The following is a 133,649-nucleotide window of genomic DNA, read 5'->3' on the forward strand; positions in this document are numbered from 1 at the left end:
GAGAAGGCTGAGTAAAAGTAACCTCCATGTATAAAAAATACAGACAAAAAATAAAAGGGAAAAAAGACACATGGTGGGAATGAGCAACATCGTGCAGTTTGAAGATATTTACTTTGTGTAAATGTACTGTGAGGTCTGTTAAGGTTAAACTGCTGTGGATTAACATTAAAACAAACATGCTCACTTTTGCTCCAATGAGACTTATCTCTCTTCTCCTCCCCCTTCTTTTTTTTTGGAATGAATTTTTGTTAATAAAATACCTGTTTCTTGTTCTTTAAGTTTCTCTTTGTATGTAAGTAGTCCAGAGGATAGAGAGCTGGATCTAGAGTCAAGGGAAGACCTGAGTTCAAATCCAGCTTCAGATACTTCCTGGCTATGTAATCCTGGACAAGTGACTTCACTTCTGTGTGCCTCAGTTTCCTTAACTAAAATAGGGCTTATAACAACACCTACCTCATAAGTTGCTTTGGAGATCAAACGGGATATTTACAAAATAGCTCAGTGCCTGGCAAATAGTAGGTGCTATATAAACACTTATTTCCCTCTCCCCTTCTCTTTCTCTAAAAGAATTAAATTAAGAAATTGATATGATGATAGGACTAGAGAGCTAGAACTAGAAGACTTCTGAGAGGTCATCTAGTTCAGTTCCTTCATTTTATATATGAGGAAACTGAGGCCTAGGGAAGTTGTGATGTGCCCAAGGCCACAAAGGTGGTAAACTTCAAAGAGGAAATTTGAGCACAGGTCTTCTGGCTCCTAATGAATATCTGTGACAACAATCTTCTTTTTTAATATTTAATTTTTATTTTTTCCTCAATTACATGTAAATTAAAAATTAACATTTTCTTTTTACAATTTTGAGTTCCATATTTGAGTTTCAGAGCTTGAAATGGTGAGCAAAGGATAGAAAGAAAAAAAAATGAATGAAGACAGACAAAACCTGTTTGGAGGCTATGGTGTTGTATAAAACCACTAACAATGGATGAATACTAGAATTCTAAAATTTGAGAGATAAAAGGGGCTTTAGAGATCATCTAGTTTAGCTATTAAAAATCAGTTATAAACCAAAAGAAAATACATAAGGTATTCGACTCTAGGTTTTGTATTTCATACCCTAACTCAATCTAAAAGTCAGCTAGGTGGTGCAGTGGATAGCACACTGAGATTAAAATCAGGAAAACTCATCTTCATGAGTTCAAAGCCAGCCTCAGATACTTACTAGCTGAGTGATTCTGGGCAAGTGATTTAACCCTGTTTGCCTCAGTTTCCTCATCTGTAAAATGAGAAGGGAATGGCAAACCACTCCTGTAGCTTTGCCAAGAACCTCCCCCCACATTGGGGTCACAAAGAGTCAGACATGACTGAACAACAAAACCAAATTTACCCTTTGGGCTTTATTTCATGCTATTCCCTTTTGCATATTTTATATTCTAATCACAACAGGTATCTCTATATACTTGTTTTAATCTTTCCATCCTTCTTGCCTTTGTTCACATTTTTCAAAAGACTCATATGGTCTACCAGATACTAGCCATGTGACCCTGTGGCAGGTCATTTAACAAAGTCTCACACATGGGCAATTCTTTAGAAGTTGAAGAGCAAGTACAGATGTGAACTGGTAGAAAATATTCCTTCTTGGGACCTTCCTACAGCTATAAAACTGGCCCTGTCCAACTCTCCTCACCCTTTGCTCCCCTCAAAGTGCACACAATAAAGATAGAATCTTCAAACATATGAAATGATAATCCCTTTTAGGGAAGAATATGGCACTTTTGAGGGCAGCTAAGTGGCCCAGTGACTAGAGTTCTCGACTTGGAAGCAGACTCATCTTCTTGAGTTCAAATCTGGCCTCTGATACTTAATAGCTATGTGACCCTGGGCAAGTCACTCAACCCAGTTTGCCTCAGTATCCTCATCTATAAAATGAGTTGGAGAAGGAAATGGCAAGCCACTCCAGTATCTTTTCCAAGAAAATTCCAAGTGTGGTCATGGAGAGTTGAACACAATTGAAAAATGACTTCACAAACGGTGATTATGGATGAGGTTTAATTATAGCAAACTCAGTGTGCTACATTAAGACATTTTAGGGAAGCATGCTTGTTCAAATGCTTTATTCCCTTCTGGTTATGGAAGGTTCTCCCAGTACTGTCTATCCTAACAGCTTAAAAACCATAAGGGAAAAATGTCCAGAGTTCCTTACTTATTAGGAAAGGTTATGCTTAGATAAGGTATAAAGTGGATTCTATTTCCCACGGATGGTCCAATTTGGCTTTTCTACATTAAAATTACTGACCAAATAATAGCTGTATTTCACCTTTACCTTTATGCTTTTTGTTTAATTTATAAATGCAAAGTAAAGAGTATCCTAAAAAAATCAAAGAAACCATATATAAATTGAGATTGATTATAAATAAAGCAAATAGGGTTGGTTTTTTTTTTTGGTTCTTTTTTTCGGGGCAATGAAAGTTAAGTGACTTGCCCAAGGCCACAAAGCCAGTAAGTGTCAAGTGCCTGAGGCCAGATTTGAACTCATGTCCTCTTGAATCCAGGGCTGGTGCCCTATCCACTGTGCTACCTAGCTGCCTGAAAGAACAATAAATAGAGAAACCATTAGATAAATTGATTTTAAAAAGAGAGAAGGAAGTAGTGGAAAAGTGAAGGTTAGATTTGATATCTTATTTAAATCTTTCTGTATTTTCTTTCCAACTAGATTGTAAGTACTATAAAGGCAAGAACCATATCTCATACTTCTTAATTTCCCCAACAGAGCCTAAAACAGTGCCTTTCTTGCACACAGGAGAAATTCAGAAAGCATTTGTTGATTTGATTTCAAAGAATGAAGGAATGAGAGCAGTCTTCTCAGACTCTTGAAGCTTGGTCACTCGGTAAACTTACTCATTAAAAGCAGGTCTTTTCTTTCTTTTTCCTCCACAAGGAAATGGTTCACAAAATGATTTTTCCTGAACACCTGAAAAGAATAGAAGCTTGAGAACAGCACAGAAACATGGACTTTTATAGTGTGGTTTCCATTAAGTTGTCTCTTCTGAACTAACATGAGATTTAAAATGTCTAGACCCAAGATAATGTCTTGCTACTAACATTAATGGAAACATGATACCTAACATTTATGTAGCACTTTTACAGATTTCAAATCTTTCAAATACACATCCTTTCATGAAAGAATGAGTAACTTGGAGAAGAGAATGAAATTCTGAGCCACAGTCAAATCCATACATCAGACCACATTTAATGTAAAGGGTGAGCAATTATGTGAAAGAAGGTTTCAAACTTATTCACTGGGAAAATGAAATTTCTTTCCAAACAGCAATTGTAGTTTAGGAAATTAACTTAGATGAGATGATGCCCCTAGTAACATCATGGTCATCGTTGTCGTCGTCATCATCATCATCATGATGTTAGCTCATATTTTTATAGCACTTTATCATTATAAAATATTTTACAATCTATCAATTAATCCTCACAACCATCTTGTAAGACATGAAGAAAATTAGTGTCTGAGATATTAATTGACTTGAGCAAGGTGATGTAACAAATGAATGTCAGAGACAAGACTTCCAACCTGGGAGTACCGACTCCAAGTTCAGTATTAATTCTATTATATCATGCCATCTGATGTACTTGGTTTGATGTCCAACTCTCCTAATCTTTCCTCTGGTTCTGATATTTCTTTTCTTTCCTTTTTTTTCTTTTTTTGTGGGGCAATGGGGGTTAAGTGACTTGCCCAGGGTCACACAGCTAGCAAGTGTCAAGTGTCTGAGGTCGGATTTGAACTCAGGTCCTCCTGAATCCAGGGCCGGTGCTTTATCCACTGCGCCACCTAGCTGCCCCCTCTGATATTTCTTTCTATCAATATGCATGAGAAGGCAAGGTTTTCATACACAAAAAATTAGAAAATCTTATAGAACTGCAAGTAATTAAATGATAAATTGTGTGGTAGAGATCACAGCTCCTCATTAAAGAAAGGGGGAGCTAGAATAGTGGAGAGGCAGGATTTATGGAAGAGAAACAATGTGAGATGAGCTTCCCAGGACAGGTATGATTTAGATAGAGGAAGGAGGGAAGGGAACTTCTGGAAGGGGAGAAGGTTTTGAGCAAAGGTATATAATTGGGAATGACCATGCTAAATTAAAAAGGGAATGAGTTACCTGCTTTCACTGGAGGAGAGGACACATGTTGTGGGTGGGGTTGGAGGTGGAGGTGGGGAGGAAGAGTGAGAAATAGGAAGCAACATCATGGGGATTCTTTATGGCCTGGAAGAGGAATTTATGTGCTAAGAAGCAGACAGCCTTTGTCTTTAAACAAAGGGGTGACCTGATGAAAGCAGGGTAAGAAACATTAGTCTGTCAACACTGTGCAGAATGGATTGGAAGAGAGGGAGCTGGGAGTCAAGAAAGTCAGTTAATTAATTGGCCATCAAAGTAAGTCAGATATAAGGTGATGAGAGCCTTAACTGAAAGAGCTGTGGTGGCAAGGGACGAGAAAGGCAAGGATATTAGAAATATGTCAAATAGAAAGAGTCAAGGATGAAGGAATGAAATGAGTCAAGGATGACTTCAAAGTTTCTAGCCCAGAGGACTGGAAAAATGGTGATGCCTTTTTTTGAATAATATTTTGGTTTTTTCCCCAATTATATGTAAAAATAATTTTTAACATCTTAAAAAATTGATTTCCAAATTTTCTCCTTCCCTCTTTCCCCTGCCCTCAACATCTCCCTGAGACAATAAGCAATTTGATATAGGTTATACATGAGCAATCATGCAAAACATATTTCCCTATTACTCATGTTGTAAAAGAAAACAGACCCCAAAATCCTATAAAAATAATGTGAAAAATAGTATGCTTTGATATACAATCAGACTTTATCAGTTCTTTTTCTAGACATGGATAGCATTTTTCATCAGGTATCCTTTGGAATTGTCTTGGATCACTGTATTGCTTAGAATAGCTAAGTCATTCACAATTTATCATCATATAATATTAGTGTTACAGTGTACAATGTTCTGCTTTTGCTCACTTTTCTTTAGTTCATGTAAGTCTTTCTAGGTTTTTCTGAAATCATTCTGCTCATCATTTCTTTCTTTCTTTCTTTTTTGAGGGGCAATGGGGGTTAAGTGACTTGTCCAGGGTCACACCGCTAATAAGTGTGAAGTGTCTGAGGTCAGATTTGAACTCAGGTCCTCCTGAATCCAGGGCCGGTGCTTTATCCACTACACCATCTAGCTGCCCCTTCATCATTTCTTATAGCAAAATATTATTCTATTCCAATTATATACCACAACTTGTTCAGCCAGTCCCCAATTGAAGGGCAACCCCTTAATTTCCAATACTTTGCTACCACCAGAAACAGAGCTGCTATAAACATTTTTTCTTCAAACAGGTTCTTTCTCCCCCTTTTTTGATCTTTGTGATACAGTCTTACTAGTGGTATTGCTGGATCAAAGGATTAGCACAGTTTTATAGTCCTTTAGGCATGGCTCCAAATGGCTCTCCAAAACAGTTGGATCATTTCACAATTCTACCAACAGTGCATTAGTGTTCCAATTTTCCCACATCCCCTCCAACATTTATTATTTTCCTTTTCTATCATATTAGCCAATCTGATTGGTGTGTGATGTTACCTCAGAGTTGTTTTAATTTGTATTTCTCCAATAAATAGTGATTTAGAGCATTTTTTCATGACTATGGAAAGCTTTGATTTCTCCATCTGAAAACTGCCTCTTCATATCCTTTGACCATTTATCAATTGGGGAATGACTTTTATTCTTATAAATTTGACTCTACATTTGACAGTTCTCTACATATCTGAGAAATGAGGCCTTTATCAGAGACATTTGCTATAGAATTCCACACCTCCCCATTCCCCCCCCCTCCCCAGCTTTCTGCTTTCTTTCTAATCTTGGTTGCGTTTGTTTTGTCTGTGCAAAACTTTTTAAATTTAATATAATCAAAATGAACTATTTCATATCTTGTAATGCGATCTATCTCCAGTTTGGTCGTAAATTCTTCCCTTCTTCATAGATCAGAAAGGTAAACTATTTCTTGATCTCCTAATTTGTTTATGGTATCAACATTTGTGTCTAAAACCTGTACCAGTTTTGACCTTATCTTAGTATACAGTGTAAGATGTTGGTCTATACCTAGTTTCTGCCATACTGTTTTCCACTTTACCCAACAGTTGGTTTTTTTGTTTTTGTTTTTGTTTTTGTCAAATAGTGAGTTCTTGTCTCAAAAACTTGGGTCTAGGGGGCAACTAGGTGGCACAGTGGATAAAGCACCGGCCCTGGATTCAGGTGGACCTGAGTTCATATCTGGCCACAGACACTTGACACTTACTAGCTGTGTGACCCTGGGCATGTCACTTAACCCTCATTGCCCTGCAAAAAAACCCAAACAAAAACAACAACATCAGAAGTTTGGGTTTGTCAAATATTAGAATACTATGCTTATACTACCATACACTGTGTTTCTAATCTATTCCACTGATCCATAAATGGTGATGCATTTAATAGAATGCAGCCAGAGGAAAGCGATTTTATTGGGAAGATACTGGCTTCAGTCTTGGTCATGTTGTTTTAGATGACATGGGACTATTTAAATAGAAATTACTAGGGCATAGGTCAAGATACAGGAATTGGGATGAGGAGTTAGAATGAGAGAGAGAGATTAGAGAGTCATTAGTAACATAAAAGTGATACCTGAAATTGTTAGAATGACTGAATTCTGCAAGGAAGAGAGATTGGAGACAGAAAAATTAGAGGGAGAAAGAAAGATGAGGGAAAGATAAAAGAGAAATCAGAGAGTGAGAGAGAGGTCAGGAGAGTGAAGATAAAGTGCTAAAGAAGGAAATAGAGCAGTGCTAGAGGCAATCTTTTTTTTTTTTTTTTTTTTGGTGAGGCAGTTGGGGTTATGTGACTTGCCCAGGGTCACACAGCTAGTAAGTATCAAGTGTCTGAGGCTGGATTTGAACTCAGGTCCTCCTGAATCCAGGGCCAGTGCTTTATCCACTGAGCCACCTAGCTTCTCCTAGAGGCAATATATTACCATAATTTTGTTGTTGTTCATCTTTCCTCATTTTTTAAGAGGACCAGTGAGATCATCGGGTCATATCTTGGCTTAGGCATGAATTGGATTTAAGTGAGGCAGAGGCCTTCCTTTACTGATTCTCTCTTCCAGAGTCATTAAAGTCCAGTGGCAAGACAAAAGTCAAGATGACTGGTGATAGCTTGGGATACAGTGGGTGACCTTGGTGTCTTTGATGTCTGGCCAAATACTAACACTCTACAGTACCTGCTTCAGTCACCTTCATGACCGTTGGAGCAAGTTGTTCTCACCTGCCCATTTTGCCAGTGGAAGTCTTCACATGCTTGGGGTAGACATTCCCTTCACTTACCTACAGTTTGAGATCTTTATCAGTTATCCTCAACCTGGTTTAGCCCTGTGTACCGAGAAGTTTAACTGGGGTGTGCCTGCTGTGTAAGCTACAGCTTCTTGGAGCCACAGGTGAGAGAGTTTATTGAAGCAGATGGACACCAAAAGTGAATGAGCTGCCCTTGAAAAGGACTCAGCAAGTCCTCATACCAAAGGTGCTAGTCCTGCCTGAACAGCCCATGTACCCCCATTTCAGTTTGTTGTTATTGTTCATCCTTCATTCTCAAAGAGGACCAATGACATCACAAGGGTGATGTCTTGACTTAAGCATGAATTGGATTTAAGAGAGGCAGAAAATTTAGTAGTATAGAAGCAAAGGGGGGATTTTTAAGAAATTGGCTATTTGAAAAGTCATTTGATTTGAAATACATGTTCTATAGTGAACCAGGAAGAATATAACCTATGATTTTCTTGTGTAATTGTTTCCTTAATCCACTGCTTGGAAGATACTGCCACTTATTTTCATTTTACTCAGACTTAAGTATGTGAAACCTCTCAAACCTTCATCAAACATGATGATGAACTTTTTCTTCCTCCCTTCCTTCCTTCCTTCCTTCCTTCCTTCCTTCCTTCCTTCCTTCCTTCCTTCCTTCCTTCCTTCCTTCCTTCCTTCCTTCCTTCCTTCCTTCCTTCCTCCCTTCCTTCCTTCCTTCCTTCCTTCCTTCCTTCCTTCCTTCCTTCCTTCCTTCCTTCCTTCCTTCCTTCCTTCCTTCCTTCCTTCCGTCCCTCCCTCCTTCCTTCCTTCCTTCCCTCCTTCCTTCCTTCCCTCCTTCTTTTCTTTTCTCAGACTTGGATGGGGACTATGCTTTGTGCAAGGGGTGGGGGTGAGCCCATGTAAGTAGGACAGATTGTTTACCCACACAGGTAAAACAAGATAATACATTTTAAAAGTCATTTAGACTACTTGCCCAATGCTACATTTTCAGACTCAGTGTATTGTAGACTGGAATAAAATACCCCAGCTGTTATTCATCTGGAGTCAATTCCTTTGTTTCTTTTGGTGTTGAGTTCAACACATATCCTTCTTTGAGCAGCTTCAGGGACAAACGATTCATTCATAATGAATGTACTTGAAGGTGTCAAATTTCTGAGAAATTCTTTTGAAAAATAATTCCATTAAATGGTGGTACAATGTGATTTTTAGTTACAGTTCTTGTAGGCTATATAGCAGGTAGAGGTTTAATCAAATATATTGTGGATCCAGGAAAGATAATCAACTATTTGCAACTAATTTGGTTTTGTAAAGCGGGTTTGTAAGCCAGTAATGTTGGGGCTGGAATGTATTAAAATACAGAAATGTCACTATAATTGGTGGTCAGGATCCCAGATTAACCAGCAGAATCTTATTTCTATGATTCTTTTGTCCTTTTTTACCCATCCTGTGGATGAACTGTGACATTGCTAGTTCTAGAATTTACATAATAGATCTTTCCCTCACTGGAGATCATCAACTAGAGCTCTTACATTGAAGGGATTCTTGGTCATGTATGGTATAGATTACGTGCTTTCTAAAGGTTCCTTCTCACTCTGAAATTCTGATATTATTTCTTTGAGAGAATAGTCATAGCCATCTTTGACATAATGCTTTAAGGGTTACAGAGCACTTTACATGTGTTAGCTCATTTGATCCTTTTAAAATATATATTTATTTTTAATTTATGGAATAAAATAAGCATTTTCATAACCTAGTATGATAAAGAATGATTATTTCATGTGAAACTGCAAATCTATTATGTACAACTTGCTATTCTTTAAAAATATATAATAAAGTTATCATGTAAATTTGTTTTTCCTTTTTCTTTTTTCCCTTCCACCCCCACCCTAGAGATAGCTACAATTAGACACAAATATATATATATATACCCACATATATATTTACTCATTCTATACATACTTGTATTTATCAGGTATTTCCTCTGGATGAAGAAAGCATCCTCTTTTATAGGTCCTTTGTAGTTCATTTGGGTATTTATAATAGTCAAAATGACATATTTGCCCAAAGTTATTATTTTGTCTTTTTTTTTTCAGGGCAATGAGGGTTAAGTGACTTGCCCAGGTTCACACAGCTAGTAAGTGTCAAATGTCTGAGGCTGGATTTGAACTCAGGTCCTCCTAAATCCAAGGCCAGTGCTTTATCCACTGTGCCACCTAGCTGCCCCTCAAAGTTATTCTTAAAACAATACTGCTGTTGCTGTATGCAGTGTTCTCTTGGTTCTGCTCATTTCACTTCATTATTGTGTGCAAGTCTATCCATGTTTTTCTAAGATCATTAAGTTAATAATTTCTTATATGACAGTAGTATTCCATCAAGATCACACACTACAAGTTGTTCAGCCGTTCCTCAATTAATAGGCATCTCCACACAATTTCCAGTTTTTTGCCACCACAAAGAGAGCTGCTATAAGTATTTTAGAACACATAGTTTCTGTTCTGTTTTTCTTAGTTGTCTTTGGAAATAGACCTACTAGTGGTATGGCTGGGTCAAAGAGTATAGGCAGTTTAATAACTCTTTGGGCATAATTCCAGATTGCTCTCCAAAATGGTTGCTGATCCAAAATGGATCAGTCTACAATTCCACAATGAATTAATATCCCAACATCTGTTGCATTCCCCTTCAATTATTTTAGCCAATTGCATAGGTGTAAAATGCTATTTCAAGGTTCTTTTAATCTTCATTTTGCTATTCAATAATGATTTAGAGCATTTGTTCATGGGACTACAAATTGTTTTGATTTCTTTTTCTAAAAATTGCCTGTTCATATCCTTTGACCATATATCAATTGAGGAATGACTCATATTCTTACAGATTTTACAAAGTTCTTTGTATGTTTGAGACATGAATCCTTTATCTGAGACTATAAACTTCTCTCCCCCACCCCAATTGTCTGCTTTCTTTCTGATCTTGGGTACATTTGTTTTATTTGTATAAGACTTTTAAAATTTAATGTAATCATAATTATCCATTTTATTCAATTGATCCTTGCAACGACCTAGAAAGGTTGGTGCCATTATTACCCCCATTTTATAGATGGAGTACAGAGAAATTAAGTGATTTGTCCAAAGTCATATACACACATATATACACATATATACAACATATATAAACATATATATACATGTGTGTACATATATATCTATATATGTACAAATATACTATGAGATTGAGGCAGGATTTGAACCTGGGTCTTCCTGACTCCAGGTCCTACATTCTATTTATTGTTCCACTTAGCTGCCCCTGTCCTGGATTCCAACTGGGAAATCAGGAAGGTAGAGAAATATCCCTCTGCTGTAACTCCAGTATCTAGAAGTGAATCCTTTTCTCTGTCCTATTTCTGGATTTAAAGGGACTTTCTCTTCTACCTTTCTCCACAGAAGCATCCTTTCTTCCCCCTTTCCATTTCCCACCCTCTAGGTGAGAAGGAATCGCTTTTTTCTTTCTACTCACCCACAGAAAGAACACCAGGGATGGTGAGAGTGGAGGGGTTTGGAGGTAGGATGCAACTGATGACAAGGGAGATCTGAAGCATGGTCACTATCAGGGTGCCAAGAGCTATTCTAGAAGAATCATACAAACAGAAGTCAAATGTCTAATTTTTTAAATAATCAATGAATTGTCTTATGCAAGAGCCAAAGCATTCTACTTGGGTAGCATCTCCAAAACAAGTGGAAAATCTAATCAGTTTTCTTGTTTTTTTCCTTAAATTATTTTTAAAGGAGCCAGTTGTCAAACATGATTATGATGGACAAATATTTACCTGACAGCAAAGTGGCCTTTTGCTACTTTAAAAGTGTTTAACAAAGAAAAACATTTAGCTGCAAAGGAAATGTCTCAGAAGCTAATTCTCAAGAACATCTCTTAGGGGCATATCATGACTCATGTCCGGCCTCTCAATTTATAGGCTCATTTAGAATGGTTTAATGAAGCCTCCATCAAACAATATTTGTTAAATCCCGGGGTTTCAGACAGCAGTTAGTTAATCATCACATAAAACTAGCCCTAGGCATAGCCCAGAAGACATGTCTTTGACATTTATAATTTAGCAGCCTGGAGACCCCAGAGTCTATCTAGGAGAACAAGATGACAAAAGCCAGGAGGGAGTCTGGCTGGGGAGGGAGGGGTGGGGAAAGAGGTGGAGGAGGGGATGAATGATTTTACTAATTAGTCTCATTTCAACTACCATAATTTGTCATAGAAACAAGCATACACTGTCCTTTCATTTCATTCTCCAAACTCCAATTTTCAAAGAAAAATAAAAAAATTATCAGTTTGGGGGCAGCTAGGTGGAGCAGTGGATAAAGCACGGGCCCTGGAGTCAGGAGTACCTGAGTTCAGATCTGGCCTCAGACACTTAACACTTACTAGCTGTGTGACCCCGGGCAAGTCACTTAACCCCAATTGCCTCACTAAAAAAAAAAAATGTTATCAGTTTGTTTATTAAACCCAGAAGTGGTGTTTGTCAAGAGGTTGTTCTCTCAGAAAGGTACATACATATAACAAACTAAAAGGAGCTGCCCAAGCTCAAAGGACAGGGTGTTCTGCCCTGTGACCTCAAACAACTCTCTCTTCAAGATTTTGAGTCTGTTTTTAAGTCCTGTTAACTGGCTCGAGCTCCATGACATATGGGCACCTCACTTTCCTCATCTGTAAAATGGGGAAGTCAATAGTCACATCTTTCCTGTAATAAAAAAGAAAAGGATCTCTTTCCTTCAGTTATGTGAATTAAACAGATGTTAAGTAGAGGGCAAGCATTTAGTAAGCACCTCTTGTGGGCCAGGCCCCTTCCTGCTGGGGATACTAAGACAAAAACAAAATAGTTCTTGAACTCAGGGGGATTACAACTTACATGCAGAATATATAGATAAAGATATATCTAGCACACACATGCATATGCGTGTCTATCGACACGTATATAACCGTAAACTTACATATATACATACATAGTACATATTTACACACACAAAATGTATAGAACTGGATAAAATAATTTTGGAGGAAAGACACTAGCAGCTGAGGGAAGCACTAAGAGCACTTTACATATTTTGTGTTTGTTCTTATTAAATTCTTCAGTATTTCAAATGGCTCCTCATCTGTAAAATTAGGGGGTCGCCCTAGATGGGCCCTGTGGCCCCTTCCAGTTCTAGCTCGAGGATCCTAGCTAGCCATGGGCTAGCCTTGCCCAAGAATGCCTGATTAGCAGATTTGATGGGGCTGCTCCTGGTGGCTGCTCTTCTCTCGGTGGGTTAATTTCTGCTGGGCTGACGAAACACGGAACTCCACTTACCTGTGGTGGTCAGTTCCATTGTATGACCTAAATACCCTTTCTCTCTCCGCCACCCCCATCTACTCAGAAGTATAGAACTCCTCCGAAATCCCAGAGGACCCCACCCCCAGCCCAAATGAAAAGTGTGGGGAGCTCGGAGAGCGGAGCTGCTCTGTGTAATTCGATCCCTAGGGATCGAGGAGCCAGGATTTCTCAGGGACTCCTCCGCGGCCACTGGCCAGAGCTCAACTGCAGGCAGCTGCAGCTGCGGTCCTTCTTTGCGGCCGCGGACTCCCAGTGTCACTGCTCCCATTCCCCCCTTGCCGGCCCCCTCCCCTCCCCCCTCCTGCCCTCCTCCCCCTTCCCTCGGAAGCGCTGAGTAAGCCTGGGGCCAGGAGGGTAGGGACTAGGCGCTGCAGGAGCGGAGCTGGGGGTATGTCCGGATCCAGCTACAAGTGCCCCGAAGCTGCAGCTGCCCCTGCGAGGTGAGGGGGCCCCAAGGCTGGGACGGGGTAGGAGTTGAGGTCCTTTGAGGAGAGGTTGGAGGGCTCGAAGGTCCATTTAGGTGGGGATGGTGGCGGAGGACGGAGGATTCTCTGAGATCAGGTTCCCAGGTAGGGGGCTAGCCACAAGGAGATCTCTAAGCACCTTGGTTGATCCGAGAAGAGGGAAAAGTGAATCCAACTTCTACTTTACTTCCTCCCCTGAGAAGGATTCAGGCTGGGGCTCGGCTGCTGCTCAGCTGGGAGAAGGAAAGCGGAAGACTTTCAAAGACTAGGTGGATCAGGTAACCCGCTGCGGGTGATGGGTGCGCGGGGCATTTGGAGAAAGAGGGGACCCTGGTTCCGGGAGGGGAGGACAGGCGGCCGCCGTCAGGGTCAGCTTTCTCTGGCAGCTGTCCGGCGGCTTGGCCCACCAGGAGGCAGACAGAGACGGGTCCTGGGTCTCAGGCGCGGGTCTTTCCTCGTTCTGGCTGCGGGACTCGGCTCCAGCCTCGTAGCCAAGTTGCACTTCCCAGAAAAAAGCGCAGCGAGAAGGTGGATAGGACCGTTGGCTTCCCATTGACCTAGATTTCTGCCAGCACGGTATTGTATACTGAAGGAGGAATCCGTGCCCGCTTTCACTAGAAATCAGACCAAATAGGACTCTGCTAGCAGAGATTCCCGAAGTCGGGAAGGACAGGCACCCTCCTTGGCTGACTCCTCTGGATTCTCACTGGGCTCCTATACTTAGCCTGGGCTTGAAGATCCTTGTTGATCTCCCCATCCTTCCAAATGAGCATCTCATTTCCTCTGGGTATTTTTCTTTTTGTAGTTGTGTCTTTTGTCACTAGAGTTACTTTTTCGTTTGTGATATGAAGTAATGGAGCTAAATGAAAACTTTTAAACGTTGGAAGGTTTCACGATTCCTTGATGAAGCTTAATTCAATGGACAGCAACTGCTATAGGACGCTGACCCAAGATGTTTTCGTTTTGTTCAGAAGGGCTATAACTAAGATGCTGCTACCTTGGTAACAAATGACATTGCTTCTCAGGTCTTATATGGTACTTGGTGTTGCAATTTTTAGATGAATATATCATACACTATTGTATATTATGGAAACTGTTTTTGTGTCTTAACTCTGTGATTAGAATGTAAGCTCGATGAAGGCAAGAACTGTCTTATGTAACCATCTCCCCTCCCCAGTCCCCCAGCGCCTGGCATAGATCTTGTGTGTAGCTGACTTAGTTTTTGTTAAATAAACTCGTGCATGGATGCATGAATTATTTTTGCAGTAGGTCATGTAGGGCACACCGTTTCCTTAAGTACTGGCAGATGGGTTTGTTTTTTGTTAGGCTCTGATTTTCACAATTCTGAAATTTAAACTTAAATAATTCTTTATAACTTGAGTCACAAAACTAGGAGGTACAGTCGATAGAGTGCCTGGCCTACGGTCGGGAAGACTCACTTTCCTCTGTTCAAATCTGGCCTCAGACACTTAATAGCTGTATGACCCCTAGCAAGTCAATTAACCCGGTTTGCTTCAGTTCCTTGTCTGTAAAATGAGCTGGAGAAATTTTTGAAATGGCAACCCACTCCAGTATCTTTGCCAAGAAAACCCCATATGGAGTCACAAAAAGTCAGATACTGAATCAACAACAACCACAACAACCACAACCACCTCTCGTGCCAGAAATTGCTTCTTCACTTGAAGTAGTCACAGTTGACCATAGGTTGCCATCAGGGTACATCAATTCTTTGCCACTACAAAAAGTTACTATAAACATTTAAAACATATTTCCACACTTTCTTTGATGTCCTTAGGGTATGGTCCTAGTAGTGGTATTTCTGGGTCAAAGGGTATCTTTACATAGGTTAGGAACTTTTGGAACATAGTTCCTATTTGCTTAATGACAGGACCAATTCACATTAGTAGTGCCTGTTTTCCCACAGCTCCTCCAACATTTGTCATTACCCTTTTTTCCATCAATTCTGCCAATCTGATAGGTGTGAGCTAAAACTTCAAAGTTGCTTTAATTTCAAATTATTAGTGATTTTGGAGCATTTTTTTTTCATATGGCTATAGCTAGGTTGGATTTCTTCATTTGAGAACTGCCTGTTCATAATCAATTGAGGAATGTGTTTAGTTTTTTTAGAGTTGTTAGTAAGGTACCTGGAGTTCACCTAACCAAATTCCCTTATTTTTGTGGATAAAGAAATTGAGTTTCAAAGAGGAGAAGCAAATTTCCAAAAATCACAGTTCATAGGCTTATAAGATAAAGAGCTAGAAGTGACTTTAGACATAATTTAGTCTAATCCCTTATTTTACAGATGAGAAAACAGGTCCAGATAGACTGATAATTTACCCAAAGCCTCAGATAGTAAGTAGCTTAGGTAAGATTTGAAGCCACTTCCTCTGACTCCAAATCTAAGCTTCTTTCTACTATACTGCTTTAATCACATAAATAAATTGCGACAAAACTGGTTCTAGAATTTAGGAAAACTAAGTTCCTTGCCCAATGCTCTTGCTATTACATAGTACTTTTCTATTTGTAGCCAAAACATAAAATCTTACAATTTCAAAGTTGACAAGGACCTTAGAAAGCATCTAGTCCATCCTTCTGCCTAACATTATTGAGAAAAAATTTCCATTCATACCCTTAATTCATATGTGATCCTTTTTATGCCTTTTGGGGTAGAGTGGGAGGAGAGAGCCATCTGGTCTTATTATTACAATGGTATAAGAAATTTCCTCTACTAATGTAAATCAGCAACTGTTCTGTGACTTACAGTCTTAAAGATGATGATCTTAGATGATCTACATAAAGTCATGTATCAGAGGTGGGATAGAAGATTTCCAGGGTTAGTTCCTTATGTACTGCTCTACAATCTTCCTTTATGAAGGTTGAAATACTGATAATAATGATCTGCATCATTGGAGGGAGTTTCCATGCCATTGAGTACCCTGTAAAAATGAAATAATAATACCAAAAACCAAATGAAACCCAACATACTTTGTAGTGGTTAATTTTATCATTGGATTGTTTTATGCAGTTCATGCAGAGTCAATGAAATAACATTTCCTTTAGAATAGAACCAGTTGGTAAAGCAGAATTAGTCAGTTAGTAAGGTAGAATTTAATGAAATGTGGGAGAAGTATTCTTTCCACAATGTTTTGTCATGTCAGTTTCATAGTTGGTTATTCATATTATAAATTTATTAGTTTGAAATATCCATTTCAAATATCCATTAGTTGAAATAACCATTAGTTACAAAGCTGTTTTCCAGTTTGTATTTGCTTTGATTTCTGCATTTCCTTCTATTTATCCCTTTAACCTTAGACCTAGGTTGTCACTGTTATTTTATTGGTGGGTCTATTAGTAATTATTTTCTAATTAGATACTCCTAACTTTAGCATTTCTCAGTAACTTTTAGTTAAAATTGCGTGTTTCAAAAATGGCCTGGCATGCAAGCTGAGACATGTTTATTGCATTTTTTTTAAAAAATAAAGGATTATCAAAATATGCTTGGCTGTTTTTCAGTCACCTTCAGCCAAAAAAAGGTATTTAGTCCAGTCTAGTGGAATGTTGATGCATTCTTTACCTTTAGCCAAGCACTTTGTCCTTGTATTTAATACGAGTTTGAAGTCTAGGGTCCCAGGACTTAGAGAAAAAAGAATTTTTAGATAGCCATTCCAGTCAAAACTCTTTATTTTATAGTTGTGGAAACTGGGTCCTAAATCCTATTGTAAAGTACTTCTGAAAATCTGCTAAAACTAGCTCAGTTCAGTTTTAGTGGCATTATATTTCATATAATTTATACATTTTAATTTTATATACTTAAAACTCACTCTTAAAAGTAGTTTAGTTGTTTAATTCAGAAAACTTAATTCAGTCATAAAGAGACTGGATGATTCAGGAATACCTTCCTTCAGTCTGTCTTTTACTATGGTTTGCATCAAGGGAAACCAGAAGCTCTGTTTGGATGTCTGTTCAGCATTCTGCATGACTGTGAATAGATGAAAACTAGGAGACTTGGACATAACATGAAACTCTTGGAAATACCAATAATGATAGTAGCTGACATTTTATATTGTGCTTAAGGTTTCTAAAGCATTTAATGCACACTCACACGTATTACTTCACTTCATCTTCACAATGACCTTAGGGGATGGATGATATAGATAAATAGATAGATAGGCACTGTAGGTATTATTGCCTCTATTTTCTATGAAGAAACTGAGGCTGATAGGAATAAAATAAATTCCTCTGAGGACACAGATATTAAGTATTGTTTCTCTTGACTCCCAGGCTTTTCACTATCTCATCATAAATTACTACTATCTGTTGAATCCTACTCAAGAGATCACTTGCCCAGTTGCCTATGCATGCAGGAGAGATGAGTCTTTTCTCCCTTTATGCTTCTTCTTTATCAGGAATTTTCCCCACCATCCAGGCTTATACTTCAATGAATTGCTGCAGCTTGCTACATATTGGTGATAAAGCTGTGGTAAAGGGATAAAGGCGGGGAGCTAGGTGACACAGTGGAAGAACACTAGGTTTGTAGTCAGGAAGACTCCTCTTCCTGAGTTCAAATCTGGCCTCAGACACTTACTAGACCCTAGGGACTTAACCTTGTTTGCCTTACTTCTTCATTTGTGAAATGAAGTGAAGAAAATAACAAACTACTCCAGTGTCTTTGCCAAGAAAATCCCAAATGGGGTGACAAAGAAACATGACTAAGATGATTAAACAACAACAAAAAGGGATAAAAATTTCCATCTCTTCAGTTGTTATCTCTAATTGCCTTCTTTACTTTTCTATGTACATGTTATATACCACTTCTCTAACACCCCTCCCTTCAAGTAATATGTAGGCAAATATAATGAATAGATGTGTCTGATCATACCTCTGGCCAAGATCCTAACTCCAAATCCATTGGTGTCAATGTAGGCTCATTTAAATGGGTTTAAGTCAATGTTTTGATGTTCTTGTGAATTAGTCATCTACCCCTCCAATCCTCATGAAGACCAGGAGGTATGAGAGTGCTCAATATTTATGAGTACCCATGGAGTAATAACAATCACTATATTGAATGTATAAAAGATAAGAACCCATAACTTTAAAATCATAATTCTGAAGAGTAATACATATATCCTCAAATCACCATGAAATCATATTGAATATTTCAATATGGTAACTACTGACCTTAGAATCTAATATATTTTAAGTTCCTTCTAAGCATTTTTAGGTGTTACTATTTTCTAACTCCTGTACTACATTCCAGCCACAAAACAGTTGAAAGCATACCTACCTATTTGTTGCACATAAGCTCTGGTTCCAATTGGTGGTTTTTATCAATCTCCAGGGCAGGGTAGGTGAACTGATTTGCCTGAGAAAACACACAGCTGCATGAGTGACCCCATTCCAGACCAATTGAATCATTTGATTTAGTAATTTCATCTCTTTGAAGCTGTGGCTTCAAAAATAAACAGACCAGAGGACATACTAGGAGATGCTTTTAAAAAAAGGTAAATCCTTTTAAAAAGAAGAAGTCAATGGCTTCTACCAGTTTTCAAAGACTAGTCAATCCAGCAAGTGCATATCAGTTGTCATTAGATGGTCAGAATGAAAGAAATTACTGGTACCATATTGAACAGAGCCTGAGTTCAAGTGTGGGATAAATTTACTATAAGACTGTGTAGCATCAAAACTTAGCTCAGGGGTGGCTAGGTGCTGCAGTGGATAAAGCACCGGCCCTGGATTCAGGAGGACCTGAGTTCAAATCTGGCCTCAGACACTTAACACTTACTATCTGTGTGACCCTGGGCAAGTCACTTAACCCCAATTGCCTCACTAAAAAAAAAACAAAAAAAAAAAAAAAAAGAAAGAAAAAAAAACTTAGCTCAGCCTGATATCAAACCAGTTGAAAAGTAGAAAACTGATCAAGTAATAGAGCTATTTGATTACATAATGACTATTTTTTTAATCGACTTGACTGAATGGTGCTGTATAGGCATAAATTTAGTTGATTTAGTGGGAAAAATCAAGCTAAATGAGCTATTTGATTATATCATAGTGATTTGATTTTTCTAATAAGTTAGACTGAGTGGTGCTATGAAGGCATAACTTCAGTCAGTTCAGTGGGGAAAACAATCAAATAAGCTAAATGAATAATTTCCCCCTACTCTTACCTTTCAGTTGATCATTATAATTGTACTACTGTGAAACACTCAAATCTGGATACTTGGAAAGGACTCATTGATTGAATAAATATTTGAATTTGAAAAATTCAAATAAAAATACATACATAAATAAAAAACATATTCAATGAAATCTGGCACACAGTTTTAACAAGTGTTTGTTGAATGGAATTGCAATGATGTTTGATTTTTTTTTTCACTTTTCACCTATAATCAAGGGAAGATGTGAAAAATTCAGACAACTCACTAATTTGAGAGATTATTTTTTTACTCAACTAATGGCTGTCATGCTTATATAATGTTAAAACATTTTATCTAGTCAAACCAGTTAGAAGAGTCAGTTAATTTGCATTTTGGTATCACTTCAATTATATGATCAATTGACATCACATAGATACGGTATGTGTCAACCCATAACCAAATTAGTTGATGTTTCCTTCTTTTTTTAATCTTTAACCATTTGGTTGTTGTCATATTAGTTTGTCCTTGTTCTTCCTATATTTCCTCACATTGATCAAGTGGTCAAACTTTCTGCTTTTAAAGAAAAACATTAACCTTGACTCCTAGAATTCTCCAAGATATTTTAAAAGCATTTAAAACCATTTGCATTCAATTGTACAAGCATCCTGAGCTGCTTGATCATACAGTGGGTAGAGTGCCAGGCTTGGAGTCAGGAAGATTCATCTTACTGGGTTCAAATCTGGCCTCAGACACTTAATAGTTGTGTGATCCTGGCCAAGTCACTTTACTCTGTTTGCCCAAGTTTCCTCATCTATAAAATGAGCTGGAGAAGGAAGTGGCAAACCATTCCAGTTTATTTGCCAAGAAAACCCCAAATGTGATCATGAAGAGTCAGACATGACCAAAAATGACTGACCAACGACAAAAATTACAAGCATTCAATACTTTAGGTAAGTTTCTGATTTTATCACTATAAGTCTCTCTACCATCAGTGATTATAACATCTCCACATCTTTATCAGTTTTTATCTTTATGGTCTTATTTAGTTCATTCATTCATTTGGTCAGCAAACATTAATTAAGTACTTACTACATGTTAAGGCACAGTACTAGGTGCTATACATGTAAAGACAAAATTGATGAGTAGTCGTTGCCTTCAAGGAACTTAAATCATGTTGGGAGAAGTGCAATATGCAGACAAATACATATGTAATAATTTGAGGAGAGAAAGAGCTCTAACAATTAGGCTTGGACGGGGATGCCTGTGGGACATGGCACTAGGATTGGGAATAGGGAGGAAGATAAACATTCCAAGAGGTAGAAATGAGGAGGGACTCAATGCAATTCTGGCACAAGGGACAGCCTGGAAGATGCACCATGGTAGGAGATGCACTTTGGGAACATCTACTAGGCAGGTTTGACTGGAATCAGAAGTTTAGCAAGGGCAGTAACAATCGGTCAAATCTGACAAGGTAGCTAAGGTCAGATTGTGAATTGTTAGAGTAAAAAAAATGTCATTATTTGGTGCTTGGGCCTCTGCTAGCATATGCTTTTTAAAATTTTTTAATTTAAATTTTTTTGTGTGTGAGGCAATTGGGGTTAAGTGACTTGCCTAGGGTCACACAGCTAGTAAGTGTTAAGTGTCTGAGGCCAGAATTGAACTTAGGTCCTTCTGAATCCAGGGCTGGTGCTCTATCCACTGTGCCACCTAGCTGCCCCTAGCATATGCTTTTAAAAAGAGAGAAATTTAAATTTTTTTGACTTTTTATTTGGTTTTTTCATGGGAAAGAAATATGATTTAAGTGGCATACCTATGTGACTGATAGACTCAATCTGGTTGATACGTTTGGATTTTGGTTTTCTTGCCTGACTTTCATTTGGAAAAAACCCCCAAAATACATATAGTGTTCCATTATTTATCCCTCTCACATACCGTATAGCCCAGCCAAACTACCCATTTTACATATGCAATTGTCTATTGGACACTTTTCTGTCTTTTCAAAGACAACTCAGGTTACCCTTATCAGGTTACCCCTAGCCCCCAGCCCTCCTACATGGGACCTTTCAGCATTTCCCTTGGTTACTAGATTTTTCCCTTCTACAAATATTTTTCATTACTTATCTGTGTACATTTTGTATCCCTCAATAGAATGGCAACTCCTTGAGGACAGGAATTCTTCGTATTCCTACTGCTTAGCCTTGCACATAGTAGGTGCTCAACAAACATTTATTGAGTTTAATAATCTTGGAATTTTGATAGTGTTATAACCAAATCAGATCAACCATGTATGTGGTCATTGGATTATGATCTTCAGTGTTTTGTCTGATTGATGTTGTAGCCTCTCTCTTACCCTGAATATTGTTTTTCTCTGATCAATTTTTATACGGAAAAATTTTCTCTTGCACTGTTTCCTTTAGCATTTTTCTCACCATGCTTTAATTTTTTTTTGTACAAAATCAGTATTCTTATTGGCCTATACTCTTTCAAATTGTTTTAATTTTAAAATACATATTATAACCTTGGTTGATAGAACTCATAATTATTCCTAGTTATTATTATACATCCACATTGAGATTTGATGAGAAATACTTTTCCCACACATTTTTTTTCTTAACACAGCTCTCATAGGAGCTAGGAAGGGCACAGTCCAGGGCATGGAAACTAACAGAGAAAGCTTTTCCATGAAGATTACTCTTTAGAAATTCCATATCTAGCATAAAACAAAAGGACTACTTTTCTATGTAGCAGGGATAGTAAGGGGAGATTTTAGCAGTCAACTGTCTATCAAGTTTTGACATCATTGGTAGCCTAAGGATGTTCAGCCAGATAGAGCTATTTGTTTCAGGAGCAATTTTTTATTTGTTTCAAATCCACATAAAATCAGTTTTATTTTTTTCATGTAGGAAAAGCTCATCAATTGTGACTGGTTTTTTCAGTTGTTAGAGAGTGGAGTAGTTCACATGAGGCTTAGGGTATAAATACCTTACTCTATACTCAAGAGTTAACTTTCCAAATTTTTTCTACCATAAACTGCCCCTTTTTGCTTGGCTGGATATTTTAGTAATATGGTCAATGGCATGACCTAGTAACAGTGTGAGTGGATCAAACAAATTCAACCTTATGGTTAGAAAAACATAGAATAACTGATGGTAGATAGTGATCTCATGCTTATGTAGGAAAGGTAACATGATGCCAAGAACTATGGCAGACTTAGTGTGGTCTTATTTAACAGCAAAAAGATAGGCCATATGATGGGATTGGGTCATACAAATGATTTCTTCTTCCATTCTACCTTTAATTCTGCTTTAGTTATTTGTGTGTGATGCTTCAATTTTCATATTAATTTTCACCCAAGGTGGGAAAAACTATGGAGTAACAGAGGTAGAAGATATTTAACTTAGAATTTCTGCAGGCGGGAGTAACAGTGGCAAAATCTACATGGTACAACCCAGAGCCATTACAAATAGTCTTTTGTCCTGGGACAAAAATAGTTTAGTGAGTAATGGGATGGAGAGTAGAGAAGGCAGTGGTTCAGATGAGAGTCCAGCAAAGATGCGGTGGAGGCTGGGAGGGAGAGAATGGCAGTGCAGGGTTCAGAAGACAATGAGACCATGGGCACAAAGTGTCTCATACCCCTGCTGAAGTTTAGGGAAAGGGAGACCTAAGAGAAGGGAACTGAATGGACAGAACCTGGGGGGGGGGTAGAACTGGACTAAAGAGAAGGGTCACATAAGCAGGTAGAAAAATTTAAGCTCTAAGGCCCTCAGGTAATTGTCTCATAGAGGGGGAAAATCCCCTGGGGAGGAAAAGTTTCCCATTGTAGAACTCTGTCTTCAAATTTGTGTTCTAGGGCAAAGCTCTGTTTACTTTGCGTCAATTATGGCTCTGTTAAAATGCAATTGGTGGGGCAGCTAGGTGGTGTAGTGGATAAAGCACCGGCCCTGGATTCAGGAGTACCTGAGTTCAAATCCGGCCTCAGAAACTTGACACTTACTAGCTGTGTGACCCTGGGCAAGTCACTTAACCCCCATTGCCCCCCCAAAAAATTAAAATGCAATTGGTGCTAATGGTTTCTGGTATTTTCAATTCCCTCCCTGCCACCACCACACAAAATTGAGTGTATGGCAGTAGCTTCATGTTTATAATGGTACAAGTGCTGAATTCACAATCAGAGGACCTGAGTTCAAATCTGTCACTTACTTCCAGTATGACCCTGGGAAAGTCTCTCAACCTCTCTGGGCCTCAGCTTCATCATCTTCGAAATGAAGAAGTTGGACTAAATGACAAATAAAGGCCCTTCCAAATACATGATTCTCTGTGTAGCTGAAGATTTAAATTAATTGGAATAGTCAGACTGACCATAGACCATGGCCATACTATATAGAGGTGGTACCCAGAAGATCATGAGTACACCATCATGGGTTCAATTAATTTACAAAATACAGAAACCAGCATCTACCTTACAGCTATAAATTGTTTAGTAGTCAGCCCAGTGTATTACCAAAGACTAGCTAACCATCTCCAGTTTTATTTGATAGCTTTTGTTTGAACTGCAGTTTGACAAAACAACAGCTCTGAAGCCAGACTCATTGGATCCATCAGCAAGTTCTTAATTGGGACTCCGGGAAGTAAAAATGCACTTTAATGAAGTTTTCTTTTTTCCTTTTCCCATGCAATGGTGTGGTATAAGACTCTGCTGGTCTTGAAATGGACTGCTGAACATCATCAGGCTTCCAGCTGTGTAGTTTTGTCACAATCCATGTGGGTGGTGTGGGTCATGGGAGAGGTGCAGAAGACTTCAGTTTGGCACAGAGCAGTATCATCAGCCTCTGAAGTTAACTGTGTCACAGGAGACCAGAAATGTTGTTTTCCATTTTCAGAACCAAGTATCCCATTTTCTCATTTCCTCTTTGAATTCTGGGTTTGAGTCTGCCCACTAGACATTTTTTTGAGACAAATTATTATCTTTATTGTGAAGTCCTTCTGAAATATGGAATCTCACATATGGGAGACACCAATTGCCCATGAAGGGATTTACCTCCCACCATGACCTTGGCCTCCCAATGACGAGGCTCTCACAAACTATTTGAGTAGAGACAGATGATCTGAAACTTCCATCCAAACATCTCCACTTGAATAAGCTTGACATGGCATTTTCCCTAACGAGATAGGAAAGAGAAAATTAGTTCATAGCACAATAAAAGAACCACAGAATTTCAGAATTTGAAGAGGATCTTAAGGGCCATCTACTCCAATCCATATCTGAATAAGAATCAGGGAGTGAATGAAAAAGCAGTTATATTATATGTGAGGCTCATCATGTAGGATGTACATTCTATGTTATTCTGGAAAATGCAGAATCACATAATTTTAAAGTCATATATGATTTCATAGGTCTCTGGGGAGGAAAGGCCAAGGCAGGAACTAGCCCATCACCATGTCCTCTTGGAGCACAAAAGAAATCAAGACAGCATAGCACTTTATGCTACATTTTGGGGTAGAGCAATAGGGTCTCTACTTTACACACCATCCACTGGTGGTGATGAAATATCTGGTTTGCTAAAAGATGAGAATAGCTAGCTTCTGTTTTGAAGCATCTTCACTTGTTTTAAACATCAAGAATAAAGCTTCTGTATTTCCCATGAACCAGTACTTCTCCATAACGATTCCTAATGCCTCTTCTATTCCAATGATGATAGCATGTATTTTCCAAATATAACAGAATAGGGACATCATTCAAGCTCATCTGAATGATTAAATGTTATGCTTTTAGGGGGCACCTAGGTGGTGCAGTGGATAGAGCACCGGCCCTGGATTAATTGTAGGGATGTTCAAATGTTGTTTTCCCCATTAGAATGGGAGCTTCTTTAGGACAGGGACTATGTCGTTGCTTTTCTTTTTTCTTCCCAGTGCTTAATACAGTACCTGGTATGTAGTAGGCATTTAATAAATATTTATTGTCATGATTTTGTAAATGGTGAACTATTATTTTTCTCTTGACAGATATATAATCTACAATTTTTTTCCTTGGTCATTTTCTTACTCTAGCTTATCCTGATTATCCCCTTTCACCTCAGATGATGTAGTCTTAGAGAGCTGACTGGCATTAAAAAAAAGTTAGATAATTTGTCCATGATCACACAGCTAATGTGTCAGAGGCAGAACTGGAACTCAGATCTTCCTGACTCAAGTCCAGTATTCTGTCTCCATGTTGCCCCCTTTTTTAGGGCCCCAAACTGTGCCTTTAAGAGTTTTCTGGGGGAAGAAAATCTTCCATTAGTGGCTTTGTGTCTTTCCTTGTATATGTCCATGAAAAATGTGTTGTCTGGGTTTTTATAGCTTAAACAATTAGACTGACTTTGTTGTAACTTGGGATGGTGGGCTACACTAAGTGGGTAAATTATCTTATTTTATAAAATGACACTGGATTGATTGTAGGATATCAAACCTGAAAATAAACTTAGAAATCATTTAGTCCAGTTGCCTCATTTTATGGGTGAGGAAAATGGGCATTGAGAGTTTAATTGCCTTTCCTAAATTCACATAGAATAAGGGGCAGAGAACCAAGATGGCAGAGTGAAGGCAGGGACTTGCCTGAGCTCTCTCAAATTTCCTTCCAAAACAAGTTTAGAATGATGCCTCAAAATGAATTTTGGAGCAGCACAACCAACAAAATATCAGCATGAAACACTTTTCCAGCACAAGACAACTTAGAAGGTTGGCAGTTAACATCTGTCTTACTGGGGTATGAGTGGACTGAAGTCCAATGGCCATGCCATCACATGCTCTACCCCAGCAAGCCAGCAGCAGGCCTGGGGAGTGACTGAATTGGTAGCACTGGTGACTTATAGAGCTCTCAGCCCACAGTTTTTAAGGGGGTCAGAAACTGGTTAGCAAGAGAGTACAGGAAACCTTTTGCTGGCACTGGGAGCAGTATTCTGTTGTGGTTCTAGGCCACAGTCCTAGGGCAAAGAAGAGCAATAGCAGAAGCAGAAACCCTGAACATAACTCCAGGGTGGTAAAGGGTGCTTATGGTCACTCACAGATCACAGCACAAGCCAGAAGAGCAGTGACCATACCTCTCCTTAGATCATACTACCTTGAAAGAACTGAAAGCTTACAGACCACCAGAACTAGCTCCAAGAGCATCAGCAAGAAAGGCCCAAAGCTTAGGACAGTGCTTCTCCACCCAAGGAACAGAGGTATATTTTAACATACAGTTAAAAGTCAAGAAATAGACTAAAAATGGACAAAAGACAAAAAAAAAAGAACTTGACTATAGAAAGTTACTCTGGTGACAGGGAAGATCAAAACACAATCTCAGAAGACAACAAAATCAATGCAGGTACATGAAAAACCTCAAAGAAAAATGTGAATATATCTCTGGTGACAGGGAAGATCAAAACATACCAAGCCCCCATACCCCAAAACCCTTGGAAGAGCTCAAGAATGATTTTAAAAGCCATATAAGAAAAATAGAGGAAAAATAGGAAGGATGTGTATGATGCAAGAAAACCATGAAAAAAGAGTCAACAATTTGGTAAAGGAGGTACAAAAAATTACTGAAGAAAATAATACTTGGACAAAACAGTAAAAAAGGTAAAAGCGGTACAAAAATTCACTGTAGAGGACTCCTTAACAAGTAGAAATAACTAAATGGAAAAAAAGATGTATAAAAATTCACAGCAGAAATAAACTTCTTAAAAAGTAGAATTGGCCAAGTTGAAAAGGAGATACAAAAGCTCAGTAAAGAAAATAATTCCATAAAAATTAGAATTGGACAAGTGGAAGGTAATGACTCCATGAGACATCAAGAAACAGAACCAAAACAAAAGAATGGAAAAAAATAGAAGAAAATGTGAACTCTCTCATTGGAAGGACAACTGACCTAGAAAATAGTTAAAGGAGGGATAACTTATAAATTACTAGACTACCTGAAAACCATGATAAAAAGGAGCAACTAGACATCATCTTTCAAGAATTTATCAAGGAAAAGTGCCTTGATACCCTAGAATCAGAAGGTAAAAGAAAAGGGAAAGAATCCACCAACCACCTCCTTAAACAGATCCCCAAAATGAAAGATCCTAGGAATATTATAGCCAAATTCCAAAGCTCCCAAGACAAGGAGAAAATATTACAAGCACCAGAAAGAAACAATTCCACAGTCAGGATAACCCAAGATTAAGCAGCTTCTATAGTAAAGGACTGGAGGGCTTGGGATATGATATTCTGGAGGGCAAAGGAGGTATGATTGCAACAAAGAAGCACCTATCCAGCAAAACTGAGTATAATCCTTTCAGTAAAAAATGACTGTTTAATGAAATTTAGGTCCTTCAAGCATTTCTGATGATATTGAGCTAAAAAGAAAGTCTGACTTTAAAATACAAGGCTCAAAGGAAGCATAAAAAAGTAAACAGGAAAGATAAATAATAAAGGATTAAGTAAGATTAAACTGTTTACATTTCTATATGCAAAGGTGATATTTATAACTCCTAAGAACCTTATCATTATTAGGGAAGTTAGAAGAAATATACAAAGACAGAGGTCATGGGTTTAACTTAACTATATTGGAATGATATAAAAAAATGAAATAAAATTAAGGAATAAAAAAGTGGATTGCAGTGGGAGAAGAAAGAAGGAAGAAGTATAATGGGATAAATTAAAGTGGAGGGGGAAATGGGGGATGGGCAACATTTGATGCTTATTCTCATTGGAATTGGCTCAAAGAGGGAATAACATGCATGCTCCATTGGGTATAGAAATCTATCTTAACTTACAGGTGTAACGATTGGAATAACGCCACCTGCTGGATACTTACTGTAGAAGAGTTCTGCCCATGAAGGGAAGGTCTTTGAGGGCAAGACCAGGAGTCTTTTCTTTGGTGGGAGGAAGTGACGCAGACAGACCAGGAGTCTTTTCTTTGGTGGGAGGAAGTGACGCGGACTAGTGGGAGGAGGAAGGAAGAGACTGGCGCTGACTCTGGGGCTCTTTCCTTTGGACTCTGGTGGAGAGCGGAGCTAGAAATGTGCTCTCCCTTTAATAGATAGGAATCTAGGCCTTTTTCTCTCTCTTTACCAAATTCTTATTCTCCTTAATAAATGCTTAAAAGTCTAACTCTTGCTAAAGCTTATAATTTATTGGCGACCACTCATTAGATATTTTAGACAGTTTAGCTAGAATTTTAGCCCTTAACACAGGGAAGTAGGGGAAGTAGGGTCAGAGAAGGGAAGGCAGAATGAAGAAGGTGGCAAAACACTTCTGAGAAGCGACAGGAGAGAGAGAGAGGAGAGAGAGAGAGAGAGAGGGAGGGAGGGAGGGAGGGAGGGGGAGAGGAAGGGAAGGGAAGGGAAGGGAAGGGAAGGGAAGGGAAGGGAAGGGAAGGGAAGGGAAGGGAAGGGAAGGGAAGGGAAGGGAAGGGAAGGGAAGGGAAGGGAAGGGAAGGGAAGGGAAGGGAAGGGAAGGGAAGGGAAGGGAAGGGAAGGGAAGGGAAGGGAAGGGAAGGGAAGGGAAGGGAAGGGAAGGGAAGGGAAGGGAGGGAGGGGAGATAGAGAGAAACAGAGAGATGAGAGAGAGAGAAAGAGGGAGACAGAGAACTGGATGTATAGTTGGAAAAACGTGAGTTTGAATCCTGGCTTATCTTGTGGCCTTGGACAAGTCACTTTACTTTGGTAGTCCTCAGACTCGATGATCTCCAAGGTCTCTTTTTAGCTCTAATTCCAAAGTATGTTCCCTTCTCACAGATATCATTCTCCAGAGAACTTCTTTTCAAAGGATTTCAGAAGCCTGATCTTTTACCTATGCGATGGAGATTCAGCTCATTCTTCTTTTCTCTTTTAGTGAACTAGAAAAATAGGCAAGATGTGTTGTGGGACAATTAGTCCTGGCACTTCACTTGATCACCACAAGCATACCCAGCAATAATTCAGAAAAAGAGTAAATGAGAGGCCTAAGGAAAAGTGAGAGAGAAAAAACGCAAGAACATCATGACCTCACTTATTCCTCCCCAAGGCAAACATTGCCTCTTCCAAATTTCCTTGTTCTTTGTTTCAGCCATGTATAACTCAGAGTTTGGGTTATAGTTATGGCAACCATATGTCCTGAATTTTGTGGAACGATCTTGATTGTAAGAATTGCACACTCGTAGAACACACAGTCCCTAGTATTTAGCACGTCTTATGCCTCATACATTATTGTGAGAAGGCTTTGTAAGAGGAATATGTGTCAGTGTCAGACCATGCATCCTGTTTTAGGGTCTGGAAAATATATTCATTGTCCTTTAAAAAAACCCAAACCTCCAGTGGCTAACTATTGCTTTAGAATAAACCATAGATTTCCGTGTTTAGATTTTAAAGCACTTCACAACTTGGCCTCAACCTATCTTTCCAGTCTCATTGTATATTACTTTTTTCCCCCACTCTGTGACAGAGCCAAACTATCTTTCTCTGTATTCTTTATTTACAAAACTCCATCTTCCATCTCTCTGCCTTTGCATTTCGTCATCCTTAGTTTCTGGAATGCACTTCCCCCCTCATGTCTGTTTTATAAAATCTGTCTTCTTTCATAACATGCTTCAAGCATAACTATTATATGAGTCTTGATCTGTTTTAAAATTTTCTTTCAATATAAAGGATTTCCTTTGCAATCCTATGTATTCTATTTTATGTATTTAAAAACATTGTTTTGAAAAGTGTGTGGATTTCACCATATTTGCCTAAGGGGTCCATGAAATAAAAAAAAAAGTTTAAGAATGCCTGGTCCCCTTCAATGGTTAGTGCCTTCCCTCCCAAACTACCTGATATTTATCTTTATTATACTTATGTATTTATTCTCTTAATGTTTATTCTGTATATACCTAAACCTAGTTGTTTCTAGTTAGAATGTAAGATAAATATAGCCAAAGTCTACAATGAACTCTGTCTGAACAGATTTATAGTTCCTTAATAAAATACTTTTCTTCCCATGAAGTAATCTCAAACCCATATCCATTGTTTATTCAAGGGTGTCATCCCTGAATTTTCCAATGTTAATGGATACCCACGTCAGTTGCAAAGATGTGGAGCTGAATCTTAGAGCCCAGTTTACATGTTGAAGACAAGCTAGCATGTTCCATTTCCTTTCTCTCCCAATAGGTAGGTGGATTCTAGTAGACTTTGGCTGATGGGGAGCTGCTGCTTTTTTGGGAGGGGTTGTAAGAATCACGAGAATGCTAATCTTGTTTCACCATAGGGACATTAATTTCTATAACTCTTAAAACTGGTCTTCTGACTTATTTACTGCCTGTTGTTCCTCTTCCAGGGTAATCAGCAAGAACAAAATGACACCATTAGTGCCACTATACAAAAATGTATAGTGATGGGCAATCTATTCTCATGACAAGATATTGAGACCATTTGTAGAAGAGGCATATGTGGCTCTCAGCTTGAATCTTCAAGTCTAGTCTATATCATTGCTCAAATTCCCTTTTAAGTGTATATAATGCTTTGTGTCCTCTCTTTGGACACAATATAGGTCATATCTAGACACACCACAAAGATAATGATGACTTTTCTTGAAGGTATTACAGCCAGGGCCACACCTAGCATAACTGATGAAGACATGATTAAAAGCTCAGACCATCATAGCTAAAGCCACTGTGAACTTCTTGGATTCTTACCTGCTTATTGTGTCTATATTGTTCTTCACACTAAACTACATGCCTCACAATATATTGAGCCAGTCTCATTATGGTACATTAGTAAAGACTGTGGTGGCAAAGTTAACTGGGAATAGCCACTGTTTTAAAAAAATCAATTTTATTTGTTTACTTTTTAATTTAGCTGCCCTTTTGTATAAACCAGATTGAAGGAACTCCTGCAAGCTCCACTCTCTATATTGCTACCTTAGCTGTGCTTTTCTGCTCCCATATTCAATGCTAACATTTTTGTTTTCACAGCAGAGAGGAGATGGGAAGGATGTTCTAAAATGGTTGAGCAACCTGAGGAAAATCAAAGAAGTAAAAATACAGAAGAATTTTTTTTTATGGGGATAGGGAATATTTGTGGGGATAATGTTCCTTCTCCCTACCTAGAGCAAGTATCTTCAGGCCTGACTGTCTGAAGAAATGTCCCTAGTTCCTTAGAGAACTAACACATTCATCTCTGGAATGCCTGCTCTGGGTCGAGCTGTCTTGATTGGTGATTCAGCCAGTTCATTATACCTACTGGTCCTAGACCCCTAGGCCAGTTCATACTTCATATCCCATCCAGATGCCCATCCAGGACATCTAGCCACCTTGTGCATACCTTTCCCACTTCCCTTTCTGTCTTCTACTATGGGCTCAGCAATGAAATCAGTATTGTTATGCTACTCATGGAAGAGATGGATCAACTGACTCAACTCACTTTCCCTGTGACTCCCCAAACACTCCTTTCCTGGACGACCATTCCCATTTTTGTGTTGTGTCCTTCTATTATAGATTAGAATGCAAGCCTCATTTGTGTATGGATAGTATCGCATGGCTGCTACTTCCAATTTGTTGTTTTGTTATCTTGATGACAAATCTGTCTCATTTCTTCTTCTTCTTCTTCTTGTTCTTGTTCTTGTTCTTGTTCTTGTTCTTGTTCTTGTTCTTGTTCTTGTTCTTGTTCTTGTTCTTGTTCTTGTTCTTGTTCTTGTTCTTGTTCTTCTTGTTCTTCTTGTTCTTCTTGTTCTTCTTGTTCTTGTTCTTGTTCTTCTTCTTGTTCTTCTTCTCCTTCTTCTTCTTCTTCTTCTTCTTCTTCTTCTTCTTCTTCTTCTTCTTCTTCTTCTTCTTCTTCTTCTTCTTCTTCTTCTTCTTCTTCTTCCAGACCACTGGGGGTTAAGTAACTTGCCCAGGGTCATACAGCTAGTAAGTGTCAAGTGTCTGAGACTGAATTTGAACTCAGGTCCTCCTGAATCCAGGGCCAGTGCTTTATCCACTGCGCCACCTAGCTGCCCCTATCTGTCTCATTTTTTACTTGTATCCCCAGCACTTAGCATAGTTCCTGTCTTCATCAGTTATGCTAGGTGTGGCCCTGGCTGTAATACCTTCAAGAAAAGTCATCATTATCTTTGTGGTGTGTCTGGATATGACCTATATTGTGTCCAAAGAGAGGACCAGGTACTTAATGAATGGTTTTTAAATGAATCAATGCATTAATTCATACAATCATTCTTTCATTCATTGATTCATTAATAGATCATTCTGGTTAGAGTGGCATATTTGTGTAGAGAAGTGATGGGAGATAAGATCAGAAAAGTAATTTGGGATCATCTTTTTGAGTCTTTAATGCTAGGTTAAGGAATTTGTATGTTATTCTATGATAAGAGGGAATTATAGAAAATTCCTGAGGAGGGGTATGTCATAATAAAAGTGGCATTTTATGAAGATTAATGTGGCAGTGGTATGTATTTTCAAATTTCACAGCATGATATGGTTGTGATGGCAATGCATTTCCATAATTCTAAATTAGTTTTTGCAACAGCTATCATTTTATTGCTACCACATCAAATCTGTAATAGGGGAATTAAGATAGGAGACTCTTGTTATCATAACACATTACATTTTGTACCATAGTTTATTTCATTTTGCTAATATGATAGAAACATAGTATAACTTCTGAGTAGTTGGCAGAAGCAGTGGTGAGTAGTGGGGAAGGTGGTCGGTCAATCAATAAATATTTGTTAAACTCCTGCTGTTTGTAAAAGATAGTTCCTGCTTTCAGGGAGCTCAAAATCTTATTGGGGAGACAACATGCAAATAACTATGTAAAGCAAGGTACATATAGGAGAAATTGGAAAAAATCAAGAGATTAATCAGCTAGAATTAAGAGGGATTGAGAAAGACTTCCAATTGAAGGTAAGATTTTAGCTGGAACTTGAAGGAATCCAGGAAATTCAAGAGGCAAGACGGGTTACTAGACTATCATTAGGATCCCTGTGGGATGCACATTGACTTAGAAAACCACGTGTTTTTACACATACACACATATGCATTTTGCAGGGCAGTGAGATTTAAGTGACTTGCCCAGGGTCACACAGCTAATAAGTGTCAAGTGTCTGAGGCCGAATTTGAACTCAGATCCTCCTGAATTCAGGGCCAGTGCTTTATCCACTGAGCCACCTAGCTGCCCCCATATTTCTTTCTTTCTTTTCTTTTTTCTTTTTCTGTCTTTCTTTTCTTTTTCTTTTTTCTTTTTTTTTTTGGTGGGGCAATGAGGGTTAAGTGACTTGCCCAGGATTACACAGCTTGTGTCAAGTGTCTGAGGCTGGATTTGAACTCAGGTCCTTCTGAATCCAAGGCCAGTGCTTTATCCACTGCGCTACCTAGCTGCCCCCCTCCCATATTTCTTTTTACATCTACACATAAAAATTAAATAGGAACTACATTTTAATCTGGCTTGGGCCATATATGAGTGTTCTGGGTTACATTTGGTCCACAAACACCATGTTTGATATCTTGCTACTAGATTGTAAACTCCATAAAGGTAAGAATTGCATTTTATCTAAGGACTATATCTTCCCCCAGTACCTAGTGAAAGGCTCTGCACATAGGAAGCATGTCATAAATGTTTATTGAATTGAACTAGGAGAGTTGATGATGGTTTGCCAAATTGTTTCCAGGATCCATCAACTCTATTCCTTTAGCACTCCTGATCTAAAAGGCTGATCACAATTGATACATAGCATTGGAAGATATGAAGAAAAACTCTGGGACTATATATTTTTTTCATTTTCTGTTGCCAATGTAGAAAAGTTCAAATTGTCCTTTCTATCTGTCAATACTTTTGATAAATATGCTTCGTTTGGACTGTGCAGAATTGCTAATGACATGAAGGTCACCTCTGGAACCTTTATTTGTCTAAGAACCTTTTCTCTCTCTTGCTCCTTCATATTTTGCTTTCCTATGTTCATTTCCATAAGAAGGCATTATATAATATAAACATGCCACTTACTTAAATAAAGCTCTGTTGCCACTGTGTGCTACATGTTTTCCATGATGTCATTCCTTAGTGTGACTTACATTTTGTTTTTCTTGGCTAGTGTTATGGATCATCATGGAGCATTTTCAAAGAAACAGATCTTATCATAATATATTGGCACCAATATAGGAAAAATTAATTTTTCAGACAGCATATCTAAGGTAACTACTAAACTGATAAAACTCTTTGGTTAGATGGGAGTGTATTAGATGAGATGTGTATAAAGCAGTTTTAGGTTCTTGGAGAAACTGATGAAGACAAATTATATGTGATAAAGGAATAATATTTTAAATGATACATAACAAAACAACACCACTAGACCCAAGATTGTTCCTTCATCTCTTTATTCACTCATAAAGGTCTATGGAGACTTCTTTTCTTTCTTTTTTCTCCCAGAGCAATGAGGGTTAAGTGACTTGCTCAGGGTCATACAGCTAGTAAGTGTCAAGTGTCTGAGGCTAGATTTGAACTCAGGTCCTCCTGATTCCAGGGCCAGTGCTTTATCCACTGTGCCACCTAGCTATCTCTCTATGGAGACTTTTTAAAAGAATCCTCAGGCTCAGGGAGGGAGGAGGCGAGAAAGGGAGAGAAAATTGGAAACTAAAAAAAAAAATTTAAATCCAATGTTACAGATTGTCTTTATGTGTATGTAATGGGGAAAAATAAAATTTTATTTAAAAAATGCTCAAATTATTTGTAAAAGTTATATGATTGGAATAACGTGTGAATCAACAAAGATGTCCAGTTATTGAAAGGTAAGTACAAGCAATTAAGCAAATCAGAATTAATCAAACAAATACTATACTAGAAAGGGGCATAGAGCAAAAGGCCATTCATTGATTCTAATTAAATAAGAGCTGGAGGCTACCTTTACATTGTTAGTTTAAACTGGAATTGCTAAACAAGATAAATTTAAAAATTTTTGAGGGGGGAGGATTCAGATCTTTGAGCAGATGGTCAACCTCTTTGTAATTTGAATCTTAGAGAGTTCCCTGGTGCATCATGAAGGTAAGTGATTTGATGGTCACAAAGCTAGTAGATACCATGGTCAGAACCAGCACTCTATCAAATATGCCATAGCATGATACGTTTAATCTTTACTTGACTAAGATTTTCATTTTCAGTCACTTGGGAAGCTTTCATTTGCAAGTCTAAAGTAAATACTACATTTAGCTGGCATCTTGGGAATGTTTCATATAATTAAAAAATTTAGATAAGGAAATTAACTCCTTTAAACACACACATTTTTATATTAACTTGTACAGAATTCTTTTATAAATACACTATATGCTTTCCTGACTTTTCAAACAAATAATATTGAACATTTAAATTTTAATTTTTTCTTTAAAACATTAAGAAAGTCTAAACTTAAACAGCAAAAAAATGTACATTTTCTTTCTTTCTTTCTTTCTTTCTTTCTTTCTTTCTTTCTTTCTTTCTTTCTTTCTTTCTTTCTTCCTTCCTTCCTTCCTTCCTTCCTTCCTTCCTTCCTTCCTTCCTTCCTTCCTTCCTTCCTTCCTTCCTTTCTTTCTTTCTTTCTTTCTTCCTTTCTTTCTTTCTTTCTTTCTTTTTTTTTTTGTGGGGCAATGAGAGTTAAGTGACTTGCCTAGGGTCACACAGTTAATAAGTGTCTAGCGTCCAGGGCTGGTGCTTTATCCACTGCACCACCTAGCTGCCCTTACATTTTCTATCAGAACAAAAGAGTTTTATATTTTTTAAAGTATTATATATGTATATAGTGTGTGTGTATGTGTGTATGCGAGGCAATTGGGGTTAAGTGACTTGCCCAGGGTCACACAGCTAATAAGTGTCAAGTGTCTGAGGGCAGATTTGAACTCAGGTCCTCCTGAATCCAGGGCCTATGCTTTATCCACTGCGCCACCTAGCTGCCCTAAGAATATTTATAATACATGTGTAAGTATATGCTTAAATGTATGTGGAAGTATATCTTCTTATATAGTTTACATATATGTATATTATATTAATGTGTAATAATAATTCTAGACATTCCTTTCAAACCTGTTTGTCTGCTTCCTTTGGAACTTCCTTCAGTTACCTTTTGCGTGTTTAAAAAAAGTGTTTTGGGGCACATAGGTGACGCAGTGGATAAAGCATAGGCCCTGGATTCAGGAGGACCTGAGTTCAAATCTGCCCTCAGACACTTGAAACTTATTAGTTGTGTGACCCTGGGTAAGTCACTTAACCCTCATTACCCCCCCCCAAATATTTTAATGACCCTCTGTTTTGTGTATCACAATTGCTACACCCCATTTCTTTCTCAATTCACACCCCGCACCTGATTAAAAACTGAGAGAAAAAAAAAAAAACAACCTTGTAAGAAATAAGCATAGTCAAGAAAAGTAGATCTATACAGTGGTCATGTCCAAAAATGTATATCCCTTTGTGCACTTTAAGTCCATTACCTCTTTGTCAGGAGATTTGCTCTATCGAGTGATATGCTTCATCACAGATCCTCTGCAGACATTGCTGATCATTGCATTGAACAGATTTCTTAAGTTTTTCAAAATTTTTTTTTACACTTTCTTTCTAGATATTGTTTTCTTGATTCTGTTCACTTAACTCTGAATTGTATCTCTGTACTTGGAATATTTTCTAGTCACTTCCATCATTTTTTATAGCAAAATAATGTTCCATTACATTCATATATCACAATTTGTTTAGTTATTCCCAAATTGATGGGCAGTCCCTTGTACTCAGTCTTTTTCTTTTTACAATCTCTCTTCAAGATCGGGGAGGTTTTTTGTTTGTTTGTTTGTTTATGGCTGTTTTCTTCTTCGTATTATACTTCCCTACTTCCCTCTCCCCTCAGCCCTGCTTGTTTCCCTATTGAATCTGACATATTTCTTCATGGACTATTTTATGTGTGTGTATGATCAACCCTCCTTTCTTCATTTCAGGTTAGAATGAGGTTGATTTCATGCCCACTCCTTCTCTTTCATGTTTGTGTGCTCTTCTCATACAACCCAATTATGAAAAAATAATTCTCTTCCTTTCTACACTAGAGTATTCCCTTGACCCTCTTTTCTCTTTGCCCTCTTCAAACACTTAGAACAGAACCATTCCATCCCCATTTCGTCCATTTTTCTTTATTTAACCCTTTCAATAGCATTTGAAGAAATTAAGATTCTAAAAAAATACTTGTTTCTTATACATATAGCCTCTTCCAATTGCTCAAATATATTTACCTTTATAGGCGTCTCTTGAGTCTTGTAATTGCATTTCAAAGTTCCTAGGAAACTCTGATTTTTTTTTTCTTTTTTGCAGGTCAATAAGGGTTAAGTGACTTGCCCAGAGTCACATAGCTAGTAAGTGTCAAGTGTCTGAGGCCAGTTTGAACTCAGGTCCTCCTGAATCCAGGGACTGTGCTTTATCCACTGGGCCACCTAGCTTCCTTAAGTTCTGATCTTTTCAGCAGGAGTGCTTGAAAGTTCTTTATTTCATTAATGATCCATTTACCCCCATATGTTTAAATCAGCTTTGATAAGTAAATTGTTCTTCTTTATAAGATTATCTCTTTTGCCCTTTGGAATAGTGTGTTCTGTGATCTCTCCTTTATTGTAGACGCTGTCAGGTCTTGTGTGATACAGATTGACTTCTTGGTACTTGAACTCTTTTTTGGACACCTGCAGTATTTTTTTTTTTTTTATTTTGGCTATGACATTCCTCGGACTTTTTCTTTTGGGATTTTTTTCCCCTAGGCAATTGGTGGATCCTTTCTCTTTTCCCTTTGGCCTCTGTTGCAAATAGATTGGGATAGTTTTTACTTATGATTTTTGGAAATATAGTATCCAGACTTAAAAAAAAAATCATTGTTTTCAGGAATTACAATGCTTCTTAAATTACCTGTCCTTGAAATATTTTCCACGTTGATTATTCTTCATACTTATTATTTTTTTCCATTTGTTTATTTTTATTCTAATGTAACTTGTCTCATGGAGTCACTGATCTCTGGTCTATTCTAGTGTTATGGGATTAATTGGCCAAGGTTTACCACTTTTTTCTTCTAAACTAGCTATTCGTTCAGTTCTTTCTTCAAGAGATTTTATTTCACATTTTGTCTTTAGTTTCATTTCTTCTTGGCATTCATGTAGCCCCTGTGAAAAAGGCACGCTTTAACTTGAGTGTCTTATTACAGTGGTTATGAAGTTTTTTTGCTTTTTTGGGGGGGGATCTCTAGATCTATTATAATCTTTGGTAATTTGGCAATATTCTTTTCTTTGATTTATTCATCTCTATCTTTGTGCCAGGGACAATCTCTGCTTCCTGCTATGCTTTTGGGTGGATTGGTGGCCCTTTGAGGGTTTCACTGGATCCCACAGATTCCATTGGTTTACACCTCCTCAAATTGTGTCTCTTGATTTTTGAAGTTCAAAGGCATTGTACCTTCAGTACTGTTTGCTTTCTGTGGCTTTTGGGGATAGATTGCCAGTGATCTTGGTGCTTCTGGACTGTGTCATCCCTTTCTGAGTGCTCCTGTACCTCACTGGTCATTGTCTTGCCCCAGGACTTTCAAGGTCTCCAACTTTGGGGTTTCAGAATACCCTGGCATTTTATTTTTACCTCCCTGGGTTTCTCTTTAAGTACTCTCTACTCCTGCTGTTTTTGAACACAGGCATTTTGCAGGCTACACATACCTCTGGCTCATCACTTGTTGCACTGGGAGGTTGGAATTGTTTGCCTTTACTGATTCTGATTTTTTTGATGACCCCCCTTTCCTTTTGTTCACAGGCTTTCTGACTGACTTTTTTTTTGCAAAGTTCTGGGGTAGAAGATACTTAACTTTGATTCTTCAGTGAATTTCTTGATAATCATTTGATTTGGTCTCAATTTCAGGTTTTTGCTGGAGTAGGCATGTTGGAGCTATCAATTCTTTATTCAGTTAACAGTGATTTGCCCCTATATTAAATGTTCCCAGATTACTATGCTTCTTTAGTTCTTATGTCAGAATTTTATAATTTTTCTTTCATCTCTCAATGTCAAACTGTTTGTTGAATCTTCTCACTACTGTCCATATCTCTCAATTTGTTTTAGATGTTATACAAGAAAAACAAGGTAGCTAAAATTGTGTTAAGAATAAGAATAAAAGGACTCTTAGAAGTTCAAGGGGCTGGAGGGAGAAAAATTTGGAACTCTAAATCTTATGAAAATGAATGTTGAAAACTACCCTTACATGTAACTGAAAAATAAAATAATTGTTTGTTGCTGAAAAATAAAATAAAATAAAATAAAAAAGAAATAGCTCAAAAGAAATTTGAGATGAGCAAATTTAGAGAAACCAACTCAAAAAAAAAAGAAGTTCAAGGGGCTCTTCAGATAGTAAAATGTATAGACTTTGTGACATTTATTTACTTTGGCTGTTCATAAGCTTTTTATTTTATTTTATTTTTTTTAGTGGGGCAATGAGGGACAGCTAGTAAGTGTCAAGTGTCTGAGGCCGGATTTGAACTCAGGTACTCCTGAATCCAGGGCCGGTGCTTTATCCACTGCGCCACCTAGCTGCCCAGTTCATAAGCTTTTGGGGGGGGGGGTCATTGGATAAGTGACTCTTAGATAAGTTGAAGCATTAAAAAATTTTATCAACACAGATTAGGCACTTTAGTTAGACTGGCATCTCAATTTGTAAAATAAAACCCAAACCCTTCATATTGCTATAGTATTTGCATAGAGTAGATACTCCTACCTTTAAATTATTATTCCTATTATTATTATTGTTATTATTATCATTACTTTTTAATGGGAACTATGATTTTATTGGTGTAGGGAATTTCTAGTGAGAAATCTCTGTTCACCAAAGTAGATTGATACCTGTTCTGAAAATTATAGTCTTTCAGAGTTGCCTGGTCCACTGAATGTTTAAATGATTTTCACAGGGTCTCATAGCCAGTATATGTGAAAATCAGAACTTAAACTCAGGTCTCTTGTCTCCTTGGATAGCTCACTATCCACTATGCCATTGCTGCATCTCTTATGATGGGGAAAAAAAGGTGCCTGAAAATGTTACTTAATATTGAGAGAGAGAGAGAGAGAGAGAGAGAGAGAGAGAGAGAGAGAGAGAGAGAATGGTGTACACTACCATCCCCTCTTTTCCTTATCCTTTTGTAAGCTCAGTAGTGAATCTATGCATGTTAAAGGGGTTTTTAGATATTTATAGCCGATTCCTAGGAAAGGGAAGAAGGTTGCCATGGACTATCTTTAATACCTTAAAATGAAAATATTAGCATTAAGGCTCAATGGATTTACATACAGTAGCTATCCCAGGTAAACTCTGCTCCAGTAATAGCCCCCTTGCGCCCAAGAAAATTCTGTTTTGGGGGAAAGTGGTCATATTGTATCAAAACAAGGGGTTGTGGGTAGCTTTTTGGGACACTTGTTTGGAGACTGAAAATGTAACCATATACTGGTGGATTAAAGTTTTTATTTTGAGTTTGTTAAGATTAATATATCCTCTAGCCTCCTTCCATAGTAAATTTTCAAGGGAAACTTTACATTATTAGCTTGGAATTCTTAGGGAGCAGGGGCTTACTCTAATGTGAGTAGCTACAGGAGAGGCAAGGGCAGAGTCATCTGGCAAAAAAGGTGACCTAATTGTTAAGAGGCCGGCTAGTCTAGAGATTCTGTTGGGTACAAATGGTTTAATCCCCCGACCCCGCTCCCCAATACACATTCCTACCTTTAGACTTTATTTCCTGCTCCTTTTCTACCCTGTATCACAGTCTGTTTTAATCTTTTGATGTTGAAAATTCACTGTCTGGGTGTCATGCATTCTTATATTCACTGACAGGAAATTGCCAAAATGTGTTCTGACATGGCATCAGAATGAAGAAACTTTTTGGATCTTTAATTCTCCCAATACACCCCCATTTCCCACTGAAGCACCCTCCTCAGGGTGAAGCATAGTGTGCACACAGCAGGTTCTCGATAAATGTTGGTTTGTATGCCCTCCCCAGTCTCCTTTGTGTCCCACTCTTTTATTAAGCTGGATTCTCCCACTGTATCTTGACTCACAATCTGCCTTAACCATTTGCTTGTACATATATCCTCACTCACCAGCCTGTAGTCCAGGGGTCCCTAACCTGGGATCTATAGACCCTAGATTCCACAGGGTCTGTGAACTTGGATAGGAAAAAATTTACATCTTTATTTTCACTAACTTCAAACTGAAATTTAGGATTTCCTCCAATTTAAAACATTATTATAAGAAGAGGGCTATAGGATTTGCTAGATTTGCCAAGAAGGTCCATGACCAAGAAAAGATAAAGAACTCTTGCTATGTATGGTTAAAGGATTGGGATGGCAAAAAAACTCTTTACTATTCAGTAGAATGTAAGCTCTTTGAGGGCAGGGACTGTTTTTTTCTTTTCTGCCCAGCATAATGCTTTACGCATAATAGTCACTTAATATTTGTTGAATTGAATTTGCAGGTTTATTAGAGTCTGTTTCTTTATAAGGGTGGGAAGATTATACTTTATGGAACTCAAATGGAAGAGTTGGGCTTAACATTCTATTAAACTCATTTGTACTGCTTTTTTCCCCACCTTTATTGTGGGTGGACCCAGAGGATCTTCCATCTTCTGTCTCACTTCTGTCTTCTTTGTCACTTTCTACAATTATATTTTTTGCAAAAATAAGTTGTTCCTTAGGCACTAGGATACAGATGTAAGATGTAATTTTTAAAAAGGTAGAAAATAATTGATGGAGAAATAGGTCTATAATTTAATATTAGACCAAAGGAGACATTACATAAAGGGAACATTCTGGCTCCTCCTCCATATGCCAGTTGTTCTTTAACTGAGTGTCGGCACCTTCTTGAAAATGTGTCTGGGAAAGAAAGATCAAAGTCCTTGTCTGCTTTGACAAGGTACACTTGGCTTCCGTTTTCTTGATGTTTAACAGAATATGGCTTCTGAGAACATTTTTTTTTGGTGGGGAAAAGGTGGAATAGAGGTTCCTATTCTTCCTTACAATTGCAACCTTTTTTGCGGGGCAATGAGGGTTAAGTGACTTGCCCGGGGTCACACAGCTAGCAAGTGTCAAGTGTCTGAGGCTGTATTTGAACTCAGGTCCTCCTGAGTCCAGGGTGGGTGCTTTATCCACTGCACTACCTAGCTGTCCTATTTGCAACCTTGGATAAAGAGGTATAGACAAGATAGAATAAGCTGTTGTCTTATCTTTGGCCAGATCGAGGGCCAGGGCTAATGGAGGTTGGGAATTCTTGATTCTCTGTCAAGTTCAAGTTTAAAACCCTTTGCCTTCTAGCCTGTGGCTACTCACCTGTGCTGGCAGTTGGGAGCTTTAAGGTATATTGCTTATGGAAGGAGCATTACCTTCAGCAATGTCAGAGACACACACACAGTCATAAAGACTGATATTTATGTTGTAGAGCCTCTTATCCATAGGGCTCAGGGCACTTAACATAACATTCACTTCACCTGTCAAAGAAATACCATCACCTCTAAGTACATTACCCAGGAGCTAATAATTGAGGGCAAAGGAGTTCTTTCTCAGTTATATAGAGAATACTTATGTGGGCTTCAGGCTACCCTGAATTCCAAAATAAAACAGGCTATACCATTACAAACAATCATTTCTAAATACCTACTATGAGCCAAGGCATTGTGCTAAGTAAGCGCTCTGTGTAGATTATGCAGAGTTCAGTATAGCAGTGAGCATTTCTGAATCTGTGCGGAGCAGGGTCAACCTTGGTAACTGAGGTTAAATAATCCACTTTGAGGATTAAATTGGTCAACCATATTGTCAGATGCACTTAGTAATAGTGCAGCATACTTTTAAATTTTATTTTATTTTGTATTTTTGTATTTTATTTTATTTTTTTGGTGAGGCAATTGGGGTTAAGTGACTTGCCAAGGGTCACACAGCTAGTAAGTGTCGCCACCCAATTGCCCCCAGCACACTTTTTTTATTATTTGCTTAGCACAGTTCCTGGCACAAAGTAGGTGCTTTATAAGTGCTAGTTCACTGACTTTCATTTGTTGGTTTATGTCTTGTCTGCAAGCTGTCTCCCCTACCTCACAGTGCACATATACAGTAATAGGAATAGGGGATGGACCTATGATTTCATTTGTATAGGGAATCCCCAGAAGAGGAAATTCCCTTTACCAATGCAGGCTAGCACCTATTCTGGAAGTTTTCATCTTAGAGAGTTGCCTAGAGAAGTGATTCTCAAACTTTTTGGCCTCACAACCCCCTTTTCACTCTTAAAAATGATTGAAGATTGCAAAGAGCTTTTATTTATGTGGGTTATACCTACTGATATTTACCATATTAGAAGTGAAAACTGATAAGAATTTTATTGGATTCATTAAAAATAACAATAACAAATACATTATGTGTTAACATAAATAACATTTTTATGAAAAAAATAACTACGGTTCCTAAAAAAATAAATTTAGTGAGAAGAACAGCCTTGTTTTGCATATTTCTGCAAATCTCTTCAATAACTAGCTTAATTAAAGACAGCAGGATTCTCATATTTTCTTATGCAATCTGTTTAAATCTGTTGATTTAGTTGAAGTATTTAAAGAAAATCCAAACTCATACAGATATATATTTGGAAAAGGTAGAAGTATTTTAATAGGCAAATTATCTCAGTATTATTATGAAAATAGTTTTGGACCCCTAGGAGGGTCTCAGGGATGCCCAGGGTGGTGGTGTCTGCAGACCACTTTGAAAACAGCTGGCCTAGAGCTCTGGGAAGATATGTAACTTGCTGAGTCACATAGACATTATGCATAAGAGACAGGGCTTAAGCTCAGATCTTCATGGCTTTGAGATAAACTCCATCCACTCCATCAGAAATTACTTTCCTAATGTTAATAACTAATTTACATAGTTCTTTTGAGCTTATCAAGCTCTTTCTATACCTTATCCCCTTTGAGTCTCACAATAAATGTGTGAAACAGATACTGCAGGCATCATTATCCCCATTTTATAGTAAAATCATTATTCTCTTTTCAGCCCACTGACAGCTTTTCAGGCAGCTTCTTCCTCTCCCAAAGTTTGTTTCCACCTTACTGATATTTGTTCATGGTTATCACATCTCCCACAGTCATTGTTTAATTTAGTTGTCCTTTCCTTTCCTAGCTTTAGGTATGAGAAATAGTATGAGGAAGCCAAAGTAAATAAGGCACAGAGATAAAACTGGAGTTGGAAGAAATCTTAGGCATCATCTAGTCTAACCCCCTTCTTTTATAGATGAGGAAAATGAAGCCCAGAGAAGGAGATATGACTTGGTCAAGATGACACAGGGACAGCTAGGTGGCACAGTGGATAAAGCACTGGCCTTGGATTCAGGAGGCCAAATCCTGTCTCAGACAATTGACACTTACTAGCTGTGTGACCCTGGGCAAGTCACTTAACCCTCAATGCCCTGCACCAAAAAAAAAAAAGATGACAGGGACCTCGTGGCAGAGCCTGTTCTCTATAGTTGGCCTCTGGACTTCTAGTTCAAGATTCCCTCTACTACACTGGGGACCTTGACCTTCTGGAGCTTATGATGAACAAACAAAGCAGAGCGGGAAAGAATGAACAATCATGTTGTGAAGATCCAAGAGAAATGGAGGAAGCTACAGAAAACACGCAAGGTAGCCCTGACATTGAGAGTACAGAAGCAGTGAGGGGAGTGCTGGTGGGAGTAAAGGGGCAATGGCTCATAGCAAGCAAAATCAGTCTCTTTCTTGTCATAATTCAGCACTTTTTAATGAGGATATTAGGACACTTGTTATCATATTAGATGGCTTGAGACCAATGAATGGATGATAGGACATTTGTTATGGTGTAAGGTGGATAGAATCAATATGTGTAAGAATTGTATAAGTGGTTGCTGCAGACCTTCTTATAGTTAAAGCCAACAGTATATGGTAACCTTGGAAACCCTTCTCTACTTTTGAATTGGGCCATCACATCTTAGTAGTATTCTAAGAGTTTTGGACTTGGCAGGTCTGAAGGTTGTTTTTTTAAAAATTATTCTATGGACCATTGCCTTGCTAAAATGGGGGGGGGGGCGGCTAGGTGGCGCAGTGGATAAAGCACCGGCCCTGGATTCAGGAGTACCTGAGTTCAAATCCGGCCTCAGACACTTAACACTAGCTGTGTGACCCTGGGAAAGTCACTTAACCCCCATTGCCCTGCAAAAAAAAAATTATTCTGTTAAGGCTTAAAAATCCCATATATTTAAAAATACATGTACATAAACATGGAAAAAAAGATTTAATGATGTGTGCAGGGCACAGCAACATCATGGGAGATAGGGATCAGGAAGGTGTAGCCTCAAATTCTGCCTGTGATACAGGTTAGCTGTAGCTATGTATGACAAGTCACTTGTTCTATGTGACTAAAATCAAACTATATGGGCCATTTGGAGGTGGAGAAATCATCCCCAACCCCAATGAGTTTACTTCAGACTGCTGACAGACTTCAGCAATATTAGGCACCAGTATCTGAGCCTCAGTTTCCTCATTTGCAAAATGAGGTTAATGAGACCTGTATAATACAGGGTTGCTGTAAAGGTCATGTGAAATAATGTATGTTGAAGCATTGCAATCTTTAAAGTGATAAGTGTATGTCATTTATTATTATTTATGGAAAGAATGCTAATTTGAGGGTCAGAAGACCTGGGCTCAAATTATGGTTCTAATACTCGATGCTTGGGTGACTTTGAATAGTCTCTTGGGGCTTCAGTTTCCTTATCCTTTAAGCAAAGGGTTGGGCTTAGATGAGCCATAAAGCCCATTCCTGCAACAGAAATCTTTGATCTTACTTGTGAAATAAGCTATAAGTACAGTATGGCATGGAAGGATCATGGCACACTGTATAAGCAATTAGGGTCAGAGAGTAAAGGTGAGAACAAGGCTTCCTGGAGGAGGTTAATTTTGAGACAAGTTTTGAAAGAGGAAAATGAATGTGGATTGTTAGAGAGAAATAGAATAGAATGGGAGGGGGTGAGTGAGTGAATGAGGGGGTTCGAAAGCCTGATCAGATGAGATCTTTTGAAACAGCCCCTGTGAAGTCTTGTTTTCCCTCTTTTAGACAGGATGGGAGAAGAGCAAGCTGTCATATAAGTGTCACTCATCTGTAAACCTGCCAGTGCAGGATCTGGAAATGCATGAATAGAGGTTTCAGGTACTAGGGCAATTTTATCAGTATATTTTCTCTTAAGTGTCTTTGAGCAGACTTTTCTTTACATGGATTTTCAACTGAGAAAACAAAGCAAAACACAAAACTGTTGTTTTTGGCTTCCAGAAGGGAGGCTTTGATGAAAGCTGTCCAGCTGTCTCAGAAAAGCCAGGGATCCTGGAGAGGGTGACCCTTCTACCCTCTGTGGTTTAGGAGAGTATATTGTTGCACCTGCTGGGCTGGGGGTGGGGAATTGAGTTCTATGCAGTTCAAATAAAGCTCTGTGTAGGTCAGATGGCAGTGGAGTTAAGTAAAGTCAGCAAACATTTATTAAGCTCCTATTATATGCCAAGCACTATGTTAAGGGGTAGGGATTTAAAGAAAGGCAAAAAAAGTTCCTGCTCTTAAGAATTTCAGAGTTTAATGGGAAGACATTATGTGAACAACTGTGTACAAATAAGATACATATAGGACATATAATTTTAGAGGGAAGACACTAAGATTTTTTCATTTGTTTTTATATTATATATATATATAATTTTCAATCTTAGCAGTATTATTCCAGTTACATGTAAAGATAGTTTTCAACATTTGTTTTTTTAATAAATTTGAGTTCCAAATTTTTCTCCCTCCCTCCCCTCCCCCATCCCCAAGACAGAAAACAATCTAATATAGGTTATATATGTACAATCACATTAAACATATTTCTGCATTAGTCATCAACATTTGTTTTTATAAGATTTTGAGTTCCAAATTTTTCTCCTTTCCTCTCTTCCCTCACCCCTCCCCAAGACAGAAAACAATCTAATATAGGTTATATATGTACAATCACATTAAATATATTTCCACATTAGGGGAAGCCACTAAAATTAAGGGTTGGGAAAGGTTCCTTGAAGAAGATGGGACTTTGGCTGAGCTCTGAAGGAAGCCAGGGAAGCCAAGAAACAGAGATGGGAAGGGAGAGAGTTCCAGGCATGGAGGACAGCCAATGAAAATGGCTGGTGTCAGGAGTTGGAGTAATTTGTGGGACATACAGCAAGGAAGAGAATGTCACTCAATTGCAGAGAGTAAAGTATAAAAAGACTGGAAAAGTAAGAAGGGACCAAGTTACAAATGGCTTTAAAAGCCAAACAGGTTTTATATTTGATCTTGGAGGTGATAGGGAGCCATTGAAGTTTATTGAACTGGGCATGACATGGCCAAATCTGAATTTACAAAGATCACTTTGACAACCAGATAGGCATGGATTGTAGTGGGGAGAGACTTTAGGCAGGGTGATCAACCAGCAAATCATTCATTCATTCATTCATTCATTCATTCATTCATTCATTCATTCATTCATTCATTTATCTATTTATCCATTTATCTATTTATCTATTTGTTTATTTTTTTCTGTGAGCTAATTGGGGTTAAGTAACTTGCCAAGGGAAACCAGTAAATTATTGCAATAATTCAGGAATGAGGTGATGTACTTGTACCTTGGTAGTGGCAATGTTAGAGAAAAGAAGTAGGCATATACAAGAGATGTTTATGAAGGTAGGTCAGGACTTCGCCACTGGTTGGTGAGAGTGAGGAGTCAAGGATGACAACTCAGTTGCAAGCCTGAATGATTTGGGAGGATAACAGTATACTTGACAGTGATAGAAAAATTAGAAAGAGGGGAAGATTTGGGGAGAAATATAATGAGTTCAGTTTTGGATAGTGTATAAAATGTCCAATAAGCAGTTAGAGATGTAAGATTGGAAGTCAAGAGAAAGATTAGGGCTGGACAAATAGATATAGAAATCATATGCAGAGATGTCAATTAAATCCCTGGGAGTGGATGAGATCACCAAGCAAAATAGCATAGAGAGGGTAGAGAAAAGAGCCCAGGAAAGAGCCTTATGGGACAACCATAGTTACTGGGTACAGCCTAGATGAAGGAGACTCCAGCAAAGCAGACTGAGAAGGAGCAGTCAGACAGACAGAAGAGAGCAGAGAAGAGGGTGATTCACACTGCTGAAGACTTCAGAGAGATCAAGAATGATGAGAATAGGCCATTAGACTTCACAATGAAGAGATGATTTGTAATTTTGGAGACAGCAGTTTCAATGAAATGATAAGATGAGAAGCAGATTGCAGAAAGTTAAAGAGAGTGAGAGAAAAGGAAGTAGAGTTACTAATTATAGATGGACTTCTCAAGTTTTACATGAATGGGAAGAATGAATCTCTCTTTTGTACAGTGGAATGTAAGAATAATTCAAGGCTGAGTCTTGGCAGGGAAAGAGGAATCATTTCCAACTGTGATGACTTTGCTTTAGCCTTCTGGCATGAAGACAAACCTTAGTAATATAATGTCATTAAGGTATTACTCTATAGTTAGCATTAAGTGCCGTTATGTGCAGCACTGTCTGTAATAATGTCACTTGTTTACTAATATTGTATACATTTCAAAAAGCTTTCACATATACAATCTCATTTAGACTTCAAAAACAACTCTGAAGCATCACCCCCACTTTACATTTGGAAAGACTGAGAGATGCCACACCAAAACCAAAACATGAACCAATGAGTCATCTTTGGTGAATCTGGGACTAGAGTACATGTCTCCAGATTCATACTCCCATATTCTTTCCATCAAACCAGGCCATCTGGACAACTGTCCAGTCCAAATTCACTACTCAGTTGAGTCAATACTCAATACTCTCTTCTGCTTTGTCTGGACAGATATGGTCTCTGAGATTTGAGATATTGGATACAAAATTATAAGATCTTCAATGATTTAAATAAAACACATTCCTTAGTTATTGTTGTTGTTTGTCTTTTGTTCTTGAAAAGCACAATGACATCAGAAGATAACACCATGACTTGCAGCGAAATGGATTTAAGTGAGGGAGGACTGTGCGAAGTCACCAGCCTCACTGTCTCCTTCAGAACCATGTGGGTCCAGTGGCAAGATATACATCAGGATGACTGGAGATGGCCCTGAATGTTTGAGGCAATCAGGGATAAATGACTTGTCCAGGGTCACACAGCTGAAAAGTGTTAAGTGTCTGTGGTCAGATTTGAACCTAAGTCCTCCTGACTCCAGGGCCAGTGCTCTATTCACTCTACTACCTAGCTGACCTTAGTTGTACAAATATATATTAATCACCACATTTCTTTAATTACTATTCATTTTCCTCAAGAACAAATAAAATTAGAATGGAAACTTTTATTTCCTTTGACTCAAAGAAGAAGCTACAGGTCTTTATAAGTCAATAAGTTGGGTGTTCAGTAATGTGATATATAAAGACTGCTGGAAAAGTGATGGTGATGATGGTGGTGGTGGTGGTGGTGATGATGATGGTCGACATTCATGTGGTGCTTTATTGTTTGCATAGCATCAGAGCTTCATAACAATCTTTTGAAGTAGGTAATGCAATTATACCCTTTTCATAGTAAAGAACAATGAGGCTGAGAGAGGTTGTTTATTGCCTGAGACAATTATTAATGTCAGAGATGGGATTTGAACCCAGGTTTTTGTGACTCCAAGTCCAAAGCCCTGTCTACCATGTGACATTTCATGCATAGGGGACAGTTTGTAAAAAATGTGAGATGGCAAGTAAACACTAAAGGTGATAAGAACCTGAAATGGGGGGATGGGGCAGATGTAAGAGATGCTATGGAGCTAGAGTTGACAGGACTTGGAAACTGTTTGGATATGGATGTGAGGAGATGAGAGGAAGAGACAAAAGTGACTGATATTTCAAGACTTACTGAGAGAATATTAGTAATATGAGGTATTTGAGGTATTTGGTAATATGAGGTATTTGGTAAGAGTGTCTGGGTTAGAGGGAAAAATGAACTCAATTTAAAAAAATGTTCGGTTTTTTAAAAATTATTTTTAATTTATGAAGTAAAGCAAACTTTTCATAACAGTATAATAAAAAAGATGATTGAACGTGAAGCTGCAATCTATTATGTACAACTTACTATTCATTTCAAATATATAATATAGTTATCATGTAAATTTTTTCCCCTTTTTTTCCTTCTCTCCCTTCCCCACCCTAGAGATGGCTAAAATTAGACACAAATATGTATGTGTGTGTATATATATATATGTGTGTGTGTGTGTGTGTGTGTGTGTGTGTATATATACACACACAGACAAATGTATATATATACAAATATGTATGTATATATACACACACACATACATATATATGTTAAATCATTCTATACATAATATTCATCAGTTCTTTCTCTGGATGCAGATAGTATCTTCTTTCATAGGTTCATTGTAGTTAATTTGGGTATTTATAATAGTCAAAATGACTTAGTTTGAGTTTGGGGTTACAACCAAGAGAAGATATCCAGCAGTCATTTGGGGTATGGGACTGGAGCTGAGGAGAGTGATTAGACCAGCTGTTTTGATTGGTTTGACGGGACTGGTCAGCCAAACAATTGCTGACTCATATTTTTCACCAAATTAACTGTCTGAATTGATAGGAGTAAGTAGGTGCTTTTTTGGGTGAGTGTAGACAAAGTCAGCACATTCTGTTCTAAGAAGTTTATTGCTGATCCTTTTGGGTTAGTGTAAACAAAATTCCTCTTTATGACACCAAAAAGACTTATTTAGGCAGAGCAGGTGAAATTATAAATAAGATTTCATTGGTTTCAGTTTCCTCATATGTAAAATGATAGGGTTGAACTAGGTGATCCATAAAGGCCTTTCCAGCTCATAAAATCTAACTTGAAACCAAGATTTTGTGGATAATCCACAAATCATGAGTTCTCCCCTCCCTGCCCTGTACAACAAATACTGGACTAGGTAAATGAAGGGACTTTGCCATCTTCAGATTCTATAATTGTCTGAAAACAAAAAAGACCCCAAACATCATTAATTTTAACAATTTGTTTAGGGCCTAAGAGTATACTGTACTTATAAAGTTCACTCTGCCCTGCCCCCTCTCTCCTTGTGGTAGCCCCTGACAGACTTTCTGATTGTTACTTGGACTTAGAAACCAGATGACCAAAATTTTATAGAGGCAGCCAAGGGGTATAATGAATAGAGCAGTGGGCCTGAAATCAGGAAGACTGAAGTTCAAATTAAGCCTCAGGCACTTACTAGCCCTGTGATCCCAGGTAAGTCACTTAACCTCTGCTTTTGTTTCGTCAATTGTAAAATGGGGATGAAGATCATAATAATCATGCTAACTACTTCCCAGTGCTGTTGTGAGGAATTTATAAAGTGTTTAGCATGGTGCCTGGAACAAATTAGTAGGCCTTTAAAATGCATGTTTCTGTCTTTCTGATATATGAAATAAAGGTAAATATACTCTTCGAGAGATGTTAAGATGTTTTCCCATGAATAGAATCATATATCTATTCATAGATACCTGAGGTAGATCTAGTCCAACCTCCTTGTCTTACAGACGAGGAAACAAAGATTCTATAAATATTCAAGGCCACACAGCAGAGCAGGATTTGAACTCAAGTTCTATGACTTCAAGTTCAGAATTCCTTTCCATTGCATCCACACTGTCCCATGTTAGGTTTAGGTGTATGGATTTTGTGATATCTATTGCTCGGGGGCCATTTTTGGCTTAGTTTCTATTTTTCAACTGTTTTCCCGACACTTGAAGTTTCCAGAAAGCTGAGAATCCACCTAGACAGTGTAAAACCATATATCCATTTTAGTTTTTCAAACAATTATACACTAAGTATAGACGCCTGGAATAGGTACTGGAAATTCAGTGGTCAACACAGCACTCCCTGCCTCCCAAGGAGTTTTTAGTCTAATACAGGTCACAGAGCTAAGAAGCTTGAAGTTTATGGAGGGCCATTAATTACAGCTGTGCAGGTATAAGTGTGAGTGCTAAAGGGTCTGCCAGACTGGCTAGATTAGCCCATTAGGGAGGATTTAATGAGAAGTACTTGTGGGGGGGGGGTTTACATTTTTTAGCAGGATTTAGAAGGGAGGGAATGTCACAATTTCAACAACAATTTATTAAGTGTTTTCTATGTGCAAAGCACTCTGGTAGTTTGGCAGAAACAAAGAAAGATCAAGATGGGAAGGAAAAAATAAGTGCCATGCTATATTGTGTATTTATCCTTCACTACCTGCCCTTGATTTCATCTTCTGTGACTTTTAAAAATTGAAATCAGTTGATGTGTTTCCCATGTATCCATTTGGTCTAATCAAGCAAAAACTCCTTTTGTTGTCTTTCTTTGAGGGCGTTTCTCTATCCAGAGTTTAATTATTTTTAAATTTTTTAATTAATTCTAATTAATTAAACTTAAATTAATATTATGACCTTGCCAACCATCAACAACCACAAACATTTCCATATTTAAAGAAGAGAAAAAAGGACTGTATATTAAATTGTGAATCCCTATTGTATTTTTTTTTGTTTTATTTTTTAAGTATACGTAGCATAGGGCATGGTACCTGAATCCTTCCCCCACTCTCCACACCCCCTCTCAGCACCCCCTTTCTTTCTTGGGCTTCCTTGATTACCCAATCTCTCACACTCTTACACAGGCACACTGTCACAGATCACTCTCTCAGGGTAACAAGTAACCCTTCTGTTAGGGAAGCTATACTTTTACTACTAACAGTTGTAATTCAAGTGTGGTTCCCATTGAACAAATCAGTCCAAGTGAACTCTATTAACACTTAATCAGAAATATTTACTAAACAGAAGACAAAGCAGTCACCATCATTGTCATCAACATCACATTCCAACCATAAATGAGAGAATTCTCTCCCACCAATGCACACAGTGTCCATGGTGGGGACAATGGATTCAAATTTACAGAACCATAGCAAAGAAGTACATGAATAGGGAACACATTGCTAAGGCAGGTAACATCTCTGGAGTGTGGGTCTTGATGATGTCTTTTGTCTTCCTCAGGGATAGTGTGCACAAGAATTCACTGACCTGGGCTTTTGGTTCTGACTGGTTGGCTAATTTTCTTTTGGTTGCTGCCCACAGATATTCCACTTCTGGGCCTTTTATTTTCTCCTCCTGGCAGGGCTGTTTCTCTGTTGGTTGCTCTCCTCTTGAGGGTGTGTAAACCTAGTATCTTTAGAGGCTTTCTAGGTCTACTCTCTTGGGTTTCTGAGGTATTTCTACTCCGCAGGTTTTAGGTAGCAGGACAAGTTCTGAGGTGTCTCCTAAGCTTGGTTATGCTGCAAGGTTAGTTCATTTCTGAGTCTTAAGCTCACCTCTATCAAATTCACCTCTTCTTTGAAATGTAATAAGCTACGTTTAGCTCCTAGAAATGGATGAAAAATCCACTCCTCACCCTTATTCAGCCCTTCAAAGAAGTGGGTGGCAGTGAAAGCTCTGAGGTATGTGGTGACCCTTTCAGAAGGGCTAGTTTTTACCAACCCTATTTCTCCGAAGTAGGAATTATTTTGTGAAATAAACGACTCCCTCCATCTCGTGGTAAGAAACCAAAATCTACATTTCTGTTATCCAAGACTCAACTAGGCAATATACATCTGTCTCATAGTTAACTACCAAACAATTTTAGCTATCAGGGTTTTTCAGCTATCAATCTCAAAATTCTCATATCATGGTAATGTTTTCCTTTTTTTTTAACAAAAAAAAAATTACTTCAATCTATATTCAGATACCATCAGTTCTTTGTCAATGGATTGCTTTTTTCATAAGTCTTTCTGATAAGCATCCTGCTCATCATTTCTTTTATAGTTACTATTGTTAACTATATTACCCTCCATCTGATTCCCCTCCCTTGATATTTACTCTATTTTCTATCTTCTTTCACCCTATCCCTCCTCAAAAGTGTTTTGCTTCTTACTGCTCCCTCCCCCAATCTACCCTCCCTTCCTTCACCTCTCCCCCCTTATCCCCTTCCCCTCCCACTTTCCCGCAGGGCAAGATATATTACTGTACCCACTTGAGTGTATATGTTATTCCCTCTTTGAGCCTATGATAACGTTTTTATAATTGCCCATATATAACCTATATCTGATTGTTTACTGCCTCAGAAAGGGGGAAGAGGAGAAAGGGAAAGAACTTGGAACTCAAAACTTTAAATAAAAATGTTTACTATCAAAACAATTTCTCATATCAGTCATATACAAAATAGCTGCTACAGAACAGAGTACTTTGGCCTTAATCTCTCTATATGACCCCCCTCCACCCCATTCTTTCCATGAAGCCTGTTCTCCCAATTCATGACTTCTTAGTCCAGATCACGATTTCTTTTCTTTTTTTTTTTTTAGTGAGGCAATTGGGGTTAAGTGACTTGCCCAGGGTCACACAGCTAGTAAGTGTTAAGTGTCTGAGGCCAGATTTGAACTCAGGTACTCCTGACTCCAGGGCCAGTGCTCTATCCACTGCGCCACCTAGCTGCCCCAGATCACCATTTCTTGAAAGGCTCTAGCCCTGCTTACTTGACTCTTATCTTGACTCAGCCTCCAGATTATTCCATTGCCTCACCAGCAACCTTGCCCTGTTACTATTTCCTTATCACTTTCCATCTCCCTTTATATGTTTTTCTCAAAGGAAATGCTTGCTTTATTTGCTTGTATTTGCATCCTTAGAACTTCACACATTGACTGTCACATAAGACATAATGGTTCCAGCATGTGGGAGTGTCCTGGACCCCACAAAACCCTTGGGCTTCAGTTTGATCCCTCTGCTGTACCTCACACTGCCTTTCTCTCTTTCCATTTTCATCTGTAAATGCTCTTGTAAGGATTTCGATCAGCTGATTCTCATGCTATACTTTGGTGCAGGTATGTTTTCCCCCTATTGTTTTTCCCAGCTACTGCTCTTAGTTTCCCGCCATTTTTTCCTAATTGTTTTGTCTCTGAAAGAAGCCTGTGCACCATCTTTCCATTTTGCTTCAACTTCTTTATGTATTCTGCTTTCACTTGCTTTGAGAATATCAATTTGAATGTTGTTCAGTTCTTTCAGTGGTGTGGCAACTTGCTGACATATTATTATTATTAACATTTAAATTGATGTTTGTAGGTGCCCTAAAACTCTGTGATTCTTAACTAAACTAACTAAACTGTGATTCTTAACTCTGTAATAACTTAATTCAAATTCAGCGATTCTTAAGGGCGTTCTCTTTTCAAATAACTGCCGCCATCACTGACGAACAAGGGGCCCATATGGGACTGAGGGCCCTTTTAATATTTCTACCTTTTCCTTATGTTGCTAATTTGAGCTTTGGGTGCTAGATATGGTCTGTCTCTAGAACTATACTTGAATTCTTTCCAGATTGGTACAACCTAATGCAGGTAGAGTTCTACTGGCAGGCTCTTGAGAACACAGGTACTCCTGCAGATCAACAAGAAGCACTGGGTGGGAGTCTCCTGAGGGGCTTTCTATGTAGCAGAAAACTCTTGCTTTTGAAAGATTATTTGAGACTCTTGACAGCTTTTTAATTGTATGATATAGATTAATTTACAAAACATGTTTACTCAAATACTTTGATTTTCTGTTAGGATTCTAAGTGACCAGTAAGTGTTCAGGAAATCATGCTAAACAGTAATTTTTCCATCTTAACACAAGTAATTAGTCATTTCAGTAAAGTGAGGAACACTTGGACTGGGTCCAGCAACACAGATCACAACTCATCTGTCACTTTTGTAGATGTTTTTAATGTTGGTTAAAGCACATGGAGATTAAATGACTTGATCCGGGTTACATGTCAAAGATATCATTTGAACTTGAGTCTTTCTGTCTCCAAGCCCAGAATTCTCCAAAATGCCTCGCAATTTTTTATTTAGTGTTGCTCAAAATATTCTCAGTGATAACAATTTATTATCTCTTTAATGTGATTTGGTTTTTTTTTCCTGTTTTCATTTCCAAGATTCTCTCTTCAAGGGGAGATCATTATGCCCTTATGGCCCATGTTCCTCTTTTATATTTTGATCATTGGTTCTCTTATGTGATACCAAGATGCTATAAAAAAGAACATTACATTCTAATAAAATCCAGTACAATTGATTCTACTTATCTGTTCATCAAGTGATAGCACATCACAAGAGATGGTAGCCATTTAGATAAGAATCTTAAGAGAGTGGGATGAGATAAATACTTGTTTTTAAATAATGTTTACTTTAACCATCTATATGCAGATATAGAAGACCCATACTCTCAGGCTGCAGCCGACCTTGAAGGCCTATTACAGTTTATTTTTCCAGAGCTTTGCTGGCCACAGTTGGCTAGGAAGGTGAAAGGATCTAGGAGAGAATATTATATCCATCAGTAGTAAAGGGAAGGGTGGTCCCAGAGTATCCTACCCAAGTGTGAATGAAACTTAGGCTGGTCTATTCAATGAAATGAAACAAGAACGTATTAAACACCTACTGTGTACCAGTCACTGTGCTACGTGCTGGGGATACAAAGATTAAACAATCCTTGACCTCAAGTATCTTACATTCTACTGGGGGGAAGATGGAGGGAATAACATTCACACAGGTGAGTTAATACAAGAAATTTTGAGGAGTGATTACTAAAAATTAAAAGGGACAGAAAAAAAAAACCTTTTTAATAAGAGGTGAAATTTGAGCTGAGTCAAAGCTAAAGATTCTAAGAGGCCAAGTTGAAGTGGGAGTGAATTCTGGGCATGGAGAGCAGCCATGAAGGCAGGAGATGAAATGTGAATCTCAGGGGAAAACAAGTCAACTTTGAAAGACAAGAATCTAGGCTGGAGGCTCTTCACCAAGAGCTTCTCTTTAAAGTGGTCTTGCTGTCCATCTGAACTTGGCATTCCATTTGGATTTACATCATTGGTTTGCTGCCCATATCAAGTGTAACCTCCAGTTAACAAGGCTATATTGAATCTTTATTCTGTACAAAACACTGTTCTAAATTCCAGGTAGCCTTACCTCCTCCTGCCCCTCTCCCTCTTCCATTATAATTTTGGAAGTTATTAGAGTGAAAAATAACTTGTGATGAAAATGAAAACATTCTTTGTGAGTTTGGGTAATTGCATTAAAGCAGCAACTTAGCAATTAAATATTGCTTGATCTCATTTGTAGCAGTGTTTCTAGGTGCTTTTAAGTAACTGTTTTTTTATGCATATCTAAGGACAAAAAGGAATGGATTTATTTATACAGTAATTTCCTGTTAGAGGGATTGCTTTTTAAAAATCCTTTTCCAAGTCATTTTTTTCCCATTTGTTAGAAGCACATACTATTTGAGGGTCTCTGGCAGAAAATAAAACTCTCTCAGAAAAAAAAAATGGTCTTTTAAAGTATTCTCATGACCAGCCTCAGACTATAAACAAAAATCTAGAGCTAAGTGGGACACTTGAGATAGGTCAGGACATTTCACATAAAAAAAAAAAAAGGATTTCTGGGAAAGCTAGGTGGTATAGTGGATAGAGCACTGGCCCTGGATTCAGGAGGACCTGAGTTCAAATCTTATCTCAGACACTTAACACTTACTAGCTGTGTGACCCTGGGCAAGTCACTTAACACCAATTGCCTCACAAAAACAAAACAAAGGATTTCTTTTGTATGTTACCTGTTCCTATTTTATTTGACTTGGGAGAAATTTCTACTTCAAAACCAACCCAAATTCCCCTCAGTCTTTATTTTCACTTTTTCAATAATCATTTATTTAAAAGCAGCAAAGAAATGCAAAAGTGCTGTGGTAGGGGGTGGAGATGGGAGGAGAAGAACACATTGACCCAGCCGCAGAAGGGGTGATATCAAACTCCATAACAGCAGGACTGGCAGGAAGGATGCCTCCCTCTGAAACCAATCACGAAGTTCCCTGAGAAGAAGAGCTTCAGCATTATTTGGGTCCCTTTGGATCCTGAGAGAAGTGCTAGGTGGTGGGCACAGCCAATGATAGTGTAACACTGCCTTCCCACTCTCTCCGCTACTCCTCTAAGGGACTATGACTATCTGTGACTTTGAGCAGGTCACATAATCTCATATGATCCTATGATGGTTTTCCTCTCATGGGTAATGATTAGAAAATTATAAAGTAGGATAATCAAAAAAAGAAGCATTAAAAAAAGAAACGTTTGAATTGAGCACTGCGTCCTAATCCTTTAGCCCAGTCTCCTGCTGCTCTGCTCTCTCTCACTTCCTGGGGTTGCCCAGAGGCGCTATCCACAGTACTAAAGCCAGAGAGTTGAGTTATCAGCTGGTGAATTTGTTCTCGCTAAACGGAACCATTCCCGAAGTACCATTTCACCTGGGCCTTACTCAGTAGATACGCAAGGGGAGTGACATAATTGAGCTGTGCTTTGGGAAGATTAATCTGGGGCAGATTGGAGGGGATGAGAGGTGAAAAGCTTTTGTTTAGTTATTCTTTCTATCTCATCCGCAACCTCTCCCTATCTACTGATTTCTTCCCTATTAGCTTCAGACGTGCCCAATTCTCAAACCTCTATCTTTTTTTTTTTTGAGACTGTATCCCCATTTCACCTAGGCTGGAAGTGCAGCAGTCACTCACGTACCCAGTTTTACTATGGATTAACACAGGAGCTTTGACCTCATTCTTTTCCCGTCTGGGTTTGTTCACTTCTCCTTAGGCAGCACGGTGGTCCTTTGATCCTGGAGGCTCGCCTATGGGTGCCAGCTCCCTTCAGCCTATTGTAGCTCAGAATTTCCAAGCTCAGGCGCTCCACCAGCCTTAGCTTCTCTGGAAGCTGGGATTTAGGCATGCACCATAATGCCTGGTCAGATCCCTCCTTTTCTTAAAAAAAAAAAAAAAAAAACCAACCCTTTACTAGAATCTACCATCCTCTCAAACTTCCACCTTTGTATTCCCTCCTTTTCTTAGCCAAACTAATAGAACAAGCTATCAAACCCCATTGCCTCCACTTTCCTTTTTTCTTCTTGTTCAGTCATTTTTCAATCATGTCTGATTTTTTGTAACCCCCTTTAGGTTTTTTGTTTTTTGGTAAAGATACTGTAGTGGTTTGCTATTTCCTTTTCCAGCTCATTTTTCAGATGAGGAAACTGAGGAAAACAGGGTTAACTGACTTTTCCAGGGTCATACAACACTTTCCACAGCACCACTGAGCTGTCTTCATGCTTTTGCAATATGGTTTCTAATTTCAAAGCTCAATTAAAACTACTTTCTCCAAAGTTATCAATAATCTCTTATTTGCTAAATCTGGTGATATTTTTCAGCTCTCATCTTTTTTCTTCAACCTATTGTTGTATTTGGCATTGTTGACCATACTCTCCTCTGGGATACTCTCTCCTCTTTGGGTTTTTGCTACACTATTCTCTCCTGGTTCTCCTATTTGTTTCTCTGTTCTATCTCCATCATATTTTCTGGTTTATCATCCCCTAGTTGGAGGTATTCTCAAAGGTTCTTTCCTAGGCCATCTTTTCTTTCTATACTTCCTTAGGAACCAATGCATTTAATTATCACTTTGATACATATATGCCTGTCTGTCTATCATCCATCCATCCATCTATCCATCCATCTATCCATCTATCTATCTGTCTGTCTGTCTGTCTGTCCATTCATCTATCCATCTATCCATCTATCTATCTATCTATCTATCTATCTATCTATCTATCTATCTATCTATCTATCTGTCTGTCTGTCTGTCTGTCTGTCTGTCTGTCTGTCTGTCTGTCTGTCCATCTATCTATCCATCTATCCATCTATCTATCTATCTATCTATCTATCTATCTATCTATCTATCTATCTGTCTGTCTGTCTGTCCATCCCTCTATCCATCTATCTATCTATCTATCTATCTATCTATCTATCTATCTATCTATCTATCTATCTATCTATCTATCTGTCTGTCCATCCCTCTATCCATCTCTCTATCTCTCTATCTCTCTATCTATCTATCTATCTATCTATCTATCTATCTATCCATCTATCCATCTATCCATCTATCCATCTATCCATCTATCCATCTATCCATCTATCCATCTATCCATCTATCCATCTATCCATCTATCCATCTATCCATCTATCTATCTATCTATCTATCTATCTATCTATCTATCTATCTATCTATCTATCTATCTATCTATCTATCCATTCATCTATCCATCTCTCTCTCTCTCTCTCTCTCTCTCTCTCTCTCTCTCTCTCTCTCTCTCTCTCTCTCTCTCTCTCCCTCCCTATCTCTCTATCTACCTCTATCTATCTATATATAGCTCAGGGATCTCTCCTAAGTTGCAATTCACACAGCCAATTTCCTATTAAACCTTTCAAGTTTCTACAAGTACCAAACTGAATTCATTGTCTTTTTTTTCTTCCCTCCTTTCAAACTTCTTTATTTCTTTCCAAGGTTCTACTATTCTTTCCTCACTCAGGGTTCATGACCTTGATGTTATTATTGATACCTCATTCCCCATCACTGCAGATATAAGATCAGTTGTCATATATGGTCATTTTTACTTCTATAGCATCTGCATCTGAACTTTTTTTCAGTTCACTCAGCTACCACCTTAATTCAGCCTTTATCACCTCTCACCCAGAGTATTGCAATAGTATCTTTTTTTTTTTTGGTGAGGCAATTGGGGTTAAGTGACTTGCCCAGGGTCACACAGCTAATAAATGTTAAATGTCTGGGGCTGGATTTGAACTCAGGTACTCCTGAATCCAGGGCCTGTGCTTTATCCACTGTGCCACCTAGCTGCCCCTTGGCCACCATTTCCAAAACATGTCACCTACGCTTTTGCCATTGTCTTTCTCCTTTTTATCCCTGTCCCACTGGAACCTTGGACTCTGCTCCTGGAACCACCCTGCATTCAAATAGGTGAGCTTTAGCCTATTTGACCCGGAATTAGGCCTCCACACCCCTGCCCTGATGAACATTTCTAAATCATGGTGCTTTGTGTTTACCCCCATCTCCTATCCTTTACAAGTTCCCCTTTAGTTGTCTTCCCTCAGAACATAAACTCCTTGAGGGCAGGAATTGTCTTGCTTTCTTATAATTTGTATCTCCAGCACTTAGTTTAATGCCTGGAACATACATGGCACAAGGCTCACTCACTCACTCACTCATTCGTTCATACATTCATTCATTCTTCTCTTTCTCCTTCACCCCTCAAACCCAATTGGAAGCAGCATGATATGATTCAGAGGGTGATGGTTTTGGAGTAAGAGGACCTGGGTTAAAATTCTTACTCTTCCACCTACTCTCTGTAACATTGAGCAATACATTAAGCTCCCTTGGCCCAGTCTTTTCATCTCTAAAATTGGATGGTTGGAATAAATCACCAAGGGATTAAAGTCCCTTCAAGCTCTAAATCCATGATTCTATGATTCTGGATCCAAGTTATGTTCATTCTTTTTCTCTAGCAACAATCCCCTTTTCTACCTCAACAAGGTAATCATTCTAGTTCAGACTATCATAACTTCTCTTGTCTATTGCAATACCCTTTTTACATATAAAATGTTATTGAATTTTTTGTGTGTTTACATTGCTTAAATTTCCTGCTGTCCTCTTCCTCCTCCCCTATCCCAAATAATAAATTTTTTAAAAAGAGAAAGAGGGGGCAGCTAGGTGGCACAGTGAATAAAGCACTGGTCCTGGATTCAGGAGGACCTGAGTTCAAATCCACAATCAGACACTTGACGCTTACTAGCTGTGTGACCCTAGGCAAGTCACTTAACCCTCATTGCTCTGCAAAGAGAGAGAGAGAGAGAGAGAGAGAGAGAGAGAGAGAGAGAGAGAGAGAGAGAGAGAGAAACTCAATATATTGAAAAGATCTGATGATATGTGAAATGTTACATGCCTTGGACCTAACTTTTTAAGAATTAGGAGGAGGAAGTGTCTTTTTATATCTTCTCTTTGGGGCCAAGCACATTCTTTGTAACATTCATTTTCAACTATTTATAATGGTTCTTTCCATTTAAGCTGTTGTAGTCATGAATGTATTGTTTTCCTGGTTGTACTACTTATTTTGCATCAGTTTCTTTGGATCTTCTGATAGTACTTTGTATTAATCATATTCTTTGTTTCTTAGAGCACAATAATATTCTATTTTTTTCATGTGCTGCACTTTTTTCAGCCATTCCCCAAGTGAAGGGTGTTTACTTTGTTTTTACTTCTTTGTCACTATAAAAAATATTTTGGTGCCTATGGTACCTTTCTTAGTAGATCTCCAATAATGTCTCATACCAAAAGGGAAACATCCTGATAATTTCAATTTTTATTTTGGAATGGTATCAGCCTTGGAAATATTTCATATGATGCATGACTTGCTTATGATACAAGCACTATGAATGACCTATAAATCATGAAAATAAAGATCTATAAATTATTATGGGGTTTGATTTCCTACAGTCTATTGGAGCAGAGAATGGGCTACAAGGAAACTTGGAACATAAATCTTGCACAGGGGTAGGAAAACCACTGCCTGGTCTTTGTTTAATCACTCTGAAGTTTTTTTTTAACCACAAGAGGTTAATGATGCCCAGGTAAGTCCTCCTGCTTTTTAAGGATTAGGGCCAGAGACACTTTTTCCCATACTTGGATTAGTGATTATTCTAGTTATATACTCCAGTGGTGGATGAGGAGAAATAACAGATTCTTTATGACTTTCCAGAGAACTAACCACCTCTGTCTCCTACCTCTGAGTGACAGTGATCCTCTAAGTCTCAGAGTGTGCACCATTTTCCATTACCTTATCAAACCGTCAGTTCAGATTCCATCCACTGGAAACTCTGCCTTTATTCATTTATCCTTTCATGTTACATTTCAGTGGCCTTTCATCAAGTGAGCATCACATGAAGGAGAGGATATAGTTTTTTTTGACAAGCCCAGTTTGACTGTATATAGTTCAGTACTTAAGATCAGTGAAGCAAAAGGAATAAAACTGAATATATTTTAAATAATCATATGGGCTGAGTGCCAATACCCAGGCACCTTTCAGCCATTTTGCAGGCATACACCAAACTTAGGAGTTCCAGGAACTCACTACATGCACTTAACTTAGATTCAGACCTCCCCATCAGATGTGGCATCTAGGTGGAAGAGTAGCTAGAGTGCTGGGCTTAGAGTCAGGAAGATCTGAGTTCACATATGGCCTCTAATAATAGCTTTTTTACCTTGGGTAAGCCACTTAACCTCTTGGGGCTTCAGATTCCTTAATTGTGAAATGGGGATAATTTGTTGTGAGGATCAAGTGAGATAATATTTGTAAAGCACTCAGCAGAGTGCCTGACACATAGTAGGCTCTTACTACGTATTAGCTATTTATCACCATCACTACCAGGTGTTCCACCATCATCATAGTATGTTCCTACTGGGAGCTAGCAAATATCTCCTCTCCCACCTACTTTTCTGCTCATGGTTTCCCAAAGGGTCAATATTCAGTTGGTGTAGGGTATAATCATGGACCCAGTGCACTGATTCTTCCTCAAGCTTCCTTTCCTTGCTCATCTTGATATTGTTGGCTAAAAGCTCTAATCCTGCTTTCCATTTCTTGATGGGTCTGACATATCAGCAGGTTTATATCGGATAGATATTGTTCCTCATTACTACCTTATTGCTGAAGGAGAAGTGGGGTCGACTCAATGACAGACTTTGTCACAGAGACAGATTCTTTTTTCTATACCATAATTCTTCCATGTTTGCCTGACTTCTGTTTCATTTCTGCCCACTTTGGTAGATAGGATCCTTACAGTATCATCAACCAGGGCAAGAAAATTATTGTTATAAAATTATTATTATTTATAATGCAAAGGTTACATTGAACTAGCAGATGAATTCAATACATACAAATGCCCTGTCTCCTCCAAGCAAGACACACTAAGAAAAAGATATCAAGAAAAATGATTTTATCAAACTTTTATAAGTATAGCCACTTCAATCAAAACTGATTTGGAAGAAAAGGTATGGGATAGATATTTATTTATTTCCTAAGTACACAAGAAATGCTAAAACAACAACAACAAAAAAAGCAGGCACTGACAAACTTAAAATAGGATTCATTAACAACTTTTTTTTTGTGGGGGGGGGCAATGAGGGTTAAGTGACTTGCCCAGGGTCACATAGCTAGTAAGTGTCAAGTGTCTGAGGCTGGATTTGAACTCAGGTCCTCCTGAATCCAGGGCCTGTGCTTTATCCACTGCACCACCTAGCTGCCCCCTTATTAACCACTTATAACTACAGTTTTATTCCCAGCCTCTTGGGAGTCTGATACTTAAACTCCTCAGAACATAAATCTGTGGGATCACTAACTAGGTGTTTTACATTTCACCCTAGTTCTGTACCGTCTAAACAACTCTCAGCATGTTGTCTGTTAAGATTATCAGTCACTGGCCAGTCCTCTTATCGGTGGCTATCACCTGCAGTACAGAAATTTCTCTTGGTGTCAGTCAGGATCTCCAGACTTCTTAGATTCATGAGGTTTCACTCAAGCCCAGACACATCCACTAAGAGGCTAATGTTTGGTCACCTACTCAGAAATGGAAACAATGTGAAAAAGGCAGCCTTGGGGCTAAGTACAATCTTGCCTACAAGTCCAAAGGCAGAGAGCACCATTGGTCATGTGGACGAGTCAAAGCAAAAATTTAAAACCAGTTTTAAGGCATCTTTTCAGAACTGTAAAACCCAATCAATCAACAAGCATTTTTAGGTGGTTTTACTCTGGTAGCTGTGCCTCCTCTGATGCAATAGATCACTCAGAGCCTGGGCATTCAAACAAATGGTCCTTTTATTAAAATCATGTTCCATTACCCTCAGGTAGAAGCAGTTCTCAAGATGGCTAAAACGCAGTTCAGGAAGGAAAAAAAACCCAAAGACTGTCAACAATGCTACAAAACAATCAGCAAGGAGGTTCCCTGGGGTTTCTGGAGCTCTCTGACAAAATTCTAAAAGCTACTTGTATCCTCTTCTTGACCAAAGAGCTCATTGCTGTGTCCTAGATCAATACACCTGGGGGCAAAGTTGACCCAAATTCCTCCAGGTCTGTACCACAATTTCCTTGCTTGCAATAGTCCTGGTAGGTATTGTGGGAGTGTGTGTATGAGGGGAAAGGGGGCACAATTTATATTTCCCCAGTTCCACCAATATCTTGTCCCATAATAATACACTATATGCATAGCATGGTGTTAAGTACCAGGGATGCAGGTAGAAAGGATGAAACATTTCCTACTCTTAAATAGTTTATATTTTTTGTGGGGCAGTGAGGGTTAAGTGACTTGCCCAGGGTCACACAGCTAGTACGTGTCAAGTGTTTGAGGCTGGATTTGAACTCAGGTCCTCCTGAATTCAGGGCCGATGTTTTATCCACTGCACCACCTAGCTGCCCCCAAATAGTTTATATTTTAATTCAGGGAGACTAGTACACATATCAGTAGTTAGTGAGGGAGGCAGAGATATGATGGAGTCAGCTCAAAAGTAATTGGTAAATCTTCAGTGTATTTTACATCTTGGAAATTGATGAATATTACAAATTAGGGCCTGATTTATTGTTTTGTTGATTGACTTGACTTAAAAAGTGGTGAAGAAAATGCTAACAATGCAATTTAAACAAAAAGTAGGTCAAGCTGGTTGTTAAACATTTATCAGTACATCACTGGGGGAGGAACACTAACAGGAAAGATTTCCCAAAAAAGTGGTACTTGAACTGTCTTGAATGAATAGAAGGATGCCATGAGGACATTCCAGTCAAGAGGAATGGAACTTGCAAAAGCATGGAATGTGAAGATGGAGTGCCATGTGTGAGGAGCAGAGAGAAAGCCCAGCGTGGCTTGACTGCAGAATGCAGGGAAGGGAGTACTGTAAAATGAATCTGGAATGATAGATTGGGGGCAGGTTGTGAAGATCTTTAAAAACTAAACGGGTGTGGGGGCAGCTACGTGGCACAGTGGATAAAGCACTGGTCCTGGATTGAGGAGGACCTGAGTTCAAATTCGGCCTCAAACACTTGACACTCACTAGCTGTGTGACCCTGGGCAAATCACTTAACCCTCATTGCCCTGCAAAAAACCCCCCAAAAAACTATAAACTAAGGAAGGGTTATCCTCAAGGAGTCCATACTTAATGATCAATGTAGCTGACACAAGGAGATGGTGGAAAAAACTGTGATCCGTCATTGTAAGTTGTTAAAATTTCCTATCCACTGACTAGCTAGGGAAACATGATCTGATTATAAGAATTATACATTAGAAATTCCGAGGGGCAGCTAGGTGGCGCAGTGGATAGAGCACTAGCCCTGGAGTCAGGAGTACCTGAGTTCAAATCCAGCCTCAGACACTTAACACTTACTAGCCGTGTGACCCTGGGCAAGTCACTTAACCCCAATTGCCTCAGTAAAAAAACAAAAAACAAAAAAGAAATTCCGTCTTTTGTGAGCTATCAGATGACAAATCCCCATTCTACAAGTACAGATCCCCAAATATCCTAAAATAAAATACTGAAACCAGACAATTGTCACAGATTGAACTTTTGCTCTGAGTCTCCCAGACATGACACTGGTTCATTAAAACATAAAGACATTGTTTTTAATAAATGTTTTAAAAGTTTTCTAAGTATAGAGACATGGCCAAGGAAATTTAAAGAAAAACAACATATGACAAGAGAGTAAGATATGTGTTGATTCTGTTGCCCTGTATTGAGTTGAGCTTATATCCTAATATTTTTATCCATCTGTAAAAATCAGTTATTTTTATTACCTCTGCCATAGTCCCTACAGCATAGGATGACAACTTATCCCAAATCCATTTCTGAACCCCATTGAAAAGAATGAGAATGCCATGACAGCTATAACTAATAGTAATGATGATATAGTGCTATATAGTGCTTCAAAACTTTCAAAGTGGCATGATGCATTATTTCATTTGATATAACTCCTGATATAGTAGCAAAAAACATGAGTACCAATTCAGCCTGTTTCTAGGACTGAATGAGGCTGGAGCTGGAACTGGGGTCTGACCATACTTGTCTATATCCAATCACTTTCCAAAGTAAGTGTAAACCACTTAGTGATCTGTTATCATAGCTACCTATTGTATGGTAGGTCATAAATAGATTTTTTATGCAAAATTTGACTTGCTAAGAAAAATGTATTTCATTAAGAAGGAGACAGACAAGAGGAACCTTTCCACAGGCTTCTCAACTTCTATTCTCTCTCCTTGTTAATCCACAAGTGTAACTGTTGATCTTCTACTCAAACCCCATCACTAGCTGCCATTTCCTTATAGTCATACATGTAGGTATATCCTGGGCCCCATCTCTCAGCCTGCCTCCTCTGGAACTTCAGGTCCTCTGAGCCAGCTCTTGCTCCATTTCCTCTCAACGCTACAGGTACCTCAGAGGGCCAGCAAGGTTCTTTTAATCAGCTCAAGCCCCTATTCTTGGATATATCCCCCCTTTATCACTTCACCCATTGCCAATTAATAGCTCCTCAGTACCCCTGAAATCAGTGATTACTACTCTACCATCAATTTAAGTACTCGATTTCTCCTCAATATTGATTAACAAATGCACCCCAATTAACTTTTTAAAAGGAATATTTGCTGAGAAGTTAGCAGTGAAGTCCAGAAGCATTTCCCCCAAAGCCGAGGCACACTCATTGCCTAGACTTGTGTCGCTAAGAATAATGGCCTCAAACTTTAAGTGGTAGCTACAAACATTTTTCCCACTATTCTGTTCACTTCTGGGTGCAATATAGCCAATGGAAGAATTGTACCCTTGCTTATAGGGTATGTCATCTCAGCAGTCTGATTGAGTTACTGCTGTTCTGGGTAAAGAAGAAAATTTCCTCAAGACTGGTGCCTTTACAGGCTTGGCTGCTGGACCTCTGGTGACTATTCCAACCTATCAATGTCATATGTGGCCTTGTACTAAATAAAATAGACACAAATAGGAATTGATATTATTCCAGATACAAGCTTATATATTGGCCACTTTGGAAAAAAAGAAAGGTACTTCCTTCCCACTGCCCCTCTGGAGCTCATAGTCATTCCTGCACCTCATGGACAGCAGAAAGGAAAGAGAAGTCATGTTTTACTGTTGGACTCTTTTTGTATAGACACTCAATTCTGGCTCAATAGTCTATTAAAAGGGTTTTCTTCACCATGAAGTAACCAGGCAGGAAATCATCATAGCATACCTGTACGTGCACTGAATTGGAGCAGGGAAGTGTCATCATGTACTTCCAGAAGAGGAATGAGCCTGCCCCACGTGGGTTGTTAGCACCAGACAAAGCAGATTTGGGGTTGAAGGGCTGGGTGCTGACTGGACAATCTTTCCCCACATCTCCCAACATATATACAAATTACTCAGCCTGGCATTTAAGAACCTTGATAATCTGGTATCTAGCTTCCTCTTTAGCCTTCTTTCATACATTGGTTCTCAAAGAGAACCAAAATGGCATCACGATTGTTAGGATCAAGGAGCAGTGTGTCCAACTGTGGTTGATCAGACCAATGTGAGCTTGGGAGGCTCTACCACAGGTCGGGAACAAATAGTCCATATGAATACTAGGACTGGAGATGTGTCTAGATTTGTGCATCTCATGTGTCTTTTGAGCTGCTTCAACTCTGCTTTGCTCATACAGCACAGCGCCTTCTCTAATGTGGGCATGCCATGCTGGGCAGTCCTGTGCCCATGTCTTACAACTGATTCCAAAATTCTTCAGAGAGACCTTGAGAGTGTCCTTGTATCACTTCTTACCACCATGTGAGTACCTGCCTTGTGTGGGTTCTCTGAAAAATTGTCTTTTAGGCAAAAGTACATTTGGCACTCAAACAACATGGCTAGCACGTTGGAGCTGTGCTCGCTGCAGAGGACTTTGAATGACTGACAGTTCAGTTTGAGAAAAGACCTCAGTTTGTGGTACCTTATCTTTCCAGTGATCTTCAGATTTTTCCTAAAAATTCAGATGGAAATGATTCAATTTCCTGGCATTTTTCTTTCATTTATTATATACTTCCTAGCATATGAAAAAGGAAGAAGACCACTCACCCCTTCACTCAGTTCTAGTTAGTACAGTCAGTGGCAGGAAAAACTTTTTTCTCCTACACATTGAGGTTCCTTACAGTTACAGTTACAGGATCATTTAATTATGGACTACCTGGACCGGGTGTATGAGGTGTTCAAAGAGGATTAGCACCTCTGGTGTGAGGGCTTGTGGAGTGCTTTTCATTGCTGCTTATCTACCTTTGGTATCCACTCTCAACTCTCACCAGCGTCTCCAAGAAACTGTAGCACGTACAGCAGCTGCACCCTGGTAAAAACTATCTTGGCAGACGGGCCAAACCAGTTTGAGGTTTATTGACAGACCTCAAAGCCATCAGTGAGTTAGGGGGTGTCTACTTCCTGTGGAACAGGCAAATAAGAACAATTTGTTCCAATGGTCATGAAGGGGACTAAAGCAGGCTCTGTGGAATGCTAGAACTTGGTCAGATATTGAAGATGCCAAGGTCACCCACTACATCCTGGGCCATCTTCAGTCCTCTTGATTTTTGTCTTGAAACTGGACTTCAATGACTCTGAAAGAGAGAGTCAGAATGATGACTTTGTACAACTCTACCTCACTTAAATGCAATTCATGAGCAAGTCATTACCCATTGCATCTTGATGTCATTGGTCTTCTTTGAAAATGAAGGATGGACAACAACAATTAATTTTATAATGTTCATTTTCAATAGTCCAAGATTTTCCTCTAGCAAGAGCATATATAATCCAGCACAATTTGAGCTCAATTATTTAATGCTATTTCCCATCCTGCTGCATCTGTTCTACTTTCCTTCCAGAGACCATGTCCCGGAGGAGAGTTAAACTCCTCAGCCCTAGACTCCTTAGGGCCATGTTTCATCATTTTCCCTCTTTCCACTTCCTGCCCTGTCACCATGTGCATACTCTCCCTGACCTCCTCACCCAGCCCCTCCTCCGAACCCTTCCCTGGTCACCATTCCTTAGGTTTTGGCTCCCCTTATTAGAATGTATGTTCCTAATTTCTGTATTTGTATCCTTATCACAGCACAGTGTTTGGCAGCATGACAGATGAGAGAGAGAGAGAGAGACAGAGACAGAGACAGAGACAGAGAGAGAGAGAGAGAGAGAGAGAGAGAGAGAGAGAGAGAGAGAGAAGATGGGTATAGATGGATAGATGAGAGAGAGAAATGGATATATGATAGACGGATAGAGGATAGAAAGATGTATAGGTGATAGATGATAGATAGATGAATAGATGATAGATGAAAGATAGATGGATAGAGATAGATATGTAGATGATAGATGAATACATGACAGATAGATGGATAAATAGATTGATTGACTGAGCATTTATTAAGCATTTACTATGTTCCAGGCACTGTCCTAAGTACTGGAGACACAAATGCAGTCAAATAAAACAATTCCCTGTGAATAAGGAGCTTATATTCTAATGAGGGAAGACAGACCATAAAAGGGAGCTGGTGGACCTCTTCCCCTTCTTCTGGCTAGAGAGGGCCCAGAAGTGGTGTGGCCTGTTTCCTGGAACGGTAAGATGAAAGTTCACCTATCAGAGCCTGGGGACCCAGGGTGGAGCCCAAAGTTGCTATGGGGACTGGAAAATGAGTGCTTAATAAATAGATTTTATTGATTTATTTATGTTCTTTAGGAATGTAAGATTAGATCCTCAGGATCATAAGAGACAAAGGTGTTAGGATCCAGAAAATGTTAGAGGAATTCATTTGTATAATACCTTTACTCCCTCTGATTGAGCGATCTTCACATACATATTCTTCAAAACAGGAGTGAACTGGGCTCAATGTTATTCAGGGAATTGAATTGGAGGCAAAAATAGAAAAGGTAATTGATTATGCTTATTAATGGCATTCGCAGCAAGTTGCCAGATTAAGACATTAGCATTTTTTGGGGCAGCTAGGTGGCGCAGTGGATAGAGCACCAGCCCTGGAGTCAGGAGTACCTGAGTTCAAATTCGGCCTCAGACACTTAACACTTATTAGCTGTGTGACCCTGGGCAAGTCACTTAACCCCCATTGCCTCACTAAAAATAAAATAAAATAAAAAAGACATTAACATTTTCTTGAAATTCTCCAGGATTAATTGTTCTATGGATTAGAATAAAATGAATAAATTATAGAAATTTTCAAGCATGTGAAGGAACTTTAGAAATCATTTAGTTCAACTTCCTTATTTTTCGGGGGAGGAAACTGGGTATTTTTTGCCTCTTTGATTGCTCCATGAACTGTCAGCCATACCTTCCCTTGACATTCTGCAGACCAAAGATCAGATAAATCACTGTGCTATTTATTCTGGGTCTTCTGTTAAAGTATCCTCCTCTTTCCTAGTAAGTGTTTCACAGAATCCAGAGGCTATGGCAGTTTCTGTAGCAAAGGTCAACATTCAGCTTTGGGCCCAAAGGTCTTAGACTGACAGCCAAAAATTTCTGGTTGAAGCAAGTAATTATTTACTGTCCTGTTACTGAGAAAAACAGCTTATTTTTTAAAAAAAGAATTAGCAGAAGAGAAAAAGGGAAGCAATTACCCTCTCTAAGGAATAGTATTTGTGGGACAGCTAGGTGGCGCAGTGCATAAAGCACCAGCCCTGGATTCAGGAGGACCTGAGTTCAAATCTAACCTGGGACCCTTGACACTTACTAGCTTTGTGACCCTGGACAAGTCACTTCACCCTCATTGCTTTGCACAGAAAAGAAAAAAAAAAGAATAGCATTTTTGGGGGGGGGCGGGGGGGAGTAAAAAAGGTGATATACCTGTACTAAGTAATGTGTCATGTCATCCCGGGCAAGTTACTTAATGTCCTTTAGATTTCTTTTCCTCATCTGCAAAATGGGCATAATAATAGGACTGACCTTGCAGTGTAGTTGTGAGGATAAAATGAGATAATGTATGTAAAGAGCTTTGCAAACATTAAAAAGAACCATATAAATGCTAGCTATTACACATATGGGGTAGCTAGATGGAACTTTGGATAGAGTGCCAGATCTGGAGTCAGGAAGACTCATCTTTCTGAGTTCAAATACAGCCTCAGGCACTTATTAGCCCTGTGATCCTAAGCAAGTCACTTCATCATGTTTGCCTCAGTTTCCTCATCTGTTAAAATGAGTTGGTAAAGGCAATGGCAAGCCACACCAGTATCTTTGCCAAGAAAACTCCAAATGGGGTCATGAAGGGTGAAATTTGGCTGAAACGACCAAACAACAGATTATAGATATAGATTAGATATAGATAGATACAGATATAGATTAGATATAGATATAGATCCACGAGGGCAGAGAGGAAAGAGATTTCTTTCCCTTCTGTCCACCTCTCACATGCTTTCCTAGATCTTTGCTTCACTTTGGTTCCCAAGTAGACCTGCTTTGCCCATGAATGGTCTGCTGTATGGTCACCAGCTTTCAGACACTGATAATTAGAGAATCCCTCTTGGCTACGCCCAGGTCCAGAGTACACTCTGGATAATAATCTATTCTAAACCATGGCTCCAAGCCCTGACTAATGCGTCTTTATGTCAGAGCACGCCAGATGACACATGAATTCAGTGCAAAAGGCAGTTAATGAACCAGAACAGCCAAGTAAACAACAGAGAACGGAATCTACCTGCATCCTCTCTGAGTAAATTCTCTGCCCCCATATCAAATGCTTACCTCTTCCTGAGCCTCCAGGGAAGCACTAACAAAACACTCCACTTACTGAATCTGGGTCTGCTTCTTCAACGTTATAGGAGAGGAACCATGGCCCACTCACTGTCAGCACTCTTAATCCCTTGACTTTCAACTGTGGTGTAGCAGCTGGAGAACAGTGTTCATTTCTCTTGGTAGCAGAGGAAGAAAGCTATTGCCAGAATCTGGGGGGGGGGGAGGGGGGGGCGGGATGTACTGATGTTTCAGAACACTATGACTATGTCCTATTTCATTCCTTTCCTCACTATGGTCATCTCTCCCACAGATGTTGCTTTTTAATTTTTTGAGATTTTGTTAAACCTTTTGTGTTAAAGCATCTCCTGATCCAATCAGAGTAGGTGCAAGGTGACATTGCCACACTTGGACTGATACACAGACTATTTAGAAGTGTAATCCAGAGGAGTTTCCCCAATAAATGATGGGATTTTTGGTCCACTGCATTGTGAGAAGTGAAGTCCTTCCATGGATACATTCGCTACATATTTATATGGTGCTCAAAGGCAGTGGTGTCAAACTCATACATTAACAGGGGCCACTAACCCATACATTTAAAAACCCCATGAGTGCATGTTGAATTAGTTTTATAATATAAATTATCTATGCTTTATTGCATTTTTATTTATTTTGCTAAAAATTCCCAATTCCATTTCAACTTGGTTCCAGGACAGTCAGGAGTGTTGTGGGCTAATATCTCTGCTGTAAGGTTTGTGAAGTGCTTTATATGTCTTATCTTTTTTGAGCCTCAAAACAAATCCAAGAATTAGGCATTGTAGGGAATATTAATCCCCATTTTAAAAATGAGAAGACCGAGGGTCATAGAAGTCAAGTGACTAGCTCATGGTTACAAAGCTAATAGGAATCAGAAGTATCAAAACTAATAGGTATCAGAAGATTTGAACCCAGATCTTTCTAACTCCAAATTCAGCATTCTTTCTTTTATATTTTTAAATAATACTTTATTTTTTCCAATTACATGTAAAGACATTTTTAAAAATTCATTTTTATAAGATTTTGAGTTTCAAATTTCTCTCCCTTCCTCCTTTCCCTCCCTCCTCCCTAAGATGATAAGCAATTTGATATAGGTTATATATGTGCAATCATGTAAAACATATTTCCACATTAGTCATGTTGTGAAAGAAGAAACAGAACAAAAAGGAAAAAGCCTATGAAAAAATTAAGAAAGCAAAAATAGTGTGCTTTGTTCTGCATTCAAGTTCCACAGTTCTTTCTCTCTATGTGGAGTTCATTTTCCAACCTGAGTCTTTTGGAATTGTATTGGATCATTGCATTGCTGAGAAAAGCTAAGTCTATTACAGTTGAGCATTGCGCAATGTTGTTATTATAGTATACAATGTTCTCCTGGTTCTGCTCACTTCACTAAGCTTCATTTCATGTAAATCTTTCCAGGTTTTTCTGAAATCTTCCTGCTCATCATTTCTTATAGGACAATGGTATTCCATTACATTTATATACCACGACTATGTTCAGTTATTTCCCAGTTGATGGGCATCCCCTCAATTTTAAATTCTTTGCCACCACAAAAAGAGTTCAACATTCTTTCTGCTGCACCACATGGTCAAAGTTCCTGAATAGGGTTCCCTTCTGGCTACTTTGAGATTGCCCACCAATGTGCATGATTTCCCTAGACCATGTTGTTAAATGAGGCTGCAACCCTAGAATTACACCTCCTTTGTTTAAGGATTTGGGGAATAATTATTTTTCCCTGATCTACACTCACAAAGGGCTTATCTTAATTCACCTTCTGGTTTGTGAGTTAAAGAACTGAGTTTTTAAGTAGTTTCTGGCATCATTCCCTAGTACCCTAATGGGCTTTCTTGGATATTAAATGAATACCAGTTGATTAATAGGCTCTGCTATTTTAAAAGAAAGTTGGTTGTCATGTATAAATGTTAGTTGCTAGGTTTTAATGGGTTTCTTTGCCTTCCACGTGTTAAAAGAATAGGAATTCCAGATAAAATTACTTTTACTTTTTCCTCTCACTGCACAGGCTGTGCATGAATTGAGATTGCCCAGTATTTTTAATTAGCTTGGGGAAAATATGACATTTGGTATCTGTTGCTAAGAACCATTTTATAGGAATAGCAAATGGTGACCAAGCTCAACTAGATCTGACTTCCAGCTTTAATCACCATTCATTTGTTCAGTACTGGTGTGCTTGTGGGGAAATATTGAGCAGCACCAATCTACAATTCCAGACTAACAGATAATCATGAACACCTCCACACATTGAGCAGCACCAATCTACAATTCCAGACTAACAGATAATCATGAACACCTCCACACACTCAGATGATAAACAAGGAGATTCGGGATAAAGCACTGAGGCTTCTTAGCTGCATTATACCTCCCAGACCAAACCTGTACCATCCTTGTGCCTAGTACCCTTATTCTCACTTTTTTTCACCACTATGTAAGTACAGGGCTGCCAGATCCAAGGTGAATCAACTTAAGAATAATCCTTACCTGACTTCTTCAACCATTTAAGTGTCAGTATGATTAGCTACCATTTGATTCGGCCATTTTCTGACTATTTGGGGGAAATCCCAGAAGCACAAAAGTCACTGTTCCTATTTCCTAAAGGCATTAATTCTAATTGAAATGCCTGTTTTAGCCAACACAAATGGATGAATACAGATTATCTTTTATTTATTAATTTAATTAACTAAAACACCTTATAGACGTCAACCAATGAATTTCTTGCTTTATGGGGTCCAGTAGAGTTCAGGCCTGGTGCTTTTGTGCACAGAAACCTCACAGGGATGTGTTAGAGCCAAATTGGATATATGTAGCATTAATCTCCCCCTTTAAACTTTCCCTTTTATATATCTATATATCTATATCCATATCTATATCTATATATCTATATATCTATACATATATCTCACAGACCAATAAGAAAAAGGAGCCACTGAGTTGTGTTTTTTTTTTTTAAGTGAGGCAATTGGGGTTAAGTGACTTGCCCAGGGTCACACAACTAGTAAGTGTTAAGTGTCTGAGGCCAGATTTGAACTCAGGTACTCCTGACTCCAGGGCCGGTGCTCTATCCACTGCGCCATCTAGCTGCCCCGGAGCCACTGAGTTTTAATCTGTGAGGGATCCTTTTTTTTTTTTTTAATTGCTTGGGAATTAATTAGACAACAAGAGCTGAAACCAATTAGGGAAATAAGGAAGGAGAAATACAAATGAATTATCTTAGATCTAAGCTTAGTCTATTCCTTTATAAAACTCACCGAATCCCAAACTGCCTTCCAGACCACAAACCCCTGAAAAGACCGAACACCAAACCACGTGCACTCCTTTCAATCCCACTCCGTCACGTTCCTGCCCTCACTTTTAACTTGGCGTCCTGGAAGTTCCTCGCATTCTCCTCCCCAAAAGGGAGGTCCTTCAAAAGCGGCTTCAGTAGCATGCTCAATCTCTCAAATGATTCAGCTAAAACTTCCAATGTTAATCTTTACCACAAATAATTTTTACCACAGATGCATTAATTTAGCCTCTTGTCCTTAGTTACTGTGTCCATTCTGTGACTTCCTCCTCTTCATTTCTCTTAATTCAGCTCCATCTCATTCTATAGCTCATTCCCTCGGGGCCAGACTCTGACATTCAAGGTGACAATGTAATAATTTGTTAAATCTGTCCTAGTAATGTACTAGTGGAAGAAGACTATGAGTACCTCATGACCTTCCCTATAGATTTTAGACTATACATGTGCATTCTAACATGGCTTCCTTTTTCTAGGAACAATATTTAGGCTGTTATGTTGTACTGTTTTAACTCAAATAAATTAAATAACCAAAATATATACACTAGCATAGGTGTAGCTAGTTTAAAATTTAAAATTAAAATGTCCTTAGCATTAATTGATTATACAGACTAATTCAATGCAAATTTATCACAAGATTCTGGAAGCTATTGATTCCCATTCTCCTTTACTGAGTTGAGCCTCTGATTCACAGTTGTTCTCTTCATCCTAAAACTTGCCCTCACAGTAGGCAACTTCAACATTCATATTGATGGTCCTTCAAACATGGTAATTTCCTAGTTTTTCAGTGTTCTAAATTCCCAATACCTACTCCTCCAATCCACCTCAGTTACAGAGATGGTCATACTGTTGGTCTTGTCATGACCCACAAATTATCTATTCCCATATTAGTGAACTCCAAAATTCCTTTATCCAATTATTATCTTTTATCATTCCATCTTCCCCTTTGCCTTACACCCCATAACCATGTCCTTCATACTTACCATGACCTACAATCCAAAAGGATCCCTTCAGTTTCCCCCCAGGCTATCACCCATAAATTGGCTACCATCTCCTTCCTTCCTTATCTTGACCCATTAGTGAGCCAATTCAACTCTATACTAGCCTTAACATTCAAGTTCCTTGCCCCCTTCTTCTGTCATTGCTTCCTGAACCCCAACTTTGTATTGTTTTTTACCATTTGTTGATTTTGCTTCTATCCATTTGTTGCCAATTAGTTGAAGAAAATAATGAAGCCATGCTGTTTGGGTCCACTACGAATTTATGTTACATAATCTTCCACTGGGCCTTCACTGTGACAAAGACATCTTTTTACACCTCCTTAATGGATTTTCTATCCCATTCACTATAGCAACTATTACAAGCCTTTTTATCCTTCTTCAAGGCTCCCATGCCACCCCCTCACCCAATTCTCTTATCTGAAAACTTTGCCTCATAGTTCACATACCAAAAAGGGGGACCATTTGCTGAGAGCTCCCTTATCTTTCCTCCTCCTCATCTTGGATCACTCTGATGATTCCCTCATTATCTAATCTCCTCCTTTGTCCCTGTCTCACATGAACAGGTGGTTATTCTTCTTGCAAAGACAAACCACATTATGTGCACAAGAGATATATTTTCATTCTGTCTTCTACAGCAGATTTCCACTTCTTTCATCCCCACTCTCTCACTAATCTTCATTTTCTCCTTGTCTACTGGCTGCTTCCTTGCTCCCTACAAATGTGCCTATGCCTCTCTTCCTTATATAACACTCACTTGATTCATGCATCCCCATTAGTTATCATCCTATATTTCTTCTCTCTTATGGCTAAACTCCTAAATTAATCAATGTCTCATCTCATTGTCTGTCATCATTGTAGTCTGGCTTCTGGCTTCTGACTTCATCATTCAACTGAAACTGCTCCCTCCAATATTAACAATAATCTCTTAATTGTCATCTAATGATCTTTTCTCAGTCCTCATCCTCATTGACCTCTGTCTTTTTTTAATCCTTTTATCCTTTGACACTGACAATAATTCTTGACCTTAGATACTTTCTCCTCTAGGTTTTCAAGACACATTAGTGTCTTTATCTCTTTAGGTTCTCTTCCTATTCTGACCACTCATTCTCATCTGCTAGATCTCCCTTCCCCCATCCCCACTCCCATAATAGCTACTAATCAGAAGTGTCCCTCAAAACTCACTATAAATACTCAATTTGTTTCCAAGTCAACCTTTATAACAGCTCTCTGCTCCCTTAGCCACCATCATTAATCACCTTACACCTGAACTACTGCAGTAGCTTTTTGGGTAGTGTCCCTGACTCATCTCTTCCCATTTCAATCCAGCTTTCACTCAACTTCTAAAGTGATTTTCTCAAAGTACAGGTCAAAGTACATGTCACCCCCAACTCAATAAATTCCAATACCTCCCTATTACTACCAGGATAAAACAAAACAAAACAAAACAAAATTCCATTTGGCTTTTCAAGCCTTTTAAAACCTAGCCCCCTTTTAACTTTGAAGTATTTTACACTTTACTCCTCCTCCACATACTATGATCCAGTGACCTTGGTCTTTTTGTTCCTCACTCAAACATGACACTCCATCTTCAAATTTCATTGCCTTTTTATTAGCTGTTTTTCATGCCTGGAATATTCTCCCTCCCCATCACCATGCCTTGTCTCACCTAGATTCCTTCAAGACAGCTCCCATATCACCTCCTTCAAGAGACTTTTTATGGCTCCCACCTTCCCCACCCTCTCCCCCTTCCATCTACTCATTGCTGGTAACTTCTCTCTGAGATTACCTTTCATTTATTCTGTCTATATATTGTACGTACATAGTTATTTGCATGTTGTCTCCCCTATTACAACGTGAGCTCCTAAAGAGCAGGCACCAAGGTTTATGGAGCTTAGCACCGTACCTGACATATGGTAAGTACTTAATAAGTGCTTGACTGACTGATTGAATGTGTCTGTGCATATATTTCTTTCTTTCTTCTTCTTTTTTTTTTGTCAGGGCAATGAGGGTTAAGTGACTTGCCCAGGGTCACACAGCTAGTAAGTTTCAAGTGTCTGAGGTCGGATTTGAACTTAGGTCCTTCTGAATCCAGGGCCGGTGCTTTATCCACTGTGCCACCTACCTGCCCCTATACATATATTTCACATAAATATTTCCCTTTTGGGGTCAGACTTGATGGATTCTGAGGTCCTTTCCACTTCCAAAGTTCTGTGATTTTGTCATTAGTAATGGAAATGAATTACTTATCTGTTATAGTCCATACTCTAGATTTAATATCCTAGAACAAGGTTTCCTCTTAAAGTTCTGGAATACTTCTGAGGGATGAAGGAAGGGTTTTTTGTTTTGTTTTGTTTTGTTTTTTAGTGAGGCAATTGGGGTTAAGTGATTTGCCCAGGGTCACACAGCTAGTAAGTGTTAAGTGTCTGAGGTCGGATTTGAACTCAGGTACTCCTGACTCCAGGGCTGGTGCTCTATCCACTGCGCCATCTAGCTGCCCCAGGAAGTTTTTTTTTTTTTTAATGCTATTGGCCGGAGCCCCATTCTTGTGTATTTTCCCTAATATTATTAGTTGAGAATCAATTTAGTCAACCAGACTGAAATATCTTTCAGAACATGGTTTTTACTGAAAAAATATATTAAGAAGAGGAATATTACAAAGCATACCCACCCCCAACATTTGGGACATTCTCTCTCCCATATTACCTTGGACCCTTGGGAGAGTAGTCTCAAACTTAAAGCACTTTCTCCATGGCATTTGCCCCACCAAATTCACTTCCAAATGACATATCCTATGGATGAATCTCTATAGCTCTCTCTTGGCTTCCTCTGATCTCTGCTGGGTCAGTCAAGTCACTCAGCCTTCTGGCTTCTGGCAAATCTCAGCATGGATTTCAGTTCCTGGACTTCTGGAACCTAATACTTTGATCTTTTGATGTTTACAAATTTGTGGATATCTCCAATACACCTAAAGTCAGGAACAATAGACAACAGAGACAGAAGCTACATTAGGGCCAAACATTCCTGGGTCATATGGTAGAGGCATTGATGACGTGACTTACAGCCTTACAGCCTCCTCACTTGAACAGGTTGAACTTGTTGGCAGGTACCTCTTTATCAAGTGGAAATTGCAGAATATGTATGAATGCTCCAAATCAAAGAGTGAGGTCTTTCCAGTGTACATCATCATGCCTTTCTAGGTGTGGGAGCCCTAGTCTCCTCCACATGGGCCGGCAATAGGCAGAGCGTGATTCATAGACTCCTAGACTTTTGTTGGCCAGACCCCTTGATCCACTGACAAGTAAGTTGCCTTGGTCATAGCTGTAAACACAGTAGAGCAGTTTAACCAATACTATTCCAAAATGATTTCACTGATATCACACTGGTTGGCTTATTTGTCTGTTTTACAAAAAAAAAAAAAAAGACCCAAGTTATTCATAAAGAAAAGCCAACTAACTACTTCAATATATTTAGGCAACTAAATTAGCATTAGCTCACTCCAAGCTCTCTTCCCATTAAGACATAAATATGATAAATATTGCCTTTTTAAATGACATGATCTGTTTGGGTGGGCAGAAACAAACCCTTGTGGATATCACACACACACACACACACACACACACACTCCTCCTTGTGTTTCTCTTCTATTTTTCTAGTTACATATTCAGGTTCCTAAATTCTCACAGTTGATCTGGGAGTTTAGCCTCACTATATCTCTATTAAAAGGGGTAATGGGAAGCCGTTCTAAACCCCGGAGGATTCCTGGACAAGGGACCCCTAGCAGAAGCTGCATGATAAGTTTGAACTCATCCAAGTCCACTTAAGCTCCTTGAGCCTTTATTTCCCATTTATTTCATAGGGTGATTGACAGGACCAGATGAGATCAGACTTGTGAAAGTGTTTTCAAAGCTTCACCAATGCAAGGCCTCCTTAATAATTGCACTATTCCTAGTAATAACAAAAACAGCACCTGGCTGATTTCAACTTTGTTTCTCCACCACCTGGAACACCTCAGGAGTTTAATTAATGCTTTTTGGATTGATTTGTATTTCTTGAGGGCATATATTTTTAATCTCTGGAAACCTTTTTGCCGGGGGGGGGGGGGGGGGGGGTGGGGGGGGGGGGGGAATGAGGGTTAAGTGACTCTGGAAACCTTTTAAAGGAAGGCTTCCTTCATAAATCTGCTCTCTGACCCATAGGAGAACTAAGTGCCTTAACTCTCTTACCACAATAACTATGATTGTGATTGTTGCTTACATCTTATATTTGTTTAGGGATTTGTAAAATTGTGTTCTTTGCTTAGAGAACCTCACATGCTATTTCTTTTCTAAATATTAGCTTATGAAACATGGGAATTCCACACTAAACTAAAACAAAAGACAGGAAATCATCAGTGCAGAACAGAGGCTAAATAAAGAATAACAATGTTTGATTCGTTCTGGAAAAAAGAAAATGTTTTCTTTGGGGCAGGGGTTTATCATCTAAATGTGATCCACATTATATGATTGCGTATATTCTGACTGGTCAGATTTAATCTTTTATCATTAATTTGTCTTGAGAAAACTTCCAGGATTTTTCTTATTTACATTTGCCTAAAAAGAGTAGTCCTAAAATTATATAAGTGCACATCATATTTAGCAGTGTGTTTTGTTTTTATCTACTTATTCCTATCTTTTGCATGAGTGCATTTTGCGTTCTGAACTAAAAAATTTAGGTTATTTTTTCTATGATCTGATATAATATATGGAGATAAAGCAACGTGGAAAATTGGATAGAGGGCTTACTGGGGAGTCTGCAAGCCACAGGCCTAAGTCCTGCCTCTCACAGTTACTGGCTATGTGACCACGGGCCATCTCTTTATACATCAAGGCAGCTCTCTAAAACTATAAATTATTGAAGGATGTTATTTTCACTTACAGAGGGATTTTTATATACAGTGAAAATTCCTTACAGAAATGAAATCTTAAATCTTGACAAACTCTCCACCTATTCTCCCTCTCCAGAAAAGTTTCATTTTACACAATGAAAAGTTTTCCAAAATTTGGGCCAATACTTTAAAAATACATAATCTGTATCTTTGTTGAGATGTACTTCATCCTGTAATTTTGATGGGATTAACTGGTTACTCCAGGTTTTTTTAAGGTCAATAGATTAAGTAATGGTTTGATTAGATTTTTCCCCTCGTTCCTTTTGAAGGAATTGAAAACAAAATGAACAATCAATCAATCAATATTTAATAACTTCTACTATGTACCAAGCACTGTGCTAAACTCTGGGGATACAGAAAGAGGAAAAAGCCCATCCCTTCCTTTAAAGAGCTTATAATCTAATGGGTATGTTGTACATGTGTGTGTGTATATATGTATATGTGTGTGTATATATTATACTTGTATATAAATGTGTTCATGCATGCACACACATATACACAGTGCATATGTGCACGTATATACATATATGTGCACATATTATATACATGTGTCCACCCATTTGTGCATATGCCAGTATGCTAGTGCTGGCCACTGTGCCCTCACCATACTTCTGAAGGAGGGTTCATGCCTTCTTTTCTCATCTTGGGCTCCTAGAATATAGTGGTTTATCACCTACGAGCAACTGAAATTGGCCCTAATGACTGCTAGCACTTCCCAGGAAGCTCCTTTTCTGAGCCCTCTCTTGCTGGCTTTCTGTCTTACACCCCTGCCATTTGAGTCCAGACCTGATCCTGCCTTCTCTCCCATTTTTCCCTATTACTCTCCTACTCTCCCTCACCACGGAAAAATCCTCCTGCCCCTCTTGGAGTTAGCCCCATTTAATCCTTCTCCAGCCTGCTTCTTCTGATATTGCAGCCTAACCCAGTTCTTAAGTTCCTTACTTCTAATAAAGCCAGACCAGAATCCAAAATAGAGATAAAAGAGAGACAGTGTACACACACACACACACACACACACACACACACACACACACACACACACACACACACACACACTGCGTCTCCTTTATCTTCATGGAACAAGAAAAGTGCTGATCAGGTTGTAGAATGACTTTATAGCCCCAGTTCTTTTTTTTTTTTTTTTGGTTGGGCAATGAGGGTTAAGTGACTTGCCCAAGGTCACACAGCTAGTAAGTGTCAAGTGTCTAAAGCCGGATTTGAACTCAGGTCCTCCTGACTCCAGGGCCAGTGCTCTATCCACTGTGCCACCTAGCTGCCCCTATAGCCCCAGTTCTTAAGCTGGAATTATGAACTTGTTTTTGTTTTTGTGTGTGTGTTTTTTTTTAAAGATGATAACAGTGCTTCAATGAAATTGGTTTCCATTGTAATCCCATATATATATATATATATATTTGGCGGGGCAATGAAGGTTGAGTCACACAGCTAGTAAGTGTCAAATGTCCGAGGCCAAATTTGTTTGAACTCAGGTCCTCTTGAATCCAGGGCCAGTGCTTTATCCACTGTCCCACCTAGCTGCCCCCCTTAATCCCATATATTTTATTGTTTTCATTAAAAAACATCATTCTGAGGGGGCAGCTAGGTGGCGCAGTGGATAGAGCACTGGCCCTGGAGTCAGGAGTTCCTGAGTTCAAATCTGGCCTCAGACACTTAACACACACTTACTAGCTGTGTGACCCTGGGCAAGTCACTTAACCCCAATTGCCTCACTAAAAAAAAAACCAAAAAAAACAGACAAACAAACAAACAAAACATCATTCTGAGAAACAGACCATAGTTTTCAACAAACTGTTAAAGGGATCCATAGCACAAAAAAAGTTGTAACCTCTGTTTGAAATGAAAGTCCATTGATATAGGACTCTCTTCCTATTGGTAAAGGAAAATGCCCTACCCTGAATCAAGGGTGAAGGCAAAGATGGCAAGAACAGGAAAGCCCCAGCCTTCTTATGTCCTCCAGGGGCCTCTTCAAGCTTCAAGTCTCTTCAGGCACTTCTGGCTTCCAGCTTGGAGAGGGAAAATGGAAGAGGCCAACCCCACTTCAGGTAGTTGAAGGAAAAGACTCTGGGAAGACATGGGAGGAGCTGGCATTCTCTATCATGTCCCTGTCCCCAGCTTGCTACTTTTAGAGAATGCAGGAAATTTTCCCTTGGATGAGGTCAAGAACTCTCTCTTGGTTGAATCCAGTAAATTAGCTCCCAGTGGGAGAGCTCCTTTACTTTGCATTGTCTAGTATATATTCTCTTATGTATACCGCCTCTGATTTGTGTTGCTGTGAATTGGATAAATGGTTCTTTTCTATTTGCTATATGTTTTCACTACTGGGATTGAATTAGTATTAGGTGACAAACGTGTTAAGCCTTGGATATAGAGGTTGAAGTTCTGTTTTTCTCTGAAAATGACAAAATGATCCCAAGTTAGCTGCAACCTGACAATGAATCCTAGATTAAAACCACTTAAGGGAGCAGATAGATATAATTCTGACCTGGCATTCCCTCTCTCTGAGGAAAGCAGAGTGACCTCTGGACCCAAAGTCCTGCTTCTCTTCCAGTCAGGAACTAAAGTCTCCCTTGGAGTAGGGGTGGGAAGGGTAGAGGAGACTAGAGATTTCTATGTTTTCTCCCAATGACCACCCTGTCTACATGTGGGGCCTTTCTCTAAAATATTAACAACTTCTTCTCCAGAGGAAGACTATAGGGCAGTAGAGATTGTCCTTGGAGTCAAGAAGACCTGGGTTGGAGTCCTGCCTCTCACAATTGATGACTGTGACCGTGGGCAAGTCCCTTAAACTCTGAGTGACCCAAAAATACTTTAAGATCTTCTTTTATAAAAGAGACAGGGAGTTTCTCACATGGATAAAATTTCAGGTTTTGATAACACTGCTTTCCCCCCATGTTTCAACAAAAGCAAAGCAAAAGAAAGTTGTTTTTTTTAAACCCTGACTCACAGTCACTCCGGGTCCTTTACTGTTGTTTTATCATGATTGGAAATGACTTACTGATGGCCCATCAAGATGCTTTCACCTAGAAATCTCCTCTCAAGAAGCAAGTGCTTTGTAGCAAAGCCAGAAACTTAACTGTGAGAGAAATGCTTCATTTGGACCCCCTACTTTTTATCCCAATCAGTATTAAGCAGTTTGGTATGATTTCACAGGAGCAGTGATTATAAATTCTGCATCTTAGGTTCCAGAGCTGTGAAATGCAGATTATAAATTCACTTACTTAGTCATAGGAAGCTCACTAGACACTCTCCACCCTTGTTTTTCTCTTGTTATGGTGACCAAGCCCAAAGTGGTGGAGGTGACTCAATTATATGGAAAATCCTCCAACTAATTTTTGTACCTCTGGACCGCTTTCTTTTGTCCAACATGAGCAGGTAACCATGTGATGACCATTTTATGATCACTAAGTCAGTGGTGATGCCCCATGCTTTACCCAATGTGAGATTTCCGTGCTGATATTCCATTTTTTGGCCGATACATTATTTTTGGCCCTAGAAACAAAGTCTAGACTCATCTACTGGGTAATATAAAAGGTCATAAGATAACAGAAGGGAAACATTCGGATCATACCATTGTGCCACAGAAACGTATTGCTCATTGACATTCTGGAAAAGAATGATTTAAAATTTTAATATTCACCTTAAAAGTGCTATTGCTGACTACAGTATATAGAACAAAATCAAGTTGAAAATGTTTTCAAAGACAGGTTTAAAAGCCCATTAAGTGCCGGGGCAGCTAGGTGGTACAGTGGATAAAGCACCGACCCTGGATTCAGGAGGACCTGAGCTCAAATCTGGCCTCAGATACTTGACACTCACTAGTTGTGTGACCCTGGGCAAGTCACTTAACCCTCATTGCCCTGCAAAAAAAGCCCATTAATCAATCTAGTTGGAGATTATCTTTCCTTTCTTGGAACAGAGCACATTATGTATTATTCTATCTGGTTCCAGAGGACAGAACTAGTACTAGTGGGCAAAAATTATAGAAAGAAAGGAGATTTTGGCTCAACAGAAGGAGCAAGATGCTAAGGAGATGAGACATGGAGGAGGAGCTCTGCCGCCTGAAGGATATTCTCACTCCGGGAGGAGTTTCACAGCCACAGAAGTTCCTGGAACCACATGAATCTCTGGGCTTGTCTTACAAGTCCAAATTGAACACCCTCATGCTCTTCCTTGAACCCATCTGGGGGTGTCCATTCTCCTTCTGCAGCCAGTAGCAGCTGCAGATCAATGACTATGTACCTTCCTCTCCAGGTTATAGCCCCAAAGTAAATATGCAGAACTTCTGGCCATCATCACGGAGCTAGAGGGAAAGATCACACTCATGTGTGCATTGGAGAGGCTCAAATGAAGCATCATTTCATGCTCAAGAACTAGTCTGGAGATGTTCAGCTAAGATGGAACGAAACATGAGTTCTCAGCCTCCCATTTCACTTCCAAGGTTTGCCATCTCTTTCAGAAGAATAAAGAGTGTCACTAGAAGCAAGGTCTATCATCTAACTGGCTTCTTATTTTGTATAGCCCCTCTAGAGTGTTCACTTTTCAAACCTTATAAAAAATAAAGCCCTGGAGGAAAGAAGCATCTCAGATTGTGAGGGAGATCTGAGTTTTACTTCATTATAAGTAACCACGGACCCTTCAATGAAGTATCACTGGTTTAAAACTCTGCCTCAGTTTCTTTTCTTTTATTTTTATTTTTTAATTTTTTTGTGGGGCAATGGGGTTAAGTGACTTGCCCAGGGTCACACAGCTAGTAAGTGTCAAGTATCTGAGACTGGATTTGAACTCAGGAACTCCTGAATCCAGGGCCGGTCAGTTTCTTTTAATATAGTTTGGACAATTTTAAACTCCATGGTCTAAAATGAGGGCAGAGGTCCTCTGTGTTTTGCCATTACCATCCATACTCATGAGCATTAATTGATAGTCTGCTATAAGGTTGGTTTTTCATTGTGTCGGCCCTTGAAGCATAGAAGTCTTCCTCATGTAAAAACCCAGGCATCAAGTATCTAGTTTAAAAAGTGACAAATTGACTAAGTAGCTTGTTGATTGTAGAGAATGTTGAAATGATACTTTACTTCTTTCTTCAAAGGGGGAAGGAACAGTTTTTACAGTACTTGCCAGGTTTTGTTAACAAGATTAATATCTTTATTTGCAATGCCAGAATATTCTCCTCTCCATGGCACCCAAGGCTTTTTTGTGTGTGATGAGTTATATGTGTTACAGGTACTGGCTTAAGATTTCTATTTTATCTTATTAAGTTCTATTTGTCTTAAATTAGCCAGGATATTTCTTATGTGGTCAAAATTGGCTAAATAATACAAAGGGTTTTTTAAAAAATATTTTCCCCAATTACATGTAAAAAAGTTTTAACATTAGTTTTTTAAAATGAGTTCTAAGTTTTCTTTCTCACTCCCATCTCTCCTCTCTCATTGAGAATTCAAATGATTTTACATAGCTTATACATGTTCAGTCATGCAATTAGTCTATTGTGAAAGAAGAAACAGAACAAAAGGAAAAATCCCAAGAACAATGAAGTGAAAAACATTTGTTTCAATCTGCATTAAGACTCTATTAGTTCTTTCTCTGGAGGTGGATAGCATTTTTCATCATACGTCCTTTGAAACTGTCTTAGATCATTGTATTGCTGAGAATAGCTAAGTGATTCACAGTTTATCATCTTATAATATTGCTGTTTCTGTATACAATGTTCTCCTGGTTCTTCTCACTTGATTTTGCATCAGTTCAAATAAGTCTTTCCAGGTTTTTCTGAAAGCATCCTGTACATTATTTCTTATAGCATAATAATATTCCATCACAGACATATACCACAATTTGTTCAGCCATTCCCCAATTCATGGGTATCCCCTAATTTCCAGTTCTTTGACACCACAAAAAGGAGTTGCTATAAATATTTTTGAACACATAGATAATTTTCACTTTAAAAAAATTCTACAAACTTAGTAATGTTATTGCTGGTTCAAAAGGCATGAACAATTTTATAACCTGTTGGCCACAGTCCCAAATTGCTTTCCAGAATGGTTGGATCAATTCACACCTCCACCAACAAAGCATTAGTGTACCAATTTTCCCACATCTTCGCCAACATTTATCATTTCCTTTTTCTGTCATTTTAGCCAATCTGATAGGTGTGAAGTGGTACATCAGAGTTGTTTTAATGAATATTTCTCTAATCAATAGTGACTTAGAGCATTTTTTCATATAACTAAAGATAGCTTTAATTTCTTCATCTGAATTTTTCATATTTCTTGACCATTTATGAATTGGGGAATGACTTGTATTCTTATAAATTTGACTCAGTTCTCTATATATTTGAGAAATGAGGCCTTTATCAGAGAAACTTGCTATAAAATTTTCCCCAGTTTTTGGCATTCCTTGTAATCTTGCCTGCATTGGTTTTGTTTGTGCACAAACCTAATTTAATGTAATAAAAATTATCCATTTCACATCATGTAATACCCTCTGTCTCATGTTTGGTCATAAATTCTTCCCTTATCCATAGATTTGACATAAACTATTTTGTGCTCCCGTAATTTGTTCATGGCATCACCTTTTATGTCTAAAACATGTACCCATTTTGACCTTATCTTGGTATATGATGTGAGATGTTATTTCACACCTAATTTCTGTTAACTGCTTTCCAGTTTTCCAAACAGTGATTACTATGGTCATCTTCTACTGTATATTGTATACCTAATTTATTCTTCTCTATTTCTTAACTGGTACCAGACTGTTTTTGATAATTACCACTTTGTGATACAATTTGACATCTGGTATGGGTAAGCTACCCTTTAGATTTTTCCACTAAATTCCATTGATATGCTTGACCTTTTGTTCTTCTAGATGAATTTTCTTATTATTTTTTCTAGCTCTATAAAATAATTTTTGGGAATTTGATTGGTATGACACTGAATAAATAAATTAATTTAGGTAGAATTATTGTTTTTATTATATTGGTTCAGCCTGCCTATGAGCAATTAATATTAATGCATAGGTTTTTAAAAAAAAATCCTTAATAATTATCAAGAAAGACAAATAACTAAATAAAAATACAAAATAGGGAGTAGAGCTTGACATAAGTTTTTTAGTATTTAACATGATATAGCCAAATGACTTAATAATTAACCAAGAAAAAACAAAAAATCCGTTTTTGTATCCCTTTCTAAATCCATTTGAAGTTCTATTGCTTTTGCATAGTCTGAACTTAATTTGGTGATAGATATACCTGGACTCTTGGTTTTATTTTGAGACAGGAGGAAGGGGATGTAGGGGTGTGTCCCTGTGATTTCCTATAGGGAATTCCTCAGTATAGAAATTCTCACCACTGTATCAGATGAGCAGATCATTTGTAACGTAGTTTTAGAGCTTTGTCTGGAGTGACTGAGAAGCTAAAGTGATTTCACCAAAGGAATGCAACTAGTACATATAGGAGACAAGATTTGAACACTGGCTTTCCTGACTCTTAAAGGCCATCTCTCTAATCATTGCCTCACACTATTTCTCCAGGCCCATACATTCATAAAAGGAACATAAATTATCATCTTGCATGGATTAGTCCCTTGGGCTTGATTTAAAAAAGAAGGGGTGTGTGTGTGTGTGTGTGTGTGTGTGTGTGTGTGTGTGTGTGTGTGTGTGTGTATGTACTGGTTTATTTCCAAAGTAAGGCATGCTATTTTCCCTCATGGTTCTATGATACCTTGAGAGGTTTGGGATATCTCTTCTTCTACTGACATTCATTCAGTTTTCCACTGAATGTATTCCCCACATTGATAGGGGCTTGTAACTAATACATCTGTTTTATTTAGCTACCTAATATTAATTAGTGTTTACAAAAGGGTATTTACTTCAAAGATAAAGCAAGAATAAATGAACATATATTCCCCTTTTCACCCCTCCCACCACTGTAGATCAGTTCCTACATAGTATTTGTTCTGCTAAATTCATGTATAAGAGTAGCATCAATACTGCATGACTCCTTGTTCATCCATGGCTAGGCTGCAGTCCTAAAGGTTACTCCCAAAGTTTGCTTCTTGGAGTATTGTTGTGATGCTGGCTACACATTATAGCCTGACCACCAACTCCCAGATTTCTGTATTTTATCTCACAACCTTTTAGAGCTCTCTTTCTAGATGCTGTGAGTTTAAGGAGTCACCAAATGAAGCCAAAAGAATGAGGCAAAGTTCACCATGGTGGATACTGTCATGCATCTTTTGAAAACCTTCAGAGATCCTCCTCTTTAGCACATGGTATCTAAAGAAGGAGAAGATATTGGAAGTGTGGAAATAATCTTGCACCTTATTAATACAAAAAAGTAGCCAAGGGTCACTAGTAACCATTAACCTGTATGTCTAATTGGGGGTAGCTAGTTGGCACAGTAGGTACAGCGCTGATCTTGGAATCAAGAAGACTCATCTTCACAAGTTCAAATATGACCTCTGACACTAGCTGTGTGACCCTGGGCAAGTCACTTAACTCTATTTGCCTCAGTTTCATCATCTGTAAGATGATAGAGAAGGAAATTATAAAACATTTCAGTATCTTTGCCTAGAAAACCCCCAAATGGGTTCAGTTAGAGTCAGATGTGACTGAAACAACTGAAAAACAACAATATGTCTAATCTGCCAGCTATACAAACTTTGAAGGTCAGCTAGACATTGATTGAGGGCACCATTAAAGAGGAGATTTAGTAGGGAATAAGAAGGTTCTCAAAAAATGATATTCAACAACAAATCACATCTTTATCATCTCACAATTGACTGAAAAATTTAGAGAATACTATAGGACCACACTGTGTTGGTTGTTGATTATGAAAATATTATGTCATTGGGTAAAATAAAATGCCACCTTAAAGGCTTTTTAAAAACACAGTCTCAGGGGCAGCTAGGTGGTGCAGTGGATGGAGCACTGGCCCTGAGACACTTAACACGTCCTAGCTGTGTGACCCTGGGCAAGTCACTTGACCCCAATTGCCTCACTAAAAACAATAACAACAACAACAAAACATAGTCTCTCATTCATTTATTAAGATTACTCAGGTTTTCTAGAAAGATGTGACAATGTAAATAAACCTATCCAGAAGCCTTCTGACACTAAATATTAGGTGAGATGCAGGGAGATACATGTACGATCTTGTCAAAAGTATTTGCTAAAGTCAAGGAGATAGAGGAGAGTCAGCACGGAGACCAAGTCAAGGAAGGATTTCCTGCAATAGTGAGGTTTTTCAGACGCTCATTTGTGGATGATATTGTGTTGATTTCATCAAGCCCTAAGACATTCCAGAATTTCCTGGAAGAGACGTCTAAGCATTTGAATGAATTTGGTCTATGTACACAGGAGAGACTAAGTGGATGAAGAATGTTTCTCTTCCCTTTCAATATGGATCTTCCCTTTTCAATATGGATCTATGGTATAAATATCTCAGGAAGAGATTAAGAAGGATAGTGAGTTAGGCATAGAGTTGTAAAAGAAAAAGGAGAATAGGTTGGATTGCTTTGGGAAAACTGCAAAGCACTTTTGCTGATCCCAATCTTCCCATAAGTTTAGTACAAAAATCTTATTGGTATTGCTATATGACAGTGAAACTTGGATCTCTACTGCCTCTAAATAACTAAAGATGAGCTTTGCATAAAGGGCATTGGAAATATACATTGTGGGAATGAAAATATTACAACATTTAATCAATGAGGAAATTCAAAGAAAAACGGGTGTATATAACATATTATTGAGGAATTGTAAGACAGAAAAAGGATAGGCTGAAAATGAGACAATAGTGACACAGAGTGGTAGACAGCCAGAGTGCTTCCTCATGATGTCGTGAAGAATTAAGGAATGCCTTTGGTATGTTGGATGGATCTTATGTGGTGAACTTTTGGGAAGACATGACAGAACATTGTTCAGAGTTGGCAATCAGTCAGTAAACATTTTAAGTGCCTACTATGTGCCACGCACTGTACTAAGTGCTGGGAATACAAAGACAGGTAAAAAACCAATCCCTGCTCTCAAGGAGCTTACAGTCCAATGGGAGAGACAACATGTAAACATCTATGTACAAACTATATTCAGGATAAATTGGATATAATCAACAGAGAGAAGTCACTAGAATTAAGAAGGGTTGGTAAAGGCTTCCTGTACATGGTGGTAGTTTAGCTGAAACTTGAGGGAAGCCACGGAACCCAGGAATTCAAAAGGAGATGGAAGATCTTTTTATGTATGGAGGACAGCCAGTGAGAATGTCCAGAGCCAACAGATGGAGTATCTTACTCAAGCTACAGCAAGGGGACCAATGTGAATGGAACAAAGAGTATATGGGGGTCACAAAATGTCAAAAAGACTGAAAAGGTGGGGAGGAGGACCCTACATTTATCTAGTCACTGCGCTCCTCTGCCCTTTGCACTCTTTCTAGTCGACCCTCTGAACCTCCAGCTCTAGTAGTTGTTTGGTTTTTTAATCCTCTTTCCTTCTAGATCTTATCTTCTCAGATTTTTTTTCATCTTTTCCAACTAACAAAAATTTGACTTATTTGTGAAAATACCTCATCCCTTGTCACCATTTCCCATACCCCACTGCTCACTCACTGTGTCCTTGGACCCATTGCAGAAAGAAAGAGAGCCAACTTAATCCTTATTCTTCCCATCGCCACTTTGCTGCTATCACTATTACTTTTCCTGATTTGCAGTTTACACCATTCATTTATGTCATGGTCCAGATTCTTGAGGCAATAATCTTCCAGTATCCTGTCCATTCTCTCTCTCTTTCTCTGTCTGTCTCTACATCTGTCTCTTTCTCTTTCTCTTTTTCTCCCCCCTCTCTCTCCCTCCATGTTCCTGTTCCCCAAGTGAACACTTCCTCTCACAAAGAAAAATAGCTTATCCAAATAGATTGATACATTGATCACATCTGACAATATACATGATGTTTGCCATTTGTTGCCTCCCATTTCTTTACCAAGAAGATGGAGGTGTTTCTTCATATTCCCTCCATTTTCCCTCCCTTCTCAAGGAGCTCAGTATATGGCTCACAATGTTCCTCTTCACTTCATTCCCTGCCTTTGTCCTTGTTGGTTTACTGAAAATGGCAGAAAAAAAAATGTGTGTAAGAAAAAAGGATGAAATTAACTCGTGAAGGATGTAAGGCATTATACCTTTCATTTCTTTGGTTGCTGAAAGAGGCAGAAAAATAACCCTTATGTATGAAAAACGGATACAATCGAATTGTGAAGACGCAGTTTTCCCGTTACAATGTGAGGAGTGACACAGATTGGTAGGAGGACCAGATGGAGATTTGCCCCTTTCCCAAATTAAGTTGCTCACAAATGAAAGGGCAATACTTCCTATTGGGATGTTTGAACTGAGGTTCCCTCAAACCCCAATGTACTCCCAATTCTTCAACCACCTCAACTTCCATGACAACCTCTGTGTCTGCTCTATCTGAGCTACTTGCAAGGTTCATTATACCTTAGATCTTACTGTTACTCATAACTGTTCCACTTCCATGATCTTGAGCACTGATATTCCCATTTCTGACTACAATCTGCTCCCTTTCCATCTCTTCCTCTCCCGTATCTTCATTTAAACTGTGATCTCCATTTCCTCCATTTCACCCTTCTCATTGCCTGTGCTTTGGCCTCCTTTTCTTTCCTTCATAACTCTACAATTAGCCAGTTCATTGATGTATTGTCCTCTAATGCTCTGCTTCCTTGTCCTCCTGCTACAATAATTGGTTCAATTGCTAAATCTAATGGCCTTTTCTTCAGTCTTTTTCCTCCTTGCCATTTCTGCTGCTTTTAACACTTCAAAAATATAGTCTTTCTCAATAGTCCCTCCTCTTGACTTCCATGACGCTGTTATCACCTCTGACCTGTCTGATTTCTAAATTTTCTTTGCTGCCTCATCATCCAACAAATCCTGATCTTGTCCTCTATACAGATGGTTCCTCATTTATGAGAGAGGGAACCTGTTTTACTGGAGCTGCTGTAGTTTCTGATTATGACACCCTCTGGGCAGCTTCTCTGCCTTCCCATTTTAGTGCACAGGCTGCTGAACTTGTGGCTCTTACACAGGCCTGTAATATAGCCAAAGGTAAGAGTGCCACTATTTTTACTGACTCGAAATATGGCTTTGGCATATGCCACTTTATTGGTATGATTTGGCGTCAACGAGGCTTCCTAACATCCTCGGGCAAGGCTATTGCCAATGGGGACCTTATCAAGGACCTCTTAGATGCCCTGAAACTGCCTTCTTCCCTAGCCGTTGTACATTGCCCTGCCCACACAGGGAATAGTGATCCTGTTTCAAAAGGAAAGGTTAAAGAGGGGAGATTTATGATCTAATATCCAATTTTAAATCTCAGAGGACAAGATCAGGATGGGGAATCCATCCTTTAAATAAGGATGTCTCACAGTGCTTTATCCTGGGACTTTTTTCTCTCTATACTTTCTCCCTTGGTGATCTCACTCTCTTTCTAGGGCCTTAATTATCACCCTTATACAGATGACTTTGGCAATTATTATGCGTCCCTGCATTTCCAATTACCTGCAAGACATTCTCCATTGGATGCCCCACTGCCACCTAAAAGTCAACATGTTCAAAATTGTTCTCATTTTCTTTCTCCCCAAATTCCTATTTCTACAGATGGGATCATCTTCCCCAAATTCAAATCCTTGATGTCATCTTTAACACGTCTCCCTCCCTTGCTGCCCATATCCAACCAGATGCCAAGATTTTAGCTCCCTTTCTCTCTAATCCATCCTCCTTTTCCTACTTAAATTGCTATAACTTTAGCTCAGGCCTTATGTCTTGACAGGACTATGGTTAATAACTCTTAATTAATTTTTCTGCCTCCAGTTTCTCCCTATTTTGATTCATCCATTAGGGTATACAATGGGGTCTCCCTTGTTTTGTCTTTCCTCCCTCCCCAGCAAGTCATGCAGCTCTGTGACCCCTACTATAAAGACCAAACTTAAATAGCCATCCCCAGGCCCTCCTATCATTTATCTACTGCTGACAGACAGTTACAAATTGGGAGGAGGACAGTGCCCTCATTAGGGTTAGTGATAACAGCTACTATATTTCTGCCGTGCAGATCAACTGCCTTGCCTCTCTCTGCGTGATAACAGAGAAAGAAGCTAAAAACTGTAGAAGTGAAGTGAATTGTTCAAGGTTTTTATTGCTTAGTTGCTCAAATAGTTTGCAAAACCCAGTACCAGAATCCCAATTCTAGTCTTGAGTGCATGTGTTCTTTCCACTATACTATACTGCCTCTCCATGGTGGAATAACTAAATGCATATTATAGTGCAGATGAAAAAATGAAATGGAATTTTACAAGAATGGAAAATTCAGCTTTAACTTATGACAGTGATTAAATGCAGCCATGGCCTGATTTTGATTTCAGATGGCCAGTGACCAATGTGCCAGGTAGCATTCCATGCCACCTTTGAATGCCAACAGGAATTCATTGGAAAAGCAAACCATCTTCAAAACTACAACTGAATCACTTGGGGGTAACTTGGCAAAAAACAGAAGTCATCAGTCCTAACTATGGCAGCACCAAAGAGAACTTTGTACATTTCCCCACCCGATGGAGGGTGGGGTTGGATGATTGTGGCTGGCTGTTTCCTTGTCACCATCTGCACCAGGGCAGTCACAAGGTAGGTGGAAATTCCTTGATTCCTTAATTTTTCTTGTTGTTAAGTGTTCCTCTTGGTTTTTTCCTCTCTAGTTTTGCACGATTCTTTGAGCCAGTCAACTGATTTTCTTATAGGCACCTTATCTTCTCAAATATTTACATTTACTTAGCAGTGTTCTTGAGTTATCAGCATTTAAACTATCCTCATCCTAAACTTTTAGTATTTCAAAAACACTGGGGTTTTGAGGCTTCTTCAGACATTCTTCTTCATAAGCAATTTACAAGGTTTTGACAGAGGGTTTAAATACCCCTCCTCCCAGTGAACTGAGCAAATAAGGAAACTGCTTTTGTTTGTTGTTTTAGGGAATAAACTCCTTAGTTATTAATGATTTTATATTATTTTCTCTGCTAAAAAGTATATGCCCTTAGGTTTAGTGCTAAAAGGTCCATTCAACACCACCAAATTCAACCCGTTCATTTTACAGATGAAGTTCAAAGAAAAGTGACTTGTGACATTGTCTCTCAGAGCTCCTTAAAAATAGCTTTTAGGAATAATAAGGCAATCATTTTCTTTCCATGATAAATTATGTGTGAACTTGTTTAGAGACAGATGGATAAGATGACCTCTGAAGGTTCCTTTTTTAGAATTCATTTATTATTTCTTAATTTGAAAATTTCTCAGTGATCTTTAAGGGGGATTCAGAGTGACTTGAAAGTGCAATTTTGAACCCACACTCTCAAGCCACTCCAAAAATAAGCTGCTTGTAAAACAGAATGGTGTTGTGATAGTCTATCCAAAAGTCAAGACAAGTATGAGAAAGGAGACCCCAAATAAAAAAGACTATTATATATATATATATATACAGACAAAATATGCAAATATATTATATGTGCATGTTTATATATTATGTACTATATATACATTTAAAGAAATGGGCTTCCTATACATGTACACATGTCACATAGCTATTTTCACTACTGGTGCTTTACTTCAAATAGAAGTTTTTGTTGTCTTTTGATTGGATGTATCCTTGGTAATGAAACAAGTTTGCCATAATAGTAATTTGATGGCATCTTTAGTTGAGAAAGTAAGATAATCTTCAAAAAGAAAGTCTAATACAGAGAAGAGGACAGGCATTTGATTGTTTTACAACTTTATCATGAACTTCATGGCTAATCCCTTTCCAAGGGAACTTAAAACTTCAAGGGACCCTGGATATTATCAAGTTGGACCCCTTCATTTTGTAGATGATGAAACTGAAACCCAAAGAAGGTAAATGACCTGTCTGAGGTCACATTGTAGTAAATAGTCATCAAGAAGGTTAAAAACATTAACTTGGTTTTGAAGCAAAGTCTCCTTAAAAACATCAGGATGTCAAGTTCATGTTCTCCAACTCTTTACCCCTTCAAGTATGAGAGAGAATAAAGGTGATGGGTTTGTACAAAGGTCTGGGTGTAGACATACTTTCTCACAACACTGATCCCACCCTAGAAAAAATTTTTTTTAAAGTTATCGAATATGGGGGCAGCTAGGTGGCGCAGTGTATAAAGCACCGGCCCTGGATTCAGGAGTTCCTGAGTTCAAATCCGGCCTTGGACACTTGACACTTACTAGCTGTGTGACCCTGGGCAAGTCACTTAACCCCCATTGCCCCCCCCCCAAAAAAGTTATCGAATATATTGCCTGATAAGAGGGTGGAGTAGGATAGGGCCAGAGAGTGAACACACTAACCCTGTGTCTTCTGCTGTCTATATGCTTAGATGAGATTTTGCTAGCCCACAGAAAACACATGTACAAGAGGTAGATCCAAGATAGTGAAGAAAAGGCATGCAGAATCTTATGCATGGAGTAATTTTATGATTACTGACAACCTTCATTCATAGCTTAATCTGGGAGTGGATTGCAAGTGGATTTAGAAGGCAAAAAAGCGAATAAAGGGGGCAGCTAGGTGGCACAGTAGATAAAGCACCGGCCCTGGATTCAGGAGGACCTGATTTCAAATCTAGCCTCAGACACTTGACACTTACTAATGTGTGACCCTGGGCAAGTCACTTAACCCCCATTGCCTTTCAAAAAAAAAGTGAATAAAGTCTTAGATTTCATTGAAATATGTATGCATATAGGTATGTATGTATGTACATATATAGGTATACACAGACACATGTCTATGTATACGTGTATATATGTAGACATATAAAATCTATGTATATACACACAAACACACACATATGATGCACATATATTCTTTTTGTACTCTGCCCTGCTCAGACCACACCTGGATTATCATGTTTCATTCTAGGGATTCTATTTTAAGAGACACAAATGGTAGGACATTCAGAAGGAGGGTGAGCATGATATTAAGGGATCTCAATTATATATTACAAAGATCTATCAAATGATCTGGGGACTTTTAGGGTGGAGAAGAAAAAACTTAGTGGGGGGCTAGTAGTCTGGCACAGAGTAAATGCTTAATAAATGTTTGCTGCATGACATCACAGTTCTTGGCATATAGATAGTTTTTATTTCCTTCCTTGGTTCCTACAAAATGAATTTGAAAAAAATCAATTATCTATAAAAGGAGTTTGTTGATAGTACTGACTTTGTATATGTTTCAACCCAATGACACTGGCTTTCTTTCCATTCCATGAACAAGATATTCCATTTCTGGGCTCCATGTATTTTTCCTGGCTGTCCCCCATGCCTGGATTGTTCTTCCTCCTCATGTCTGCCCAATGGCTTCTATAGCTTCCTTTAAGTCCCAGCTAAAATCTCACCTTCTACAAGAAGCCTTTCCCAATCCCTCTTAATACTAGTGCCTTCCTTCCTTTTTTCTCTATTAATCTTGGATATAGCTTATCTGTACATATGTGTTAGTTTATTTCCTCCCCTTCTCCCATTAGACTGTAAGCTCCTTGAAGGCAGGGATGATCCTTTTTTCCCCTCTTTTTGTATCCTTAGCACAGTGTTTGGCACAGAGTAGGAACTTAATATTTATTGACTAACTTTATTGCAGTTTAATTATAAACTCACCCCTTTGGAGGTGGCTGATATTTGAAAAGAAACAGTTATTTTAAAGTGTCTCTTTGGTCCAACATTTGATGAAAATTTTGGGGTTGAAATTATAAAAATAATAAACTTACATTATGGAGCACTTAAAGTTTTTAAAGAGCTTTGTATAAATTATCTCTTTTGTTTCTCACACCATCCTTGTGAGGTGGGTGCTGTTGTTATCCCCAGTTGTAGACAGGCACAATGAAACAATCAATTGCAGGCAGAAATGCTACCGAATGTGGTCCTTTTTTAACCACAGAAGGATCCTTGTAAATTGTCCCTGAGTTGTTGCTTCCTGAGGTTTCCCACAATTCCTGAAAAGTATAACAGTCATAGCCACTCATACCACTATATGTCAGTTGTTTTCAAAGATCATTCCCACAGTGGCCAGTTATGAAATACCAGAGAAGCAGCAAGGAGTTATGAAAGCTGATATGGGAATTAGAGACATGGAGTATTCAAACCAAAGGAGACCTTAGAGGCTAAGTCCAATCCCTTGTGTTAAAAAATGGTAATAAAAGATGGGTCTCTGGCATCATTGGCATAGGGAACACCTAGAAAAGAAAATTCCCTCTACTGGAACCTTCCCTACAACTTAGTGTCTTAGAGAATTGCTGCCCTAGAATGCAGAGAAGTAAAATGATTTGGCCAGGGTCACTACTTGTCAGAAGTAGGACTTGAACCTTAGGTTCAACCTTAAGCTTTGAGGCCAGCTCTTGGTCCAGACATCAAACTAATGAGATCTGGGACAACCACTCAAGTCTATATATCCATATATTTTGGTAGCTGGGTACACACACACACACACACACACACACACACACACACATTTGTTGTTGTTCAGTAGTTTCGGTCCTGTCTGACCCTTCACTACCCAATTTGGCAAAGACACTGAAGTGGTTTGCCATTTCCTTCTCCAACTTATTTTATAGATGAGGAAACTAAGGCAAATAGGGTTAAGTGACTTGTCCAGAGTCACACAGCTAGTCTGAGGCCAGATTTGAATTCAGGAAGATGATTCTTCCAGACTTCAGGGTTGGCTTTCTATTCACTGTACCACCTAGCATATACATGAATATATACACATGTATGTATGTATACATACAGGCATGCAAACATATGTGTATACATATGTATGTATATATTTAATTTTTTAGCTTTGGAATCCTAAATTGTTTTTAGAAACATAAGCCAAAAACATTGTTGTTTAGAAATCTCTGTGATACTTTGTCCCCATGAAGCCAAATGAAAAGAGGAATAGCCCTTCCTTTCTCATGCTTCCTCAAAGTATAACATTAAAGAAATAAACTGGTGACATTTTAATCATTTGTTCTTAGCATCTTTGTATGTTTAGGGGATAAGGTAAAATGTTATCATTGACATACATATACATAGGCACATACACATACATAGATACATAGAGATTTTTTTCTCTCAAGTTCATCCATATCAGGGGTTCTTAACTTGAGGTCTATGGACCCCCAAGGAATCCTTGGCTGGATTCCAAGGGAATCTGTGAAGTTGGATGGAAAAAATGCATATTTATTTCAATATAATTGGTTTCCTTTGAAATCTTATGTATTCATTTTATTCATTTAACAATGTTATTGCTAGGAGTATGTAAGCTTCACCAGACTGGGTCACCATGACACAAAAAAAGGTTAAAAACTCCTGAATTATATGTTGTGTTTATATATATTCCTACTCACTGGTTTGATTATTTTGAGTGTGGTGACAGAGAGGGAATGAAAAAAATACTCAAGAAAATGTGTGTAGCTTGTCAGACACAAAAGCAAAACTTGCCCCAAATGATTCACTGTAAAGTAAAAAGATTAAGATAAGAGTTGATGAAGGTTCCTCATTGATATCATGGCCTGTGAGGCCCAACCAAGGTTAGATTATTACAGATTTATAGTCACATGAAAGAAAGTCAGTAAAACATTAAAAAAAATGTGCAGAAGAGAAAACGGAGAAAGACAAGTAGGACCTCTTAGAAACTAATGTGCTGAATTTTTTTCAAATGTGCATAGGGATATCTAGGTGGCACATTGGATAAAGCACTGGCCCTGGATTCAGGAGGACCTGAGTTCAAATCTGACCTTTGACACTTACTAGCTGTGTGACCCTGGGAAAGTCACTTAAACCTCATTGATCCATCCCCCCCCAAAAATGTGCATAATGAGTTGGGATTTCTCTTATTCTTTTTGTATGGAAAGGTTCATATTTGATAATGTTTGATAATATTATTTGATTATTTGATAACAATAAACAAAAATATTTTTAAAAAAGAATCAAATGATAATAGACCATATTTAAGGATCTGTGAATAAAAAAGAGAAAAAAATCAGTTGAAAAGGGATTAATGGAAATCGTTAATGTTGAATTTGGCCAGAAACATCACTTTTGAAGGGTCTTTTACACATTTATCTTTTCCAAAATAAATTTTTTAACAGTTTTTGACTTGGTTTCCCCCAAAAAAGCTGATATGATCTTTGACTGTATTAAATGGAGTATAGGATCCCACAATATTCTCTCCTTATCAGACCATATCTAGAATATTTAATCCAGTCTTGAGTATCACATTTTAGGAAGGACAATAACATTTAGGTAGTAAAAATAGCTGACATTTGTGAGGCAGTATGAGATAGTGGATAGACAACTGTCCTCTGAGTCAAGAACAACTTGTGACACTTTCTGTTTCTGACCTACCCTAGCTGTGTGACTTTGGGTAAATCATTTACTGGTTTCCTGAGCAACAAACTAAGATTTTTAACCTACAGAACAGTTGACTATCTGCATAAATGGAGGGAATTTCCTCATCAAGAATTCAAGTACTGATGAAATAATAGGTCAAGATGGAAGAACACTCACAAAGAAATTTATATAGCACTTTTTAAAGTTTGCAAAGAGCTTGGCATATGTCATCACATTTGAGCATGGCATCTCCATGAAAGAATTGCCAGAGGCATTATTATCCTTATTTTACAGATGAGAATACTGAGGCTCAGAAATGTTAAGTGAATTGCCAATATACATGTGGTAATATAGTTATCAAGTGTGAATGGGCAGGATTTGAACCTAGGTCTTCCATAGAATTGTAGCATTCTATCCTTTGCAACATATTACCTTTTAGGTAATGAATAATGAAAAAGGAGATTGCTTGAAAAATTAGCCCATTGATTTTTTTAAAAAGTTTAAATCTGTAAAAGTATTTTAAATTAAATTGTTCATTTAACAAAGAGAGTTATGCTTTAGTTGTGTGAGTTATAACACACTAACTCTAGATGGCATCAATTTATTTCATTACTTTGTTTCTTCCTGGAATGATATGGATTCCCAGCATTAGACCTTGTGTGAACATTGACTTCATCTTGGGGTGAAGTACCACCCTTTGACTGAATTCGTTACAGCCACTGCTTAGAGTCAGGGTAAGAAAGAATCTTGGGCTTTGCCTTGCATCCTCTCTCCATTATCTTCACCATTCTGATCATATACATTTTCTACCTATCTAGACCCCTGCTCTACTCCTCTCCCCCATGTCCCAGCCTTTTATCACTGCTACAATCCTCCATAATACCATCTTGGAGTGAAGATAAAGGGTTAAAGGACTTTTCCAGGTTGCTATGGACTGTTAAAAAATGGTGGTATGGATATAGGTGTATTCAAAATAAGTACCAGGGGGCAGCTAAGTGATGCAGTGGATAAAGCACCAGCCCTGGATTTGGGAGGCCCTGAGTTCAAATCTGGCCTCAAACACTTGACACTTACTAGCTGTGTGACCCTGGGCAAGTCACTTAACCCCAATTGCCTCACCCCCCAAAAAGGCAGTATGATGTAATTGAAAGAACACTGGAATCAGAGTCAAAAGAGACCTGGGATTAAATCCTGACTCTGACACTCAGCTGTGTGACTATGGACAGGACACAGTCTCTTTCTGCATCCTAGTTTCCTCATCTGTAAAATGGAGGTAATAATATTTACATTGCTTAATACGGATGATGTGAGGATCAAATGAAATGATGTGTGTAAAGTGCTTTGTAAACCTCAAAGAGCATATAAATGTTATTATTATTATTATTTCAATTAATCCAAGTTTGCTTTAGTCTGTGTTGACATGGAACTGAGCCATGCAGTCAAATGAGCAGTGAAAGTCACATTAATTGTGCCCAAGCCACAGTCCTTGGTACTTATAAAGCTGAATAATGACATGAATAGATACTTCTGGTCCACTTTTGATTTTTCTGGTGATTGTGTTCAGAATTTCCGGGAGTGTTAATTCAGATCCACAAAGACTTGAATAGCCAATTACAGCAAATCATCGGGTCCTGGTCATTTCACGTCTGTGGTCCCCATGAAATCCACCTTTGGTATAAAACAATTGTTTGTGTTTTTCAGATGTATCTCCATTTTTTTTGTGGAATTCCAGACATATTTTGCTCAGGATTATGCACAAACAGCATGGATCCATTCCATTGTAGACTGTGTCACCATGCTTTGTGGTGAGTGTTACCTTCCAAGGAGAAAGAACTGACTTATCTTTAATTGTATCTGGTAGTGACTTCCCATCAGCTCTCATTATGGCCTTTTCTAAGTATAAGGATTATGGTGAGAATTGATTAATGGAACATACACAATGATCTTTCAACATTAATTTTAAAATTTTCCGTTCCAAATTCTCTTCTCTGCTTTAGTCCCTCCACCATCCATTGAGAAGACAAGCAATAGGATACCCATTATATATGAGAAGTCATGGAAAACATTTTCATAGCAAAGATCTTTCTACCCCCCAGTCAAACTCAGCTAGCTTGTGCTGAGTAGGATACCAGCTGAGGTCAGCTGATGGTCTTGTGGTTAATACATAAGAAAGAACATATAGACTATGGTTCTTCCATAGACAGAGATTCAATACTAGGAATTGTTTGATTTGACTATTCATTATTTTGAAAGTAAGATGCTAGTAGGTATTTGACTTCTCTTTTCCATGTCTTTTTATTTTCTTTGACTATCTTTGTTAAATTAAATTTAAAGTTCATTATTAAATGAGCTTCAAAATTAATTTAATAAAGCTTATTGAAGCATATAATTAAATGAGCTTCCAATGGTTTTGAACTTCTTTCTAGCTTATTGGGTTCATAATTTGTGGTAATAATTTTTAAAATTCATTTTTATTTTGTTTTTAGCCCCACGTTTACTTGCTTCTTCCACCCCTCCCTCACCCCTTGAGAAGGCAAGAAACATGATATCCATTATAGCTGAGAACTCATGAAAGACCTATATCTATATTAGTCATTTTCCAAAAAGAACAGGAAGAGTAAAGAGAAAAAATAGACTTCAATCTGTACTCTAAGTTCTCTCTCTGGAGGTAGATTGCATTTTTCATCATGAGTCCTCTGGATCTTGTTCACTGGGTCCTCTCAGATTGGTGTTAGCAGAAATTATCTCTAACCTCTCACTTCATGAAATTACTGCATTAAAGTCCTTTGCACCAAACTCACTTCTATCTTTAGAAAAATATAAACATGTTCAAGAAATCAGTTCCCCTGCACTAAAACATAGTTCCTTTTTGGAGAGGAATTTGATGGCCATTTTGGGTCTAAAATAAGTTTCTGGAGACACAGCAACATCCCCTCATTGACAATACTGAGAGAATTTAAGGAAGCAAATGTATTAAAATATAAGCATTACCTGGCTTTCCTCTTGTTGGCAAAAAGAATGCCATCTACCTTGTACCATAGTTATTTATCTTCATATTTTAATGAGAACTTTATTTCAATGAATATTTACTTAGTGCTCATTATGTATAAAAGTATGATAACCTTGGGGAGGTACAAGAGAAAATAAAAGATACTCCTTGCCCTTGAGTAGACTTTGTATAAGCATTCCCAGTGAGATTTGTTTATTCACACTAAGGATCACAGGACCTTTACAACTGACTTGTGGCTGAAACTTCCTATATGTGTTGTCTCCAGACATTGCAATGTGAACTCCTTGAGAGCAGGGGTGATGCCTGCTTTTCTATGTATATCTGTAGATCTCAGCAATGTTTTGCACATATAGTGAGTATTTCATAAATGTTTTTCTATTCATGCATTCATTCATCCAAAAAGATGTTGGGTATGTTGAAGAGGGGAAGTTTGTTCAGTTATAGGTTGGACTAGATGATCTCTGGTGTCCCTTCCAACTCTGAGTTTTTGTGACTCTGTGAATGATATCACTCATATCCACTGGCAAAGATATGTTCAAAAAAGGTCTGTTTGGGAGTATAAAGCCCTTGGTGCCCATTAGTGATCAGAATTCCAGGTGTCAAGCTAAGTAAGGTAATTTTGGAAGTGACATCTTTAAACTCCACAACATGGCGTTGGGTTAGGCATCCTGTACTTAATTCAATATAATCACACCTTAAGAATAGATAAATTCAGAGCAGGGAAAATATATCCCCAAAATGACATCTGGGTGTGACCAACCTTTTCACTGAGTCTATTTATATTTGACAAATGGCCAATGATTGAGTTTCATTTAGCAAATGAGGAAAGTTGGTACCTTCATAAATCATGGCATTTACCCATGATATTCCAGGCTTCTTTCACTAGAAAGTCTTGACAATCCTAGTTGTTTTACTATAGCAGAGGCAGTGTGTCAAAGATGGATAACACCAAAAAAACTTGCTTGTCCGAGTCTTTATAGACTATCTGCAAAACTTCGGGTTGGGCAACACCTAGAAATATCAGTTCTACTTTTTGGTGTGTATTAAAAAGGCAGTGAAATTTACCAATGGAATCTTTTGGTTAAAGTCGGATTATATTTTGTACATAGAGATCTGGCCACTTTAGCAGCAAAAGGATACTTCCACAAATCTGGCCTCAGACACTTGACACTTACTAACTGCATGACTCTGAGCAAGTCACTTAACCCTCATTGCCCTAGGGAAAAAAAGTATACTTCCAATTAATTCAACAAACCTTCATTAAGCACCTACTTAATGCAAGGCACTGAGAGAAGGACTCTGGATCCCAAAACACATAGAAGACAGATTCTGATAGCCAGGAACTTAAGATTTAAGATTTTCAAAAAGATTTGGATATAAAAAACTATGGTGGGGGCAGCTGGGTGGTACAGTGCATAAAGCACTGGCCCTGAATTCAGGAGGACCTGAGTTCAAATCCAGTCTCAGACACTTGACACTTACTAGTTTTGTAAACTTGGGCAAGTCACTTAACTCTCACCAAAAAAACAAACCAAAACAAAAGAAAAACAAAACAAAAAACTATGGTAAAAGAAAGAACATCCTAAATGCAAAGTCGAGGTGCAAAAGGTGTTATGATAAACTTAAGGATGAAAAGATCATTTGCATATGACAAATATCATAAATACAGTGTCAAAAGCACTGGCTCTTTTAATACTATTAACCTCAGTTGTGACTATATCAAAAGTGGTATTTAACAAACAATGCAAAAAACAAAAACAAAATCTCCTACAAACAACAAATAGATTTGATAAAAAAAAATTTAATGTCTTAAGACATACAACGATTTATTTGGGGTGTGTGGGGGTGAATCTTGGGTTACTTGACTGTTGATATTAGAATCATAGAATTTAGATCTGGAAGGAGCATTGGAAATAACAACATTGAGTGCCTCCTATGTGCCAGGTACTGTGCTAAGTGCTTTATGAATATTATCTCATTTGACTCTTACAATAAGCCTGGGCAGTAGATACAGTTCTATGCCCTGTTTGTACAGAGGAGAATCAGGGTACCTGAGAGTCGACACCACTTGCCCAAGGTCACATTGGTAATAACAGACAGATTCAGGACTCAAACCTAGAGTCTTCTTACTCCTAATCCATTGCTTTTCCCACTATACCACACTGCAAAATATGAAAGTTGTACTAAGTGTAACTAATGGACATACATAGTGCTTAAGATCTGTAAAGTACTTTGTGTATATTCACTTGTGCCCTACACCAACCTTGCGAGTAGGTACTTCATTTACAAATGAGAAAACACCTCCTTCAAACCATGAAATACAAAACTGAAGCTTTCTCCTCGATGTTTTTTTTTTTTTCTGCATGATCTTGGTCTAGCCATATAGTATCCCAGACGTCTTTCCCATCAGTCCTGTGTTGCCATTTCTTGCTCATAGCATGAGAAATTTATTCTTATATGAAGTACAGGCCCACGGAGCTTACCAGCTTTCCAGGCCAAGAGATGAGTTAGTTGTTTAGAAACTGCTTTGAGATCGTGGGGTAATATGTCCTGTCAGTGCAAAGCTTCTGCCATTTCAAAGTGCCCATGGGGCCTTGATGTTGACTGTGATTATTATTATTTTTGAAGCGCCACTGGGGAGTGTTATCAGTAACCACTTATCCTGTCAAGTGGGAATCATGCTGGGTGGCTTGCTTGCCTCTACTGGTCTCATCCTGAGTTCATTTGCTACCAGCCTGAAGCACCTCTACCTCACTCTTGGAGTTCTTACAGGTAAGGGCAATTCAGATCACCTCTCTTCTCCGCACACCACTCAGGGCTTGTCAAGCCATCATCAGAGAAGCAATTCATGAACTATTGACTCCATCCCTTCCATAAATCACCCTGGATCTGTTATTTCTCCATATTTAATAGTTAAGAAGAACCAAGAGAATCTATTGATTGTACTACCCTCCTGATAATGCATAGCCCTTCATGCGTCATTCAAATTAAGTAATGATTTCCTCACATAGAGAATCCTAGCTGAGTGGAAATGAGGAGGTAGCTACAGAGCACAAGTCTGTATATAGGGTCATACTAACAGCTTTATTGCCAGGAAATGAAAATCCTTCTTGCATACCGTGTGTGTATTGCTCCAGTAATGGAGTCTTCACCTTTATAAAAAGAAGTTTATACCAAATAAAAGACCCCTGTAACCCAAACACTGGTAATACAAGCTCTACTGGTGTCAAGGAAACCTCTTTTAGGAGAGTAATTATGGGTCAATCTTTTTCAAGAGGGACAGCTTGTATTAAGCAGCAGGCAGACAGTGCCTTTGTTTTGCTGGGAATGCTTAGGAAAGAAATGAGATAATGTGATGGGCTGGCTAATGTTGACACAGTGATTTGACTTTCAGCCCAGGGGACAGCCAAGAACACCACTTGCTTATTTCCATGCACCACACAGTAGGAGGTAGCTTGAGTTAGCATTGTAAAGAATGCAGCCTTGTAGGAAGAGGATAAATCCTTCCTTCCACATTAGTTAAGTAATAATCAAGAGGTTACTGCTGTCTGGCACTGGAGTTTCTTGTGGTGGTATATCCTTTTCTGATGGTGTAATACTGTGCCACAGAATGACTCCTCGTTAAAACCATTCCGGTGTGTGATGAATAAAAATAGCACACCCATTTCTATTACTCTTTAGGATTTACAGAGTCCTTTCTTGTCAACAGCCCTTTGAAGCTAGAATTTTTATGATGTTTATGCTTATTTTATAGATGAGGAGAATGAGATAGAGAGAGGTAAATTAACTGACCAAGGTCATGCAGGGAGTTGTTTTAGAATCTGGATTGGAACCTAAATCTTCTGGCTCTGAGTCCAGTTGTCTCTCTGCTAGACCATTTGAAAGTCAATGAAATGGAAGGGGCAAATTCTAAAGATTTTCTAGGCCTTTACCTGTTTTTAATATCTATTGGCAGTAATGATAGTCAGTATGTATGAGGCATCAGATTAGAATATCTTTCTTATTTGTCTGTTTGTAATTGCAGTGTGATAGTGCATAGAATAATAAGCATTCTATTTATCAACATAATTTTTAGAAAGGTCCAGAATATGAAGGCTATCTTCCTAGAGCAAGTCAAGTGGGGAATAGGGCAAAAGTCTGGATCATCTAAGGAAAAAAACCTTAAGAAAAGGAGATTTCTTCTATTGGAATTATTCAGATAGTTTGCCTAGGTCCGATTTGGTAAATACATTATTTATTAAGGTTTTTTTCTCAATTTTGATTCCAGAGTCATAGTTTTAAAATATTTCTTTTCCTGAGAAAAGAATGTCGCCTTCCATTGAGTGCCTAGATTTTGATTGGGGTGAGTTTTTTCAGGTTGGAGCCTTAACATAGGAAAGAAACCATGTGGAAGGTCCTTACTTCAAAGAAAATGATTACATGAGGTTGCTTTGTATTTAATTCTCCTCAGGATTATTTGATCCAATAATCAAATGAGGTAATATTTGTAAAGTGCTTGACACATGATAGATGCTTAATTAATGTTTGTTCCCTTCCCATAGCTGCTAGAACTAGAGGCAGCATGGTAGGATTGGAACAGCAATAATGATTACAATAATAATTAATAATAATCGTAACAATAGCTGATATTTATATAGTGCTTAACATGTGCCAGACATCGTGCTAAATGCTTTACAAATATTTTCTCATTTGGTCCTCACAACAACCCTGGGTGGAAGGCACTATCATTATCCCCATTTTACAGATGAAGAAAGCGAGGCAAGCAAAAGTTAAGGGACTTGCCCAAGGTCACATAGCTACTAAGTATCTGAGGCTGGATTTGAGCTCAGATCTTCTTGACTCCAGCCCCAGAACTCTGTCTACTGTGTCACTTAGCTGCCCCAATAGGAAGACCAAGATTTAAGCCCTATATTTTTTTGTGAGGCAATTGGGATTAAGCGACTTGCCCAGGGTCACATAGCTAGTAAGTGTTAAGTGTCTGAGGTTGCATTTGAACTCAGGTACTCCTGACTCCAGGGCCGGTGCTCCATCCACTGTGCCACCTAGCTGCCCCTTAAGCCCTACTTTTAGTATTTTCTAGCTATGTGGCCCTAGGCAAGTCCTTTTTGCTCTTAAGTGCGAAGGGCAACTCATTAACATTATAAGCTGCAGATAGGTGGTCAGTTTGCATTCTCCATCAGGAATTCTCCCATACTGATGAAATCATGGGTCTGTCTTGGAAAAAAAAAAAAGATATTATACCAGTACTAACAGAGTCCTTTTTATTTCCCAGGTCTTGGATTTGCACTTTGCTATTCTCCAGCCATAGCCATGGTGGGCAAGTATTTTAACAAGAGGAGAGCCCTCGCATATGGCATAGCAATGTCAGGGAGTGGGATTGGGACCTTTATTTTGGCCCCTGTGGTTCAGCTTCTGATTGAGCAGTTCTCCTGGCGGGGGGCATTGCTTATTCTTGGAGGTTTTGTTTTGAACCTCTGTGTTTGTGGTGCCTTGATGCGTCCCATCAACCTGAAGGAGGACCATAAAAACCACTCGGAACAGGACCCTGTCTCCAAAATGCCAAAAGAGGACTTACCGCCTTTGTCCCTCTGCTCACCTTTACTGAAAGAATGTACTCATCCCTGTTTGTGCTGCTCCTTGCAGCAAGAATACCGCTTCTTATTCATAGCAGACTTTGTGGTGTTTGCCACATCCATCCTGTTTATGGCTTATGGCTGCAGCCCTCTCTTCGTGTACCTGGTGCCTTATGCCCTGAGTGTTGGAGTGAGTCATCAGCAAGCTGCATTTCTCATGTCCATACTTGGCGTGATTAACATTGTTGGTAATGTTACCTTTGGATGGCTGACAGATAGAAGGTAAAATGTGTGACATAAAGTTGCATATCCATTAGGAAACACCCAACAATCCACTTCTCCCAGGTACCCATTATAGGGAACCCTTGATGTTCTGGGTGGCAGCTGTGGCATAATAGCAAGAGGGCTGGTAAGGAAGATAGTAAGATAGGTAAAAGTGCTGGGAGTAAGATGACTTGGGCTCAAATCCTGCCTTTCCTGTTTAACTACCTGTGTTACCTTGAGCAGTTCATTTCATCTCTTTAGCCTTAGTTTCTCATCTGTAAAATAAGAGAATTGGATTTTATGATCTCCAAAGTCTTTAACAATTCTAAATCTTATGACCTTGTGTCATTCCATTTGCCTTCAAAACACCTGGAGAAAGGTATGGTGTAAAAGTAACCGCCTTATGCTTCAGTTATCTCAGCACACATAAGAGTGAGAAGCAAATATTATCATTTACAATGGAATTTTACTGGCCTAGGCCATGAAAAAAAGCCAAGTAGTTTCTTCAGCAGAAATTCTGGTTTATTTGATTCCAAGAGACTCTGCTTATTTATTATTATTATCATTATTACTGCTATTGTTTCTATTTTTATTCAGCACTCAACTGATTACAAAATATTTTCCTAACCATTATGTCATCAGAGCTTCACAACAACTCCAGCTTCATGAGGTAGGAAAGGTAGGGAGTATATACAGGAGGTTTCCCTTCATCCAAGGCTAACTGGAAACAGAAAAAGGCCACTTAAAGTGAATCTACTTTTAAAAGGGACCAAGATTTATTTAATAGCAAATAATAGAGGAAAAAGGATTAATTGGAAATTTATCTTGAAAAAATAAAACTGAAAAATCCCAAATGGTAATCCCTTTGGAAAAAAGGTTAAGAGTTAAGAAAACTAATTTTTATTGATTCATCATTTGTTTCTCATCCTGCTGTCTGTCACTTAGCAAGGACTTATCATCATTCTCCAGTATGAATGTGATAGAATTGCTTTTCATCCTAATATCCTATTTTAACATATATATGTGTGTATATGTATATATGTGTGTGTATATATTTATATATATGTATATATATACATGCATACATACATACATATGTGTATAGATATAGATATAGAGGGCTATCTGTATCTTCAATAGCTCTTTTAACACAAGAGAAAGGTCATATAGTTTAGTGAAAAGGGTACTGGATTGAGTCATAAAGTCAGTCTTCTTACACAATTTTGACACTTTCTAGCTATGTGGCCTGGACAAGTCACTTAATCTGTTAAAAATTTCAGTTTCCATAAGTGTATATAATAGGGTCCTTATTATCTGAATATTCAGTATCCTAGTGCCCAGAGTTACAAATTTACATTTCGTTTTGGTTCAGAGCTGTGCATGATTTCATCCTTTGAGGATGTTCATCAGCAGCTGTCCAGCAATTTAAAGTCTAAGAGAGTTGCCTGGGGTATTTGGAATTTAATTGGGTTGCCAGTATGTTTCAGAGGAAGCCCCTGATGAACTTTTAAAATGCTTCTTGGTTCTGAGGCCAGTTGTATATCAATTGCACTAGATTTGTTTCCCTAAGAGGCTGGTTAGCACTAGGAAAGCAAAAGTTATCATGACACAAAAATATTCAATGCTGAACTGACAACTTATTAAATTGACCTTCTCCCTTCCCTAAAGATCCTTTTGTGCTTAAAATGAACAAGTTTCCTTGATTGTTGGAAGTGCTTCAAAGAAGAATAATTTGAGTCTCAAAGAATTAAGGAAGACCCTTGAGCAAATTGATGAAGTCCTCAAATATTATTTCAACAATAACCCTCCTTTAGGAGGGTGATGATCAATCATGAAGTGAAGGATATTATGTCATGATATCATATCATTTTGACAGAAAAATTATACCAAAGAAACAATTAACATTTGATGTGTTTTTTGTTCTTTTTAAGAATTGGTATATAGGTTCATTAAAATCTGAATTTTTGAACATCAGATGAAATAATTTAATTTTTAATAATTTTTAGGTTTTTTTCAAGATAAACTTCTAATTAACTCTCACCCCATTATTTACTATAAAATAAGTGGTGGTCCCCTTTTGAGTAGATTCACTTTAAGTGGCCTTTTTTGTTACTAATTATTCTTGGATAAAGAGGAAATCTCCCCTTCTACCTCATGAAGCTGGGGTTGTAAAATAATGGATGGGAAAATACTGAATAATATGAATAATGATAATAATAGCAGAAGCATAATAACTATTATTTATGTCGTAATTTAAAGTTTAACAGCTCATTTTATACATTATTTCATTTGATTCTCTCAACAACCCCATTGGGTGAGAACTAGAACTCCATATTCCCATTTTACAAATTAGGAAACTGAGGCTTAGAAAGATTAAGTGTCTTGTCCATGGTTACTGAGCTAATATGTTTTAGAGGATTTGAAATTAGTCCTTCTTGATTAAATTATTTAGTCATGCTGCCTCAACATAAACACAAAGTAATGTTACTGAATGGAGGAAGGGAGTGAAATCTTTGATAATCTGTTATGAATGATTGGAGAGTTTTGAATCCTAAATTTATAAACTGGTGAAGATCTTGGCCAAGCTACCATGATAGCTTCATCATTTATCTCACTTCTAGGCATTGCTCTCTTTTAGTAAGTTAAAACTGCACTAAGACTTTTGGGACACTCTTGATTATCCATATAGGGCTAAATTAATCTATTATACTAAAAGGATAGCTCAGGGGCCATCTTTTACACCGAGCCTTTTCTTATTTCCTGCCCCCTCACTCGAACCTCTCCTAACTCTCAGTACCTTTTCCTTCTTGAAATTGTTTAATATAGATTTTATACACACTTTTTTTTATTTATCTCTAGGCATGTTACATCACCATAGTAACCTCACCTCCCCACTTTAAAGGTAGCATGGCATAATGGAGAGATTGCTGACCCAGAGTCAGGAAGGCCTCCATTCAGGTCTTGTGTCTGACACTCCACAAGCTGTTACCTTAGAAAACCTCCCTAGTCTCCTGTTTGTAAAATTGAGATAATATTTAGAATTTTATTTTCCCAAAATACATGTAAAATACAAAGTTTGACATTAATTTTTTCAAAACTTTGTATTCCAAATTCTTTTCCTCCTTCCCTCTCCCATCCCAAGAACTCAAGCAATTCAAGCTATACATTAGCAATCTTGTAAAACATTTCCACATTAGCCAGATTGTGAAAGAAAACAAACAAAAACAAAACTTCAAATAAATAAACTAACAAAAAATTGTGCTTCAATCTGTATTCAGATACTATCAGTTCTCTGTAGATGGATTGCATTTTTCATAAGACCTTCACAGTTGTCTTGGATCATTGCATTGCTGAAAATAATCAAGTCATTCACAGTAGAAAAATGGGGATAATATTAACACCTACTCCTCAAGGTTGTTTTGACAACCAAATGAGATATTGTGTATATTGCTGGACAAATCTCAATGTGTTTTATACCTGTGAGCTATATAATTCAAATAGAATTTATGCTTCTTAAAGGCAAGAACTCTTTCTTTTCTATCTGAATCCTCAGTGCCTAGCATAGTACCCGGAACTTACTAAGTACTCAATAATTGTGTGTTGAGTTGAATTGAATTCAGTTACCTTGACTATTTAACAGAAATAGGATCATAGATTAAGGAACAGAAGTGAAACAGTATGTAATGGAAGGAGAATTAGTAGCAGGCATGATATTAGGATTTGGCTCCTAGTACCAATCTCTATTTATAATGAGTAGCAAAATCCTTCCTTTTTATGCCTCCATTTTCCTGTCCTGCCTCACCAAAAAGAAAAAGAATTGGGAGGAAAAGTCATATAACACATAGGAATGGGTACTGAGTTTTTCAATGGTAGAAAAGTGAGAGAAGTTGCCTCTAGAAGTAATTGCAGTGTTTGCTAGTTTGCACTCCAGGAGTTTAAAAAAAAATTCTCAATAGGACCACAGCAACATCTGTACATGCTGTGCTCATTCTTGTTCTTCCAACCCACAGATGCCTGAAGAACTCCAGATATATTTGCTACCTCTTTGCTGTGGGATTAGATGGTCTCTGTTACCTCTTCCTTCCAATGCTCCAAAGCTTCCCCCTGCTTGTGCCTTTCTCTTGTACCTTTGGATACTTTGATGGTGCCTATGTGACCCTGATCCCCGTAGTGACAGCTGAAGTGGTGGGGACCACCTCCTTATCATCAGCTCTTGGTGTGGTCTACTTCCTCCATGCAATCCCATACCTAGTGAGCCCACCCATTGCAGGTCAGTTTCACAGAGAAATGTTTCCTTTCACTTTAAAAAACAAAACAAAACAAAACAAAAACCCAAAAATGGTGGGGTAGGGTTGGGTGGGATGTGGAGAGAATTTGGGATAATGGAAAGAGAATGACGCAGTTATGAAATGGCTACCTTCAAACCTGACTTTCGAAATTTAGATTTTTCTTAAACTAAGTGCAAACTCTAGTAAGCACTTTTGTTCCTCCCTCTCTCTCTCTCTCTCTCTCTCTCTCTCTCTCTCTCTCTCTCTCTCTCTCTCTCTCTGTGTCCTTCCCCTACACTCTCCCTCTCTCCTCCTTCTTCTTTCTCTCATTATACATATGTATGTTTATAATATATTATATATATCTACAAGTATTGACATATTCACACCCATATATTTATATAATGTATACTTTAAGTCACAATCATTTTTATTTAGTATATCATAATTTCATCTAATTATACACATTGATGGAGGGAACCACTGACACAGTTAATCTAAAACATCATGTAATTGAAATTAACTTCTATCTGGTCTCTGCAAAATACTAAAATCATTTCTAGGTTGTTGTTGTTGTTTTCCCCATAGTCTAGATTAAAAACAGATTTACCTTTCCAGTTATCTTTTGTCTCTGCTAAAGCAGTTTTCAGGGGCAGGTAGGTGGCACAGTAGATAGAAACCCAGGACTGGAGTCATGAAGACCTGAAGTCAAATCCTGCCTCAGACATTTAATAGCTGTGTAATTCTGAGCAGGTCATTAAATCCTGTTTGCCTCAGTTTCCTCATATGTAAAATGAATTGAAGAAGGAATGGCAAACCAATCCAGTATTTTTGCCAAGAAAACCCCCAAATGGTCAGAGTCAGACACTACTGAAATGACTGAATAATTACAACAAAAGTAGTTTTCATTTTCTGAACACAGGATAAAGGAGTTCACAAGCATTGTTAGGTAAAGTCCCCACTGGAAAAAGGGTTGGGCATCCTCAGTGTGAAAGAGAGAAAAGACAAAAGATGATATTTTGAGTCAGCGACTAGAGAATATTAGCATCATTGACAGAAATAAGGAAATTAGTGGGAGAGCTAAGTTTTTTGAGGCAGGTGAGTAGTTCAGTTTTGGACATGTAGAGTTTAAGTGGCCAAAGAGACAACTAGTGGATATGTACAATGAGAAGAAAAGAATGTGAAATAAGCTCAGGAGAGATGTAAGGTCTGGAAATGTAGACTTGGGAGTCATTCAAATAGAGATAATAGGTGAAAGCACTAGAATTGGCAAGCTATCGGAGACAGCTAGGTGGCGCAGTGGATAGAGCACTGGCCCTGGAGTCAGGAGGACCTGAATTCAAATCTGTCCTCAGACACTTGATACTTACTAGCTATGTGACCCTGAGCAAGTAACTTAACCCCAATTGCCTCGCCAAAAAACAAAAAAGTCAATTCTCCACAGAATTGGCAAGCTATCTGAGGGGCAGTATAGAAAGAGAAAAGCAACCTACTTAGGTACCTTGAGGAAGACTCACAGATCATAGGTAAAAGAAGGATAAGAATTCCTCAAAAAATAGTATCTCTCTTCTCAGCATCTGCTTTGAGCCACAGGGGGCCACTACTGAACAAGGACACTGGGTAAGGAAAAATCTCAGGGAAAATCTACAGCTGCCTAACCAAATGTACCTGAAAAATTTAGGTCATTTTACTTGCTGGGTTAAGTTGTATTAGACAATTTATAGGAGACATACATATGAAGGTTGAAGCCCTCCATGAAGAATGCTTCTACATCCTTCCTTCCAAACCCACTCCAGTGATGTAAAACACTCTGGAATTTGAATTGAAATAAATTCACTAGGGCTTATAACAGTTTTTCCATTACCACTTCTAATTGTAAGGGATTTGGAGTGGGTAGGAGAAATGAGCAGAAGGGCAGATAGAAATCAGATTCTAGAGTTAGGAAGACATGAGTTCATAGCCTCTTTCTGATTGATATTAGCAGCATGATCATAGACAAGTCACTTAACTTCTTAGTGCCTGATGGCAACACTTTAAATATAAGTTATAGAACAAGATGTTGCTGGTTCTATAACAGTATGGGGGGGGGGGGCGGCTAGGTGGCGCAGTGGATAAAGCACCAGCCCTGGATTCAGGAGTACCTGAGTTCAAATCCGGCCTCAGACATTTGACACTTACCAGCTGTGTGACCCTGGGCAAGTCACTTAATCCCCATTGCCCCACAAAAAAAACCAAAAAAAAAACCAGTATGGGGTGTTTCCTATACTGTAGATTTTCTAGTGTATTGTATCTTTTCTCTTGTTAATTCCTTTGTAATGTAAATTCAGCTTGGCAAATTGCATCAGAATAGCTTTTTGTTTGTTTGTTTGTTTTTCTGTGGGGCAATGAGGGTTAAGTGACTTGCTCAGGGTCACACAGCTAGTAAGTGTCAAGTGTCTGAGGTCAGATTTGAACTCAGGTCCTCCTGAATCCAGGGCCAGTGCTTTATCCACTGTGCCACCTAGATGCCCCATCAGAATAGTTTTAAAAAGAAAACACATTCATTTTTGTGTAGTTTGTACAATAAATGAAAATTTTAAGAATTGCTTTTACTCCTTGAATTCCATGGCCTTGGTTGCCAGGTATGATTCTATAATTTTTGAATCATATGGCTAGTGTCCACTTCCTATTCTTCAACATTCAGCTTGGGGTTGGCTGCTCATAGATTGAATTTGTTGCAGTACACAAATTCAGAATAATGATAATAATTTGATACTCTATACTTCAAAAATAATAAAATGAAATATTTAATTATATTTTAATAAAGTTGCTTTCTTTTGTAATTTTATTTATTTTATTTTATGCATTATTCTGAGAAGGGATCCATAGACTTCTTTTTTTGTGAGGCAATTGGGGTTAAGTGACTTGCCTAGGGTCACACAGCTAATAAGTGTCAAGTGTCTGAGGCCGGATTTGAACTCAGGTCCTCCTGAATCCAGGGCTGGTGCTCTATCCACTGTGCCACCTAGCTGCCCCCCATAGACTTCTTTAGACTGCCAAAGGGGTCTGGGACACACACACAAATTAACAATCCCTGTCTTAGAGGATATATCTTAAAGCAAATTGCTTAGTTCAATGACCTACATTTCCTATAATTGTGTTATACGAGGTACAGGGGGTATATGTATGAATTTTGAAGGCTTCTATAAAGAAGGCTTCCATCTTCTCCCTCCCAAATCCACTCCAATGTTCTGAAACACTCTGGAATTTGAATGAAAATAAGTTCATTAAGGCTTGTTACAGTTTCTCCATCACCAACTTCTAACTGTTAAGGATTTGGAGAGAATAGGACAAATGAATGGTACAGTGGATAGAGACTGTGCCTTGAAATTGGTATCTTAAAACAAGTTGCTTAATTCAGCAACCCACATTTTCTATAACATTTGGATCTTGTAACACATTCTTTAGTAATTGCAAATAATTCAGTCTTAGGAAAGGGCAAGTAATTGAACTGATGCCTTAACAAAGACAATGTTTTGTTTTGTTTTCCTAACAGGATGGCTGGTTGACACCACTGGCAACTACACCGCAGCTTTCCTTCTCTGTGGATTTTCAATGATTTTCAGTTCTATATTACTTAGCTTTGCTAGACTTCTAAAAAAGATGAAAACATCCCAGGTGCAGTCTCTTGACAAAGATCCTGGCCCCAAACTTCAGCTTTGGCCTAATGGGACGGTAGCTTATTCTGTAGCAGGAGAACTAGACCAGAAAGATGGGGACTTGAGGACCACTGGAGCACCCAGTTACAACACATGACCAATATCCATAAGCCTGGAAACGTTCAGAAGCATGAGAACTGGGGCCACAGAGTAGATTCACCCTCTGCCTGAAACATGATCTCTCAAGTGAATGATTGTTATATTTTTATAGGAGGAAAAAGATAACCGATAAAAAATGCAAATGACAAAGGAAAACTGGACCCATCTGGTGTTTTTCCTCTCATTCCTAATCTGTGCTGGTCAATTCTAATCTTATTCTTTTGTCAGCTTGGCCACAAGGGTAATTTAAGGAAGTAGCTAACATAACTGATTATAATTAGAAATAATATCATAACACTGAGAAGCAGGCTTTGGGGGCAGCAGCAATTGCACACCTAATTGTAGTTCTTGATGTTTTGTGTCTTTATCTCCTGTCCTTGACCTTCCTCAGTAAGAGGCAAGCTGAAACATTTAGCAGATTGTTCCATCTTTATTGTACTACTTGGAGAAAAAAAATTCCAAACATTTTCTCATGGCTGAATCCATCACAGACCCAAAAGAGAATCCCCAACTCAATCCTTTCTCCTATTCTTTTCCCATTTCTCCTCCCTCTGACCATGTGTGCAGACCATTAAGTCGATATCTTTTGCTTTCCAACTTAAAGGCTACTTTCTCAATCATTTGAAGGCTATCCCATAGCTATCCAATCCTAAACTATCTCTTGAAACACATAGAAAATGGCTTACAGTGTGTAAACAGTGTACAAACATCTACCTCAGGTCTTCTGGGTTTTGTTTCCAAAGTGAAAACCACCCAAAATCACACTTTTCCCTCTATCCAAATATCATTTATAGTTCTGGAAATTCCATTAGAAGCATCAATGACTTAGTAGTTTTTTTTTTTTTTTAAGTGTCATAAATGGTATAGTTGGAATCAGTGAACTTACATCATCACAATTGCTTGGCAAGATTTTTGTCTTCAGTCTTGCACATTGTTTCTCAAATTAAGAATTTTAGGTAGTTCTTCTCATCCAATTGTCCTTGGTATACTATAATGAAGACAAAACATCTTTTATGCTCTATTCATTTTAGTCCCATTGCTCTTCCTCTATATGTGTATACATAATCAGGTCCTCCTTGAGGCTTTCTATTGAGTGAGAGAACACTGGTGGTTAATGTAAATGCCAGGCCTATTTTCTTCCATAGAACACTGGTCAAAGAAGAGGGAGAGGATGGATTTTCCTGTGGGGATTCAGATCACCTTTTGGGACCTCATTTGAAAGAGGAGAATGAAGAATCTGTTACCCTGAGCCCTTCCCTAACTCTTTCAAATATAGGTGTAAGACCGGGATCCTTAATTGCCTTTTTTCCTCTTGTTTTCTGTGAGGTTTTATAATCCTCAGAATGAATTTCATAGCATAGCAGTTGGATGTTAAGAGAGATCATCTGCTCCAACCCAGTAAATTTGCAAATGAGTGAAAAAAGCCCACAGAGGTTAAATCACTTGCTCAAGATCACTCAGATAATTTTCATGACAGAGCTTGGATTATGGAATTGTTGTTCAGTATTCTTTTCACCAAAACATCAATTCCTGATCTGAAAGCAAAGTTTTACAAAGGATAACTCACAGAGATACCCTGACATGTACCCTAGAGGTTTGGGGAAACTTCCTTTGCTACAAGGATTGCTTAGGGAGCAACCATACTTGCATGAAAGGAAGAGAACAAGTTACACATAGTATATATGCTCGATTCAGAGCATAATCTTTGAATAAAGCTTGATTTAAAGCCAAGACATCATCATGGTTAGGATGCTATACTTGATGTCAGGAAAACCTGGATTCCAAATCTGTCTCTGGTGCTCCTGAGCTATTTGACCAGGGGCAAATTAATTCATTTCTCTGGACCTCAATTTCCTCATTTATAAAAGGGGGAGATGAGAATAACACCTACCTCACAGGGTTGTTGTGAGGATAAAGGAAATAATGAACGTAAAAAAAGATTATAAACCTTAAAGAAACCTTAAAAATAACTTTATAAACCTTAGATAAATGGGAGCTATTAATGGAATAAAAATAATATTTTCCTCAGCCTTCAGAATAAAAATTTAACTCCATTTCACAGAAAGCCAATGTTATAGTAGAGAAAACATTTGGATATTTTCTGTTATCTCTTAGGCTGGTTTTCTTTGTGTGCTATCAACTCTTCTACTTTTACCCTAGTAGATGTGTAAAAAGGATCAGCCAGGCAGGAATGGGAATAGAGGGAGGAGGACAGTCCAAGTAGGTTGGTATCTTTAGTATGCTAAAAGAAGAGGAGCAAATTTTAGCACATTAGGGAGATCCACTGTGGAGAAATCATGGAGAAACATGTAAGAATCCTACAAGATATGAAGGCATGGAGGGCTTTTGCTCTCAATCAGGAAGCACAAAGACTGATGAGGCCATAAGTTCACCAAAGTATCACTGTCATTTATAACTTTTTTAAAATGAGAAAATATCTATAAAAGCCTATAGGTAAATGAAAAAAGAAAAAGAAAAAAGGCAACAACCTACATATGACTTTCAATAGCACATTGCACAAATTACTTCCTGAATCTTCATAATGTTTTTGTACTAGAGATATAAAGGGGACCAAGGATGCTTGACCTTGGGGGCATACTCCTAGATCTTTTTTTAAAGGTGGTTGGGGGAGGGGAAATGCTCATGTTACTTTAGAAATATTGAAATATTGTTTTAGAGTTTCAAAAAAGTTAACGAGAAGCAGCATAGACCTCTGAGCATTGCTGGATCAGAAGCCTTTGGTATATTTCAACCATGCACAATTGTCCATTTTGGTGTTTATTCATTTGGGGAGCGGCATTATAAAAGCCCCATAGGAAATCATAGATTTTGTAGCTCTGGAACTTTGTCATTTATTAATTAAATCCCACTATTGGAATGCTATGAGGCTGTACTATGGCTATTCCACAGTACATTCATGGGAAATGGTGGGTTTCATAGGAAAAAGTTATGATGGGTTGAGTTATTTATCTCAAATGTGCCATTATTCCATTGTGTGTGGTACTGTAGAATTAGTTATAGGTAGAAAAATGCGAGAAAGTGGCTCACTTTTTGGAATACATCATATGCAAATTGTAGCCTTGCTGTCAGATTCAATTATTTGTCCTGATATTTTCTTATTTCAATGAGATAATAAAAAAGTTTACAGTTATGTGTTCAAACTAAAGTTTTGTTTGTTCCTATGTGGGTCTGGCCAAGATGCTTTGAGAACTGATCCCAATGCATGCTTCACTACTTCAAGGATGTGTAAGTTCAATGGTATTGGTGCTCCTCCCACTAATGCAAACTATATCCCCCTAAAATTTGGTAGACAGTTTTTGAGGGCTGCTGTTGTTTTCCCTTCAGAAACCAAATAAAATATTATCAACCTGGGAATAAGCCACTGAGTCCTAAGACAAAAGAAAGATAGTTTATCACTGACCCCATTTTGAAGCCTTTCCAATTAGGGAGGGCTGTATAGAGCTTATGTCCAACTAGTTTCATTTATGAGAACCCAGGGTAACCTCCAACATTCAATGAGGCATCAGACAAAGAGAAGAGAAGGGAATAAGCATTGACTAAACACCAGCTATGTACCAGGCATCATACTAAGTACTTTAGAATTATGAATTAGAATTCAGATGAAATAAGTGATATAGGTGTCATTATTAGCCCCAATTTACAGTTGAAGCAGACAGGGGTGAAGTGACTTGCCCAGCTGGTAAATGTCTGAGTTCATATTTGAACTCAGAACTTTCTGACTCCAGGCTCAGCACTCTATCCACTGTACCACCTGAATGTCATAAGAAAAGAACTTCAGTGGAAGATCATTATGAACAGTATCAAAGAATGCATTGATTCAGATAATGCCTGCCATGATCTCTTTTGATGTATGGCGAAGAGTTTTTAAACTGATCGGTATATAAAAGGTCATTAATAGTAAAAAGGGATCTCAGTTTCTTCAAAGGGAAATAGGTACAAGTATGACCTAGAGTGGGCAGGACTTCCACATGTTTGGGCTTTAGAGTAAGTGAATGTGAGTTCAAGCCCTGGCATTCACTTCCTGTGTGAGCTTTGTGGCTTCACAGTTTGCTTACCTATAAAATGAGAGTTTAAACTAGATGACACACCTCTGAGGTTCTTTCTGATTCTATTTCTAGGAAACTATGAAATCTCTTTTAACTGTGCTTGATTCTAACCAGAGTATAATATTCAATCATTCCTATTTGTCACAACAAGAAATTGCTGCACATTTTTTTTATAAATCCCAAATGCCTTACAGTAGAAAACCAGTATGCCAGTCTTGACAGTTTGTTAAGCATTTATTAAATGCCTACTAAGTACAAAGCACTATGCTAAGCACTGGGAATACAAAGAAAGGCAAAAGATTGACCCTGCTCTCAAGTGACTCATAGTCTAATAGGAGAGACAACATACAAACAACTATATACAAATAAGATATAGACAGGATAAATTGGAGATAATCAGCAGAGAGATTAACACAAATATTAAATTAATCAGCGATAAAGGGGATCAGGAAAGGCTTTTTGTAGAAAGTGGGATTTTTGCTGGGACTTGAAGGAAACTAGAAGGTAGAGAAGAGAAAGGAAGAATATTGACCTGGGTGTCTCTTTGAAAGTATTCTTCATAGAGAGCGGTGAACATGGTAAAACCTTTCAGGTAGTATCAAGAGCAATGTCATGGCTCCCATATGACTGGGCCTCACCTTCCACCTAGGACCTACTTAGAAGTCACAAATTGTGAATAAATGAATAAATTTAAAAGCATTTAAAGTATGTGCAAGTGAACGTAATAAAAAGTCTGTGCAAAGCAGTTTGCTAAGGGCTAGGAAATAGAAAAGTTTAGACAGTCTGTACTATGAAAGAACACACATTCTAATTGGAAGAGACAACTCATAAGAGGTGGCAACTATAAATCAAACGGAAAGGCCCAGTGGCACTTAGTGTGTGGGGGCAAAACTGTTGGTTATGTATCTTCTCTAGTGCCATTTCCATTAATACAACTACATTCTTTGGACTATATGATGTTCCCAAGGACTTTAGTGGTAAGAACTTTGTTTCCTCATACTACTATAGCTATAGCTACTGAGGAGGTGGGGGCTAGAGCAACTGCAAACTCAGGCATCATATCACATCTCTACAAAATATAAATGATCCAGTGCAATCTAATTCTATCTCATATAATCCAATCCAATTCAATCTGATAAATTGATTAAGTGCCTACTATGTGCCAGGTTGTTGCAAGCTATTGCCCACTACTAAGTGCTAGTGATACAATTAAATTTTTTTTGTAGGGCAATGAGGGTTAAGTGACCTGCCCAGGGTCACACAGCTAGTAAGTGTCAAGTGTCTGAGGCTGGATTTGAACTCAGGTCCTCCTGAATCCAGGGCTGGTGCTTTTTCTACTATGCCACCTAGCTGCCCCAATACAATTAATTTTTAAAAGAGTCCCTGCCCTCAAGGAGCTTACAATATAGAGGAGAAAACATACAAAGGAGGCAAAAAGGGGATGGGGAGCACCATGGGTACCCTGCATAGAGGCATCTTGTTCTGTGGAGTTGAGACCAGACAGAGCAGCAGATATAAAGTAGAGTGAGGATGATAGCTACAAAGGACAGGCAGTATGTAGGACTTGTGGTCTGGGGGTTGGGGAGAGTATTGTTGTTACAAGGGCTTTTGGGCCTACTTGTCTGTATGTGGTAGGTAGTTCGCAATTTGTGTTGGTAGTAGCTGAGATGTCAAGCCTCTTTTACCACAATGGCTGTTTTTCTGAGTAATGGATTCTGGGGCTAGACCAGAAGCAGTGCAGAGGATCTTTTTGTGGCTTTTGGGCAAATGGTCTGGGGCTATCTTCACAAGAGCCTGGGGGGCAGTGGTGGTTGAGGTATTGCCCACGATTTTCCCAAGAAGATACCAGTCACCCCTTTTAGTACTACATCTACCTTCTTCAGGGGCAGTGGATACAGTGCTGGTTCTAGAATAAGAAGGGCCCGAGTTCAGATCCAGACAATTACTAACTGTGTGACCTTGGACAAGTCACTTAACACTGTTTGCCTTAGCTTCCTCATCTGTAAAATGAAGAAGTAAATGGCAAACCACTCCAGTATCTTTGCCAAGCAAACCCCAAATGGGACACAAAGAGTCACATATGACTGAACAAGAGCAACTACCTTCTTCATGTCCCCAACATACTGGTTCTGGAGGAGGCGTTCTAAGGTGTTGTCCATACTTCTCACTGCAACCTCTAGACCCTCCTTCTGTTTGCCATCACTAAGAAACTTCTCCTTTGAGGTTCTCTTTATCCAGATAAATCCAAGCCAGATCTTGGCGGAAGTTATCTTCCTTTCTCTAGGGATCACAGTCTTCCTCTCCACCACTGCCCTTTCCCTTCTACTGGGGAACACATGTTTATGTTCCCTTGAACACCTGCATCTTCTCGTTCCTCAGTTTCCTCAACTATCACCGTCTACTTCTTCACTCCACCTCAGCAACACTAAAGAAGAGTAACTACTTTGACCTCACCATCAGCCACATGTAGCCTACTTCCATGATAAACAACTTTGAAATTTTTCTATCCAGTTATAATCTTTTACCTTCTAATTTCTCCATATGCCTTTTCTTTCCGAAAGTTGTTCTTCCTCCTCCCTATGACCTCTAATCGCTCCTACCCTCAGTGTTCTCCTAGGCCATCATCCATCCCTGCTTTGGGTCTGCTTTCTTCCCTTTCCAATATACCTTAGTTAACCAGTTCGACTTTACTGAATTCCACTCTCAGATTCCTTAACCCTGATCTTATGCCTTGCCAACCTTAACCCTGGATTAGTTTCACTATTTGACTCAATTAATTAAGTAAGTAATTAATTAATAAGCATTTATTTTGGCCTCTAATATGTGATGGGAATATAAATATAAAAAAGAGACAATTCTTGTCCCAAAGGAATTTAGAATCTAATAAGGGGACATGGCATATATAGGAGAATGCTGGAGGGGAGGGGAGGTTTGGTTTAGATAGGCACAAGGATTGTGAGTGAAGTGATAGAGCACTGCCTCACCCTTCTCAGTAGCCAGAATATTACCAATATGATTATTGCTCCCAGAGTGAGAGTCAGCAAAGGCCAGAGAGCAGTACTTATGGAGCAGGATCAAGGGAAGGTGTTCTAGGGCAGATGTACATAACAAGATGCTCACAGACAGGTAGATAGACTCAGGCATCTTGGTGGGTGTCTAGATAGGATATGAAGCATAGTCTGGGGCTGACTAAATATGGTGGGTTAGGTGAGTTTTCACTTGGTAACATGCCCATCAGCTCTTAGTGGTGTCCCAAAGCTGAACTGATTAATTTTTCCATATGGTCAGAGTGAAGATCATGGACTCTAGATTCCCTCTGTTAAGGTTCACCTTCTCTTTTGGACTATTCATGTGCTACTGAACAAAGTTGGAGGAAGCCACACAGCTAGGCTAACTAGTACCACTACTAACATTCTCTAATTCCAACTGCAAGAAGCTAGGATGATATATCTAAAGCTAGAAGGAATCTCAGAGGCCATTAAGTCCACCCCCCTCATTTTATAGGTAAGCAAAATTAGGCCTAAGTAACTTGCTCTAGGACACACAGGCACAAAGTACCCTTACACTTGAGATAAGGGAGAAATTGCTATTCTGGGGAGATCAAAAGATGCTTCCTAAAGAAGACAGTGTTTGAGCTGAGTTCCAATGGAACAATCATCATGAGGTGTGCAACAGGAGAATCAATTAAGGAAGAGTAAAATCATTGCAGCATGAAGGGCCCAGTTGGAATTAGAGAACGTTAGTAGTGGTCCTATTGGGTAGAAATGAGGCATGGGTCCTCAATGGTTTCTATTCATTATTACTAAATGTAAAAATTTCCCATATAACACATATTGAGCATACATTAGGGACATATGTAGTAATCACTTACTATGGGTAAGTGGGACAGATAAGTTACTACCATTAAGTAACAGGCAGTTTAGTAAGGGGGGAAAAGATACAGATACAGATGGTTACAAAATGGTTTGTCAACCTGTGTAATCTTTACAGATACTCTGTGAGGTAGTCAGTGCAAATACCATTATCTCCACTTTACAGATAAGGAAACTGACTCAGAGGAGGAAGCTCACTTGCCCAAATCACTTACTCTAGAGAGTAATTGTTTATGTTTATAAAATTATTATTCATGAATGTGTGAGTGTGTATGTGTGTGTCTGTGTGATAGCAGGTGGGAATTAAAAGGGTTAGGTCAATGGTCAGCAATCTTTGAAGGAAGTACCATTCTTCCTCTCTCTAATATTCTAGGAATATAATTTTTGAGATCAATAAATTTCGAAAAGCTGGACTTGATTTTATTTACCTTTTTTAAAGGTTTTCCCCTGTTTGAATCTATCACTTTACCACTTGTCAAAGGTAGTAGTAATTTTCTTTGGGCTGACTGTCTAGTATGCAGTCCCCAGTTTCTATACACAATTTCCCAAACAGTGAAGAATACTTGTCTCTGAGGTGGTGATAATTTATGGATTGAATTTCTCTGTTAATGAGATGAATCAACACTATTATAGACCCATTTATTTATTTTGGCTAAAGACTCATATGTGTCTGAAGAGCTTCATATGGCAACAGGCAAAGTGGTCCCTAGGATGGAGTGGCCCAGAGGGGGCTTTCCTGTGTCAAAGCGATCTATGTTTAGAAATGTGGGAAGCCAATTGTGAACTGACATACACATCTCCCAGAATGAAGGAGTTGCTTACACATGAACCATCTGCTACTGAGCACATTGGGAGTATTGTGTTCAGAACATCATGTTTCAATGAACCAATTCATATCCAAAGGACAGTCAGAAAAGGAGAGAGCCTAGAGAGAGACCTTATCAGGTGAAGATCAATTGGAGTACATGAGGAGGTTTTGTTCGGAGGACCACATGAGAGCTATCTTCAAATATTTTTGAAGGACCTCTGTCTCACTGAGGAGGGATTGGACTTATTGAGCAAGGCAGAGTTGGAAGCAATGGGAAGAAGTTATCAATGGTAAATTGTGACACAATATAGAAAATTTCTTAACAATTACCATTCTATAGAAACTGAATGAAATTCCTTCAAAAAAAGAGAGAGAGAGAGAGAGAACATTGTCACTTGGAATATGCTAGCAAAAGCCCAGACACCACCTTATCAGTAGATCGTACAAAGGATTTCTTCTGGAGGTGGGTGGTTGATCTATTGCAGAATATCAGAGTTGAAGGGGACCTGAGAGATCATGTACAGGGAATCTCATCCTTGGGTCCATTAACTTGTTTTAAATAATATTTTGATCACTATATTTCAATACAATTGGTTGCCCTTGTAATTCTCTGAATTTTATTTCATGCATTTAAAAACATTATTCTGAAAAGGGACCCGTAAGCTTCCCCAGACCGTCAAAGGGGTCCAAGACACACAAAAGATTAAGGATCCCTGCTCTAATCCAATCCCTTCATTTTATAGGTAAGGAAAGTAAAGCACGTGCGCGCGCGCGCGCTCACACACGAAGACATACACACAGAGACAGAGGAAAAGAAAAGAGGGCGAGAGAGATATACACACTGAACACACTGAGACAGAGAGAAAGAGGGAGATAGGCACACAGTCAGACAGAGAAACACCCAGAGACAGACTAGTGATAAAAACGGAAAAACATTTAACGAGAGGGTTCTCTGAGGTAGTGGAAAGGAAGTTGAACGGAGGTATCAGAGGCAGCTGAGTGGTAAAGTGGGTAGAGTGCCAGGCCTGGAGTCAGGAAGATTCATCTTCCTGAATTCAAATATAGTCTCAGAAGCCTACTATGTGTCCCTGAGCAAATCATTTAACTCTGTTTGTCTCAGTTTCCTCTTTTGTAAAATGAGAGAGAAGAAAAATAGCAAACCACTCCATTTTCTTTGCCAAGAAAATCCCCAAATGGGGTCACAAGGAGTTGGAACTGAAACCACTGAACAACAAATTTAGGGCAATTGGGCTCAAATCGACTGTTTGCTGGCTGTGTGACCTCTAGCAAGCCACTTAATCTCTGGGATTTAGTCTTCTCATCTGTAAACGAAGGGGTCCAATTAGGTGACCTCTGAGGAAACTTCCAGCTGAAAATCTATAGTTCCATGACTAGCTCAAAGTTGCACAACTGATATTCAAGCCTAAATCTTATAATTCCCCATCCTCTGTTCTTTCTCTTCCCTGACAGTAACCAGATGCCACTCCAGGTTTCTCCCAACTCTGAAAGCATATGATGGGTTGGAACAAATCATTATTTGCTATTTTACTTTTGTCAAAAATAGTGGTGGATTATTAAATAGTGCAGAAGGGACTGGGTGAATTTGTTTTAAAAATTCATTTTTTCAAATGTGGTCGTTGGGTGCAGAGACAGTATCTCTGAGCCCAGTGGAGTTGTATGCAGATTTAATCACCTGTACAATACAATGAAGAATAAATCCCTTTGACAAAAATGCAAGAGTCTCTACCTTCTTTCTGTCCACTTACTCAACAGAATCACAGGATTATAACATTCCCGTTATAATATTCTACTATTAGGAGATAAACTTTGGTTCTCCAAACTGAGAATGGGGATTATTTTGTTCTATGAATCAAGAGTCATGTCTCAGTTCCCCACCTCTGGATGTGAAAGTCTTTGAGTAGGGTCATTTTGGGGTGGAGATGGATTTTTGTCGTAGTTCTTTGTTTTTCTCATCTTGTATCCTGACAATTTCTAATCCTGCAGGGCTTTCCACAGTGAAAAGAGGAACCGCATTGCCATCTGCTGGAAATATGTGAGAATACCTCACAAAGTTGGTCAGCTCCAATGGCAATAGTATCTGACAATTAAATTCTGCTGGACAGGACTGACTTTAGCAAAATGAGGAAGGAAAAGAGGTAGTGTGTTGGAGCCAGTTAAACTTCGACTGGCCTAAGAGTCCAGAGATTCTCAGATGGGTCATTAGCATCCTTGACAAGGGACTTAAATTTTCTGAGCATCTGTGTTCACTCACATTTATAAAACGAGTACTAACAGTGTTGTTGTTATTCAGTCATCTTGATCATTTCTGACTCTTCGTGACCCCATTTGGGGTTTTCTCAGCAAAGATATTGGAGTGGTTTGCCATTTCCTCCTTGAGCTCATTTTACATATGAGGAAACTGAGGCAAACAAGGTTAAGTGATTTGGCCAGGGTATCACAACTAATAAGCATCTGAAGCTAGATTTGAATTCAGGTCTTCCTGAGTCCAGGCCTGGCATTCTATCCACTGTGCCATCTATCTGTGCTTCATACATATTTGTTGAATTGAAGATACTGGATTTGATGATCTCTAAGGTGACTTTCAACTCTAAAAATCTGTAATGCACATGGGTTGACAGTCTCAGACATGCATGCCAAAGGTGAGATGTGAGTTGATGATTTTTAGGAATCAAAGTCAGTCAGTCAATTGGCATTTCCTAAGCACATATTACTATATGCTAGAGATAGGAAATAAGGCAAAAACATGGTCCTTGACCTCAAAAAGATCATATTCCAATGGGGGACATACTATGGAAAAAGTTGTTTATACAACTGAGGGGACCAAGAAAGGCTTCTTGCAGAAGGCAGGATTTGAGCTAAGTCTTGAAGGAAACCAGAGAAACCAAGAGATGGAGGTGAGGAAGAGTAGCAACCCAAGCCTGGGGGCCAGGCAGGGAAAAGGCACATTCAGGAGGCAGTGTATCATGTGGGAGGCACAGCAGGAGGGACAGTGGTGTTGAATTGTTGAATATTGTGTGTGCATGGGGTGGGAGATAAAATACAAGGAGAATGGGAAGGTAGGAAGGGGTCAGGTTGCAAAGAATTTTAGAAACCAAACAGAGCATTTTTTTGCAGGGCAATAAGGGTTAAGTGACTTATCCAGGGTCACATAGCTAGTAAGTGTCAAGTGTCTGAATCCAGATTTGAACCCAGGTTCTCCTGAATCCAGGGCCAGTGCTCTATCCACTGCGCCACCTAGCTGCCCTCAAACAGAGCATTTTATATTTGATCCTGAAGGTCATAGGGAGCCACTGAAGTTTACTGAATTCAGAGGTGACATGGTCAGACCTCTGCTTTAAGATCATTGATGGCTGAGTGGAGAATTCATTGGAGTTGGGAGAGACTTGAGACAGACAGACCCATCCCCAGGCTATTGCAGCAATCCCAGTGTAAGGGATGGGGACCTTCACCGGGGTGTCAGCTGTGTGAAGGGAGAGAAAGTAATGTAGATGAGAGATGCTGCAAAGATAGAAATGATGAAACTTCTTGGCAAGAGATTAGAAATGTCGGGTGAGTGTGAATGAGAAGTTGAGAATAACTAGGTTGCAAGCCTGAGTGGTTAGGAGGATGTTGATGTTAATAATCAACAATAAAAGGAAAGTTTGGAAGGCGGGGCTGAGACATAATGATTTCTGTTCTGGACATGTTAAGTTTGATATGTCAAAGAAACAATTCAAGGGAGAGATTGGGGCTTAATAAATCACTTGGGGAACCATCTACATAAAGGTGATCATTGAAGCCATTGTGGAGTTTGTTTGGACAGCCCTGAAAGAATGCTGGGTTTGGAGTGAGCAGTGCTCAGCTCTGGAGCTTTCTAACTTTGGGACCATGGGCAAGTCAAATGACCTTTCTGAGCCTAAGTTTCCTCATCTCAAAAAACAAGGATAATAATACTTGCACTACTTACCAGAAAGGGTAGTTGAAAGTACTTTATAAAACATAAAAGACTACCCAATAATCAGTTATTAATATTCACACACACATATTTTGGCCCATCTTCCTCAGGGTCCAATCCTGGACCCAAATCTTGGGTCCTTTGGATCTTGCTAGAGTATCAACCATTAATTCATTAGTAAGGAAGGAGCAGACTCCATTTAAGAGAGATACAACAGAAAGGCTATTTTGAAGGGAAAGCCAGGTTTCAGGTTTCAATTAAAATCAGGAGGTGAGAGGTTTAATTATTGAACAGTTCAAATTGATGAATATTCTTTCAATGAAATGAACATAGATTTTTACAAGGCTGATGTCGGGGGACCTTGGAGAAGGATAAATGCGGCGGGGGCGGGGGGAGTGGAGTTGGCTTTGGTGAGGAGGTTTGAAGCAAGAGCAAGAGAAAAAATATGGTGTTTGAATATTTTAAATCTTTTTATAATTACAGAGAAACAAGAGCAATTATTAATGGGAAAGAGGGCTTCTCCAGTTTATCAAATATTTAATATTTGATGAAACAAAGTAGGGGCTTGGGATAATTCATTCATTACTGAAAAGAGATTACAAGCTTATTAGTGAGAAATAAATGACAATAACAGGTCCCTAGATTACTATAGAATTTAGGGGAATGTGAATAAGTATATAATGAGTCAAAAGGCCAGCTGAGGGTGGGTGGGTGACCTACAAGTGAATGTAGTCAAACTCCAATTAATTTTACTACATTTAAAGCATTGCTTCTCTATCACCAACCTGTTACACTTACATTACTTATTTGATTTATCCAGTCTTTTTCAGTCAATATTTTTAGCATCTTCCTATCTGTAACATCAAATATGGGAAATCAAGCGGATAGATCTGAGCATATAAATATATAAATCCCATGACCTTCAGCTGCTTTGATATTAAGGTGATTCTGAAGGCATCCTACACCAATTATAGCAAGTGAGATTGAGCCAGGTGGAGGTGAGTATACTAAAAAGAGGGAAGCCTCTCCAAAGGACTACTGTCGATGTCCATTCTTCCTCTGAAGAGCAACACACTCAAGGTTCTGGTGATCACCAAGACTGTATTCTCTTTTTGCTCCTGTCTTTGCTTCTGCGTGTTTTGTTGTGGGCCCTAAGCATCTCCATGTGTTAGTAAATGCAATGTAGTTCTTTTGTGAAGCCCTCTCTAAATTTCATAGTCACCATTAAGGACTTTAATAGAAACTGTCACTGGTGATCTGTAATTTATAAAAACTCAGAAAAGTTAAAATTCTACTTTGAACTCCAGTCTTGTTGTCACTACTAACTATTCTCCCTTGGGAAAATAAGTACATATGCATATATGTGTGTATATATATTTCCCTTCCTTCCTTCTTTCCTTCCTTTCTTCATCACTTCCTTCACTCCTTCCTGCCCTCTTTCCTTTCTCCCTTCTTTTTTCTTCCTTCCTTCATTGTTTCCTTCCTTCTTTCCTTCCTTTCTCCATCACTGCCTTCACTCCTCCCTTCCTTTTTTCTTTCCTTCCTTCCTTCCTTTTGAATCAGAAAGCAAGGAACAAGGCCAATTTTAACATTGGGTCAGGTACTATTGATGACTTGATCACTGCTCCCTCCCCATCTTTAGTAGCTTCTATCCATCTGCCCCCAGTCTCATGGCTGTTTATTTAGGAGACCCTGGAATATAAGTAGTCTTCTTGTCTATCTCCCCCCTTCTCTCTTTAACCTTCTTTTCTTTGACCACATTCACTTTCTCTATTTGGATTGGTTTGGTAAGGGATTGAATTTGGTAAGGTAATTGGATTGGTAAGGGAAAGAAAAATGAGGTCAAAGCCTCTAGGTTGGTGAACCAAGCACTTTTGTGGAATTGCTGGATGTTTCCTGTGGGTCTTTCTCTTCTTTACCAGGATCGGGGTGATTGATGACCCTGAATGTTGGAGTGATATATGTGAAGGAATAAAGGGAGGTGACTGCTATGTTTTTTCCTGCCTTATCCTTGCTTGGAGCTAAGGAAAGATTAGTCCTATTTGATAAGAGTTATGTCTGGTGTCGGGAGAGGTAGAAAGCAGGGCCTTTGCCCCAAGGCACTGACATCTAGAGCGGAGGGTGGCTCTTCACTGGAAGAGCCCTCCATCTGTGCAGTGATTGCTATCTGAATGCCTCATCCCAAGGTCCTCCCCTGGCTCCCACACAATTCAAAGTGATGATATTTCTTCTAATCTAAGGCTTCTCACACACACACACACACACACAGCCCACCTTCTCCTGCAAGCTTTGTAATATTTAGGCAATCCAAGAGTAACTATCTATACTTATGGTCCTCACTGCTGGCACCACCTGCCATCTATCAGAACCACCCCACCCCTAACCC

The 133,649-nt window shown here is 38.6% G+C and overlaps 1 protein-coding gene across 4 annotated transcripts; it reads left to right on the plus strand.

Annotated features, from left to right (window-relative positions):
• The first annotated feature begins 12,976 nt into the window (after nt 1-12,976).
• SLC16A12 (solute carrier family 16 member 12) lies at nt 12,977-118,769 on the plus strand. 4 transcript variants are annotated; one of them, XM_043980894.1, is made up of 8 exons: nt 12,977-13,195; nt 13,423-13,497; nt 95,670-95,925; nt 103,351-103,454; nt 107,288-107,431; nt 109,932-110,514; nt 114,507-114,766; nt 118,300-118,769. In XM_043980894.1, the coding sequence occupies exons 3-8, from the start codon at nt 95,816-95,818 to the stop codon at nt 118,557-118,559; spliced, it is 1,461 nt and encodes a 486-aa protein (XP_043836829.1). In that variant the 5' UTR covers nt 12,977-13,195; nt 13,423-13,497; nt 95,670-95,815; the 3' UTR covers nt 118,560-118,769. The 4 variants fall into 4 exon arrangements, with proteins under 4 accessions (XP_043836829.1, XP_043836828.1, XP_043836830.1 ...); XM_043980893.1 differs by lacking the exon at nt 13,423-13,497; XM_043980895.1 differs by lacking the exons at nt 13,423-13,497; nt 95,670-95,925; nt 103,351-103,454 and having other exon boundaries at nt 118,300-118,768.
• The last annotated feature ends 14,880 nt before the right edge of the window (nt 118,770-133,649 follow it).

This window comes from Dromiciops gliroides, chromosome 2 (assembly GCF_019393635.1).
Source record: "Dromiciops gliroides isolate mDroGli1 chromosome 2, mDroGli1.pri, whole genome shotgun sequence".
NCBI lineage: Eukaryota > Metazoa > Chordata > Mammalia > Microbiotheria > Microbiotheriidae > Dromiciops > Dromiciops gliroides.

Excerpts from the sequence above, each read along its gene's own strand:
- SLC16A12 (XM_043980894.1), top strand. The coding sequence starts at position 95,816 with ATGGCAGCACCAAAGAGAACTTTGTACATTTCCCCACCCGATGGAGGG. Across the intron at positions 103,455-107,287 it reads CTGTGTCACCATGCTTTGTG|CGCCACTGGGGAGTGTTATC; the intron begins GTGAGTGTTACC and ends TTATTTTTGAAG. Across the intron at positions 110,515-114,506 it reads GGATGGCTGACAGATAGAAG|ATGCCTGAAGAACTCCAGAT; the intron begins GTAAAATGTGTG and ends TCCAACCCACAG.